We start from the raw sequence: 144,179 nt of genomic DNA, 5'->3' as shown, positions 1-144,179 counted from the left end.
CGTCATTTAGTTGTAGTGGTGTAGTTTATCCAAAACACCCCACAGTTACACCTATTTAGGTGTTCAGTAATCATGAATATCCGTTACACGTGTTAGGTGTAGCTCTTTAAGTTGGAAAGGTATTACATTTTAAAAACGCTAGCTGTGGTGTAAAGTTTACACTAAATTAACACTGCTTATAGTTTTTAATTACACCCATTTTAACAGTTAAAGGTTCGCTGCGTCATTTAGCCTTATAGGAGTCCCTTGTGAACTAATCAGTTAAAGGCTCGTTGCGTCATTTAGCGTTATAGGAGTCCCTTGTGTAGTAATCAGTTAAAGGCTCGGTGCGTCATTTTGGCGTTATAGGAGTCCCTCGTGAACTATCAGTTAAATGTTCGGTGCGTTATTTAGCGCTATAGGAACCCCTTACAAATTACACCTTGTAAAAGTTTGATCTGTAATAGGAATATTCGTCCAAACAATTGGTTAATTCCGTTTAATTTATACAAGGTTATGATAAATTAAAATTTCGTCGTTTTATGCTGTTCGCTATGTAACAAGACGCCGCCATCTTTTATTGGTAGCGGAGAAAACTTATGGAGGTAGTTTAAATACGATTATATAGATGCCGGGAGATTATCTGGTATTGATATATTGATTTTGTTTTCTTATTTAAATGTTAAATAAACAATCTGGGTACATATTTAGCGTGTATTAAGCTATAAGAAAATGGGTCGGACAGCTTTCACAGCCATAATTTCAAATGTAGAAAAACATAATTAAAGGAACAATAACACTCTTGCTAGATTGACAGCTTCAGAAAATAAATAATAGCCTTATTCTAAGCACTAGATGTTTAAGTGTCCTACCTGTTGTGTAAATTATCTATTAAATCCTATTTTACTTGTCCAGAGGGTTCGAAAATATTTTTAAATTGAAGTTTCATTTGAAATGGTTTACGTTAGACGTTTCAAACCATTATGTTGAATTTTTCAAAATTTTTAAATAAGGTGTGTTAAGATGAAATTTGTATCATCAATTAATTGGAATATTGTAAAATAGTACAATTTGTTGACCAGAATAAAGATTGGGACATATTATTCAGTTACAACAAGAGTGGTATTGAGCCTTTAATCTCACCGAGTACCATTTATTTCAATTCAATAGTATCTGTAATTCATCCTATAAAGTCAATAAAAGTAGACGAAAGCATCTTGTTGCACACTCTCTCTCTATATCTATTTCTCTCTCTCTCTGTTTTTAATCATAGACCATCAATAATACATTGTAAATTGAAATTTCATGTCAGCCATTAAATATGGCAGCAATTAAAAACTAAACAGAGCGTGTTCTTTGGTTCGTGTCACTCGATAGAACCAGAAAAAAACAATGGGCGTGATATATTAATGTCATGGATGTCGAATGGCTAGACAGATATCGAACTGAACAACGCAATAATTCATCTAGACGCCATCTTATAATGACAACACCAACACGACGAGTTTAATAAACGTTTTATTTGCCCATCATTCTAGAATTATATTTATACGCCTGCGAATCGTTTGATATGAGGGACGACTTTGCTGGTAGCGGTAGACGTATTAAAAACCTTTGCCAACCTGTAATTTCCTCCTGAGCTTCAAATGGATTCTCGTGAAGTTAACCCAGAATAACATCAAAATAAGCCAGACAGATGATATCTCATTGTTCACCTTGATGGCGGGTCCATGTTTATGTCACGTACGAAATTTGACAGAAAAATATGTCGCATTTAGATCGAACTAACAATTGGCCTTCGATTTGTTTGACCGTGATTTTCGTCATATTTGCCAGGATTGTATGTAAAGTCAACTATCGTCAGAATCAATGCTTGCCCCTAGATGTGTGTGGGTGTCTGTGGGTGTTTGTGTTGTGGGAGGGAGGGAGTGTGCCAAAGAGCTGTTATGTACGCTTTAAAAATATCGACAGCCAGTGAAATGTTGTTTTCTATGATCGTAACCGTTATCGATCAACTATTTTATGCCAAAATAGGAATGTCTGTGTAGTTAAAGAGACAGAGAGGGAGAGAGAGAGAGAGAGAGAGAGGGGGGGGGAGATGAGATTTAACGTCCACTTCGGGACTAACACATGGTTTAAGTTTATTTCAATAAATCGATTGGGGCTAGGAGAAAACCCACGAGGTTGGACAGGCGACCCTACTCCTTGTCACGTACAACCGTGGATTCAAAACCACCCCAGATAACTCAATGACAGACCTTATGATACAGCGCGCATGTCCTAACCATTTGGCCATCCTCCCGCCCTCCCACCCGTCTGTGTAAAACGTGAAGAGGAAAACGTGAGAGGTATGCCACATAAAACTCGGTTCATTTCCCACAATCTGATTACAATACAGATCTATATTTCGTTTCGTTTTTTTATACTTTCGATGGCTTCTACTACATGAAGATCCGCTTATAGTGAATGGTCTCGTTAGGGGTTATATGAACGGCTTTTGATCTATGACGTCAGACATTTGATTAACCAATCAGCGTTGATGTTTCTAGTAACTCGTCGAAACAGACCGTTTCATTGGCTAATCCCCAATATCAACCAGAACGCGTGTTACATGACAACTCTTCCAGATCCTAGTGTAGTAAAGACAAGTAAAATTTTGATTTATAAAAAAACGAAACGAAATAGGATCTGTGTTTTATTCAGATTGCATTTTCCATATTGTCGAACACAATTTAACAAAAACGTTTTCATATAAAACCAAAGAATAGGATTATATATTTTCATGTTCATAGTGGACTGTAACCATTTAACTGTAACCTAAAACACATCCCATTAAAGACAGATAGATCACGTGGCTACTGTATCCATAATTGTAATTACGCATAAGATGGGTGTACCCCTGTACGCCCCGGTGTCAATATATTTTAAAAATATTCTACTTATGTATTTCATCCAACCTTATGGGTTGGGTGGCCGAATGGCGCGCGTTGTATCTTATCCTAACCCTAACACTTTTGACGAAATCTGCAATGGGTCTTGGCTTTTAGCCCTAATCGTTGGGTGGGTCTTGGCTTTTAGCCCTAACCGTTGGGGGGGGGGTATGGTCGAATGGTTAGCACGTACGCGCTGTATCATAAGGTCTGTCATTGAGTCGAGTGGCGTGGTTTCTATTCCCCGGTTGTACGTGACAAGGAGTAGGGTCGCCTGTCCAACCTCGTGGGTTTTCCCGTGTCCTTCCTCGCACTGCTAAAGACCCCTAAGCGCAAGTGAATTATTGAGATAAAATAAAATTATATGTTAGTCCCGAAATGACTTAGTTGTGTCGAGTGTACGTTAACCCCCCCCCCTCTCTCTCTCTCTCTCTCTCTCTCTCTCTCTCTCTTTCTTATTTATTTCAAAAGGTCCAGTGTAGCATGTTTAAGAGAAAGTCATCGAACCATACTGTCTGGGGTTAGACCGAGCACTTGTCATATATGTCATTCATTCTAAGACTTTGTACAATCATTACCATGTTACCTGTTCAGAACTCCTCGTTTCCTTTCGATCGAACAAATTTTTGATGCAGTGCTGCTAACGTCGATATTTTAGTATTCAGAATAAAAATGCAGACGGAAGCAAGAGTCTTAAGTAACATTTTCTTGATATAAATTCCTCCCCTTGGTTGTAAAGATTCTAAAAATTGATTCGTGTAGGATCCAAAAATATTTCAGTTTTTTTGGTTAATTCCAGACTGTATATTATAAAACTAGAGATGTGTCGCATAATCTATTTGAATAAACAAAACCGTGGTCTATACCTTTAAAGAGACTGTCGCATTTTAGAGAGTGAGAGAGATAGAGAGAGAAGGAGAGAGAGAGAGGGGGAGGGGGAGTAACGTCCACTGGACACAGACTATGTCATTTCGGGACTAACATATGGTTCAATTTTATTTCAATAATTCGCTTGTGCGCAGGGGTCTTTAGGAAACCAGAGGACCCGAAGAGAACCCCGAGATTGGACAAGTGACTCTACACCTTGTCACGTACAACCGGGGGATCGAAATCACACCAGCTGACTCAGTGACAGACCTTATAATGCAACGCGCACACGCTAACCTTTCGGTCATCCACCCCCCCCCCCCCCCCGTCGCACTTTAGACATGGCAAGGTTTTGGGGGGCGTTTGGAAAAATTGGACCAGGAAAAATTTATGAAACGTTTTCTATTTTCTCTTTTTTTTTGCTGGAACATTAATAGTTTATCGTATCATCTTGTAAGATATGGCGAACGTATCATGATTTTACTTTGTTATGTTTTTCACCACATGAGTTCCACAAGATATTGTACATACACAAAATAAAAATTTTTGGTCTGTGGTGGGGGTTTTTTTACAACAAGATATTGGACGGGAATAAAATCTGCCTAACCTCGTGGAATTTAACTAGGTCTTCTGGCTAACCAAGTGGGTTTTCTTAAAGTTAATAATTATATATTTTATGAGAGTTTCGACATGGCATAGTTTATTAGAACAATGGCCGTGTCGATCGAACGGTCAGGCCGCTGAACTCTTGACATGGATGTCACGAGAAAAACCTGAGGCTAGTGGTTCGAATAGCTTTACTCCATGACACGGGAGCTGCAGTGACTCAGTGAGTAAGACGCTGGCTCGTTAACCATGAAGTCTTGGTAACCATGAAGTTCCTCGGGATTTTCCGGTGCGGGTTCCTCTCTGCCTTTGGTGAAAACACAGTGTCATGTCATTCGGGTGGGACGAAAACAGAGATATTGTGTACTTGGTAGTTGTAATTCGATAAAAAAAAAAAAGGTAGGTCGCAGTGCCTCTGTCCAGACGAAATTTCTCTCAAAGCACATTGTATGACGCATGCCCGCCTTCATGCCCAGTTCGGAGCAGAACAGTAGGACGTTTAAAAAACCCATCACATTTCATTTTGTATTTCAGTGATTTTGAAAATTGAGTTTTAGGCTTTACGACGACGTTCGCTTGTTAAAAGGTAGTGACAAAAACATGTAGACCCTAGGTATTTTAGTTTCATTAGATAATTAACATCGGAGAAGGACGTCCGGATACGATTATTTTTACCCCGTATTGCGCGTGTAACCATATATAGGCATGACATTATCATATGTATCTTAAAACATAATTCTTCTACATAACTTCATATTTCTACAGAAAATTATAAAATGGTCCCGCATAACTAACTTTCAATGTCTTTATATCCGTATGTTTCTTCTCCTGGTGTCCTAGTTATTGATATTTTTATATCTGCCCATCTACACATCCACCATTTAGACATTCAGTGCGGGTGCTATATTCAGATTTCAGTCTAATTAAAACACAAGTCCTATTTCGTTTCTTTTTTTATAGTTCAAAATTTCGTTATAGTTGTCTTTACTACACTAGGATGTGGAAGAGTTGTTATATAACCCGCGTTCTGGTTGAAGTGAGGGATTAACCAATGAAACAATCTGTTACGACGAGTAACTTGTAACCGCGATTACCCAAACATATTGAGAACCACGGTAGAACATCAGTGGATGGGGTAAAAAACGTGGTTAACACGTGGACGTCAAAAACGACTTGACAGTTGCAATTCGACAACGATCAGGCGGCAACATTGCTGCCCGAGCAATCACTCCCTCGTGACACACTACACGTCGTATATCCGTCTTCATTATTCCAGTTGCAGAAAAGCAGAAAATGAAATGGGGTTTAACGTCCTACTGTTCTGCTTCAAACTGGGCTAATGAAGACGGGCATACGCCATACAGTGTGCTATGAGGGAAATTTTGCCCGAACAGCGGAACTACGGCCTACTCTTATATCGAATTCAAACTGTGAGGGATCTTTTACGTGCACGCCAATGTATACACAGGACCTCGTTTTTTGGTCCCATCCGAACGACTAGACAGTTGTCCTTGTCAGGCAGAAAAGCAGCATGTTAAACCCCACTTCATTACATTTTATTTTTCCTCTAGCTGGTGATTAAAAGTAAAATTTGCTGATATCACCAAATTCTACAAACCAATACTTTATATTGTAATTTATCACCCAATAATACATTCTACAGTAGATATCGCTTATGTGATATAATTCATAATCTACTGCGATATCTCCTTAGGAAATATTGCTTTACATGTATTTGATTGGTCAGTTAAAACGGAACTACTTTTTTTTTATTTTTAAAGAACAGTTCATTTCTTATTAAAAGTACCTTTTTTTTTTAATTAAAAAAGAACTATTGTTATTCAATTGACCTTGATGGAAACACTGGGTCAATATAAAGGACATTGCAATGGTTGAATTGCTGTCAAAAAATGATGTATTACTACGCCGTAATGTTCAGTAAAAGTGAAATCTACAGCAAAGAATTATATTTATCTATTTGTGCATGTAAGAAGGGATTGGGTGATAAATAAAATCTCCTACTCGTCTTTTTTGATATAAAAAATATCAACACTCGTTGATAAAGTAAAAAAAGACTGGTAGGAGATTCTCTATATCATCCACATCACGATTAATTAAAAATAACTTTTTCTTTAAAAAGATTCAAAATATAGCTTTATGAAACCTTTGACTTTTTTATCGCACATGAGAAGGGTGTGATTTATACAAATGTCAAACACAGACAACCTTGATTATATAAAACCCTGTTATCTGATCCAGGATGTGTTGGGTTTTTCATTGTATTCTAGTCGGTATTATGTTCTATTGAAGACGAGTCTGTATAGTCTTAGTTAAAACTCTAGTACAATAGAAATGAAATGGTATTTTACATCCTTATTGTCGACACCAATCTAATGTAGTAGTACCTGAGTAGTGGGGGAGAGAGAGAAATGGGGTTTAACGTCCACTCGACACAAACTAGGTCATTTCGGGACTAACATATGGTCCAATTTTATTTCCATAATTCGCTTGCGCGTAGGGGTCTTTAGCAGTGGGATGAAACCGAAGGACCCGGAGAAAACCCACGAGGTTGGACAGGCGACCCTACTCCTTAATGATACACCGCGCAAGGGCTAACCACTAAGCCATCCAACCCCCCACCTGAGTAGTAGAATTGTTTTTATGGGCGTAGAAGGTAAATTATTAATTGAATATTTTTATAAGTCACAAATCTTGTGGAACTAATGTAGTGAAAAACACCACAGATCAAAAACAATATCAAAATTATTCTGACCAAAAACACTCTAAAATCTTGTGGAATGCGGTACCGCACAGGGCGATAATGGGGTCTGACAAGAAATTTATGAAAAAATGGTATTTTTTTATTTCCAGTAACTTTTGGAACTCTGAAAAACACCACAAAAAAAGCCCCAAACCATGCCGTTCGAAGAAGAGTATAAGATCGAAACGTTGTTGTCCGGTCAATATTTCTCTGATGTGTTAGTCTCAGAAAATGTGGTTTTGACGAAACGTCATACCGCTTCCTTTCTTTTCTCTAAATTTACACATTGGGAATTAAAATAGACTTACACAATACTTCAAACATACCTGGGCATATTGTCAAATTTATAACAGGGGCCACAGTGGATTAGTAAGGCGTTAGCTCATTCACCACGTGTTCCTGGCTGGGACTTTCCCTGTGTCATTGGTCCAAGGCGGGGGCATGGCAAGGAACAGTGTCTATAGTCGTTCGAGCGGAACGGAAACCCGAGGTCCCGTGTACACGTTGACGCCCACATGAACGACCCCTTCACGTGATCAGAAACCTATCAAATCACGTGGACAGTATAACTATAAATAGCTATATATGTCGCCCATCATGTGATATTTGTCTGACGTAAGCCAGATTGATTTATGAAAAATATGAGCCCACTTTACTTCGTGTTTAAATAAAGTAATTATAGGGTTTTATTTATACTGCTGGAATGAGGAAGAACGCCATCTTATCCCGACCAATCACAAACCAAAGACAGAATCTGTGGGCTTCTTTTATATTTGAATTTGGATTTACCCGTAATGAGGCTATCTTTATGTATGGACTTCCAGTCATCAATTTCAGATCACAGAATTTAGTGACGTTTATAGACATCTAGAGGCTATGACCTTATTTAGAATTGGATTACCACACAAATCGACATGTAACTGGTAACTTTGTTCTCATTCAGTTTAGGTGTAACAGATATTGTGTTTTATTTTATGATCAGTAGTGTAATACCGCGTTTTATCAGTGAAATAAAAGTGTTATTCCACTGGCTAGCAGTGAAATACCTAAAATGATTGTAAAATCATAAAATAAATAGAACATTTGTCGTTTTGTCGTGAATAACATATTTTATTTCATCTCTAAGCAAGAAAACGTTTATATTTTCACTCATGCTACGCATTCGTGAAAATATAAGTTTTCTTGCTTCTCGATGAAATACAATATGTTATTCACTCTAAAACGACAAATATCCTCTATATATAAATAAAAAGCGCATGCCCACGCTCTGTACGTTGTTAGAGGAATGTTCAACGTGTATTCAAAACATAGGAAAAATTTGACGTTGAACTAAAAGTGATTTATGCATTTAGTCTAACAACACTAGATTTTTAGATTTTAGGTAATATAGAATACAGAGAGAGGGGGAGGGGGGGGGGGTAACGTTCATTCAACACAAACTACGTAATTTCGGGACTAACATATGGTTCAATTTTATTTCAATAATTCGCATGCGCGTAGGATTCTTTAGTAGTGGGTGGAAACTGGAGGACCCGGAGGAAACCCACGAGGTTGGACAGGCGACCCTACTCCTTGTCACGCCAGTTGACTCAATGACAGACCTCATGATACAACCCACACGCGCTATCCATTCGCCCCCCCCCCTCCACCCCCCCCCCACACCCCACCCACCCCCCACGAGGAAAACATATAACCTTAAGAGAAAATTGATTTGTCCTTGAAGGAAATGAAATTATATGTGATTTAACATCCTACTGTTCTGCACCAACCGGGCTAATGAAGACGAAACATACGCTATACAGTGTGCTATGAAGTATGCTATGATGTATATTGTACCCGGACAGCGGTTTTCAAGCCTCCTCTTCCTCGCTTTCCGATTGCTATGTATTCTGTACATATAATGTACATGCCAGTGTGTTCACGGCACTTTGGTTTTTTCTCTCCATCAGAACGACTAGACGCTGATTCTTGCATGTCCACCCATCCTACTGATAAGCGGGGATCCACGGTGGAACATCCATAGGGACCTTCTCTCGGCCAACCCCGGGTTCCTTGCTTAATGTACCAATACCTAACTCACTAATCCGTCGACGTTCCCAAACAATTAAGGAGAACTGTACGATAAGAGACAGACAAAACAAATCATGCCAATATAAGATGCATATTTACTATCTTTGAAGGGCATTTAGTGAACGGGATATATTATAATAAACTGACAACTTTATGGATAACATTGACTAGATTTATTAACTGTAACGTTTCAATGAGGATACCCTCATGCTTGATAACGGTGAGAATATCCTCATTGAAACGTTGCAGTTAATAAACCTATAAATGATATCCATAAAGTTGTCAGTTTATTATACAATATTAAAAAAGGCTTTTCTTTTCAGAAATTGTGCTATTTTAAAATCATATTATTTACTGCTCTTTACTAATAAAGATTAAAAGAGGCGTGCTGATATTGAGCTTTTTTCATTTCGCCATTACACAACAAAGTCTTTACAGTTATTCCTATTTTATAATCAAAGCTGCTTTGTATTGGAAATTACACCATGTTTAGACAACATATGTACATGTATAACGAAATAATCAAAGGGCTAATAAGGATATTTCCATATTGTAAGCCGTTAGCCGTCCCTTTTCATAGCAGAGCTGTTTATATCGATTGGACCTACTTCAATGACAGAATAGAATGATGGCCATTCGTTATGGTGACTGTGTACCGATTGGTTTTTAACATGCTGGCGGAATCTTATTTGAATCGCGATGCCACGTTACCTTGCTGATCGCATCGATGGAGAATAGGGAGGGATTTTACGGACGGTTTATCAAGAGTTCAACAGAACGAAAGTTTCTATAAGGGTAAATATTCTTTTATATCTAATTTTCATTGACCACGATTGAGTTTTGACAGAAGATTTGAGTCTGTGTTTTTGTTTGCATCAAATTAAAGAATGTTTGACTAAATTCTATTATATAAAATCAAATTTTACCTTGACAAAATTCTTTAATATAAAATTAAATTTCAGCTTGAATATTTTTTTTCGGCGATCGTTTTTTAAAGAATTTATTTCAGAGTTGTGTGTATGGTTATTTATTTTGTTTTTACCGTCTCTCATAAACTTGAACCTTTCTGAAACAGCCCTCCCTGTGCGGTTCCATTTCGGTTAGGCTTCTTTGTGGTGCACGGGAGATAAAATCATACCATTGCTTATAGCTCAGGAATTTTAAAAACAGTAGGAATTCTTAAAATATCCGATCTAATGGTCATTATCTTGTTGGGGGTGTTCAGATGATTTAGAGTTTATGATCGAAATTGACAATTAAAATTGATAATCAGATTTACCAATATTTCGCAATAATTCGAATTATAAGAATAGGATAAATATTGCGGATAACTCGGCGGATAACCCGGCGATGCCCTGGTTGTGTCCGTAACTCCGAAACCGGAAAGCGGTAAGGTCAACGTCATCTATCCTATGTTTCTCCCCGGTCCAAGCTACCCCTATACACCAAATTTCAGCCTCGGGAGAGCCCTGGTGTAGCCGTCAGGCTGACAGACAAACAGACAAGCGATAGTCACAAATACTAGTATAGATTTCTCCCGTCATAAGGCAATACCTATAATAACTCATTTTTATTTTTTATCAAAATTGAGTTAGAACCAAATTTGTAGTTACTAGTGTGTGTGCTTCCTGTTGTTGTACTAGATATTCCGATCTTTTCATTTTGTAAGCAGTTACACTCATGACACAACCTAGCAACTTCCTTCATTTGCCTAGTATACCACAGAAAAACCTAGTAACTCAATAGTCAAGTCAATGGATACGCTGGGGTTTAATATTCATCCATTACGTTTTCCTTTGTTTCGCAAAATAAGAAAAAAGTGAGTTACTAGGTGTTGCCTTTCGACGGGAGATGTGTATATGCTTGTACAAAAAAAAAGCCCAAATTGTGAAACCCACACCACATCATAAAACACGAATACAATACGTGGGGGATAATATTTCTTAAACCCACGCCTCGGTGTTACACAAAAATACAAATTGCATTGCTCAAAACTGAATGATTTCATTAAACTGAAATGTTCTTCCACAAGCGCGATTCGTGTTGACCACTGATCCTGAAATTTGATTTATTCTCAAATCACCACTAGGAAAAAAAAACAATTCGATTTATTTTCTAAATCTGTATTTATTTTCAGGGTTTAAATTAGACTGTTCCACGCTATTCTTGATTGAACGAGATGGATCTGTAATTTGTGATTGATTTGTGGGTGACATTCTTTACTCTTAGGGGGTTAAAAGTTTTAGAGGACGTAAAATACTGTGATTGATTTGTGGGTGAAATTATTTGTGTGTTTCTGTATTCGTCTGAGATTCTTACTCTTAAAGGATTATAAGTTTAAGAGGATATACGATATTCTGAACTGTGGATTAGAAAAGTTTCTTGTACGACGTTTTGAAGTGATCTGGACATCATGGCATCTAAGTGTTGCTCCAAACAGATAATGTTTGCTGGTTTGATATTTTTCTTGTACAAAGCCGGAGAGTCGATGTTAGATGCCACGATTCGTCCGTACATCATCCAAGCAGTTTGTCGGGATAGATATCGTGATAATGTGACGATTTGTTACGATACATCGATGCAATCGCAAGGACAACAGGAAGACATACAGAGCGCAGCCTCCAACTATTTGATCTATTATCGGATTCTTGTTAACGTCCCCGCCATTCTCTTAGGCCTGGTGTGGGGAGCATGGAGTGACCATCATGGCCGGAAGTTGCCCATGATGATTCCCAGTTTAGGCAGTGTGTTCGCGGTGTTGTTATATGTGGCCAGTTTACGCTCCATTGATTGGACTCTTGTATTGATTATGTGCGGTTCGGCAGTTCAAGGGATATTTGGTAAAAGTTCGGTTATAACCATGGCAGTGAATAGTTACGTCTCCGACATCACAGATCAAGACAACCGAACGGGATCACTAAGCCGTTTGCTGGCTATGAATTATTTTGGGTTGTTCGTTGGTTCGCTTCTTTCTGGCACTCTGCAGGAATACACAGACCTGAAGACAACATTTACCGTAGTCTGTTTCCTTCATGCTTTCTCAGTACTGACCACAGTTGCTTTCATCAAGGACACGGATCCAGATTCTTCCAAGGAAAAGACACAGGAGAGCTCTTGTAAGGTGTGCACTCCCACGGGATTACGGGAATCTTTTACAGTTCAAATGAAATTGAGTAAAGTCAACTCCACCCGAGTCTTCACAACATTAGTCTTCATAACCCTGATGAACCAAACATGTAAAGTCGGAGATCAGGATGTCACGGTGCTCTTCGTGAAGAAGTATCCTCTGGAGTGGCCGACGTCCTGGTATGGATACCTCCTCTCCCTGGACTACACGGCCATGGGAGCAACTCTCATGATCTTGACTCCGGTGTTATCAACCTACGGTAAAGTCCCGGACACGGTTATAGTAATTATTGGTATCTGCTGCAAGCTCGTGCGTTCTCTTTGGGCGGGTTTCTGTTACGAGACATGGATGGTATATTCATCAGTTCTTATCGGAGCTTTGGGAGGAATGATCGTATCTGCAGTTCGATCTTTAGTCAGTAAGAATGTGGATGATAGCGAGATAGGGAAAGCCTTCGCTGTTTTGGCCTGTGCTGAAACGGGGTCTAAAGTAATCGGTTCCGTTGTATTTAATTATGTATATGGAGCTACTGTTCACGTTTACGCTGGTTCGGCGTATCTCATGGAAGCTGGTATCTATATGTTTGCGTTAGCTATCGCTGTTTGCTTGTACAGAGATCTGAAACTATCTGGTGCCTACGATCTCCTGAAGGGTAACTCCGAGGAGAAGAAGGGGGTTGTGGAATATAAAGATTGATGTGCTTAATATCTAGTGAAATATTTCGTGTGTGTGTGGGGGGGGGGGGCTTTAATGCATGTATTTTAAAGGCAACTCCGGGGAGAAGACGCCGGGTTGTGAAAATACAAAGATTGGTGTTCTTAACATCTAGTGAGAGATCTGGCGTGGGCTTTAATATATGTGTCTGGATGTTAATTCCGAGGATAAGAAGGATATTATGTGGAATATAAACGTTGAAGTTCGAGACATCTAGTGAAGGATTTGGAAGTTGATGTTAATGTGTGTATCTGTATATGTGTATAATCACAATGTCAAAATATTACCAATTATTATTCTAAAAATTGATTGCATTGTGTTAGAAATCAAACTCTCAACATTGTTAAACCCGTTAGTGAAATTACTGTGCTACGCGGTTGATATTCGCTCTATGGTAGTGTTTCCCAAGTCAACTTGGTACGCAGGTGGTCCGCGGGGAATTAGGAGGTTCGTCAAACAAGATGACCAAGCGATGGACCTTCGCTCTTTGGTAGTGTTCCCCAAGTCAACGGGGTCCACAGGGAATTAGGAGGTTCGTGATACAAGATAGCCAATCGAATTGTTATTAAGGTGGCATATGTTAGGGTGGCCTTAAGCCCCTTAATTTGGTTGCCCTTGACTGGGCAGGGTAACTCCAGAGCGGGGTGGAGATCATTCGGAGTTTTGCAAAATATCACAAGGGGCCCGCTATTGGGAAAACGTTGGCTGATATTGTCGACACTGTCATTTACGCCCAGACTGTGTCGGGATGGAGCCACATAGCCATACTAACATGTGTTTTGCACCCAGCGTAGCAAAGGTATAATTTGTTTTGGACCCAGCTATCCATAAGAACATTACAAATTTACAGACAAACGGCCATAATCCTTCTCGTTATCATTAAATTTCTAGAAAATATCGTGGTTTTTTTGGGAGGAGGGGGGGATTGAGTGGGGTAGGGGGGTATTTAACGGGCATGGTTAAAACGTGCACTCAGATTTTCGTCTGGATTCGCCCAGTGTAAAAGACAAGTACAATATCTTTGAAACTCCCAGCATGGTCGATAATGGGCAGTATGTATAGGCTACACAAATAAATTGCTGATGGTATCGCAGGCGAATACAATATTGACCCTAAATGAAAATAATACGTCTCAAAATGGGCCTTTCGTGTTGTGTAACCTATTTTTACAACACCTTGGTATTTAGATGTGCGATATTAGATACGTACTTCCACCTTTTATAGGGGGGGGTAGATGTCCGAATGGTTAGCCTGTACGCGTTGTATCATAAAGTCTGTCATTGAATCAACTGACGTGGTTTAGATTCCCCTGTTGTACGTGACAAGCGGTAGGGTCGCCTTTCTAACTTCGTGGGTTTTCTCTGGGTCCTGTGGTTTCCTCTCACTGCTAAAGACCCTCACGCACAAGCGAATTTTTGAAATAAAACTGAACCATGTGTTAGTCCCAAAATAACCTAGTTTATGTCGAGTAGGCGTTAAACCCTATCTCTCTCTATCTATCTCTCTCTCTCCCTACCTTTTATCCCGTGCCGAACAAAAGGGATATTGAATTGTTCATCCTTTGTCTGGGTTTCAGGGGTATAGCCTAAACCGTTCAAGATATCTTTATGTACACACATTAACCTATTTTATGACTGTTGTTTAAAAAGAAATGTATCACATTTAGTAATATTTGTGTTTCCATGGAAACAAATTTGACTTAGTTTTTGGCAATCTGGTTTGTTATACTAGTACTTTCGGTGGTCTCGTATTGTGAATAGGATGGAATAGGATATATGTTTTAATCAGATGGATTCTTTCGGCAGCGGATGTTTATGATTGTTTGCTTCCCCATCCTCCCCACTTGCTATTTCGTCCAATGGATTCCATCCTTTGAATACCAGCTAGAACAAATATATAACGAATCTCATTACTCAAAGGTGAAATGTTTTAATATGTTGACATCTCCAGATCGATTTCATTTCAGAATTGATTTTCGATCAATATGAAGAACCGTTGAAAAGTGTTTTTCTCTGTAATCGGAAGAAGCATGTCTCGAATCTTTCTCAAATTATCCACGCGAATAGATTCCGACGTTTATATAATGGCTTGATTTATTTCTCGTTTCGCGGCGATTCCTTAAATTTAAGATCAATTATTCCAAGTCAGTCATCCCTTAAAACTAATTTCTCCTTCAAATGGAGGATGGAGACTTTTTATATTGATTAGGGTAGTTAAAATTCATTGATAATATGCGTATTAATACGATGAATGGTGAACCCTAAAGATGGCGGAAATTACTTGATTAATACGTCTCTTGTTCTATTTCCGGTCAGACATGTGAAAGGATATCTTCACTAAATACAAACCCATTTTTTTTTTGCATTCGGTGTTATTGATAATAATCAGAATTTCAAAATTAAGAAAAATACCCAATTCAACGAATATTTTTTCTAAACTCAGACTTTACTCGAAATTCAATCGTTATTGCCCGGTTATAAAAATTCACTTCCATATCATATAATAGTGTTGAATTCGTTTTACGAACATTTTTTTAAAGGGATATTTTTTTAAACCCAGGCTTTACTCGAAAATCGATCAAATTGCAAAATGTTGATGAATTTGTGAATTGTTTGTCTTTAATTCCTTAAATATTTTTGTAGCGTAGATTGTTTATTATCGTAGCAACGGTACTGGACAAACAAGATTAAGTCTCGATTATCCATTGTATCATTAAATATTTTAATCTCTCGGGCGTTCTAATCCCTGCAATCCGATAATCTAGAGAGTTGATTGTAGGCTTGCCATGTTAATGCCAAAATATTTGAAGTCAAAAAAAATAGTTCGATTTAGCTCTTACGTAATGCATGAAAGGTATCTATTAATAGGAAAACATTGAAATAACACACGAGTCGCCTAACTCGCAATTTGCGATATAAATATAAAAGTGCCAATTAAAATTTTATTTTGGTGAAAATATTTTGGATGTACTGGCGATTCTTTTTGAGAACTGGCGGCAAAAAAATCTGATCGTATATAACCTAGATTAACATTTACATTGGGTGTCAATCACGTGGTGGATTACTATGAATTAATCAATTAGCTGATAATCCGGATCTTATCAATCAGTAATACTTCAAAAGTGTCTCGGATTAATGATTAATTTATTGATAATTGCCAACAAGTCTGTCTTAAGCCATAATGGCCGACAGTTCTTTCCGAAGAGAATTAAATATTTTGATAGATGAATTCCGTTTACTGTGGCGTCATTATACAAGCGTGCCTAATCTGGTATTTTTATTTCAAATTCTACGATTGGTAAGAAAAGTAAGTACGATTTGAATAGCGACGATTCTCGAGTGAAAAAACGGTCCGCCATTTGCTTCATATTACCGCCGCCAAAATGCTCTAAAGTGAACGGCAAGTACAATTGTAAGAATCTCTTACAAATAAGATTGAAATTTATTATCATTCTATCAGGGATTCAGATTCAGATACCTTTACGGTACCTGAAAATAACAATAGGCCTATTGTACACGCAAAACATAAATTTATAGATAATTGGCTATCCTTATTGATGTATTAATACTGAAATTTATTGTGCAATACGGTGTCGCTGATATAAAATATGATCTGAAAACTGGACTAATGTAAAGACGGATTTTGTAAGTTGTTGTATATTGTATATACCGGTTATTGTTTAGTATCAGTCCTACCTGACTGTAATTATATCACTTATTGTTTTATAATAAGCCCACCTGAGAAATAAAATTGCTGCATTTTTGTAGATAAAAATTATCATCCATTTTGGCAGAGAAAAAAAAAAGAAAGCCAATGTGAGCATTACACGACGTTTCAACAAATATTCTCTTGTCGTTATCAAACACAAGGTAAAAATTAATATGATACAAAAAAATACAAATTTCACAATATTGTAGTTAAACCAGTTACTATTAATTAAACGTTCAGCTATTAATTAAACGTTCAGCTATTGATTAGACGTTACGCTATTAATTAAACGTTCAGCTATTGATTAGACGTTACGCTATTAATTAAACGTTCAGCTATTGATTAGACGTTACGCTATTAATTAAACGTTCAGCTATTGATTAGACGTTACGCTATAAATTAAACCTTCAGCTATTAATTTAATGAAAACTCGTGGACAGCTGACAGAATAATGAGCGTATTTCCTATCTAGTTAATTCCTGGTAGGTGTGTCCCCAAAGTTCGTTCGTCCGTTCCTGGACTTTTACGTTCACCTTCATTTTATAAATTATTGAAAATTGTCCAAATAATTTTACGCGAGTACAGGGAATCATCTAATTCAATTCGAACAATATTTTATTCATTTGCCAAAGATATAAGTTCTTTCTTAAAGCGATAATTTCATATTTTCTGAGAAAGTCAAAACATAATTATATCTATGTCTTTTGCTCAATAGGTTATCAACTCACTATTATACGATCATGGGCATTATTTCCCACCCTTAAAAATCATTGACACAGGAAATAATAACACAATTACCCCCCTTGTTTTCCTATTACCTCCATGGAATAGCTATGTTCAAACGTTTGAATTTGAAGCTAAAAATGATATTTTTGCCAATTTCTCAGCTGGCAATAGTGAATTATAGGATTAATAGGATTATTTTTTAACAAGGTGGGACTGTTTATAGATACCATCTATTTTATGGCTTTATTTTAATACATTTTAAAAATATGAAATTGTAACTTTAAGTAGATCATTCCATATTAATAATAACATTTTATTAAGTTTTCCGAGATATTCGAGACTCGTTAATTCACAATGGATAATTTGCTATATAAAAAAAGTTCGGATATTGGATGAAACAGAACAATTTGATCGGGGTTTTGATTTATCGTGCGATAACGTAATTAGTTTTCGTGTGTCGATATCAAGATTTATCCCGACTTTTATTACTCGTGTTAAAAATAATGATTTTAATAACGTGTACTTCTACAATTGATCTATATAATATTTACAAGGTTTCTCCATTGATCTGGTTGGTGTGATGCAATTTGCGCCAGAATGAGATTTTTAGAGAAAATCCAATACTGATTTAACGACTGACGAAATAAAATTATTGAAATAAGACCTGGTGGCCATTCTGCATACAGAGATCGATCTACAGCATACTTTGAGAGTAAATCTCTGTCCTGAATGACCGCCATATCTAAAAATTAGGATACTGTTTTGTAATGCGTCTCTACTGCGTTTCACATCCGGCATACACACAAAGACTGAAATGAAATGAAATGAAATGGGGTTTAACGTCCTACTGTTTTGCTCCGAACTGGGCTAATGAAGACGGGCATACGCTATACAGTGTGCTATGAGGGAAATTTTGCCCGGACAGCGGCACTACGACCTACTCTTATATCGAATTCCAACTGTCAAGGGATCTTTTACGTGCACGCCAATGAGTACACGGGACCTCGGTTTTTCGTCCCATCCGAACGACTAGACAGCTGTCCTTGTCAGCCCCTCCGTCCTGCATCACCACGCCGGAAAATCTGGATGAACTTTCTCGGCCAATGCAGGGATCGAACACCCGACCTCCAGGCTAGCGAGCCAGCGCCTTACCAACTGGAGTGATTTTTCCAAGGTTGTACGTGACAAGGAGTAAGATCGCCTGTCAAAAATTGTGGGTTTTCTCCGGGTCCCCCGTTTCCTCCCGGTTTATGTCGAGTGGATGTTAACCCCCCCCCCCTCTCTCTCTCTCATTATCCCAGGTAGGATGTAAACAGTGTATTGATGATTGTATTAGATTTAATACCTAGTAATTCCTCTTGTTACATGTCACTCAAACATCTTGTATTATCCACGCTACACCAATCTGATTAAAACACAGATCCTATTTCGTTTCGTTTTATATAGTTCAAAAGTATAAAAGTATAAAAAAAAACGAAACGAAATATAGATCTGTATTTTAATCAATTTGGTAGTACAGAGAATTACGGCCTTTATCTTTTGACGACCCCGTATAATTGCATTGATCTATCCGAATAACCATGAAGATCCGTGCATAAAAATAAATTTTATTGCAATCGAAACATTGAAGCTAGAGGAAAGGAAACTAATCATAAAGCTGGACACAATTTTATAGAAATGAAATGGGGTTTAACTTTTTAACATTTTCTAATGGGCTAATGAAGACGGGTATACGTCATACTTGGACGTTGTGTCTATAGACAGGGGTATTTCTGTCTATTCTTCATCAAATAGCCTACTAAGGGTTAGGGCTAAAAGCCAAGACCCATTGCAGATTTCGTGATTGGCCACGAGATGTAAATATGGTTAGGGTTCTTATCCTAGCACAGCCCCTACCAACTGTAATGAGTTCTCTTAAAGTAGCTAAGGCTCTAACTCAATATTTAAGACAAAATAAACATTTTCCCATCGTGAACCATAATGCGTTTGAGGCTAGACATATTTCACAAGTCTGTCAAACGGTGATGCCATTGTCTTATCTGGAGAGCATGCACAATAAATACTGGAATAACCAGACGCTAGAGATTGCCATTCGATTGAGACACAACTGATTTGAAATTAGAATAAAAACGAAAACGATTGAATGTAAATCAGTTTATATACATTCATATTACATTATTATATTCGTTGTGACCCATTTGTTCCAATTTCTAGGTTCCAAATATTAGCGATTTGGCTCCTTTAAGTACACCCCGATGTGTACAGGGGCCATCGGCTTTTCGTTATATAGAAATTATAGGGGTGTTTATTTTGGCGACGTTTCAATGAGGGTTCTCGTTCTTTTTTATTCTGGTATAGACAACATTTTAGATAAGATATCAACAATTCATCACATTAATTCAAGGTATCATAAATCTGACAGACTTACAAAAGAATCAAACAACAAAGGAGAGAGAGAGAGAGAGAGAGAGAGAGAGAGAGAAAGAGAGAGAGAGAGATTGGGTTTACCGTTCACTCGACACAATAGGTCATTTCAGGACTAACACATGGTTCATTTTTTTTCCAATAATTCGCTTGCACATAGGGGTTTTTAGCAGTGGGAGGAAACTAACAAGGTTGGACAGGCGACCCTACTCCTTGTCACGTATAAGCGGAAAGTCTAAACCGCGCCAGTTGACTCAATGACAGATTTCACACACAAGCGTTAAAGGACAATATTGGTGCCAGTCATTATCACATATGTGTTAGAGCTGGTTAAACACATTCCAAATATACTTTTAACACAGAGATCATTGCTACGATAGCTGAGTAATACAGGTTTCCCGTATCGGAAGTGACGAACGCCAAAGGAAAACACGAGTCGCCGCTCTATATACCTGACTGAAGCGACGAGTGATAACAGATACACGGCCGAATTTCTACTCACTAATAATTCCTTCGAAGACCAAAAGTTGTTATATGGGACTGTAAGAGGATATCTGACAATTCAATAAAGTAATTGAATGTCATTAGATAAGAGAACACGAGAAAAATAGAAATAGTCCGTACATTCCCTTGTTTATATTCATTCTATATACCTTATAAAAACACGGTAATGCACGGACATTTTCTGTTTTTCTTTCGTGTTCTCTTATCTAGTGGCAGTCAATTCTTTTTATGAATTGTCAAATATCCTCTCACAGTCTCACACAACAACTGTTGGTCTTCAAAGGAATTATTAGTGAGTAGAAATTCGGCCGTGTATCTGTTATCACTCGTCGCTTCAGTCAGGTATATAGAGCGGCGACTCGTGTTTTCCTTTGGCGTTCGTCACTTCCGATACGGGAAACCTGTATTACTCAGCTATCGTAGCAATGATCTCTGTGTTAAAAGTATATTTGGAATGTGTTTAACCAGCTCTAACACATATGTGATAATGACTGGCACCAATATTGTCCTTTAAAGGGCTAATCCCGATATTTTTTGGAAAATAAAACTGCCTAATTTTGTGTTAAAATCCCTTAAAATCCTCTAGCTAAGGGCCGAGCAACTAACTCAATATTTGTGATAAGTTTTCAAACAACTTAAACCCGTCAGTCTTCATCTGGAAATGGAGACCGGTGTCTCAAGCTGTATTATGCGGTGTCTGGATAAAACCAGACTTTTATTTTATAAAAATAATGTGTAGGTGAAATTTACCTTTCGTTATCAAGTAGAGCACATTGGTCATTCACTATATAGACCTCTCAAGAAACGGGAATCGATTATCAGGTGACCCAACGAAAAAACTGACCCGAAATCTTAAAAAGGTTACGTGTCCGGATAAGCAGTTTTGACGTTCACGTCCAAACGACTCAATATTTTGAGCTGTAATTTTGAGACAAGGTAAATACACCATCTCTATATTTTGGAGCTTAAATTCCATACGTACTGCGACTTTTATTTTTGAGACTCTCTTGAAATCGGGATAGTCCCTTTAAACTACAAGACCATCCGTCCCTCCCCAAACAACAAAGGGGTTTGTGGCTCATGAAATTGATTGACAGATGAACAGACAACCATATATTGAACGAAGTAGAAAAATATATAATGATTTATTGCTTGTCAAAAGAGTTTATCATTATGGGTTGTTAGAGAAAAGATGACAGTTGAAATATTTATTCCTGGATGTTATTGACAGACGAGTTGGTAGTCTTGGTGATATTTGAAGTAGGATATGATATCGTTGATATCCACTATACATCAATGGTTGCAGTTATCATATCTTATAGATATGTGCCATGGGGTTGATGATAACAGAGCCAAATAAAAACATAATAAACTCATATACATGTTTGCAGGGGCGGATCCAGGAATTTTTGCAGGAGGGGTTTGTCAGGTTCTTGTTAAGGAAATTATACAGTTGACAATGCATGATGCTATCATCGTCTCTAAATTACGTTGACATACATACACACTGAGGTTTTTAAAGAGAGAAATCCAACACTCTGTTTGATGTCAATTTTTATTGTGAAGTAAAACGATCACATTGTGATTTAGTTTCATTGATGCAAAGCATTAAAGGTCACCGGAAAAGCATCAATTTTTTTTTAAAATAATGCAAGTAATTATGTCAACATATCCTTTCCATAAGTATAACCCGAGCCCGAACGTCAATAATACCTGCAACAGGTAAATTTCAACATTAGTAATTTCCGCCGTTCTCCGTCGGTAGTCGGAACTTTCCGTCAATAAGCAATCCGTGACGTCATTTTAGTCCTTCTGCACATAGAAATATAGACTAGAATATGAGCAGAAGGACTAAAATGACGTCAAATTTACGGAAAGTTACGACTACCCACGGAGAATGGCGGAAATTGCTAACGTTGAAATTTACCTGTTGCAGGTAATATTGACATTCGGGCTGTGTTATACTTATGGAAAGGATATGTTGACATAATTACTTGCATTATTTAAAAAATTTATGAATCTTTTCCGGTGACCTTTAATTGTGATATCACATATGTCTATATCAGTATCTCGCGTTTTGTATGCCCATCCCATCCCACCATCTGATCATAAAGGATAAGAAACACAACTGTGCCCCACCCCCCACACGGATCCGCCCCTGGTATGTATACAAGATAAATATGTTGCCAGAAAACGAAGCAGGTACGTGCGATGCGGTTGACGGTAGAGAGCATTGATATAGCCGAATGCGGGTTTTTTTATAAGCAATATTTTTATTCTGATTTGTATCTGAATAGGGATAGGGGAACCGGCATAGCCTATATTAAACACTTCTGAGGTTGTCGTCCAATATAAAATAAACTCATCAATGTTCACATGGGGTAAATGTAGGATGCCAAGAAACGCAATATGCACTCACTGCAACTTTGGTCGTAGTTGTATTTTTTACAATCTGATTAAAATACAGATCCTATTTCGTTTCGTTTTACTTATCTTTACTACACTCATACTCCTCGCAGTGTTTCGTTTGATTATACCTAATCCCACTAAACACTGCTTTAACCAAAGCAAATTTCTGTTCCAAATTATGACTGGTCAATGGTCCGATTAACAACCAATAGCTAACTGCGTTACAAAAGCATTACGCTTAAAACAGGGCTCCAAATTGGACCAAATATGTTGACATAACTTTACGTCATGATTCACGATTTTATTAGGCCCAATTAACCAGTGCACAGCAGAATATTGCAGAAAAACTAATTGCGTAACAAACGAGGCTATCAAATCGAAAACAATGTAATCAATACTGTTTGGAGACGGACATACTTTCACCGTTTTTAATACTTTAAATCACTGTAAAGTTTATGGACGACCCAGATTAAACGAAGGGCTGTCATGTTGCTGTACTTGGGATAGATTTGATTGAACGGGAAGAATAGACAAACTCCCTCAAAACCTCAAGTACCAGAAGCAAATCCAGCAATGGCCAGAGAGGGATTTCTTGGGCTATTGCTTCAGGAATATGTATACTACACTAGGATCTGTTACTTGGAGTTCTTGGTATGCGATGCACGAAGTGGGTAAACCACTAGAAACGTCAACGCTGATTAGTTAATCAATGTCTGAAATCATAGATCAAAAGTCGCGACCTCCCACTACAACTGGTCAGATCGTCATGTAGTGTAGGCCATCGATAGTATAAAAAAACGAAACGAAATATAGATGTGTATTTGAATGAGATTGTGGTTTATAGATACCCGTACTGGAGTTGAAGGGGTAGAGTTTGTTCTATTGATAAACAAATTAACACCAGGTAAATGTTGGTTGCCAGGTAACCAGGTAAATACACCAACTGTGGTAGTTATCATAAAATATGTAAGATCAAGACAAAAATATTTGTTTAATATCACACCACTACAAGCATGTTACAAACATAAAAACATACATCATCTTTCAATCAAACCACACAATAGAAAGCAATACATGAAAGAAGGGTTTTACATAAGCTAAGCCTGAATAAAAATATTGTTTATTAAAAAATACAAAAATACTTAACATTAAAGAATATAACTTAACAAAATAAAACACTTGAACAAAATACAGGCAGTTACATGTTGGCATATAACTATATAGATGCTGGAAGGATTCTCATAAAACACATTCTGAAATTATTCTGATAATATTACAAGTCTGGGTTCATAAAGGGTCATCTCGACAATTAAAGCTGTTAATGCACCCAACATGTGTTTTCTTTGGTGGGAGAGAGGGATGGGGTTTTACATGCACTCAACACAAACTAGGTCATTTCGAGACTAACATATGGTACAATTTTATTTCCATAATTTGTTTGCGTGCTAGATGGTCTTTATGCGGAGGAAACCCAATGATCAGGAGAAAACCCACGAGGTTTGGCAGGCGACCTTTCTACTCACCACATATAAGCTGGGCATAGAATTACGCCACTTGACTTAATGACAAAAATGAAATGAAATGGGCAGGAGCGTAAATGTGGGGGGGGGGGGTACACCCCCCAGGAAAAAAAATTGTCAGTCGCAAATTCAGTGCAGTCGGTTGCAAAATAAGAGCAGTCGGTATCAAAATAAGTGCTCACTGCTCGTTATGTACGCCCCTGGAAATGGGGTTTAACGTCCTACTGTTCTGCTCCTAACCTGGGCTAATGACGACGGGCATACGCCATACGCCATACAGCGTGCTATGAGGTAAATTTTGCCCGGACAGCGGCGCTACGGACTACTCTTATATCAAATTCCAACTGTCAAGGGATCTTTTACGTGCACGCCAATGTGTACAAGGGACCTCGATTTTTTTTGTCCCATCAGAACGACTTGACAGAACTTATGATCTAATTCACACACGTTAAACCACGTTGGTATAGGATATATATATATTAATACCTAGACAAGTGGTAAATATCTATATGTAGTATCTCTTAAATAAAACTTAGACATTTGGAAATTCAATGTATTGATAGGAATCTGGGGCCTAACTAAGATAAAATCCAAATTTTAGTAATTTGATTGGATAATATTAAATTGATTTTAGTCTTTAGCCAATCAAAATTGAAGTATCTACTAAAATTTGGATTTTATCTTTAGTTAAGATTTAGTGAAACAGGCCCCTGGATTTAAAATATGTGATAATGACATACATGTGATTTATGCCATACATGTGATTAAATTTTGGATATTTATAACAATTATTGGAATTTGACCTTTTCATAATAATGTAAAAAGATCTGGATTTTCATGAAAATCTGATAAGCAATTAAAACACAAACTTATAAAATGTTAAATCAATATTGGATTCGTAGAGGATTTAATGCAACAGTGCCCTTAGGATATTACCGGCCCACAGTGACTCTCATATTATCGAAAATTTGAAATATCATCAGAAATTTTCTGTTAAATTTTCAGACGTCCTTAGTAGACGGCCTGTTCAACTGCACATTCCTCACCTTCCCACAATGCAGTACTGTCTAATGTCTAAAAATAGGATTTAAGGTCCACTGGACACAAACTTGGTCATTTTTGGACTTATATATGGTCTTTAGTAGTGGAAGGAAACCGGAGGACCTGCAGAAAAGCGGACGAGGTTGGACAGGCGACCCTACAAATAGGTTTTATTAAAAGAAATAACAATAATACATTAGCACTAACTTGTAAATAAAATCAATATATTAATATATAAAATATCTTTCTTTGTCTATTTATTCACATGTACATCAACAATTGTGTTAATAAAAAATATCTCTTAACCTTCAGTCATCACCATTTGAGAGATTTTGATTCTCTTGCTAACGATCTGATTCAAAACACAGATCCTATTTCGTTTCTTTTTTTAAAATTCAAAATTTCGTTTTATTTGTCTTCACAACACTCGAATCTGGAAGATTTGTTATTTAACAGGCGTTCTGGATGATGTGAGGAATTAGCCAATAAAACTGTCTGTTATAGTGAGTTTAGGCGTGAGGTGCACAGAACTGTGGGTAACCCAATAGAAACATCAACGCTGATTGATTAATCAAAGTCTGACGTCATAGGGTCAAAAGCCATTCATATGACCTCTGACGCAACCTTCCACTACAACTAGTCAGATCTTCATGTAGTGTAGGCCATCGAAAGTATAAAAAAATGAAACGAAATATAGATGTGTGTTTTAATCCGATTGATTCTAAAAGGAATTTTAGTCAAAAATGGTCCAATCACTTTAATCCCATTCAATATGTACAAAAGATAAGATCAATAGAAATAAATTAACACTCAGCATTTCATACTGATGATATCAACAAGGTATGATGAAAACACACCTGTATCAACAAGGTATGATGAAAACACGCCTGTATCAACAAGGTATGATGAAAACACGCCTGTATCAACAAGGTATGATGAAAACACGCCTGTATCAACAAGGTATGATGAAAACACGCCTGTATCAACAAGGTATGATGAAAACACGCCTGTATCAACAAGGTATGATGAAAACACGCCTGTATCAACAAGGTATGATGAAAACACACCTGTATCAACAAGGTATGGACAAAACACGCCTGTATCAACTGGAAGTGTTAGATCAAATATCTGATTATGTATTGCTGATATTTTGGGGTATATTTTTATATTGATAACATGTTAAACAAATAAATCTGAGTATAATTAAGCCGTGAAACTTTAGACAAATGAAAATTTGATTAATTTTGTGTATTCTAATGGACAACTGCTCAACAAAACATAGGCAATATAAGAAAATAGTGATAATACCAAGTTTCTATATGAAGAATCACAATTTTGATAAAAATATGAAAATTTTAAAGACTTAAAAATATCCTAAATATGCCCTGCAGGTAAATATATTATAACCAACATGGATTACAGGTAATTACATTAACAATACAGTCCATGGGATATTACAATAAAACCATGGACATTACATTAAAACCAATATAGCCTCCTGATAGTACAGCCTCATGGACATTACAATAAAACCAATATAGCCTGCTGATAGTATAGCACCATGTATATTACAATAGCCTCCTGATAGTACAGCTCCATGGACATTACAATAAAACCAATATAGCCTGCTGATAGTACAGTTCCATGGATATTACAATAAAACCAATATAGCCTGCTGATAGTACAGCCTCATGGATATTACAATAAAACCAATATAGCCTCCTGATAGTACAGCTCCATGGACATTACAATAAAACCAATATAGCCTGCTGATAGTACAGCCCCATGGTCATCACAATAAAACCAATATAGCCTCCTGATAGTACAGCCCCATGGTCATCACAATAAAACCAATATAGCCTGCTGATAGTACAGCCCCATGGACATTACATTAAAACCAATACAGCCTGCTGATAGTACAGCCTCATGGACATTACAATAAAACCAACACAGCTGGCTAAAGAATGTTAAAGAACACAATATATACAGTTATATTAGGAATTACAAAGTGACTGTTGTGTGTTCAATGGTAGACTACCTGGTACCAGCTGCATGAAGTATTTATAGCTCAAGATTTAATTGTTCAGGAATTTACATGTAAAATAAAAATTAACCATTAACATAGGAATTTCAGACGTATAATCTCAATGGTACCTGTTAGCAGCTACATGATGTACTTGTAGTTCAAGATTTAATCGTTAAGAAATTTACATGTAAAATAAAGACTAAATCATAAACATAGGAATTTCACAAGTATAACCTCAACAGCAATAAATATCGAAACTTTAAAGTGAATGTTATGGGTTCAATGGTACCTTTAGTAGCTACACGATGTACTTGTAGTTGTAGTGTAACCTCAACAATACCTTCTTATTAAAGCCTTGTATCTACTGATTCACTGGGTATATCTTTTTGTTTAGAGTTATCTACCCTGTAATCTTTCTCTATAGAGTTATCTAACTTGTTTTCTACATCTTCTATAGTATCCGCCAATTTCTGGTTATGTGTCTCTGGCAGGAGAAAGATGAGAAATGCTGCTATAAAGGTCATGACCCCAAACACGATAACTGGTATCGAACTTGGTACAGAACTTGATGCAAATTTACTCTGCAAAATTAAAAAAAATTAAATAAGATGGTGTTCAGTCTGTCATATTTATAAAATTATGATGAAGGCATAAAAAGATCCTGTCAATTTCAAAATAAGAAAAAATGCTCCCGTAAAAAACTCTTCTTAATTATATTGCAAGAGTAATTCTACATTTTCTTGAATTAAGGAGAACCAATGTTTGGTGAATATGGTAACGTCAGAATCATCATCATAAAAACTGACAGCTTGAAGGAATTCAGTTTGAAAGTAAACAAAAACTGAAAGTATTTTATTAATCTCAATATTTAGGAGAGTTTCTTAGCTAATTTGTATGAGTGTTTAACAAGTCCCACCAAAGAAAGTCGAAGTAGTCGAGAGGAGCAGGAGTGAAAGTGCACCGTAAACGTAAAGGATTGGGGTTTAATATTCTATTATTCCGCACAAACTTGACGATGATAGGACGGAAATTTTGACCGAACAGTAGCATTTCCACCTACTCCTATCAAATTCATATGTCAAGGATTCTTTAAACTGCACGACAAGAACATGAGCAGACCATGTTTTGTCTGTCCCATCCAAATGACTAAGACACTTTTTTCCCCTTGTTAAGCCCTCCGCATTGTGAGGTTAGTAAACCAGCTCAACACTCAATGAATCACTATTTATTTTACACGTTGAGCCAGATTTAATTGTCTGAAAGCGCCACGGTGACTAAGTGGGTAAGATGCTGGCTCCCTAGTCTGAAGGTCGCATGCTCAAACCCTGCATTGGCCTAGAAAGTTCATCAGGATTTTCCAGCATGGTTTCCCCTTGTCAGTGGTGTAGTACGGAGGACCTGACAACGACATATGTCTGGTTGTGCACGTAAAAGATCACTTGGCAGTTGGAATTCTAGGTCGTAGCACGGATGTCCATGCAAAATATTCCTCATAGCACACTGAATGGCATATGCCCGTCTTCATTAGCCTAGTCGGAGCAAAACAGTAGGACTTAAAACCCTATTTCATTTCATATATGTCTGAAACTCAGATAGGACATCAATGGACCATAAATATTGACAATTTATTACACCTGACCATTCTAGATCCAAGTTTATACTCCCATCAAAACCCTTGTTCCAAATAACGAAGAACTTACCAAACTATTTATCTGAGGAGCAATAACGCCACCAAGTCTGGCCCAAAAAGCACAAGTCCCTAAACCAATATTTCTGAAATATAATTGATACACATCATTATATCACAAAACTATTTTAAGTAAAGCATGTTTAGTCTACAGACTCCACACTATGTCTCTGTTATTGCAATGAATAGAACAAATTCAATTCAAAATTTGAATGTATCAGTTTAACAATCAAAATGCATCATTTCAAATCTAAATGTAACATAATGTAACATTTCAAATCTAAATGTAACATTTCAAATCTTAACATTTCAAATCTAAATGGAACATTTCAAATCTAAATGGAACATTTCAAATCTAAATGGAACATTTCAAATCTAAATGGAACATTTTAAATCTAATTTTGTTTTTAAGGCAATAAACCTGTTGGATTCAAGTCAATATAAAGTATTGAACAGGGTTAATTTATTGTATTATTGTGATTAGCTCTATACAATTAGATCTTTGATTCGGAACAGTAAGTAAAAGCTGACTTGATTCGTTTCTTTGTCCTCGTGTGGACAATTGATTATATCATTCAATCAGATTAAAATACAGATTTATTTTTCATTTCGTTTTTTTTATACTTTCGATGACCTCTAATACATGAAGATCTAACCAGTTGTAGTGGGAGGTCGTGCTAGGGGTCATATGAGCGCTTTAGTCCCTATGATGTCAGACATTGATTTACATTGGTTTAAACACAGTTTCGTGAACAGCACGTTAAGAACTCGCATAACAGACCGTTTCAATGGCCAATTCCTTACATCAATCAGAATGCCTGTTACATAACAACTCTTCCAGATCCGAGTGTTGTGAAGACAAGTAAAACGAAATTTTGAACTATAAAAAAACGAAACGAAATAGGATCTGTGTTTTATCAGGTTGTCCCATTGTTAGATTTCATCTATAGATAGTCAAATTTGGAACAGAGACAGATTATCATCCAATAAAACAAATGAAATCAATAAATTATGGGTGAAATGATCCATGAACTAACCGTATAACTGTAGGATAAAGTTCAGACGTAAATAAGAAAATAACGCTGAACATTCCTGCCATTGAGAATCGACCAGCTATCGCAAAACCTGTTGATATCATTGTTAAATCAGTTCCATTTTCTGTAATAAATAAACACAATTAAATTATATCTATTGTTGAGGCTAAATGTTTACATGGGGGTGTAGTGGGGGGGGGGGCACAATGGTGAGGGGCAACAACGGGGGAGCCCCAATAATGGGGGAGGGAGGATCTCGGGTTGGCTCCGTGCATTGACTGAGAAAGTTCATCGGGATTTTTCAATGTGATTTCCCCTTATAAGTGGTTCAGTAAAGAGGGCCTGACAAGGATGGAGGGCCTGACCAGGATGGAGGGCCTGACCAGGACGGATGGCCTGACCAGGATGGAGGGCCTGACAAGGATGAAGGGCATGACAAGGACGGAGGGCCTGACCAGGATGAAGGGCATGACAAGGACGGAGGGCCTGACCAGGAACAGTGTGTATTTAGAAGGAATGAAAAAAGAGTTTCTGTACTGCCACTGTTGCCGCATAATTTTCCTCATAGCACACTGTATGGCGTATTTCCGTCTTCATTAGCCGGGTTGGACCAGAAAACCCTTATTGTTTTTATTTCTTAAATTTTATATTTTTTAAAAATAATTTACTTGCCAATACTCACTAAAATGACAAAGAAATCAAATTGGTGAGTAGTTTAAGTAGCTAATGATTAACCGAAAGGCTTGAATTGATCCAATGGAAGCGTATGTTAATTACTGTAATAAAATTATTACCTGATATTTTCGGCAATGCTCCAGCAATAATGCACGTAATGGAAGCAACAAATGCATAAAATATCATGGGTTTCTTTCTTCCAAAACTATAAATAGAATCATGACTCATTATATTATTTCAGTTGTCAACACAGTTGTAGCAGACGTCAATCCTGGGGATTTTGTTTTCTTGAACTGACAATAATTAGTTGACACACAAATAGAACAGTTTTAAAACAATCTTCGAAAATTATAATAATAATAAGGCTTCTTATAGAACGCTTTACACCAAACAGTATTATATGCTTAAAGAGCAGAGAAAAGTTTCAGGAAATCACTAATGCTAGGTTCCTACTGTCGTGCGACAAAATAATAGGATTGTCCCTACTGAGTCGACAATCTGGATCAACACATTAGCTACGATTGACCACAACGATTATTCCACAATTAAAACCATGATTTCAATCATATGCTACGATTGACCACAATAGGATCACAACGACTATTTCACAATTAAAACCATGATTTTAATCATAGGGTGAATAGCGATCGTGGGAATCTAGCATTATAAATATGATTTAAACAGGTATGTTTTGAAATGAGGCCATCTGTATATTCAATGAGTTCTATAGATATACAACCAGGTTTTACTGTGGAACAGTTAATAACAACTTGATGTTGTCATATAATAACAACTTGATGATGTCATATAATAAAAACTTGATGTTGTCCTATAATAACAACTTGATGTTGTCATATAATAAAAACTTGATGTTGTCATGTAATAACAAGTTGATGTTGTCATATAATAACAAGTTGATGTTGTCATATAATAACAACTTGATGTTGTCATGTAATAAAAACTTGATGATGTCATATAATAACAACTTGATGTTGTCATATAATAAAAACTTGACGTTGTCATGTAATAACAACTTGATGTTGTCATATAATAAAAACTTGATGTTGTCATATAATAAAAACTTGATGTTGTCATGTAATAAAAACTTGAAAAAAATCTGTACTTACAATCTCATGACACCTATAGCCAGAACATAAGCTATAAACTCTACAACTGCACCAATAAAAAAGTTCAGATATTTATTTCCTGCTAGACTCGTTATTTTAAAAGTTAGACCATAGTATCCTACAGCTACTGCTACCCTGAAAAAACACAACACATGAATATTGATAGAACCATCTGAAACCAAGTCATTATCACCCACAATGGACAACAGACCAACAGATGAATTTTGATAGAACCATATGAAAACAAGTTATTATCACTTAAAAATATATACCTCTACCCATACAATATTTAATGGAAGTCTATGAAAATCAATAGACTTCTTCATCTCATGAACATAAACACGGTGAATATAATGAGTCAATTGGATGATAATTGATAGAACCAATTGACAGACTTAATGGAAGAATGGACGAATGGCCAGAGGTGATGGCAATCTAATACAACCACTTTCAACTTTTAAACAGTAATTTGTTCAAATGTTTGCCCAGAGATAAAGATATGTATGTTAATTTATATAGGAAATTGACCTTAAATTTGAAAACAAACAAATCTAATACTCTAGAAACTGGGTTCCTTGTTCAATAAAAGATAAAAAAATGTAAACAGCATACATAAATTTCAAAACAATCAGTTGATAAATTTAAGTCTGTAGAGTGTTCGGGGGATCACAGTGGCTAAGTGGGTAAGACACTGGCTCGCTAGCCTGGAGGTTGGGTGTTCGATCCCTGCATTGGCCGAGAAAGTTCATCCAGATTTTCCAGCGTGGTTCTCCCTTGTCAGTGATGCAGGTCGAAGTGGCTGACAAGGAAAGCTGTCTAGTCGTTTGGATGGGACAAAAAACCGAGGTCATGTAAAAGATCCCTTGACAGTTGGAATTTGATATAAGAGTAGGCCGTAGTGCCGCTGTCCCGGCAAAATTTCCCTCATAGCACACTGTATGGCATATGGTCCTCTTCATTAGCTCAGTTCGGAGCAAAACAGTAGGATGTTAAACCCCATTTCATTTCATTTCATTTCATTTCTGTAGAGTGTTCACAAGAGTGGATGACATACGGATGGGCTAGATGACAATATACAACCATAGACCTTATGAAACATGTATTATAAGGTTCATGATACAGATGGACGAGACGACAATATACAACCCTACCTCCAGGCTAACGAGCCAGCGTCTTACCCACTTAGCCACGTGATCCCCATGTATTATAAGGCCCATAATACAACCAGATAGAATAAAATTTACTCACCAACAATAAAACATGATTAGACTTCTCTTTCTTAACTCTGGTGTTTTTAACAAATGTATAAAATTATAATTTGTACGACTGTAATCTTTAATACTTTGATTTTTTATAATTTCCCATGTATCAGTGGGAACAGGAAGTTTATTAACACGACATGTTTTCTCGATGAGTTTCCCAGCCTCGTCAAATTTCTTCCTCATTATCAACCATCTTAATGACTCGGGTACAAAACTAGAATTATAAAATTAAAATATTGTTGTAAATGAGGAGTTTTATAAAGGTCATGTGATTAGTGTGACGTAACTGATGTAAAACGAATCACTTATTATAGAGCTACCAAACTATCAACACGTCGCTTCTACAGGTCATCTACTTGAGTGTTTGATGGTTCAACATAGTAAGTCACAAAATATAATAATATAAAGACAGATTAATGGTGGATACACTAGGTAGCTCGGTGGTTACGGGTTTCAGCTGGGGAGGTTTCAGCATGGCTAAATCTATTTGTTAAGGACAGCTCAATTTTTATTAAGGTCGCAGAGATATAAATAAGGTTAGGGCACGTAATTGTTGACGAGATTGTAGGTTAGGGTTAGGGTAAGCATTGGGACTAGGTCCAGGGTTAGGGTTGGGATTAGCGCTAGCCTGTTTACTTCTAGTGACCTATGACAGAAAATTGAGCGGGCCTTATCATTTAACACTAACTGTTTCAGCGCAGCTCATTTCAATGGTATAGTAAAGGGAGATAACTCCAATTTTGAGGTCACCAATTCTGGTTGCTTCATTTGAATATGTTTTGTTAATTATTTATACTGGTCGTTAACTAAATCAATAAGTAGAGACATGACAAACAGTGTGTATCAGAATGTGATACTGATGTACAACTGTGTAGTATAATCAGAATACATTCTAAAGTGTTCCAAACGGCATGCAAGGACAAGACTCTTGGACACTTGACAAACATTCGGCTGTCCAAGACATTAAACGTCATTCTCTTTCTTTCTGTACATCTATATCTCACCGTATTTATTTGAAAAATGTTTTAAAATCTTCCTGAATAATTTCATTAATCGTCCTTTAGTAATTTAATAAAAACAACTGCTTGTTCTGCCCCAAAAACTTGAAAAAGCTCTTCAAAAAATCCAAAATAATGACTTACCATATATAAAAAGCAGCAAGAACACTGGGTATACTAATAGCAAGCTGAATATATCGCCAATTACGTATAAAATATGCCAGACCTGCTACAGTTATTACACTTGCTCCCCAAAAACATTCTATAAATGCACCGATATACGGTCGATGTCTCGGGACAACCAGTTCCATGGCCAGAATATATGATGATGTCTGGAGACCCTGAAAGTTTAACAGAAGTTGATTCTATCAGTCCTAATAGTTTGAAGCTGGAAATTCTGTGTAGTAAAATACAATTGAAATGGGGTTTAAAGTCCTATACTTTTGCACTGACATGGATAAAGAGAGAGGGAATTTCGGGACTAACATACGGTTCAATTTTATTTGAATAATTCGCTTGCACCTCAGTGGTCAAGAGGAGTGGGAGGAAACCGGAGGACCTGGAGAAAACCCACAAGGTTGGGCATGCACCCTACTCCTTGTCACGTACAACAGGTGAATCGAAACCACGCCAGTTAACTAAATGACAGATCTTATGATGCAGCGCGCACGCGTTAATCATTCGGTCACCCAGCCAACCTTGACTGGGAAAATGACGACGCTCATTTGACGGACATTTTGTTCTGACAGTTGCGCTACAGACTACTGGTATTTCAACTGTCTAGGTTTTTTATCATGGACGCCAACGTGTGTTCCTTTTCTCCGTCCTAGCTAAACAATCATACAACGTTCTGTTAGGCCGTCCGTCCTGCATCAATGACAACGGAAAACCATGCAGGAAATCACAAGACCCAAGGGCCTGACAAAAAGCAGAAAAAAATTATATTTAACATTTACCTGCATGAGGATACCTTGAAAAAATCTCAACACAACAAACAAGATGTAGGAGTTAGCGAATGAGATACCAATACCAATAGGTATCGGTAGATATAAACATAACAACATAATTGGCCGTCTACCAAACTGATCCGCAAACCAACCAAACAACAGACCACCAACCATTACACCACAGAAATATATTGTAGTTGCTAGTCCACTTAAATAGGAATCATCACAAACCAGGTCCCACTGTAAATAAACACAATAATATCATCACAAACCAGGTCCCACAAACATAACAAATAATCATCATCACAAACCAGGTCCCACTGTAAATAAACACAATCATATCATCACAAACCAGGTCCCACTGTAAATAAACACAATAATATCATCACAAACCAGGTCCCACTGTAAATAAACACAATAATATCATCACAAACCAGATCCCACAAACATAACAAATAATCATCATTACAGACCAGGTCCCACTGTAAATAAACACACACATATCAAATAATCATCATCACAAACCAGATCTCACAAACATATCAAATAATCATCATTACAGACCAGGTTTCACTCAGATCTTTCACTTTCATATACATGGGGTGTGGGCTGTTTCGTAACCTGGCTATTTCGTACCTAGTTCATTCATACCACAAATCATCACCAATAATTGCAACTCACACATCAGAATAGTTCAGTAGCAGTATTTGTTTTTGTTTTTTTCAAATATCAAATATCATCAACTGCAATATGGTAGCAGTGTCATCATGTCTTATCACTCAGTTGCAAAAGTAATCTAGGTGACGTGAAATCACATGCATGTTCTAATTCTAATTCAAATCATTTAATGATGCGGTAAGGTTTCACCTTTATTTCAGTTTATTTTAACATATATACGAAAGGTATGAATCAATCTGAAGTACGAATGAACTAAGTACTAAACAGCCAGGTTACTAAACAGCTCGCATCATATACATGCATCTAGGATTTCTTCCTTAAAATTTGAAAAACTCCTCTCGGTGGTGAATTATTCCCAAATATTTCCATATACACTGTACGTGTACCCAAATATACCCTTAAAATTACAATTTCATTTTTTCTAAGAAAGCCAAAACCTAATTATTTCTATGTCTTTTGCTCAATAGGTTGTCAACTCACTATTATACGATCATAGGTTATCTTTCTCACACTTAAAAATCTTCACACCGGAAATAATAACACAATTACCTCCCTTGTTTTCCCATTTCCCACCGTGGAATAGCTATCTTCAAACGTTTGAATTTGAAGTTGAACATGATATTTTTGCAAATTTCTCAACTGGCAATAGTAAATTATAGGATTAATAGGATTATTCTTTAACAAGGTAGGACTGTTTATAGATGCCATCTATTTCAGGGCTTTATTTTAATAAATTTAAAAATATGAAATTGTAACTTTAACTCATGATCATACACTGTGGACCCGAATATTTTTTTATACTGTGGACCCAAACATTTCCTTAAATCATACATGTGTACCAATTATTACTACCAACCTTTAAATACTTGATAATATTTATCCATTTTTGTGAAGAAAATCGATGAATTATTTATTTTATCCAAAAAAGCACATGTCGTATTTCTATCCAGTTTGTTAAAACACAATACGTAACATGACAGCCCTTCTCTTTGATCTGCTGTGTGGTCCAAGAGATGATAAAAAGATTCCAGTGCACAGCGCGGTTTACATTGTACATGTAGCTATTTTGGATAGCCTCGTTTATAACACAAATAGTTTCTCTGCAATATTCTGTTATGTACATGTTAATTGAGCCTAATACATTTTGTGAGTTCTGACGTAATATAGCCACGTTTGTCACCAGACACTTTATGATGACATATTTAGAGCCCTTGTTAATCCCGATTGATTTTGTTACGTTCTTATGCACTGGTTGTTGATTGGACTGTTAACAAGTCATATTTTCGGAAAGAAATTCACGATAAGTATGGCACTGTTTGAGTGGAATAGGGTCTAATCAATCGAAACACTGCGAGGAGTATGAGAAATATCTTACCTCTGTAACTATCGTCTTCTCTCGATCATAACCATAAAACATCCAGTCATCTCCAGAACATTTCATAGATCGCGTTTCATTATTATCAAATATCAACTGACTCTCACATTTCGCATTTTTCGTATCAACCAGAACGGCTGAAATTCCAGAAATGTTCAAGTGTTTTCCTGCTACACACGTGTGGGGTGGTGTGGAACCGAAAAACGCCATAATAACATGGTTAAAGACAAGAGGACAATAGTTTAACGCCAGACAAATAAAGATGAGTGTTTGATAACGACCCGGTTTACCCAAACAAGCCAACAACTCATCAAGGTGATTCGCCATTTTCTTTCCTTGATCCCCACCTTTCTCCTTTGACCAACCTGAAATAAATTACAGAAAAATTCAATTGAAAGGCCAAATTTAAAGATGGGTTCCCAGAAAAGTATTTATCGGGTGGTTATTTCCAATAAAAGTATGATAATTTTGTATATATGGAAAGTAGAGATATCAAATCTTACTAGAAAAATACTGGATTCCCCGAAAAACACTCATGGAGCGTATACAGGACAAAAATGTAAGGGTTCCCCTAATCGACAGCCCGACGATTAGGAATTTCTGCACGCGTGATGTCAAAGGTCACATGCGAACATTGAGCGCTTGATGTACAAGTTGATAATCTTTATGAAGTTTTAGACGTACAACACTTTCTGAGATAAAAATGACGGAAAAAGACGCGGGTAGTGGATAATCCGAGAATTTAATTAGGATTCGATATTTGTAATAAATAGTATGCAATTAAAGACAACATCATCTTATGTCTGCAATGAATTCTCCCCGGACTTCCAAGAGAGGTAAGTCACATGACGTACATGTAAACATGACCTGGTTTGATCGAATTTTTATAGCAGGACATTCCTTCGCAAAAACAATGTTTGAGAAGGATTTGAAGCAAAGTTATAACAAATTAATTAGTTTGAATATGTTTTTAGTCCATATATACCATTAAATCACCCAGTTTGTACGCGTGAATACGCGGGAACCCATCTTTAATAAAGGAGCCTGGAAAGCCGAATGATCCAATGCATGCGCTTTATATCATAAGGTCTGTAAGTCATTGAGTCAAGTAATGTGGTTTCGATTTCACAAGGAGTCCTTTAAACAAACATTATGCAAGAACTAAATCTGCCTATTGCAGGTCTTTCTTTAGGCCTGAAATGTTTTCTAAAGTATTAATTAGACATTAATTAACTGATCCAGGCCTTAATCAAGTCTCGATGGCATCAGATTTCTCCGATATTAAATAGATTAGAATGGTTCAGCGATACTTTGATTTAATCAAATATGGAGGACCGAGACTTAGCTTCGATCAACCAGTACGGTGGTTGAAATTATTGCACACGCCTGTCAAACCTTCAAACGCTAATATCTTCGCTTGCAATAGAGTAATTTGAATGAAATTTTCAAATTATTCATTTTACTTCAACTACTTTCGAACTATTATAGCAAGAATGGCTAGTTCTTTATCTAATGTTATATAATTTATCTTTAACAGAGGAGGTTGGACAGTCGAATAATCTAATATGTGTGCTTTAGGTCATAAGGTCTGTCATTGAGTTGAGTGATGTGTTTACGATCCCACACTTGCATTTCACAAGGTGTGGGGATGCCTGTCTAACCTTGTGGGTTTTCTCTGGGTCTTTCGGTTTCCTCCCACTGCTAATAACCTCTTACTCGCAAGCAAATGGATCATATGTTAGTCCCAAAATAACATAGTTTGAGTTTAACAATCAAATTGTTTGAATTAAACAGTTAAAAAACATTTGAATTTAACAGTTAAAAAAAACATTTGAATTTAACAGTTAAAAAAAACATTTGAATTTAACAGTTAAAAAAAACATTTGAATTTAACAGTTAAAAAAACGTTTGAATTTAACAGTTAAAATGTTTGAATGTAATAAGTGAAAAGTTTGAATATAGTAAGTCAAAATAATTTGAATTTAACAGTGAAAATGTGTAAATTTAACAGTCAAAATGTGAGAATTTAATAGTCAAATTGTGTGAATTTAAACTGTTTGAATTTTACAGTCAAAACGGTAACGATAATAAATTCTATAAGGTTCTTGATTATACCCTAATGAAAAATCGATCATAGTTTTGAAAATTCAATTTACTAACACATATTCACAAGATTTTATTATCTGGTGTTACGGACCTACTTATATCAGTTTCAAGTTCTCAACCTTAGATGATGGCTTGTAGGTTTAGTCTAAGTTCGGATCACAAGCCACCCCCATATGTGCTACTACGGGCAGTCCTTGTGTGTATTCGGTGCCGTAGAAAATCTCAGACTGGACGTAGAGACTTTTAGTCTTGTACATACAAAATTTTAGTTTCTTTCGTGGTCAGTGAGCTACCAAACTATAAGACCTGTGCGTGTCAAAACACATACGGCAGGTTGTGAGCTTGGCTTAAGACAACATACAATAATAGAACAACTCACTTCTTGATATAATCTGGTAACATATAATAACCTTAAAACTAGAATAATAATGACCAGCAACTAATAATAATAATACTATAATAATTCTATAATCTGGTAACATATAATAACATTAATAGAACAACATACTTCTTCTAGATAAAATTCTATAATCTAGTAACATATAATATAAGAACAATAACGACCAACAGGTTAGACAACTTCAGGAGTAACAGCAACTAATAAATATCATATCTAAATCTAGAATATATTTTCTTGTCTTTGTGACAAGTTTAAGTGATCTTGTCTTCATGGTAAATGATATTTTCTTGTCTTGGTGACAAACAAATTGTGTATAGCATCAAGTTGACATGGATTGGAGTCTAGGTAACCAACATTACATTAAGGTTAGAATAAGGACAATCTATGGCTGTAAATTACACAATGTTTTATTTCACATCATACCTACATCCCTGTATTTGAGCAAAATGTCCTATTACGTGAATAGTTAGTGACAATCCTGTACATGTATGATCATGATACCTGTAGACCTACATGTATGATGATGACAAGGTGATTCTAAACCGTGTCAAACTTACAGTGTGTAGTTAAATTGTGCTAATTGTCATTCTAATTTAATTAGTAGTTTAATAGTGTTTCATTACATGTATTTAAAAATAGACACAAAGCGTGGAAATACACCTACACAGTCCGCTATGTCTAAAAATAAGTTTAGCCATAGACAGTAGATTATCCAAAAGGGAAATGAGGTTTAACGTCCACTTGACATAAATTTGGCCATTTCGAGACTAACATATGGTTTAAGTTTATTACAATAATTCGCTTCTGCATAGGGGTCTTTAGTGGTGGGGGGGGAACCGGAAGACCCAGAGAAAACCCATGAGGTCGGACTAGCGAACCTACTCCTTGTCACATACAGCCGGAACCACGCCAGCTGACTCAGTGGCAGACCTAATGTCATGCTAAGCATTTGGCCACCCACTCCCCCATTATTCAAAAGGACAATTTGGATGTTGACCAAATTTGATTAGGATCACCTTTAGAAAAATCTGATCTCTATGATGTTCACAAGCTTTTCTAGAAGTGTAATATATCTAGGAAAAAGAAACTCCTAATTTACTAAAAAAACAACAGGATTCATACTCTCTGATCCCTAATCCTTCCCACCAAATTTGAAAATCAATAAGGACCATCCTCGACTGAAAAAAAATGTGGTTTGTTCTCTTACAGCTCTAATGCTTCACACAAACTTGAAAATAATTCATGATCACAATAATGCATAACTGCAAAACATAAGGTTGCACAATGCTCAAATGCAATAGGGTTCTTCCTCTCGTGATCCCAATGCTTCCCACTGAAATGTGGTTGTATAATGATGTCAGGCACTATTGAAGTAATACCCAACAGTTAAACTTTTTGCTAGACATATATAAATAAGACAAAGTTTAAAATATCTTTGATAAATTGACAGGCTACCAGATGGATTATGGCAGACACAGTCATCTAAATTTGTGCCTGTTAATATATTTGTGACATGTGCGTTATTTCCAGGTTTGAATTACCTGTTGAATGTACATGTACTGCATTATTTAGCTTACCTGTTATATACAGACAGTTTAGAATATTACCGTAGACTAGCAAATGGTTTTCTGTCACTGGTTGGTCAGCATTAACCAAGAGTGATTTTTACATGTACATCTTCTCTTGTTAAGCTTCATATTTTATCATCGCTAGAAAAGCCTAGTCCAAACCCCACTCAGTAATAACAATTTGGCTATCAATATTGTCTTGGTTCAGAAAGTTTTAACGTAATGGCATTCTTGATTAATTATGATAATCGTTTACTTCAACTGTACGTAGAGGAACCATATGCTGCCATCAGTTTTTCCATCTGTCGTAATTATCTACCATGGATAATTAAATTTATTTAAAATACGTACACAGCCATATATACGCAACAGAGATGGCAAAAGATGAAAGAGGACAGTTTTTATATACATGTAGTAAATTTAATATATTTGTATCTAAATGAGGGGAGTCGCGGTGGCTCGGTGAGTAAGACACTAGCTTGTTAACCTAAGGGCCCAGTGTTGACCAAGAAAGTTCATCAGAATTTTCTGACATGGTTTCCCCTTGCCAGTGGTGCAGGTCAGGGGACAACATATGTATATAGTCATTCAGATAGGATGAAAAACTAAGGTCCTTTGTACCCATTGGCGTACATGTTAAAGAACACTTGGAAGTTTTAATTCAATATAAGAGTAGGCTGTAGTGCTGCTTCCTGGGCAAAATGTCCCTCATAGCAGACTGTATGGTGTATGCCTGTCTTTATTAGCCCAGTCAGAGCAGCACAGTAGAACGTTAAACCCCATTTCCTTGTCATTTATTTAAAGTAAAGATACGCTAAACAGTAAATCTTATGCAAGAACCGACAGGAAAGCAAACATGGATAGTTTTCATCAACCCTTCCTTGTAGTGTCAAATTTGACAATGAACCCCTCCCACATGTATGGCGCTATGGCGTGTCGCATGTGCAGCTCAGTGGCTCTGTTGGGGCGATAAGCTCTTCATCCGTGATCAAAATGCATAGCTATTTGCATTTCAATATCAACTACTTTTTTTGAAGAGTAGGCCTATACATTCATATTACATAATCATATGCCTTGCTACCCATTTGTGTCAATTGCTAGCATATATATACATGTATAGCCCCTTTAACTGGTAAACCCTGTTTTTTTTCTGTTCCGTCTGAATGGCAAACTAGGTCATTTACGGCTTACACAAGGTTAAATTTTATTTCAATAATTTGCTCACACGTAGGGATATGTAGCAGTGGGAGGAAACCGGAGGTCCCAGAGAAACCCCACTGTTCAACAGATTTGGCAAAATTGTTTTTACGACATGTCTATACTCGCGACTTTCTCAGTAAAGATTAATCTTACATACCATGATTTTATTTATACATGTTTTTAAATTTTTATATATGACTGTTTATAGACCTACTTTTTGTCTTATCATAGAGTTTGTTTATGGGTTATGCAGTCTTTTTGCTCAATATTTCACGTTCTCTTTAAAGTTATGTAAATTCATAACATACCGTCAGTGAAAATATATTGCCATTTGTAATAGTTTAAATGGTAAAAAATTACTAGTTTTGATGTGTAATTAAATATTAAAGTGAAGATACTATCAATTAAATATAAATCAATAATATTCTTTCTGACTGACAGATCAAACTAACCAAACTCTAAAATCATCAATATTTACCAAAATCTTACCAAAAAAATGTAAATTTAAATTCCTTTTCTTCAATTCTACACCAAAAGTGAACAAAAAATGCCATACATAAGGCGGCAGACAAAAAAAACCCTACAAATAGACAGCTCTGAGGAGAGGAGTTAATGATGGTCTCATGGCCTGGGTCCATTTACGTACATGCCAAGGTTTAACATCCACTGAACACAAACTATATCATTTCGGGACTAACACATGATTCAATTTTATTTCAATAATTCTCTTGTACGCAGGGGTCTTTAACAATTACAGGAAACTGGGCCCTTATTCACGAAAACTTAAACTAAGATAAAATCGAAATTTTAAGAAATACTGCAATTCGATTGGCTGACCAGTAAAATCAATTTGCATATATCCAATGAAGTTGCAGTATTTCTTAAAATTTCGGTTGTAACTTAGTTTAAGTTTTCCTGAATAGGGGCCCAGGAGGGACAAGCGGGGAATCGAAACCATGACACTTGACTCAATAACAGACCTTACGATCCTAAGTGCATATTTTAGACCATTTGATCGTATTTAGGCTAGGAATCAAAACCCTTCCAATTAACTCAATAACAGACAGTCATTGTTTTTTAAGGCAAGCGATCACTCTCGAGCGCCTTGCAACTCACCTGAATGTCGACCAACGGGAGGTTTTTTCTCCCTCTCCTTAAAATTGAAACTCACTCATTTATGAAACAAGGAATGATCCCATAACATGCTGTTATTGATCTTCAGAACCATTTCCCATACATACAACTAATCACTCTCCTTAATATCCTATTCACTCTTCTTATCAAAACTGGGAGAGTTTTTTTTAGGGGAGCGATTTTTTTAGGGGAGCGATTTATTTAATTTGTTGATTAAGGAGAGCTTTTTTCGGCTCTCCTCTAAAATACAAACAACAACAACTGGACATAGACCTTACGATCTAAAGTATACGCATTAACCCTTAACCGGTCGACGTCATTTTGACGTTATGACGTCAAGTGGTCAGGCTAAATAAAGGCTGACGTGAAATATTTTGTATGCCTATTTCAATCGACTACTGCCGAATAATTATAAGTGATAGACTCTTGCCATCAATAAAAAAGTTGCTGGGGATAAGTTGATCTATAATTTGCAAATCATTCTAAATCCTTTTCATCAAAAACATCATCTTCAGAATCGGTGTCATCGATATAATCTGATTTGGAATAATTCATAAGTATTTCAACCACTTCGAGCGTCTTTAACATTCCCGACACCGTTAAATTACGTTTTTCTACAAAAATGTTGAACAGAGACATGTTTTTCTCAATGCCCTTGACAAGACAAGTTCCTGTCTGACATGCATGCATGGCCATATCAATTAAATACGAAACTAAAGGTTTTTGCTGTGGTCGTCTTAAGTCGATCGTGACCACTTAGCTGTATAACGTTGTGTAGACTATAGTCGACAATGACCGGTTATGGGTTAAACCATTTGCCCCACCCCATCCCCACCCACATGGCCTAAATTTTGATATAAAAACATCGTACCTAAATCGGATTCTGTGTTTAATGTATGTTAATATCTCCAAGTCAAGTGTCTGTCTATCGTGAATCAGGAATGAATCACCTGTTTCTATTACAGGTAGAATTTATCCAGGTTATAATGAAACCAATAAAATCAATCACTAATAAAGGTGGTGTATATTGATTATTGTGGGATTGTATAGCAGGTAAATACAGCAGATTATAACACGTTCTATCTATTCTCATTGTTACTGTCATTATTAAGGAAATGAGAGAGATAGAGAGAAATGGGGTTTAACATCCACTCGACACAAACTAGGTCATTTCGGGACTAACATATGGTTTAATTTTATTTCAATAATTCGAAGTGGGAGGAAGCCGGAGGACCCGGAGAAAACCCAACAGGTTGGACAGGCGACCCTACTCCTTGTCATGTACAACCGGGGATTCGAAACCACGCCAGTTGACTCAATGACAGGCCTTACGATACAGCGCGCACATGCTAACTATTCGGCTACCCAACCCCCCTACTATTAAGGAAACAAAATCCTCACGAAAGCCACTTTAAGAGAAATAATTGGATACAGAAAAAATATGCTCCACATAAGTTTGATCCCCATAAAGCATGATACAGATCATTGTTTATACAACCAGGTAAAATTACATTAATTACTTTTTTATGTTTGGTTTTTGAATTACTATATTTAGGTAAATTACTTATTTCATTATATTTTTTTACATTTTATATTTAATAAATACTGTTTTAAATAAAATTAACTGTCAAACAACTTGTTGCCTCATTGTTGTGTAGCACATTCATTCGTAGAATGTTGGGTGTGTTAATTTTATGAATTTATTTAAATGTAATTTTATATCTGATAAATATCTTTTTAATAGGTAATAAAATTAAAGATACATTATGGGAGATTTTTATAGAGAGTTGGCCATTCTTGCTATAACAGTTCAAAAGTAGATGATGAAAGGAGAATATATTGAAAATTTCAGTCAAATTACTTTATTCTGAACATAGTTATCATCGTTGTAATATTTGACTAGAAATGGTAGTGAAATGTGCCTTCACCTTGGCCGAACGTTTGATTGACAGACGTTAACTCCACCTACATATCTCGATTATCAAGTAAAGTTTTCAATGGCATGCGGAAACGCTCTACAGCGGCCCCGCTAAGTACACTCTATCATTTAGCCTCGATCTAACTGACGTATTGTCACCAGGGTGCGCCATATTTGAATTTATCAATAAGTGAAATCCTATTTAAATCCGAGCTGTAGCCGAGCCATCCGTGGGTCTACAGAGTTGATTTTGGGCTTGTTGTTTAAATAAAGATCTAATTTATAATTTCTATAACATCTGAAGCCTAAATTAAGACTTGCAATAATCAGATTTTGCTCTTGCATAATGTATGTTTAACTGTCATACAACTTGATACCTTGCCGTGTGGCACATTTAAAACATACATCTTATAATAATACAGTATTTAGCAATTTTCGATTTAATGATATACCTGTACAATGAAATGAAATGGGGTTTAACATCCTACTGTTCTGCTCCGACTGGGCTAATGAAGACGGGCATACGCCATACAGTGTGCCCAGGCAGCAGCACTTTGACCTACTGTGAAGGGATCTTTTACATACTCGCCAATATGTACACGGGACCTCGGTTTTTCGTTTAATGATATACAATGATTAAAATATAAACAAAATACTTGATTTTCTTATTTTAATTCCGTCGTCTTGGAAACCAACAGCAAAGTCCAACAAGATGATTAATCTGAGTAGCAATCGAAAATCTATAACAGCAAATGACCATACTCCCCGCCATGTTTCATTTGATTAGAGCTAATCCTACAAAATACTGCTTTAATGGAAACAAATTTCTGTTCCAAATTATGACTCGTCAATAGCACAATTAACAACCAATAGCTAACTGTGTAACAATGTCATTACGTTTAAAACAAAGCTCCAAATTAGACCAAAAATGTTTACATAACGTTACATCATGACTCACGATTTTATTATTCCCAATTAACCAGTGCATAGCAGAATATTGCAGAAAAACTAATTGTGTTACAAACGAGGCTATCAACATGAATACAATGTAAACAATACTGTATGGAGATGAACAAGACTTTCACCGTTTTTACTACCTTATATCACTGTCCAAAATTTTAGGGAAGACCCCCAGATTAAACGAAGGGCTGACGTAGGAGAGATTTGATTGAACGGGAAGAATAGAAGTACTCTCTCAAAAGCTCAGGTATCAGAAACCAATCCAGCAATGGCCAGAGTGGGATTTCTCGGGCCATTGCTTCAGGTATATGGGGCATGATATGGCATAAATATTTCAACTATCTTCAATTTATCAAATATTTGTTGAAGGGATTATACTAATGTGCTGCTATTTGTTGTTGTTTGATAATATTGGGTAGTATTTGAATAGTATTTGGGGTTATAAATTGGGGAGGCAAATAGGACAGTGAGACATCGGTAATCTCTATTTTTGAAAAAAAATATTGTAATACGCCCGTTTTGCATCATCATGTTGTAGTACTGGGTAGTATGTGGTGGTATTGTGTTCATATTGGGTAAATAGTCCCGTGCCTATAAACTGTCTTTTGTTAAATTAAAGTTTAAAGATACATAATGTAAGATTTAGATAAAGAGCTGGCCGTTCTTGCTATAATAATTCGAAAATAGATAATGTAAAATGAATATATTGGAAAGATCATCCAAATTATTTTGAGCAAAGTTATCAGAGTTTGAAGATTTAGCTTAGATTGTTTATAATCATAGCAACGGTACTTGACATCGAAATTTAGTCTTGATTATCCGTTTTACCGTTAAATTATTCTGATCCATGTAAATCATGTTGTACATGGAATGTTCTAGCGAGTTGATTATAGGCTTGTGTTTGTCATGTGCATTCATCTAAATATCTAATTAATAGTTTACTTAAAGTGGCTAAGTCTCTAACTCAATATCACCCAAAGTCTTACACATTGAAAGCATGAATTATTTGTCAATTTAAAACAACATTGATGTTGTGATCTTACCTGGAAAAGATGAGCTTCTGATATCCAATATTTAAGACAAAATAAACATTTTACCATTGGTACACGAATCGTGTACCATAGTGTGTTTCAGCATCATTTGTAACAAGTGACCAGAAAGAGCCAGGCTAGTCATATTCCACAACTCATGTCATACGGCGACGCCATAATTTATCTGGTGAGCATGGGCAATAGACTAGAATAACCAGACGCTAGAAATTTCTATTCGGTTGAGACTCATGCCGTATCTCGCTGGACCTAACAGATTTGAATTTAGAGTCAAAACGGAAACAATTGAATGTAAATCAGTTTATATACAATCAGATTACATTATTATATGCATTGCGATCCATTTGGGTCAATTTCTAGGTCCCAAATATTAGCGATTTAGCTCCTTTAACATTTTAACGTTAACAGAAAAACTTGCAATAACCCACGTAATGCACCTTGTAACGGATTCTTGTAATTGATGGCCTCTTATGATTACAAATCACATTTTAGATTTAAAAAGAACAAATCAAAGAACTTTACTTTCAAATTTCTATGCTAAGTTTTATTTAATAATTAGTAAATAATGTTACCTGCATTTTGATCTCCATTATGAGGTAAACTCATCTTTAAAACCCTTTTTTAAAACACGAGAATGAAACAAATATAGTGAAGGTGTTTCTGTACAACCAGGTATGCTTATTATTGTTGTTGAAATGCAGTTACATGTCTGACCCCAACCAGATAACGGGTCACTGGTTTTTAGTCCATGAAGTACAATAGGTAGATAAATAAAGATAAGCCAAAGACTCTTTCATTCATTCAAGTTGGTTATATTTCAATAATATACATGTACTATATGTACAGTATAATAAGTTATAAACTGGTTGAACAGGTTTATACGTTAACATGGCCTTGGACTTTAAATATGCAGACTACATTATCAACCACATGTATAGGCTTTTTTTTTCACATAGGTTGAAGTGTGTAATGTGTAGGCCTATATATTCTCACCTGGTCAAAAAGATACAGAATGTGTTTAAAGCCTCAACACAGTACTGAAGTCATCTTGAAAGTATATTTTTATTTACTATGTGCATAATGTGATGGAAGAGATTTTTTACCCAGCCAACAGTGTTTCTCGTCCCGTTCATCAACGAGATGTCAGGGTTTGTGTAACCTACCAGTCAATGATGGAGTTATAAATCTTGAAGGGTTTCTCATTCCCTTCATCAACGAGATATCAGCGGTTTGTGTAACGACCCGTCAATGAGCAGACAGGATGCAGTTATAAAACTTGAAGAAATCAACCATTTTATCGATGGTACCAGTATATGCACCTTGTTGGTGAAATTTAACCTCATTTCCCAGGATATTTAAACTAAAGATGATGGCACAGTAGTTTCGAATGTTTCCATGGTGATACATGTACGTGAAGCAATGATCGCGAGTTTTACAACATCTAGCCATTGCTTGATTAGTCTGAAATTGTCAAACCTTTAGGTACGTTACCTCGTGTTACCACAGACACGTGAACAATAACGTTGTCCAATCAGAGGTTGTGATACAAACATATAAAGGATTTTACGTTTACAGCTGTTGAAAGTTTTCTCTTAGTTACAAGTTGTAAGGTTGTAACTTACTAGCAGAATCGATATGACGATATGACAGTGATTCAATCGGCAGCGTAAAATATTTGGCCGAAAATATCTAACATGCTAGATACAGGAGATCGGTCTAGTGAATGGTTGCCGAGCAGAATTGTTGTCGCCGCGAACGGGCAGACAAGCAATTTTTTCGGGCGGTTTAAAGAATATTTCGAGAGAATTATGCTTGTCTGCCCTAGGTGTAAGATGTCAAGTGGTTTATAACATAATCACAGCAGAAAAATCTGAGGCTGAAAAGATAATGTTTCAGCAACCTTGACATTGAGTGAACCTTGAACTTCTATCGTGGAATCTGGAAGGCTTTGAGCTGGGTCCTAGAGTATTATGTGAAGGCCATGATAAGATGTACAAAGTTAAAGCGAGATCTAGTCTTCTCTTAAAGATTGCTGATATCGCAATTATATCGCTTTTCTTTTAATTACAGTGCTAACGGGTTAAGATTTACTGTACGGTGACTGTGTACAATTTCAGGACTGAGAGAGAGAGAGAAATGGGGTTTAACGTCCACTCGACACAAACTAGGTCATTTCAGGACTAACATATGGTTCCATTTTATTTCAAAATCTTTAGCAGTGGGAGAAAGCCCACGAGGTTGGACAGGCGACCCTACTCCTTGTCACGTACAACCGGGGATTCGAAACCACACCAGTCGACTCAATGACAGACTTTATGATACAGCGCGCGCACGCTAAGCATTCAGCCATCCAACCCGCCCTCGGGACTGAGAAATGGGGTTTAACATCACTAGGTCATTTCGGGACTAACACATGGCCCAATTTTATTTCAATAATTCGCTTGCGCGTAGAATTCTTTAGCAGTGGGAGGAAACCAGAGGAACTGGAGAAAACCCACAAGGTTGCATAGGTCACACTACTCCTTGTCACGTACAAGTGGGGAATTGAAACCACACCACTTGACTCAAGGACAGATATTATGATATAACACGCATGACTTGGGGAATATGTCTAGCCTCGTTCTTCGAGTCCTTGTTAATGTTACAAATGGCGCTGAAACGCATTATGGTACACGATCCATGTACCAATGGTAAAATGTTTATTTTGTCTTAAATATTGGATATCAGAAGCCCATCTTTTCTCGGTAAGATCGCAACATCAATGTTGATATAAAAAGTAATTTGTGTTTTTCCAATGTCGAAGACTTTGGACGATTTTGAGTCTTGGCTACTTTAAATAACGATAAAAACAAACACATCCTGTTTATCTCCACATTTTTAGCTAAGTTTTTGGAGAGGAAAGATAAAATAGAAATAATTTTGTTAAAGGGGCATTCAGTAAGATTAGATAAAGAGTTGACAGTTTCCGCTATAATAGTTAAAAAATGAATAACGTATACAGAATTTGCTGAAAATCTAAGTCCAATTGTTCCACTCTGAATCAAGATATTAGCGATTGAATTTTAGGCCTAGCCTCGATCTTCATTACAAAAGTTGGTACAATAAAAAACAAAGTCTCGATTATCCATTTTTACTTTTAATTATCCATCACAAAATGTTTTCAAATCCAGTAAATATCGCAAGCTAATTACTGGTATCATGAGTTGATATGGTCTGGATTGGTTAATAAATGTCTTATTAATAATTTGGATAACATTTAAGGCATAAATAAAAACCTGCAATAGTCAGAATTAAAGGAGCTATATATCACTAATAATTGGGACCTAGACATTGCCACAATATAATAAAGTAATATGAATGTATGTAAACTGATTTACATTCAACCGTTTCTGTGTCTAGGCTACTGCAATTTCTAATCAGTTAGGTTCGGCGATATACGCCAGAAGTCTCAATCGAATGCGAATTTGTTGCGTCTTGTTATTCCAGCCTACACCCATAGTTATTTATTGCGCATGGCATGCTCTCCAGATAAGAATGTGACGTCACCATTTGACATGACTTGTGGAATATGTCTAGCGTCGTTCTTCGAGTCCCTTGCTACAAATGGCGCTGAAACGCATTTATGGTACACGATTGGTAAAATGTTTATTTTGTCTTAAATACTGGATATCAGAAGCTCATCTTTTCCAAATAATAAGATCAAAACATCAATGTTGATTTAAGCTGACAAATAATTCATGTTTTCAATGAGGAAGACTTTGGATGATGTTGTGTTAGAGACTTAGCCACTTTAAATTGACAAATAATTCGTGTTTTCAATGTCGAAGACATTGGATGATATTGAGTTATAGACTTAGCTACTTTAACTCTTGCATAATGTTAAATTAATTTAAGCAAACAGATAAAAATAAAATTGGACTGAATATCTCACCATCTGGCCGAAACGACTCTCCCACTTCGACTATTTGTCTTCCTCTATTTCAGACCAACGTCTTAAACGAACGCAACCGGGTTCTTTCCGGTTGAGCGGCGTTCGATTGAGAACGGGTCAATATTAAAACATTTAAATAAGCATTATATAAATATGAATTAACTGTATACTAACCCTTTAAATTAAATTATTCCTGTTCTATCTGACGTCTTTGCCTGTTACATAATTATATACCGTCAATTCATTTAAAAGACAGAACACGAATCTATCGCGTGTAATGTCAGAGCTGCTTAAATTACGAAACCGCAAAATTATGGAATAGAACCAGTTAAAGCGAAACGAAAGATATACGTACAATTCCCAGAAAACCCACCGTTCAGCGAAAGGATATTAATTGTGAATACATATATTGTTTCCTTTCGATATCAATGATATTTCGAAGGAATACCATTGTATGACGTGACGTATTATCAACATCTATGTATGGAATGCATTGAACGGGATTATTATAATGTGCATCAAATCTTGTTAATAAGTCACGCCTATTATCAGTGACAGACATGTAGCAACAGCTCATCGACCTGTATGCACATGGTACATGTTGATTAACAATAATATGCCATAGTGTGACGAAATGTTATGACATATAATTAATATGTACTATATACAAGATATGATTAGTATTTATAAGATATATCGCCATATTTAGTACGTGTGTTCTTTCTAGAATTGATCGCGGGTAACGACATACCGACCTGAATAAAAAAAATAATGATTGTTGCGGAAAGGTTTACGTACGTTTTGCGGTCCTTTCTCGATGAAATGAAATGAGGTTTAACGTCCTATAGTTCTGCTCCGGACTCGGCTAATTATGAAGACCGGCGCATACGCCATAGTGTGCTATGAGGGAAATTTTTCCCGGGCAGCGGCACTACGGCCTATACTCTTATATCGAATTCCAACTGCCAAGCCTTTCCCGATGAAATGAAATGAAATGAGGTTTAACGTCCTACTGTTTTGCTAATGAAGACCGACGTACTATGAGGGAAATTTTGCCCGGACAGCGGCACTACGCCCGGGACTACTCTTATATCGAATTCCAACTGTCAAGGGATCTTTTACGTGCACGCCAATGTGTACACGGGACCTCGGTTTTACGTCCCATCCGTACGACTAGACAGCTGTCCTTGTCAGGCCCTCCGTCCTGCATCTCTGACAAGGAGGGACCGCACCATGAAATAATTATAATATGTAATTTTTTATTTTATTTTTTTTTTTTGGGGGGGGGGGGGGCGGCTATCGACTAAAAAATGAAATTGGGTTTAACGTCCTACTGTTCTTCTCCGTCTGAGCTAATAAAGGCGGACATTGGCCACACAGCGTGCTATGAGGGAAATTTTGCCCGGGCAGCGGCGCTACGACCTATTCTGATATCTAACAGTCAAGGGTTCTTTTACGTGTACACGGGGCTCGATTTTGCGTCCCATCCTAAGGACTATACGATGCCACTTGCCCGACCCTGTGTCCTACACCACTCCCAAGGGGTTGACCACACCGGAAAATCCCACTGAACTTTCTCGGCTAACACCGTTAGCCAACCCTTTACTTTACTGTGCCACCGCGGCGCCCATGGACTGGAAAAGAGGACGAAATATACTTACCGTTGAAGATAGTTGATAACCTTGATTTAAACCATTTAACGTGCAAGTACCGGATTATCATAACCCGGTAACCTATTTATATGTTAATAAAATAACAGAATGACATTTTCACAATACGATAGTGCTCAGGGGAGGATACTCGATTTTTGAAAAGGAGGGGTTCAATATTGAAAGTTTGGGGATCCTTTCCTGTGATTTACGGAGAACAAAACCTCGGTAAAATGAATTAATAACTGCAAATTTTAAACAGTTTGTGAAATTCTTATTACAGTTTATTTATAGACATTGATTTACACGGCACGCCCCTAATCAACTCTCTAGATTATCAAATAGATTTTTTTCTTTCTTTTTTTTTGTGGGTGGGGGGTGGGGGGTGGGGGGTGAATGGCCAAATGGTTAGCACCCACGCGCTGCCATAAGGCCTGTCATTGAGTCAACTAAAGCGAATTATTGAAATAAAATTGAACCATATATTAATATATTAGTCCGGAAATGACCTAGTTTGTGTCGAGTGGACGTTAAACTCTCTGAGTCAACTCAAGCGAATTATTGAAATAAAACTGAACCATATATTAATATATTAGTCCGGAAATTACCTAGTTTGTGTCGAGTTGACGTTAAACTCTCTCTCTCTCTCTCTCTCTCTCTCTCTCTCTCTCAAATAGATTTGAATGTCCACCAGATTTAAAACTTTAACGAAGAAGTGGATAATCGAGACTTAGCCTCGGCTGTCGGGTACCGTTGCTACAATAATAAACGATTTACTCTACATTTCCAAACAATCATATCTCCATACAGAAGTAATTTTAATTAAATTTTCGATAAATCCATTTTTTATTATCTAGTTTTGAACTATTATAAGGACGGCCATTTATCAAAATCTTACACAAAGTATCGTATGAATACTTTTACGATTTAAAAATTCATGGTTATTTGCGGTACGGATTATTATTAAAGAGAGAGAGAGAGAGAGAAATGGGGTTTAACGTCCAGGTAATTAGGTAATTTCGTGACTAACATATGGTTCAATTTTATTTCCCCATAATTCGTTTGTGCGTAGGTGTCTTTAGCAATGGGAGGAAACCGGAGGAACCGGAGAAAACCCACGAGGTTGGACAGGCGACCCTACTCCTTGTCACGTACAAGTGGGGAATTGAAACCACACCACTTGACTCAATGACAGACTTTATGATACAGCGCGCACGTGCTAACCATTCAGCCATCCAATCCCCCGGATTATTATTAAAGGGCGTATTTCTCAATTCTATTTGGAAGCTTATTATAGACGAAAATGGGACTAAAAGCACATACTAATGTAAATAAAGTGATTCCATTCAAGTTTTAAAAGTGTAATTCCTAATCAATTATGTTCGGTGAAATACGTGAACAGTCCAAATTGAACTGAAGTCGTTTACTATGGAAGCCTATAACTACCATTCATAATTTCTACTTTTCGCCTCTTCAGAACACGAAAGTCGAAAAGTCGAAAAGTAGAAGTTACGACAAAATGTGAGGCGACAAAACGGTATACAAGCCAGAATCAACTCGAAAATAGGAAATTAAGAAATAACACACCGCGATAATTAGCGCCCCCCGTTTTTTCTTAATTTCTACTTTTCGACTTGCATTTTGGCTTGTATACCGTCTTGTGGACTTTCGACCTGTTAATAATTACTTATAGTCTTGTAGGATATATTTATCGTTATTCATTACTAATGGCGTCAGAAACCATTGAGTACACGACTCTTAAACTGGTTTTAAAATGTCAATTGGATATTAGCAGTGGGAGGAAACTGGAGAACCGAGAGAATAACCCACGAGGTTGGACAGTCGACCCTACTCCTTGACATGTATTACCGGGGAATCGAAACCACGCCAGATGACCCAATGACAGTTTATTTCTGAATGAGTTTCAGGTCGTCATGAAACAGCCCTACTCGGTGTCTGTTAGTGGTGGTTGGATGGCCGAATGGTTAGCATGCGCGCGCTGTATTATACGGTCAGTCATTGAGTCAACTGGAGGGGTTTCGATTCCCCGGTTGTACGTGACAAGGAGTAGGGTCACCTGTCCAACCTCGTGGGTTTTATTCGGGTGCTCCGGTTTCCCACCACTTCTAAAGACCCCTACGCGCAAGCGAATTATTGAAATGAAATTGAACCATGTGTTAGTTCCGAGATGACCTAGTTGTGTCGAGTGGACGTTAAACCCCCTCTCTCTCTCTCTCATAAAATCTTGTTAAAACTAAGCTGTTGTTTTAGTTACCCATGGCTACAAAACGTGATGTGTATCTTATAAAAACAAAATAAAAACCATTCAGACCTTAAATAAATAAATGAGTACAATACTCCGACTCGAAAAACGTTAGGACATTTGTTTGTGAAGCAATTCACATATCAATTGGTTCATAGTCGGTAAAGCATTTGTCTTAGTTAACGTTCAAGAGAGCGATATCTCACCAAACACTGTCACGTATATTGCTTTTAGCAGCACATTTATTATTTCCTAGTAATTTGGATGATTTTTATGTTTTATTTCTAAATATATTTATTAAACATGCATTATGCAAGAGCAAAATCTGCTTATTACAAGTCTTTCTTTAGGCCTGAAATGTTATCTAAATTATCAATTAGACATTAATTAACTTATCCAGACCGTAATAAACTCTCGATGTCAAGGCTAGCCTTCGATGTTGGCTGGATTAAATTCCTATATGCCGCTAACGGCCGTTGATAATTAAATCAATAAAAGTGGATAATCGAGACTAAGCTGTTTATAATAATGATTTTAGTAATGATGACCGAGACTATGCCAAAATTTCACCGGCTTCTTTCTCGGCTCATAGTGGATCAATTTGACTGAAATTTTCAGCAAATTACCTTTACACTATCTAGTTTTTAACTATTATAGCGAGAATTGCCATCTCGTTATCTTATCTCCCATAATGTATCTTTAATTAAGGTGCCGCGCAGGTAAAATAACCCTTGTTAGATGGAAACCGTGCGTTTTCATTAGCCCAGTTGATACAAAAGTGAGAGAGAGAGAGGGGGGGGGGGGGGGGGGTAACGTACACTTGACACAAACTAGGTCATTTCGGGACTAACATATAGTTCAATCTTATTTCAAAATATCGCTTTCGCGTTGAGGTCTTTAGCTGTGGGAGGACACCGGAGGACCCGAGAAAACCCACGAGGTTGCACACAGGCGACCATATTCCTTGTTACGCACAACCCGGAAATCAAAACCACTGCAATTGACTCAATGACAGAACATATGGTACAACGCGCACGCGCTAACCATTCGCCCCCCCCCCATCCCCGTTGATGCAGAAAAGTGGGATATTCAACCCCATTTCATGAAAGCTTTTACATCACTTGGCAACAAACAATGAAATGAAATGAAATGAAATGGAGTTTAACGTCCTACTGTTCTGCTCCTAAACTGGGCTAATGAAGACGGGCATACGCCATACAGTGTGTTATGAGAGAAATTTTGCCCTGGCAGAGGCACTATCGCCTACTCTTATATCGAATTCCAACTGCCTAGGGATCTTTTACGTGCATTCCAATGTATACACGGGACCTCGGTTTTTCGTATCATCCGAAGGACTAGACAGCTGTCCTTGTCAGGCATCACTTACAAGGGGATGGAAACCTGGAACGTTACAAAATGGTGAAATTTTGTGTCAAAATAATATATGTGTTTTTTGGGGTAGCTGTTTTATTTTCGGCAAATGTTCTCAATGTGTTGATATTTTAGTTTCCCTGCATCAATATAGGAGGAAATCCCATTAGAGATTAGGGGATTAAGGATACTCGAGTATGCATCAGATCTAATACGATGGCATTCATCAAGTATCAACTAAATTTCATTTGGGCTTTCGGGTCTACCACTGGTCTCACCCAGCTCACTGTGGACGTAGCGTCGAGAGCGTGTTTGATTTTGTTCACAAGCCTTTATTCATTGAAATGTTATCTTATAATGTGCATATTATAAAGTGGGGACGGGTGACATACACAATATATAACATGTTTTGTCTTTCCATCAATATATATCTATTATGTAGGCAACTATTGACACAGAGCCATTTTGAATATATATATATATATAAAACCGGTTTGTTTAGATATGAAAACAACATTGCGAAATATGTCCACACCGCTTACACATCCCGAGGGTTTCCATTACTTTATATTTTCTATACACGGTATGAAGTAAGGTTTATTGGTCGCCTTGGTTAAAATAAAACGAGTGTTTCGTCAGTTAACGTAGCATATAGATAAACCAAATCGCTAAGAAGTATTCAGAAGACGCTGGCATTTCAAACTTAACATATTTTACGGACTACGGATTCGGATCGAGACGTATTTAACTACAAATGAAGGTTTGGGTGATATTGGTAGTTTTAGCTGGTAGGTACATTTGGACTTTACTTTTATTCATTTTTTTTTTTTTTGTTTTTTTTTTTTTTGTTGTAATTTGCAATGAATTCAGTTATCAATAAAGAAAATTTATATAAATGAAATGAAATGAGGTTTAACGTCCTACTATTCTGTCCCGACTAGGCTAATGAAGACGAGCATACGCCATACAGTGGGCTATGAGGGAAATTTTGCCCGGACAGCGGCACTATGACTTACTCTCATATCGAATTCCAACTGCCAAGGGATCTTTTATGTGCATGTCAATGTATACACGGGGCCTCGGTTTTTCGTCCAATCCGAACGACTACACAGCTGCCCTTGCCAGGCCCTCTGTCATGCACCACTGACAAGGGGAAAGCACGTCGGACAATCGAGATGGACTTTCTCGGCCAATGCAGGGATCGAGCAGGCCACCTCCAGGCTAGCGAGCCAGCGCCTTACCCACTTATAGCCACCGTGGCTCCAAAATTGAAATAAAATATTGGGAATATAAAATTATTTTTCCTTTTAATAATATATAGATACAATACTATATATATCGATAATTTCATGGTGTATTAATGTCGGTATATCTGATTTTCATATACATGTATACATTTAAGAACAAAATCAAAAAAGCAACGGTTGATAATGATATGGAATAGGGTTTAACGTCCTACTGTTCTGCTCCGACTGGGCTAATGAAGACGGGCATATGTCATACAGTGTGCTTTGAGGGAAATTTTGCACGGACAGCGGCACTACGGCCTACTCTTATATCGATTTCCAAATGTCAAGGGATCCTTTTAATATCCCCTGACTCTATGACTTCAGAGTATATACACAAAATAAGATAACTCTTCATGAGGTTAGATATGTACTCACTTAATATCAATACAATACAGCGACGAGAGTAATATCGTATATCGTATTATGGTCGATAACGACGAGAGTAATATCGTATTATTGTTATGATTATGGTCAATAACGACGAGAGGACGAGAGTAATATCGTCAATAAATGAGTAATTGTTACTCTATAAACAGTTGTAGTGTGTGACAGAATGTAAAAGCAATGACGCCCTGCTCCCTCCCCCACCCCCCTGTCCATACTAAATACCAGTATAAAATATTCACTATTACTCTGCTTCTATGCTTATACGGGGATGCTACTGTTACTGTGTATCTTTGATATTATTTTATTATATAATTTTAGTTAAACGTTCATTATGCAAGAGGTAAATCTGCCTATTGCAGGTCTTTCTTTAGGCAGGTGTAGTAACTAAGGTTTTTGCTATGTCGATATCATCTTCTGTATTTAAACACCTGTTTCTTATGTACAATTTAACATTTCTTATCAAATAATATTATATAATTATTTTAATCCTTGTATGTTCTATATTCCACTGGTGACCGGCTCGCCCTAGCGATACCTATCTCGTTATTGTGACCGTTAGCCAGTTTTTGGACATCCGTCTATAAAAGTTAGAAGTTTAACTATTTATTCCGAGTTATCGCCGTTAGTGTTGGAATAAGATACCATCCCCAGAAATCAGAACATCGACACTACCGATGAGCTATCGACGATAGTGTTGGAATAAAATACAACCCCCAGAAATCAGAACGTCGATACTAACCATGAAATTAAATGTAATATTTGGGTCCCATTGACACTCCATGTTCTTGAATCAATACGGGCCCTAAAATCACCCCCCCCCCCCCACACACACACACACAATGTGTTCTTGAATCAATACGGACCCTAACCCCCCCCCCCCCCACAGTGTATAATATATAAATACGTTTATCTAGGTTTATATAGCTGCTTGTATTTTATGTTTTTCAGTGAAAAGCTCAGGATCCAGTGTAAATGCTTGCGACGCATTAGCTCTTACAAGTTGCACTTTGCCAACCTCCGGTGGAAACAATGTTTGCGGGTATGTAAATTTTTGGTATATTCAATTCCATTCAGCTCTTGTTTAAATTATGCTTAGAGTAAGGTGTAAAACATCTCCTAGAAGGCGGGATGATTTTAAAACAAATTAGGCAAATCCTGGATGGTTCTGGGAAAGTGTTCAGTTAGATTATGTTCAGTTATTTTGTTTATATTTCCTTCTAGATATTTCCATTTATTTCCATTAATTCTCCGGCAGCAGTTTGCTATACACAAATCTAGATCTGATTATCAAAAACTGACATGTCGAAGATACCTCAAATGTTGAGGTTAGGGGTTCGTGGTTCGTTGTCAAGGGTTTACAAGTCCGCCAATACGGGGCCTCGGCTTTTTGTACCACCCGATCCACAAGACACTGTTCCATGCCAGGCCCTGCACCACTGACAAGGTGAAATCTACCTGGAACATCTCGGGAGCTTTCTCGGGAAACACCGGCATTGAAGCCCGGATCTCTTGGTTAGCGAACCAGCAGCGTCTTACTCACCGAGTCAGCGTGTGAAACTTCTGGTTGGCGAAACAGCCTCTTACTCACTGGACATTTTTTACTACCCAATAAATATATAATTATTTAAGCAAACTGTTTTAGGGATGTTGGTTTTGTGGTGCACGTACTTACACAAAATGGTTTAATGGACAATATTGGTGTCAGTCATTATCACATTATTGTGATAGAACTTGTTAAACACGTTCCAAATATAATTTTATCACAGAGGTCATTACTACGATAGATGCGTAATGACGGTTTCAACAATCGGAAGTGACGAACGCAAAAGGAAAACCCAAGTTATCCCTCTCTATAACTGACTGAAGTGAAGAGTGAAAACAGATTAACGGGCGAATTTCTGCTCACTAATAATTCCTTCGAAGACCAAAAATTGTTATGAAGCGTTCAAGAAAGGGAAGTGACGAACGCAAAAGGAAAACAAGAGTTATTCCTCTATATAACTGACTGAAGTGAAGAGTGATCGATAACAGATACACAGGCGAATTTCTGTTCACTAATAATTCCTTTGAATACCAAAAGTTGTTATGTGAGGCTGTAAGAGGATATCTGACAATATTGTCCATTAATGGAGGTTGTCTAGATCCCATAGGGCGGGGTAAGAGGACATTGAACGGTATATAAACCTAACCTTGCCCCATTCCCGACCTCCACATGTATACAAATGGGGGGGGGGGGGTCAGATCGGTTCTATAAGTATATGGCTAGAATGTGTTGTACAAAATTTTATTTGTCTTTGTCTTTTTGATTTTATAGTTCCCTAGCAACGTATAAAACCTGTGTAGATAATGCAGGTTGTTTTAGCGGGCCTGTTGAAAGTTCATATAATACTGCCTTGACAGCAGGTCAATGTGGTGAGTATATTTAATTTATCTCGAATAAATAACCATATGTTTGTCATAATATATCCCGGTTGATGCTGACGGGCCATTAAACCTCATTTTATTCCTTCATTCAGTATATTTAGATCCAGTTTAGGTAGAAGGGTGGAGTAAATAACAGTACTAGTTGATTTGTCCTGGCTCACGTAACATTAGATTATAATATCTCTTGTTAAAGACAACGTGCATCTTCTTCTTCCAGTTCTCTCTGGCATGGTTAATAGTTCCCTACAAGAGGAGTGCTTCCTCGAGAAATGAGCGAAGCCCCCAATCAACCCATTCCCAAGAAGCAAAACCTCGATCGTGAATTTATGTCGAAAAATCACCTTCCTGTCAGTAACCTTGGCTACCTATCAAAACTAACAGATATATGTTTTCTGGTCAACTGTCGAAACCAGGGAATCGACCAACAAACGTCTTACAGTCTGCCTACAAACGAATTCATGGCTTCTTGACAGTTTTAATCAAAATAACTAATGATATATACCAAACTATACATGATCAAATATGTATTTTGCTCATACTTTTGGACTTATTGGCTGTCTTTGAAACTCGGTGTCAGGGACTTTCTCCAAGTTCTGCAGGGCAAAATAGGGGTCGGGGCAATGTTTAACCTTGCCCCGAGCATATCTAGAAAACAGACAATAATGTGTCAAGATTGGTTTCATCAACTCTGTTAAGGTCCTTATGGTGTGTGGTGTGTCCCAAGGATCGGTTTTAGGTCCTGTACTGTTCATTGTCTTCACCTGACCTTTAACGATAATCATTGAAAAGTTTTCTCTTAATATTTACTTGTATGCCACTGATACTCAGACCCCCACCCCCACAACACACCTCTCCACCCATGTAACACCTTCTTATCTTGGTATGTATTACAAATTTATTGCTTTTTAATCGGTAGTTTTTATCCAGGTAGAAAATAACGTATCTTGCACCGTTCGTCCTTATTTAGTACTCGTAACTTATGTTAAAGTAGCTATGTCCGTAACTCAATATCATCCAAAATCTTCGATATTGAAAACACGCTTTTTTGGAATTTAAATCAGCATTGGTGTTGTGATCTTACCTGGAAAAGATGGTCTTCTGATATCCAATATTTAAGATAAAATAAACATTTTACCATTGGTACACGAATCGTGTACCATAATGCGTTTTAGCGCCATTTGTAACAAGGTGCTCAAAGAATGAGGCTAGACATATTCCACGAGTCATGTCAAACGGTGATATCATATTCTTATTTGGAGAGCATGCGCAATAAATAATATCGGTGTTGACTGGAATAACCATACGCTAGAAACTGACTTGCGATTGAGACGTCTGGCGTATTTCGCCGAAGATAACTGATGACAATTCACAGTAAAACGGACACGATTGAATGTAAAACAGTTTATATAAATTCATATTACATTATTATATACTATTCAAAAAAAGTAGGGGATATTTGATTTTTAAGTGTTATTAAAGTCACCTAATGAAACTGACGAAGAAACAAATGACAAAATGAAATGAAGTTCACATTCATCGATTTATTCCAAATGATCGTTAGACTAAGTAAGGCACAGACTGACCATTATAAGGGTAAAATGATACCCGGGGTCAAACAGCAAAGTTACCACAGCATCACAACCAAGTTAGTAACGGGTAAATCCTCCTCTGTTTGCCAAACAAGCATTGATCCGACGTGGCATACTCCTAATGAGACGTCTAAGGTCATTTTGGTCCAGATTGTCCCATTCCTGTTGCAACGCAGCAGCAAGTTCTTGGACATTGGCAGGACGTTGTTGACGTTGACGTCCCAGACATGCTCGATGGGGGAGAGGTCGGGACTCAGTGCTGGTCAAGGTAATGTGGTGATGTTCTGTTGTTGGAGGTAACCTGTAACGATCCTGGCCCTGTGACATCTTGCGTTGTCATCCTGGAAGATGAAACGGCGGCCATGACGTCGTGCGAACGGCACAACATGGACTGTCAAGATGTTGTCCCGGTAGTACTGGCCTGTAACACGCCCTGCAACAACATGTAAAGCCGTTCTTCCAGCAACAGTGATGCCTCCCCACACCATAACAGAACCACCCCCAAATCGATCATGTCTGATGACGTTAACGTCTTGGAAGCGCTCGTTTCGACGACGCCACACCCTCCTACGTCTGTCCAAAAAATCAACAGTGAACCTTGACTCATCTGAAAACATCACATTGCTCCAGCGTCGATTATCCCAGTGTTGACGATCCCTACACCAACGACGTCTTGCCTGAATGTGATGATCTCTCAAACAAGGGATCACGCGAGGACGTCGGGCGCGAAGGTGACCCCTATGCAGTCGATTCCGAATCGTCTGGCCACTCACTCTCACACCAGTGTCTGTTTGAAGACGAGCGCGGATCTGATTTGCTGTGATGACACGATTTCTCAAGGCCTAGGTACGGATTAATCGATCCTGGGCTTGAGTTGTCGCCCTTGGTCGACCTGAGCTTGGTCTGTCCTGTACAGATTGTGTATCACGGTATCTGGACCATAGCCTGCTTATGACAGACTGAGAAACATTCATCGTCCGCGCCACAACCGCCTGTGTTGTGCCGATCTGTAGCATGCCAAGGGCACGTAACCTTTCATTTTGGGTAAGCCGACGCATATCAAAATTTGTTTTCTGGTCACTAAAACAATTAAACTGATGTTTCCACCCTGGAATTCAATGCCACAATGACTGTAACATTCAAAGTCAGAGTCGTGCAAATCTTGGGTTGGACCCCCATGATGATCCCAAGCATCACCTGCATTCCATGCGGTAGCTATTGGTGCGTTTGGGCGTCACATGTAACTGGAAATGTTTCTTCTGTTAGGTTCTATAGTGACTTTTTTCGTAGTCATTTGCATATTTTAGTATTATGCCCCCAAAATCAAATATCCCCTACTTTTTTTGAATAGTATATATGTGTTGCGACTCATTTGTGCCTATTTCTAGGTCCAAAATATTAGTGATTTAGCTCCTTTAAAGCCTGGTATTTGGGATTTTAAACAGTATACACCGAACGAATTTCTATGAATTGATAAACAACACTGAATGATGTGTTCAGTCTAACTTAACTTTGTTTTACACAGCCAAGGATATGTAAAATACCGCCTTTCAAATGCTAATTTAAGGTAAGACACTTGGTTAATTATAAGTGGAAAAATTAAGTATTGTTTTCTAACTTTAAGAAAACATTTCAACACGGGTCCTAAAATCAACCCTGCCCCCCTTTCCCCCCCCCCCACCCACACACAGTGTTTAATGTATAAAGACGTGTATCTAGGTTTATTCAGCTTGTATTTTACTTTTTTCAGTGAACGACTCAGGATCCAGTGTAGATACTTGTGACAATACAGCTTTTTTACTTTGCACTTTGCCAACCCCCAGCGAAAATGATTTTTGCGGGTATGTAATTTTTTGTATATTTAACTCCATAAAACTCTTGTTTAAATTATGCTTAGGAGAAGGTACAAAAGATCTCCTAGAAGACAGGGTGATTTTAAAACAAATTAGACAGATCCTGAATGGTTCTAGGAAAGTGCATGGTCCCTGCAGTGTACTACGAGGGGAACTATGTTAGGTTTAAGAATTTGGGAGAATGGCTAGAATGTGTTGTACCAAATCTATATTTTATTTGTCTTTTTAATTTTATAGCTCACTAGCAACGTATAAAACATGTGTAGATAATGCAGGTTGTTTTAACGGGGCTGTTGAAAGTTCAATTAATTCTGCTTTGACAGCTGGTCAATGTGGTGAGTATATTTAGTTTATCTCGAAAAAATCACCATATGTTTGTTACAATATGGCCCGGTTGATGCTGACGTGCCGTTAAACCTCATTTTATAAAATCATTCAAATGGTGGAGTAAATCTAGTTTCCTTGTCATGGCTCACTTAACATTAGATTAGAACATCTCTTGTTGTATTAGGTCAAGTTTGTCCACTAATTTATTTCCATACGTATACCAACCAATCTCTACTAAGGGTAATCTTGAAGTCTTGAAAGCTGGATCCAGCAAAAAACACTCTTGATAAAGACAACATCGGCCTTCTTCTTCTAGTTCTCTGTGTTAATAGTTCCCTACAAGAGGGAGAGTTTCCTCAAGAACTGTGGAAACCCTTCATTCGACCCCCTGCTCATGAAACAAAACCACAATCGTGATATTATGAAAAACTACAGGTTTATCAGTAAACTTAGCTAACTATCAAAACTAACAGAGAAATGTGTACTGATCAGCTGTCAAAAACAAACGTCTTACAGTCTTCCTACAAACTTATTCACAGCACCGAGACAGCTTTAATCAAAATAACATTTGATATATACCAAAATTATATTTTGCTGATACTTTTGGACTTAATTATCGACTGTCTTTGACACTTTCGATATGGAAGACCTTCTCCAACCTCTGTAGGAAAAAATAGGCGGAAATGAAATGAAATGGGGATTAACGTCCTACTGTTTTGCTCCTAAACTGGGCTAATGAAGACAAACATACGCCATACAGTGTGCTACGAGGGACATTTTGCCCGGGCAGCGGCGCTATGTCCTACTCTTATATCGAATTCCAACTGCCAAGGGATTTTTACGTGAACGCCAATTTGTACACGGGACCTCGGTTTTTTGTCCCATCCGAACGACTAGACAGCTGTCTTTGTCAGGCCCTCCATCCTGCATCACTGACAAGGGGAAACCACGCCGGAAAATGAAAAAATAGGCATTCGAGTTACTGCTTTAATCTGGCTCTAAACATACATAGAAAACAGACAACAATGTGTCAAGATTGATGACGTCAAATCTGTTAAGAAGGTCCCTATGATGTGTGGTGTGCCCCAAAGATCAGTTTTAGGTCATCTACTGTTCATTGTCTTCACTTGACTATTAACGAAAATCGTTGAAACTTTTGGTCTTAATATTTACTTGTATGCCGATGATGTACAGAAAACGCTTCCCTGAATCGACAATCCACTACTTCAACTTTAAGTAATATTGAAAACTGTCTGGAAGAAATCAGGTTATGGATGACACCACCCTTTCTGAAAATAAATCCTGAACAAACTGAGTATCTGGTAATTGGAACAAAACAACATCTTGGTAAATTTCCAATACCATCTCTTAAATTTCGACAAGAAAGTCTTGATCCAACTCCGGAAGTCAACAACATGGGGCAGTTCTAGATTCCACTATGTCGTTTAAGCCCCCACATCAAATCTGTTTGTCCATCTTCTTATTTCCATCTTTATTATATTAATGAACTGGGGTCTAACTCTAACGTCACCCTGGTTTATTCACGACGGGACATATTAATATATATGTAAGACCAAACCGCTCTTAATTCTTAGTTCTTAATTCATAGTCCTTAAATCTTATTTCTTCATTTGTTGTCGTATTTCGACATTTGTACACTAAAATTAACTTTGTATCTTAATATCATTATGTGTTTTACAAATTAGACATTTGTCATATTAGATTTGTAAACTGTATTTTTGTTTAAGTTTAATTTTATTTTAATATAAAGACAAAATTTATTTTAGTAAATCAAAAAATAATCTACATTTACATTTCATCATAGACATACAACGAAAAACAAATCTTGAACAAATCTTGCAAAACATTTCTCCAAAAACATTTCTTGCAAAACATTTCTCCAAAAACATTTCTAGAAATTCATCCAACCGGAACATTATGACAACATAAGCGGAAATCAACCTGGCATACAATAAGTTTTATCAAACCGTTGTAGCGCAATGAATAAGACGCTGACTGACTAACCAGGAAATTTGGGTGCTGATTGAGTACATTTTAAAGTTGTGTAAGGTGAAGGGCCTGGTAAAGGAACACCGTCTTTTAGTTTGGAAGGGACATTATAAGTTTTAATGCCCCACAAATCACCATTGACACCCAATCCTCTTGGATGAGGCTCCGCTATCCCCATCACATGCTAAGTATCCTGTTTCCCCCTAATGAGATATATAAAGACGCGTATCTAGGCTTATATAGCTTGTATTTTATGTTTTTCAGTGAACGGCTCAGGATCCAGTGTAAATGCTTGCGACACATCAGCTCTTTTAAGTTGCACTTTGGCAACCTCCGGTGGAAACAATGTTTGTGGGTATGTAAATTTTTGGTATATTCAACTCCATACAACTTTTGTTTAAAAAATCCTTTGATTAAGGAGCAAAACGTCGCCTAGAAGGCAGGAAAATTCGTTGCCAAGTATACGACTAGAATGTGTTGTACAAAATTTATTTTTCATTTGTCTTTTTGATTTTATAGCTCACTAGCAACGTATAAAACATGTGTAGATAATGCAGGTTGTTTTAACGGGGCTTTAGAAAGTTCAATTAATTCTGCTTTGACATCAGCTCAATGTGGTGAGTATATTTAGCTTGTCGCAATAATTCCCCATAAGATTATCACAATATAGCCCGTTTTATAAAATCATTCCAATGGTGGGGTAAATAACAGCCTACAAATGACTCACGTAACATTAGATTATAATATCTCTGTTTGTATTAGGTCCAGTTTGTCCACTAATTTAAGGACAAAATTCTAAAGTTTAGGAATGATATTATGGAGTTTCAAGCTTCTATGACTCTATCAATGTCTTGAATTTCCATAAGTATACGAACCAACCTCTACTGAGAATAATCCAGCAAACCAAATTGAAGTCTTGCGAGTTGGATCCAGCACCAACCACTCTTGTTAAGGACACAATTCACCTTCTTCTTCCAGTTCTCTCTGGCACTGTTAATAGTTTCCTACAAGAGGAGTGTTTCCCCGAGAAATAAGCGAAGCCTTAAATCGACCCCTTCTCAAGAAACAAATCCTCGGTCGTGAATTTATGTCGAAAAACCACCCGCCTGTCAGTAACCCTGGCTGCCTTTCACAACTAACAGAGACATGTTTTCTGATCAACTGTCGAAACCACGGAATCGACCAACAAACGTCTTACATTCTGCCTACAAACGTATTCATGGCACCTTGACAGCTTTAATCAAAATAACTAATGATATATACCAAACTATAGATGATCAAATATGTATTTTGCTCATACTTTAGGACTTATCGACAGCCTTTGAAACTCGGTGTCAGGAACCTGCTCCAAGTTCTGCATCTGCAAGACAAAATAGAGGTCGAGGCACTGTTTAACCTACCCCCGAGCAAATCTAGAAAACAGCAAATAATGTGTCAAGATTGGTGACGTCAAATCTGTTAAGGTCCGTATGGTGTGTGGTGTGCCCCAAGGATCTGTTTTAGGTCCTGTACTGTTCATTATCTTAACCTGACCTTTAACGAAAATCATTTAAAAGTTTGGTCTTAAATCCACTGTGGATTTGCAGTAATATTGTTTGTAACACGTTCTTATCTTGGTATGTATTACAAATATATGATGATTACTGACCAAAAGCGTGACAGCGATGTTTCACAATTTTAATTTATTGTATACTTATTGCGTTTTAATAGGTAGTATTTAGTCAGGTAGAAAATAACGTATCTTGCATCGTTCGTCCTTATTTAGTTAATAGTTAAAGCCTTGTATGCCCAGAAAGAATTTCTATCTTGCATCGTTCGTCCTTATTTAGTACTCGTAACTTACATTTAAAGCCTTGCATTTGGGATTTTAAACAGTATCCACAGAAAGAATTTCTATGAATTGATGAACAACACTGAATGATGTATTCACTCTAACTTAAGATTTTTTTTACATAGCCAAGGATATGTTAAATACAGCCTTTAAATATCAAGGTTAATTACAAGTGGAAAAATTAAGTAATTTTTTTTCTAACTTTAGGAAAATATTTCAATACGGTCCTAAAATCACCCTCCACCCCCAACAGTGTATAATATATAAATAGTGTATCCAGGTTTATATAGCTGCTTGTATTTTATGTTTTTCAGTGAACGGCTCAGGATCCAGTGTAAATACTTGTGATCATCAAGCTCTTTCAAGTTGCACTTTGCCAACCACCGGCAATATTTGCGGGTATGTAAATTTTTGGTATATTCAACTCCATACAAGTTTTGTTTAATAAATCTTTTGAAGGCAGGATGATTCGTTGTCAAGTATACGGCTAGGAAGTTTTGTATAAAATTTACATTTTATTTGGGTCATTCCACATCAAGTGGATCAATTTTCAGAAATTATTCCACATCAAGTGGATCAATTTTCAGAAATTTGGGAAATCGAAACCCTCGAGAACAATGTGAAAAACATATATGTTATTGTACATTTAAAAACTAGAAACCATGCAAAATGTGTGGTCTGTAGCTTGAAAATTAACTGAAATATTGGCATTTGAGTTTCAAGAGTTACGGATAAGTTTCATGAAACAAAATATGTATCAATAATTTACTCGAGTTTCAAATATCCTGTTTTTATCTTTCTAATAAAGATTGAGTTGTCTTGGAGATTTTATTTCAAACTATAACTACACTAAGTTTCTGTCGGCTCCGAAATATGATGCAATTTTCGAAAATTTGTTTCTGAAACCATATTCGAGGCCAATTTTCTGGGAATCTAGTGAAAACTAATGCGTTTTCACGTGTTTCTTATGTAATATACTACCGACAATCTCTGGATAGGCTCGAATCCCCGGTTGTACGTGACAAGCAGTAGGGTCGCCTGTCCAAGCTCGTGGGTTTTTCTCCGGGTCCTCCGGTTTCCTCCCACTGCTAAAGACCCCTACGCGCAAGCGAATTATTGAAATAAAATCAAAACCATATGTTAGTCCCGAAATGACCTAGTTTGTGTCGAGTGGACGTTAAACCCCATTTCTCTCTCTCTCTCTGGATAGGCCAAAAGTTGGGTCTATATCTATTACTTTGTAATTCCTGGAGCACTACACAATCCAAGAAACATACAATTACTCTAAATGTTTTTCGGGTTTTATGGCCAAGTAGCATGCGAAGGAACCCTACCACTCACCTGGAATCTGACTGCAGATTCGTAATCTACACAAACAGTTCTTTAAGACAACTCAATGGAGCTGTACATCTTCACTAGAAAGGTAAAAAACAAGATAAAAACTCATTAAACTCAAATGCCCGTATCTCAGTCAATGTTTAAGCTACAGGCCACAAATTTTGCACAGTTTCTAGATTTTGTCCAGGGTTTTTTTTTTCAAGGGGGTCGATTTCCAACCCCTGGCCAACTTGACATGGAATTACCCATTTGTTATTTTTATTTTATAGCCAACTAGCAACGTATAAAACATGTGCAGATAATGCAGGTTGTTTTAGCGGGGCTGTTGAAAGTTCAGTTAATACTGTTTTGACATCAGCTCAATGTGGTGAGTATATTTAACCTGTATCAATATGTTTGTCACAATATAACCCGGTTGGTGCTGGCGTGCCATTAAACCTTATTTTATATAATCATTTAAACCTCATGAATTTCCATAGTATACGAACCAATCTCTACTGACGATAATCCAACAAACCAAATTCACGTTTTACGAGTTGGATCCAGACAAAATTGGTCCTGTTCTCCCAATTCTCTCTGGCATTGTTAATAGTTTCCTACAAGAGGGGTGTTTCCTCGAGAACTGGACAAAGCCCCCAATCGACGACCCCTTCTCAAGAAACAAAACCGCGATCGTGAATTTATGTCGAAAAATCGCCTGCCTGTCAGTAACCTTGACTGCCTTTCACAACTAACAGAGACATGTTTTCTGATCAACTGTCGAAACCAGGGAATCGACCAACAAACGTCTTACAGTCTGCCTGCAAACGAATTCATGGCGCCTTGACGGCTTTAATAAAAATAACTAATGATATATACCAAACTGTTAATAGTTTCCTACAAGAGGAGTGTTTCCCCGAGAAATAAGCGAAGCCTTAAATCGACCCCTTCTCAAGAAACAAATCCTCGGTCGTGAATTTATGTCGAAAAACCACCCGCCTGTCAGTAACCCTGGCTGCCTTTCACAACTAACAGAGACATGTTTTCTGATCAACTGTCGAAACCACGGAATCGACCAACAAACGTCTTACATTCTGCCTACAAACGTATTCATGGCACCTTGACAGCTTTAATCAAAATAACTAATGATATATACCAAACTATAGATGATCAAATATGTATTTTGCTCATAATTTTGGACTTATCGACTGCCTTTGAAACTCGGTGTCAGGAACCTTCACTAAGTTCTGCATCTGCAAGACAATATAGATGTCGAGGCACTGTTTAACCTGGTCCAGAGCATATCTAAAAAACAGACAATAATGTGCAAAGATTGGTGACGTCAAATCTGTTAAGGTCCGTATGATGTGTGGTGTGCCCCAAGGATCGGTTTTAGGTCCTGTACTGTTAATTGTCTTCAGCTGACCTTAAACGATTGAAAAGTTTACTCTTAATATTCACTTGTATGCCGCTGATACACAGACCACCCTCCCCCTTCTCCATTGTGGATTTAAAGTAATATTGTTTATAACACGTTCTTATCTTGGTATGTATTACAAATATATGATGTTTACTGACCAAAAGCGTGACAGCAATGTTTCACAATTTTAATTTATTGTATACTTATTGCGTTTTAATAGGTAGTATTTATTCGTATATTGCATCGTTTGTCCTTATTTAGTACTCGTAACTTACATTTAAAGCCTTGCATTTGGGATTTTAAACAGTATACACTGAAGGAATTTCTATGAATTGATGAACAAAACTGAATGATTTTTTTTACATAGCCAAAGATATGTAAAATACAGCCTTTAAATATCAAGGATTATAAGTGGAAAAGTTAAGATTTTTTTTTTCAAACTTTAGGAAAATATTTCAATTCGGTCCTAAAATGACCCTCCACCCCCAACAGTGTATAATATATAAATAGTGTATCCAGGTTTATATAGCTGCTTGTATTTTATGTTTTTCAGTGAACGGCTCAGGATCCAGTGTAAATACTTGTGATCATCAAGCTCTTTCAAGTTGCACTTTGCCAACCACCGGCAATATTTGCGGGTATGTAAATTTTTGGTATATTCAACTCCATACAACTTTTGTTTAATAAATCCTTTGAAGGCAGGATGATTCGTTGTCATGTATACGGCTAGAAAGTTTTGTATAAAATTTACATTTTATTTGGGTCATTCCACGTCAAGTGGATCAATTTTCAGAAATTTGGGAAATCGACTCCCTCGGAAAAAATGTGGAAAATATATATGTTATTGTACATTTAAAAACTAGAAACCATGCAAAATGTGTGGTCTGTAGCTTGAAAATTAACTGAAATATTGGCATTTGAGTTTCAAGAGTTACGGATAAGTTTTATGAAACAAAATATGTATCAATAATTTACTCGAGTTTCAGATATCCTGTTTTTATCTTTCTAATAAAGATATACAGCTCAAATTGAGTTGTCTTGGAGATTTTATTTCAAACTATAACTACACTAAGTTTCTGTCGGCTCCGAAATATGATGCAATTTTCGAAAATTTGTTTCTGAAACCATATTCGAGACCAATTTTCTGGGAATCTAGTGAAAACTGATGCGTTTTCATGTGTTTCTTATGTAATACTACCGACAATCTCTGGATAGGCTCGAATCCTCGGTTGTACGTGACAAGCAGTAGGGTCGCCTGTCCAAGCTCGTGGGTTTTTCTCCGGGTCCTCCGGTTTCCCCCCACTGCTAAAGACCCCTACGCGCAAGTGAATTATTGAAATAAAATTAAAACCATATGTTAGTCCCGAAATGACCTAGTTTGTGTCGAGTGGACGTTAAATCCCATTCCTCTCTTACAGTTCTTTAAGACAACTCAATTGAAGCTGTATATCTTCACTAGAAAGGTAAAAATCAAGATATCTGAAACTCGAGTAAATTATTGATACATATTTTTTTTCGAAAACTTATCGGTAACTCATGAATCTCAAATGCCCGTATCTCAGTCAATGTTTAAGCTACAGGTCACAAATTTTTCCAGGATTTTTTTCAAGGGGGTCGATTTCCAACCCCTGGCCAACTTGACATGGAACGACCCATTTGTCCTTTTGATTTTATAGCCAACTAGCAACTTATAAAACCTGTGTAGATAATGCAGGTTGTTTTAACGGTGCTGTTGAAAGTTCAATTAATACTGTTTTGACATCAAGTCAATGTGGTGAGTATATTTAACCTGTCTCAATATAGTCCGGTTTGTGCTGACGTGCCATTAAACCTTATTTTATATAATCATTCAAACCTCATACGTATACGAACCAACCACTACTGAGGATAATCCAACAAACCAAATCGAAGTTTTACGAGTCGGATCAAGCACCAACCACTTTTGTAAAGACAAAATTGGTCCTGTTCTTCCAGTTCTTTCTGGCATTGTTAATAGTGTCCTACAAGAGGGGGGGGGGGTCCTCGAGAACTGGACAAAGCCACCCAATCGACCTCTTCTCAAGAAACCAAACCTTGATCGGGAATTTATGTCGAAAATTTACAGGCCTGTCAGTAACCGGCTACCTATCAAAACTGATAGAGAAATGTGTATTTGGTCAACTGCAAAAACACATGGATTGGAACAAACCCAAAGGTACAAAACTATCATATTGGTGGGCGATTGTCAGACAACAGACAGATTCCACAAGGGGAAAGATGTAACAGGTTCTATCAGCAGACTCGCCGAGTCTGCCTGGCTAGTGTTTGACAATGACTTTATTATTGTAATCTTTACTATGCTTGTATCCAAATGTAAGCAGCTATGATATACTATTCAAAAAAAGTAGGGGATATTTGATTTTTAAGTGTTATTAAAGTCACCTAATGAAACTGACGAAGAAACAAATGACAAAATGAAATGAAGTTCACATTCATCGATTTATTCCAAATGATCGTTAGACTAAGTAAGGCACAGTCTGACCATTATAAGGGTAAAATAATACCCGGGGTCAAACAGCAAAGTTACCACAGCATCACAACCAAGTCAGTAACGGGTAAATCCTCCTCTGTTTGCCAAACAAGCATTGATCCGACGTGGCATACTCCTAATGAGACGTCTAAGGTCATTTTGGTCCAGATTGTCCCATTCCTGTTGCAACGCAGCAGCAAGTTCTTGGACATTGGCAGGACGTTGTTAACGTTGACGTAACCTCTGTCCAAGCATGTCCCAGACATGCTCGATGGGGGAGAGGTCGGGACTCAGTGCTGGTCAAGGTAATGTGGTGATGTTCTGTTGTTGGAGGTAACCTGTAACGATCCTGGCCCTGTGACATCTTGCGTTGTCATCCTGGAAGATGAAACGGCGGCCATAGGGGGTTCGATTTAATGTTTTAATCTGGCTCTAAGCATACCTAGAAAACAAACAATGTGACAAGATTGATGTCCCTATGATGTGTGGTGTGCCCCAAGGATCGGTTTTAGGTCATCTACTGTTCATTGTCTTCACTTTTGGTCACTTTTAAGCCCATGATACACAGACAAACGTCCCCTACTATGGATTGACAGTAGTATTCTTTGCAACATGTTCTTGTCTTGTATTTTATGTTTTTTAGTGAACAGCTCAGGGTCCACTGTAAATGATTGTTACAATCAAGCTGTTTTAAGATGCACTTTGCCAACCGCCAGCGGAAACGATTTTTGCGGGTATGTAATTTTTTGGGTATATTTGACTCCATAAAACTCTTTGTTTAAATTATGTTTAGAGTAAGGTACAAAACGTCTACTGGAAGGCACGATGATTTTAAAACAAATTAGACAGACCCTGAATGTTTCTAGGAAAGTGCACATCTAGATAATATTCGGTACTTTTGTTTATATTTTCCTACAAGATATTTCCATTTATTTCCACCACTTTCCCTTCCAAAAGTGCACTGTACAAAGATGTCATAATCAAAAACTGACAATTTGAAGAAACCCCAAATGTTTCGTATACAATTTAAATTTGAAAATACACAAACCAATGAAAGGTTCAGTCATTTTACATCTAGGTATACCGTCCAAGGAAGATGGGTATGGTCCATACAGTGTGATACGTAGGGAACTATTATTAGGGTTAGAGGAAGTATATTAGGGTTAGAAATTCGTTGTCCAGTATATGGCTAGAATGTGTTGAACAGAATCTACATTTTATTTGTCTTTGTCGTTTTGATTTTATAGCCAACTAGCAGCTTATAAAACCTGTGTAGATAATGCAGGTTGTTTTAGCGGGGCTGTTGAAAGTTCAATTAATACTGTTTTGACATCAGCTCAATGTGGTGAGTATATTTACTTTATCTCGAATAAATAACCATATGTTTGTTGCAATATAGTCCGGTTGATGCTGACGTGCCATTAAACCTCATGTTTTCTGACCAACTTTCGAAACCAGGGAATCGACCAACAAACGTCTTACATTCTGCCTACAAACGAATTCATGGCACCTTGACAGCTTTAATCAAAGTAACTAATGATATATACCAAACTATAGATGATCAAATATGTATTTTGCTGATACTTTTGGACTTATCGACTACCTTTGAAACTCGATGTCAGGGACCTTCTCCAAGCTCTGCAGGGCAAAATAGGGGTCGGGGCAATGTTTAACCTTGTCCCGAGCACATCTAGAAAACAGACAATAATATGTTAAGATTGCTGACGTCAAACCTGTTAAGGTCCCTATGGTGTGTCCAAGGATCGGTACTGTTCATTGTCTTCAGCTGACCTTTAACGAAAATCATTGAAAAGTTTACTCTTAATATTCACTTGTATGCCACTGATACACAGACCACCCTCCCCCTCTCCACTGTGGATTTACAGTAATATTGTTTGTAACACGTTCTTATCTTGGTATGTATTACAAATATATGATGATAACTGACAGCGCGACAGCAAAGTTTCACAATTTTAATTTATTGTATATTTATTGCGTTAAAATAGGTAGTATTTATTCAGGTAGAAAATAACGTATCTTGCACCGTTCGTCCTTATTTAGTTAGTTATTTGGGATTCTAAACTGTAGGCACCGAAACAATTTCTATGAATTGATAAACAACACTGAATGATGTGTTCAGTCTTACTTAACTTTTTTTTACATAATAATAATAATAATAATAATTGATTTATATAGCGCCAGCAATTCAACTCACCGAGCTGCTCTCGGGAGCTTTACATAAATACAACTAATATAATTTACAACAATCACAACACATTAATCCATAAAATAAAAGACATAAACAAAAAACGGAGAACATTATTTAGTACACATGGTAAAAGTCTGAAACAAACACAGCTAGAACCGTATTCATTCAGTTGTATATTTGATTAAAAAGTTCGGTTTTGAGATACTTTTTAAAACCTTTAATAGAATTGGCGCTTTTGGTTTCGTTTGATATTGAATTCCATAACTTCGGAGCACCTACGGCGTAAGATCTATCACCGGAGTTGGTTTTTGAAAAAGGCTTAAAGAAGAGGTTGTCTGATTGTGATCGAAGGGTTCTGTAAGGTTTATTGGTGTTGAGGTGACGAATCATCATTTATTGCAGAATACGTAATAGACAGTATTTTAAAATTGATACGTTGACGGACTGGAAGCCAATGGAGATCTTTCAAAATTGGTGTCTATGTTCATTTGGTTTTGTCTTAGTTATGATCCAGGCTGCTTTATTTTGAAGTTTCTGAAGTCGTTTGATTTTATTTTTAGGTAGATTGTACAAAAGTGAATTACAGTAGTCAAGTCGTGATGTAACCATATTGTTTACCAGCATTTTAGTCGTATCAATATCAATGAAAGACCTAATTTTTCCAATATTATAAATCTGAAAATTAATACTTTTACACATGGCCGAAATTTGTCTATTCATGTCTAGATGAGAGTCAAAATAAACACCAAGATTTTTTACAGAACCTGTTGGTGTAATAGAGATATTGCCAATTTGATAGTTTTCTGTTTTAGAATTTAGTAGTTGCTGCCTGCTGTCGACTTTCTTTATTTCTGTTTTGTCATCGTTGGGTTTTAATAAATTTGAGTCCATCCATTTACGAATATCAGATAAACAGGCATCAAGTTTGCATATCTCAGATGGTTCAGAAGTAGGCTCAAAAGCTATATAAAGTTTGAGTGTCGTCGGCGTATTTACGAATGATATTTCCTAAAGATGTTGTGTATGTGGTAAACAATAAAGGGCCGAGAACGCAACCCTGTGGCACGCCATACTTTAAAACCGTTGATTTGGATGTGGAACCTTTGATAACAACTGTCCGTGTACAGTTTTCAAGGTATGACTGGAACCATGTAAGGACTAGTCCACTAACACCAAAGTTGTTCAGCAATCTTTGGTGGTGTATCGTGTCAAACGCAGCCTTTAGTATTTGTTTCTAACTTTGAGAAGTAATTTCAATACGGGTCCTAAAACCAACCCTGTCCTCTCCCACACACACAGAGTGTATAATGTATAAAGATGTGTATCTAGGTTTATATAGTATTTTAATTTTTTCAGTGAACGGCTCAGGATCTAGTGTAAATACGTGTGATCCACAAGCTCTTTCGAGTTGCATTTTGCCAACCACCAGCGGAAACAATATTTGCGAGTATGTAAATTTTTGGTATATTCAACTCCATACAACTTTTGTTTAAAAAGGGTTTTCGATCCCTGCATTGGCCGAGAAAGTTCATCCAGATTTTCCGACGTTAAACCCCATTTCATTTCATTTCCTCTCATCAAGGAGAGGCAGGAAAATTCGTTGTCAAGTATTCAGCTAGAATGTGTTGTACAAAATTTACATTTTATTTGTCTTTTTTTCTTTTTGATTTTATAGTTCGCTAGCAACTTATAAAACATGTGTAGATAATGCAGGTTGTTTTACGCTTGTTGAAAGTGCAATTAACTCTGCTTTGACAGCAGCTCAATGTGGTGAGTATATTTAGCTTGTCGCAATAATTCCCCATAAGTTTGTCACAATATAGCCCGTTTTATAAAATCATTCCAATGGTGGGGTAAATAACAGCCTACAAATGACTCACGTAACATTAGATTATAATATCTCTGTTTGTATTAGGTCCAGTTTGTCCACTAATTTAAGGACAAAATTCTAAAGTTTAGGACTGATATTATGGAGTTTCAAGCTTCTATGACTCTATCAATGTCTTGAATTTCCATAAGTATACGAACCAACCTCTACTGAGGATAATCCAGCAAACCAAATTGAAGTCTTGCGAGTTGGATCCAGCACCAATCACTCTTGTTAAAGACAACATTTACCTTCTTCTTCCAGTTCTCTCTGTCATTGTTAGTAGTTTCCCACAAGAGGGGTGTTTCCTCGAGAACTGAACGAAACCCCCAATCGACCCCTTCTCAAGAAATCTTGATCGTGAATTTATGTCAAAAAATCACAGGCCTGCTGCCCAAAAACATATGCGTGGCACCTTGAATCAGTATAACTAAGGATATACACAAACCTATAGATGATCAAATATGTATTTTGCCCATCGGCTGCCTTTGAAACTCGATGTCAGGGATCTTCTCCAAGCTCTGCAGGACAAAAAAGGGGTCGAGGCACTGTTTAACATGGTCCCGAGCATATCCAGAAAACAGACAATAATATGTCAAGATTGGTGACGTTAACTCTGTTAAGGTCCGTATGGTGTGTGGTGTGCCCCAAGGATCGGTTTTAGGTCCTGTACTGTTCATTGTCTTCGCCTGACCTTTAACGAAAATCATTGAAAAGCTTGATCTTAATATTTACTTGTATTCCACTGATACACAGAAAACGACCCCCCCCCCCTCCTCTCCATTGTGGATTTTCAGTAATATTGTTTGTAACACGTTCTTATCTTGGTATGTATTACAAATATATGATGATTACTGACCCAAAGCGTGACAGCAATGTTTGACAATTTTAACTTATTGTATACTTATTGCGTTTTAATAGGTAGTATTTATTCAGGTAGAGAATAACGTATCTTGCATCGTTCATTCTTATTTAGTTATTTGGGATTCTAAACTGTAGGCACCGAAACAATTTCTGTCAATTGATAAACAACAAACTTAAGTTTTTACATAGCCAAGTATTGTAAACTACAGCCTTTGAATACCAATTGAAGGTAAGACACTTGGTTAATTATAAGTGGAAAAATTAATTAATTCTTTTTCTTCTAACTTCAAGAAAACCTTTGAATACGGGCCCTAAAATCCCCCCCCCCCCCATCAGTGTGTAATATATAAAGACGTTTATCTAGGTTTATATAGCTTGTATTTTACTTTTTTCAGTGAACGACTCAGGATCCAGTGTAAATACTTGTGACTATCAAGATCTTTCAAGTTGCACTTTTCCAAACCCTAGTGAAAACAATATTTGTGGGTATGTAATTATTTTGGTACATATAACTCCATAAAACTCTTCTTCAAATTATACCGAGTGCAAGGTGCCAAACCTCTCCTAGAAGGCAGAATCCTGAATGGTTCTAGGAAAGTGCTTGGTCCATACAGAGTACTACGAGGGGAACTATGTTAGGGTTAGGAATTCATTGTCAAGTATACGGCTAGAATGTGTTGTACCAAATCTACATTTAAATTGATCTTTGTCTTTTTGATTTTATAGCTCACTAGGAACGTACAAAACATGTGTAGATAATGCAGGTTGTTTTAGGCTTGTTGAAAGTGCATATAATGCTGCTTTGACAGCAGGTCAATGTGGTGAGTATGTTTAGTTTGTTGCAATATAGTCCGGTGGGTGCTGACGTGCCATTAAACCTCATTATATTCCTTCATTCAGTATATTTAGATCAGGTATAGGCAGTAATTAAAAGTATTAGTTTGTTTGGGCTGGCCCACGTAGCATTAGATTAGAATATCTCTTGTTGTATTAGGTCCAGTTTGTCCACACGTATACGAACCAATCTCGGAGGATAATCTTGAAGTCTTGAAAGTTGGATCTAGCACCAACCACTCTTAATAAAAACAACATCGGCCTTCTTCTTCTAGTTCTCTGTGTTAATAGTTCCCTACAAGAGGGAGAGTTTCCTCAAGAACTGTGGAAACCCTTCATTCGACCCCCTCCTCATGAAACAAAACCACAATCGTGATATTATGAAAAATAACAGGTTTATCAGTAAACTTAGCTAACTATCAAAACTAACAGAGAAATGTGTACTTATCAGCTGTCAAAAACAAACGTCTTGCAGTCTGCCTACATACTTATTCACAGCACCGAGACAACTTTAATTAGAATAACTAATTAATGATATATTCCAAAAATATATTTTGCTGATACTTTTAAACTTGAAATTGATAGAGAAATGTGTACTAGATCAACTGTGAAAGGATATGGATTGGAACAACCCAACACACGTCTTACAGTCTGTCTACAAACGTTCTCATATCACCTTGAATCAAAATAACAAATGATATATACCAAAAATATATTTGGACTTATCGGTTGTCTTTGACACTCTCGAGGTGGAAGACCTTCTCCAACCCCTGTTGGAAGAAAAAGACATTATACTGTGACAAAATATACTCTCGTAGTGGTATAAATCAAATGTGGATATTGAAAAATTCCAAAGAATTACTTGATGGTTTGCAATCTAGATCCCTTGCTTCAGTCTCATCTGTTCAAACGTTTGACTTTTCTACTTTGTACACTAAAATTCCCCATAGTAAATTAAAAGCCCGGTTGAAAGACATTATTCACAGTGTCTTTTCGTCTAAATCAGATACTGCTAGATATCAATATTTAGTTGTAAATTACAATTCCACATATTTCGTTAAGAATCACAGTGATTCCAAAAACAAATTCACGGCCATCAAGATAATTCAGATGTTGGATTTTTTAATTGATAACATCTTTGTTGAATTTGGAGGGGAAATATATCAGCAAGTGGTTGGCATCCCCATGGGCACCAACTGTGCACCTTTGCTTGCTGATCTGTTTCTCTATTTGTACGAAGCCGATTACATACAGACGCTCGTAAAAACTAATAAACGATCAGTCAGACTTTTTAATTTCACTTATCGATATATCGATGACGTTTTATCACTTAATAATCCTAAATTTAGTGATTATGTAGAATTCATATATCCTGATGAGCTCGAAATTTAAAAACACCACTGACAGTGACAATTACGCTTTATACTTGGATCTGCGTCTCGATTTTGACAATTGCCATAAACTGAGTGTTAAATTGTACGATAAACGTGATGACTTTGACTTTCCGATTGTTAACTTTCCATTTATTAGTAGTAACATTCCAATAGCAACAGCTTATGGAGTGTTTGTGTCTCAGCTAATTCGTTACACGAGAGCTTGTTCCTTTTATTCTGATTTTTTAAGTAGATCGAGGTATTTGTCATCTAAGCTTCAACTACAAGGATACTTGCGCACTAAACTTATTAAAACCATTAAAAAGTTTTATGGCCGTCATATTGATTTGATTGGTAAATATATCGTGTCTCTCTCGGCTATTATTCTAGATATATTTAATTGACACGTATACTATTACTATCTCCCTGATAATGTCTACTACATCGTTAACACAGTTCATCGCGTGCATTTTGCATACCGATATTTCATTGGCCAATCACGCTATTTTACCGACATTTCGCCTAATAGTTTGGATGCAGCTATGGCGGGTGTGGCGCCAGGCAGGGTAAGCTTACTCTTCCGGACACCTGTTACCACTGTTTGTCGTGTATTTTGTACACGAGGAGCAGTCCATTTGCGGATTACACTATTTTGCTTGAATACACTATTTTGCCTATAACGTTTTTTAGGACTTCGAATTCTGTCTAATGGTTTGGATTGTTCGTACTTGGTTTTATTTTATTCTGATGTCCTGATGGTATAGTTACTGCCCCGCCCCATTTATTTTATTAGGGGTGCTGTTGTAATCAGGCTCTAAGCCTACCTACAAAACAGACAACAATAAAATAAAACCAAGTACGAACAATCCAAACCATTAGACAAGATTGATGACATTACATCTGTTATGAAGGTCCCTATATGATGTATGGTGTGCCCCAAGGATCAGTTTTAGGTCATCTACTGTTCATTGTCTTCACTTGAAACTTTTGGTATTAATATTCACGTGTATGCCGATGATGTACAGAAAACGTTTCCCTGAATCAACAATCCACTTCTTCAGCTTTAAGTAATATTGAAAACTGTCTGGAAGAAATCAGGTTATGGATGACACCACACTTTCTTAAACTAAGTCCTGAACAAACTGAGTATCTGTTAATTGGAACAAAACAACATCTTGGTAAATTTTCAATACCATCTCTTAAATTTCGACAAGAAAGTCTTGATCCAACTCCGGAAGTCAACAACATGAGGCAGTTCTAGATTCCACTATGTCGTTTAAGCCCCCACATCAAATCTCTTTGTTCCTCTTCTTATCTCTACCTTTATTATGTTAATGAAATGGGGGGTTTACGTCTCCCTGTTTTATTCACCACGGGACATATTAATATATATATAAGACCAAACCGCTCTTAATTCTTAGTTTTTAATTCATAGTCCTTAAATCTTATTTCTTCAGTTGTTGTCGTCGTATTTCGACATTTGTACACTAAAATTAAATTTGTATCTTAAAATCATTATGTGTTTTACTAATTAGACATTTGTCATATCAGATTTGTAAAATGTATTTTTGTTTAATTTAATTTGATTTTAATATAAAGACAAAATTTATTTTAGTAAATCAATAAATAATCTACATTTACATTTCATCATAGACATACAACGAAAACCAAATCTCGAACAATAAATTCCTAATTGCAGATCTCCAAATACAAATCTTGCAATGAATAAGATGCTAACTGACTTACCAGTAGGTCAGGGATTGGATTTGGGTGCTGGTTGAGTACATTCTAAATTTGTGTAAGGTGGGGGGCCTGACAGACAAAGCAACGCCGTCTTCTAGTTTGATATGGTCAATATAACTGGTAATACCAATCTTCTTGAATAAGGTTCCACCATCCCCATCACATGCTAAGTATCCTGTTTCCCCCTAGTGAGATATATAAAGACGCGTATCTAGGCTTATATAGCTTGTATTTTATGTTTTTCAGTGAACGGCTCAGGATCCAGTGTAAATGCCTGTTACACTCAAGCTCTTATATTTTATGTTTTTCAGTTGGCAGCTCAGGATCCAGTGTAAATACATGTGACCCCCAAGCTCTTTTAAGTTGCACTTTGCCAACCACCGGCAATATTTGCGGGTATGTAAATTTTTGGTATATTCAACTCCATACAACTTTTGTTTAAAAAATCCTCTGATCAAGGAGCAAAACGTCGCCTAGAAGGCAGGAAAATTCGTTGTCAAGAATACGACTAGAATGTGTTGTACCAAATCTATATTTTATTTGGTTTTTTTTATTATATAGCCAACTAGCAACGTATAAAACCTGTGTAGATAATGCAGGTTGTTTTAACGGGGCTGTTGAAAGTTCAATTAACGCTGCTTTGACATCAGCTCAATGTGGTGAGTATATTTAATTTATCTCAAATAAATCACCATATGTTTGTTGCAATATATCCCGGTTGATGCTGACGTGCCGTTAAACCTCATTTTATAAAATCATACAAATGGTGGAGTAAATCTAGTTTCCTTGTCATGGCACACGTAACATTAGATTATAATATCTCTTATTGTATTAGGTCAAGTTTGTCAACTAATTTAAGGACAAAATTCTAAAGTTTAGGACTGATATTATGGAGTTTCAAGCTTCTATGACTCTATCAATGTCTTGAATTTCCATAAGTATACGAACCAACCTCTACTGAGGATAGGGGGGTTGGATGGCTGAATGGTTAGCGTGCGCGCGCTGTATCATTGAGTCGACTGGCGTGGTTTCGAATCCCCGGTTGTACGTGACAAGGAGTAGGGTCGCCTGTCCAACCTCGTGGGTTTTCTCCGGGTCCTCCGGTTTCCTCCCACTGCTAAAGACCCCTACGCGCAAGCGAATTATTGAAATAAAATTAAACCATATGTTAGTCCCGAAATGACCTTGTTTGTGTCTAGTGGACGTTAAACCCCATTTCTCTCTCTCTCTCTACTGAGGATAATTCAGCAAACCAAATTGAAGTCTTGCGAGTTGGATCCAGCACCAACCACTCTTGTTAAGGACACAATTCACCTTCTTCTTCCAGTTCTCTCTGGCACTGTTAATAGTTTCCTACAAGAGGAGTGTTTCCCCGAGAAATGAGCGAAGCCTCCAATCGACCCCTTCTCACGAAACAAATCCTCGGTCGTGAATTTATGTCGAAAAACCACCCGCCTGTCAGTAACCCTGGCTGCCTTTCACAACTAACAGAGATATATTTTCTGATCAACTGTCGAAACCACGGAATCGACCAACAAACGTCTTACATTCTGCCTACATGGCTTTGATCAAAATAACTAATGATATATACAAAACTATACATATCTAGAAAACAGACAATAATGTGTCAAGATTGGTTTCATCAACTCTGTTAAGGTCTCTATGGTGTTTGGTGTGCCCCAAGGATCGGTTTTAGGTCCTGTACTGTTCATAGTCTTCACCTGACCTTTAACGAAAATCGTTGAAAAGTTTGCTCTTAATATTTACTTGTATGCCGCTGATACACAGACCACCCTCCCCCTTCTCCACTGTGGATTTTCAGTAATATTGCTTGTAACACGTTCTTATCTTGGTATGTATTACAAATATATGATGATAACTGACCAAAAGCGTGACAGCAATGTTTCACAATTTTAACTTATTGTATATTTATTCGTATCTTGCAACTTTCGTCCTTATTTAGTACTCGTAACTTACATTTAAAGCCTTGCATTTGGGATTTTAAACAGTATCCACAGAAAGAATTTCTATGAATTGATAAACAACACTGAATGATGTATTCACTCTAACTTAAGATTTTTTTTTACATAGCCAAGGATATGTTAAATACAGCATTTAAATATCAAGGTTAATTACAAGTGGAAAAATTAAGTATTTTTTTTCAAAATATTTTTTAGGAAAATATTTCAATACGGGCCCTAAAATCCCGCCCCAACAGTGTATAATATATAAATAGTGTATCTAGGTTTATATATTTTATGTTTTTCAGTGAACGACTCAGGATCCAGTGTAAATACTTGTGATCATCAAGCTCTTTCAAGTTGCACTTTGCCAAGCACCGGCAATATTTGCGGGTATGTAAATTTTTGGTATATTCAACTCCATACAACTTTTGTTTAATAAATCCTTTGAAGGCAGGATGATTCGTTGTCAAGTATACGGCTAGAAAGTTTTGTATAAAATATACACTTTATTTGGATCATTCCACGTCAAGTGGATCAATTTTCAGAAATTTGGGAAATCGACCCCCTCGGAAAAAATGTGGAAAACATATATGTTTTTGTACATTTAAAAACTAGAAACCATGCAAAATGTGTCGTCTGTAGCTTGAAAATTAACTGAAATATTGGCATTTGAGTTTCAAGAGTTACGGATAAGTTTTATGAAACAAAATATGTATCAATAATTTACTCGAGTTTCAGATATCCTGTTTTTATCTTTCTAATAAAGATATACAGCTCAAATTGAGTTGTCTTAAAGATTGTATTTATGTTGGAAACATTAATACAAACTATAATTACACTAAGTTTCAGTCGGCTCCGAAATATGATGCAATTTTCGAAAATTTGTTTCTGAAACCATATTCGAGGCCAATTTTCTGGGAATCTAGTGAAAACTGATGCGTTTTCATGTGTTTCTTATGTAATACTACCGACAATCTCTGGATAGGCTCGAATCCCCGGTTGTACGTGACAAGCAGTAGGGTCGCCTGTCCAAGCTCGTGGATTTTTCTCCGGGTCCTCCGGTTTCCTCCCACTGCTAAAGACCCTACGCGCAAGCGAATTATTGAAATAAAATCAAAACCATATGTTAGTCCCGAAATGACCTAGTTTGTGGGTGTGTGTGTGTGTGTGTGTGTGTGTCTCTCTCTCTCTCTCTCTCTCTCTCTGGATAGGCCAAAAGTTGGGTCTATATCTATATCTATTACTTTGTAATTCCTGGAGCACTACACAATCCAAGAAACATACAATTACTCTAAATGTTTTTCGGGTTTTATGGCCAAGTAGCATGCGAACGAACCCTACCACTCACCTGGAATCTGACTGCAGATTCGTAATCTACACAAACCGTTCTTTAAGACAACTCAATTGGAGCTGTACATCTTCACTAGAAAGGTAAAGAACAAGATAAAAACTCATTAAACTCAAATGCCCGTATCTCAGTCAATGTTTAAGCTACAGGCCACAAATTTTGCACAGTTTCTAGATTTTTTCCAGGGTTTTTTTTTCAAGGGGGTCGATTTCCAACCCCTGGCCAACTTGACATGGAATGACCCATTTGTCATTTTTATTTTATAGCCAACTAGCAACTTATAAAACATGTGCAGATAATGCAGGTTGTTTTAACGGCGCTGTTGAAAGTTCAGTTAATACTGTTTTGACATCAGCTCAATGTGGTGAGTATATTTAACCTGTCTCAAAATATCCCGGTTGGTGCTGACGTGCTATTAAACCTTATTTTATATAATCGAAGTTTTACGAGTTGGATCAAGCACCGACCACTTTTGTAAAGACAAGATTGGTCCTGTTCTTCCACCCAATCGACCCCTTCTCAAGAAACAAAACCGCGATCGTGAATTTATGTCGAAAAAGTATAGGCCTGTCAGTAACCTTAGCTGCATTTCAAAACTAACAGAGACATGTTTTTCGACCAACCGTCGAAACCAGGGAATCGACCAACAAATGCCTTACAGTCTGCCTACAAACGAATTCATGGCGCCTTGACAGCTTCAATCAAAATAACTAATGATATATACCAAACTATACATGATCAAATATGTATTTTGCTGATACTTTAGGACTTATCGACTGCCTTTGAAACTCGGTGTCAGGAACCTGCTCCAAGCTCTGCAGGACAAAATAGCGGTCGAGGCACTGTTTAACCTGGTCCCGAGCATATCTAGAAAACAGACAATAATGTGTCAAGATTGGTGACGTCAAATCTGTTAAGGTCCCTATGGTGTGTGGTGTGCCCCAAGGATCGGTTTTAGGTCCTGTACTGTTCATTGTCTTCACCTGACCTTTAACGATAATCATTGAAAAGTTTGGTCTTAATATTTACTTGTATTCCGCTGATACACAGACCACCCCTCCCCTTCTCTCCATTGTGGATTTGCAGTAATAATGCTTGTAACACGTTCTTATCTTGGTATGTATTACAAATATATGATGACAACCGACCAAAAGCGTGACAGCAATGTTTCACAATTTTAATTTATTGTATATTTATTGCGTTTTAAACGGTAGTATTTATTCAAGTAGAAAATAACGTATCTTGCATCGTTCATCCTTATTTAGTTATTTGGGATTCTAAACTGTAGGCACCGAAACAATTTCTATGAATTGATAAACAACACTGAATGATGTGTTCAGTCTAACTTAACTCTTTTTTTACATAATAATAATAATAATAATAAATGATTTATATAGCGCCAGCAATTCAACTCAGCGAGCTGCTCTCAGGCGAGGCGCTTTACTTAAGTACAACTAATATAAAATTACAACAATCACAACACATTAATCCATAAAATAAAAGACATAAACAAAAAACGGAGAACATTATTTAGTACGCATGGTAAAAGTCTGAAATAAACACAACTATAACCGTTATGAAGGTCCCTATATGATGTGTGGTGTGCCCCAAGGATCAGTTTTAGGTCATCTACTGTTCATTGTCTTCACTTGAAACTTTTGGTATTAATATTCACGTGTATGCCGATGATGTACAGAAAACGCTTCCCTGAATCAACAATCCACTACTTCAGCTTTAAGTAGTATTGAAAACTGTCTGGAAGAAATCAGGTTATGGATGACACCACCCTTTCTGAAAATAAATCCTGAACAAACTGAGTATCTGGTAATTGGAACAAAACAACATCTTGGTAAATTTTCAATACCATCTCTTTAATTTCGACAAGAAAGTCTTGATCCAACTCCGGAAGTCAACAATATGGGGCAGTTCTAGATTCCACTATGTCGTTTAAGCCCCCACATCAAATCTGTTTGTTCCTCTTCTTATCTCTACCTTTATTATGTTAATGAAATGGTGGTTAACGTCACCCTGGTGACGGGACATATAATATATATGTTAGACCAAACCGCTCTTAATTCTTAGTTTTTAATTCATAGTCCTTAAATCTTATTTCTTCATTTGTTGTCGTCGTATTTCGACATTTGTACACTAAAATTAACTTTGTATCTTAAAATCATTATGTGTTTTACTGATTAGACATTTGTCATATCAGATTTGTAAAATGTATTTTTGTTTAATTTAATTTGATTTTAATATAAAGACAAAATTTATTTTAGTAAATCAATAAATAATCTACATTTACATTTCATCATAGACATACAACGAAAACCAAATCTCGAACAATAAATTCCTAATTGCAGATCTCCAAATACAAATCTTGCAATGAATAAGATGCTGACTGACTTACCAGTAGGTCAGGGACTTACCAGTAGGTCAGGGGTTGGATTTGGGTGCTGGTTGACAGACAAAGCAACACCGTCTTTTAGTTTGATATGGTCAATATAACTGGTAATACCAATCTTCTTGAATAAGGTTCCACCATCCCCATCACATGTTAAGTATCCTGCCCCCCCCCCCCCCCCAGTGAGATATATAAAGACGGGTATCTAGGCTTATATAGCTTGTATTTTATGTTTTTCAGTGAACGGCTCAGGATCCAGTGTAAATGCCTGTTACACTCAAGCTCTTATATTTTATGTTTTTCAGTTGGCAGCTCAGGATCCAGTGTAAATACATGTGACCTCCAAGCTCTTTTAAGTTGCACTTTGCCAACCACCGGCAATATTTGCGGGTATGTAAATTTTTGGTATATTCAACTCCATACAACTTTTGTTTAAAAAATCCTCTGATCAAGGAGCAAAATATCTCCTGGAAGGCAGGATGGTTCAATGGCAAGTATGCGGCTAGAATGTGTTGTACCAAATCTATATTTTTTTTTCTTTTTGATTTTATTGATCTTTGTCTTACCCATTTGTTTTTTTTATTTTATAGCCAACTAGCAACTTATAAAACATGTGTAGATAATGCAGGTTGTTTTAGCGGGGCTGTTGAAAGTTCATATAATGCTGCTTTGACAGCAGGTCAATGTGGTGAGTATATTTAACCTGTCTCAATAAATCACCATATGTTTGTCACAGTATATCCCGGTTGGTGCTGACGTGCCGTTAAACCTCTATTTATTCACTCATGCAAATGGTGGAGTAAATACCAATACTAGTTCTATTGGCATGACTCACGTAACATTAGATTATAAGTTTGTCCACTAATTTAAAGGGACTATCCTGATTTGAACAGCGTCTCAAAAATAAAAGTCCGAGTACGCATGAAATTTACACGCGATATTAGAAGAATGGTGTACTTACTCTGTCTCAAAATTTCAGCTCAAAATATTGAGTCGTTTGGACGTGAACGTCAAAATTTCTTATCCGGACACGTAACCCTTTTAAGATTTCGGGTCATACTTTTTGTTGGATGACCTGATAATCGATCCCCGTTCCTTTAGAGGTCTATACAATTAATGACCCATGTGCTGTACTTGATAATGAAAGGTAAATTTCACCTACACATTATTTTTATACAGCTTGGGACATCAGTCTCCATTTCCAGATGATGACTGACGGGTTTAAGCAGTTTGAAAACTTGTCACAGATATTTTGATGATTTCAAATATATATAACATCTATATGTTTGACTTTTGTTATTATTGTTACTGTTCGTTCTTTATCTGAATGGCTAAGTGGGTAAGGCGCTGGCTCGCTAGCCTGGAGGTCGGGTGTTCGATCCCTGCATTGGCCGAGAAAGTTCATCCAGATTTTCCGGCGTGGTTTCCCCTTGTCAGTGATGCAGGACGGAGGGCCTGACAAGGACAGCTGTCTAGTCATTCGGATGAGACGAAAAACCGAGGTCCCGTGTACACATTGGAGTGCACGTAAAAGATCCCTTGACAGTTGGAAGTTTGGAGCAAAACAGTAGGACGTTAAACCCCATTTCATTTCATTTCTTTATCTGAAATGTTTCATTCTGTTATGTTTATTATCATTGAACCTATACTTGTCAATCTGATTCTCAATAAAACTCTTGAACCGAGATATATAAACGTCCGGTCTTTATTAACATATTAAATACTAATTGTAATTTGTTGTTAATAAATACACATTTAGTATAATTTGGACTTCTCTCATTTAGGCTACCTTCTGGCTAATTTCTACCCTTGTCTCTTGAAGGGGAGTTACTTCCCTTTGTCAACTTCCTTTGCAATTAACGATATATGGAATTGGTCGATAAAAATAGCATAATCATCAAGTTCGGATAACTTAAAAGCGTGCCCCCTCTATAGATTAACCCAGGGGTTAGTGGAGTAGAACGGAATGAGACCATTATGGATACCGAGGATGGGGTTAGATACGGGTACTAGTTGCGGACATTCTCAAGTTGTGTAAGGTGGAGGGCCTGGCAAAGGAACACCGTCATTTAGTTTGGAAAGGACAATATAAGTTTTAATGCCCCCCAAATCCCCATTGACCCACTATGTTGTTGGATGAGGTTCCGGCATCCCCATCACGTGCTAAGTATCCTGTTTCCCCCACAGTGTGATAAATAAATACGTGTATTTAGGTTTATATAGCTTGTATTTTACTTTTATTCAGTGAGCGACTCAGGATCCAGTGTAGATACTTGTGACACTCGAGCTCTTCTAAGTTGCACTTTGCCAATCGCCGGTGGAAACAATATTTGCGGGTATGTAAATGTTTGTTATATATTATATTCAACTCCATACAACTTTTGTTTAAATCAGGTCGGTCACATTAGTATAAAGCTAGAATGTGTTGATCTTTGTATTTTTTATTTTATAGCTCACTAGCAACTTATAAAACATGTGTAGATAATGCAGGTTGTTTTACGCTTGTTGAAAGTACATATAATGCTGTTTTGTCAACCGCTCAATGTGGTGAGTATATTTAGTTTGTCTCAATAAATCACCATAAGATATTTGTCACAATATAGCCCGTTTGATGCTGACGGGCCATTAAACCTCATTTTATTCCTTCATTTAGTATTTTTAGGTAGAGTTTAGGTAGAAAGGGTGGAGTAAATAACTGCACCAGTTCCTTTGGCATGGGTCGCGTATATATAGTAAATGGTTACAATTTTCGTCGATCGGGTTTGTTTCTTTTGATGTAAAAAATGTTTTTTTTTTACTTCACTAAGTTTCATCAAACCGTTGTGGCTCAATGAATAAGACGCTAGCTGACTTACCAGGAGGTCGGGGGGTAGATTTTGGTGCTGGTTGAGAACGTTCTCCATTTGAGTAAGGTGGAGAGTCTGACAAAGGAGGGAGAGAGAGAGAGAGGAGAAATGGGGTTTAACGTCCACTCGACATAAACTAGGTCATTTCGGGACTAACAGAAACCGGAAGACCCGGAGAAAACCCACGAGGTTTGAATGTGGACTCTCTACTTTTATAAAATTTAACAATAAACAAGCATGGATGTGGTCACCTAATGCACTACTGACAGAGTACTGGCCCCCTCCCTCTCCCTTCGGTCACTCACTCTGCCCATACTGAATAACAGTCTGTTTTGACAGAGTACTAACCCTCTCCCCTTCCTCCCCGCTGCCTCCGCCCATACTGAATAACAGTATAAAATATGCATGCATTACTCTGTTTCTGTGAAATGTTCCTGGATGAGGTTACGCCATCCCCATCACTTGTTTCCCCCACAATATAATAAATTAAGACGTTTATCTAGGTTTATATAGCTTGTATTTTACTGTTATTCATTCAGTGAGCGACTCCGGATCCAGTGTAAATGCTTGTGACTCTCAAGCTCTTTCAAGTTGTACTTTTCCAAACCCTAGTGGAAACAATTTTTGTGGGTATGTAATGTTTTCGTATATTTAACTCAGTATATTTAAATCCGTATATTTTCCGTTTTGTCGAAAGTGTTGGAAAAGACAGTAGTAAAAGTCCGTCTGTCATCCAACCTCTCAAGACGGTACTCATACTGGATAGATTCCAGTCCACTTACAGACCTGGTCATAGCATTGAAACTGCACTTTTACATGTCTGTAACGAACTTCAGATATCTGCCGACTTTGGTGAGGTCGGTCTGCTCATCCTACTTGATTTATCGGTTGCGTTCGATACAATCGATCATTGTCAACTAATACAGTCTCTATCACATGACTTTGGCATTAACGTTATTGCATCATCATGATTTATATCTTATCTGACTGATCGTGTGCAGTCTGTTCATATTAATAGTGCTTCCTCTGATAAATCAGTTCTACATCAAGGTGTACCACAAGGATCGGTTCTTGGCCCAGTGTTATTCACTTTGTACACCAGAGAACTTGGTAAAATCCTATCTCATAACGATCTCTCTCATCACTTTTACGCTGATGATACCCAGTCCCTTCTTCATTTTCAACCAAGTAACTCCACCATAGCAGTAACTAATATTGAAAACTGTGCTGTCATTGTCAAGAAATGATGACTACTCATAAGCTAAAATTCAACGCCTCAAAAAGAAGTCATGCTAGTTGGAACCAATAGTTAAATGGCGAATGTTCATCACTCATCCATCCGTATTGGAGAATCACAGATCGGTCCCATTAGTATATGGCTAGAATGTGGTGTACAAAATCTACATTTGATTGTTTTATTGACCGTTGTTTGTTTGATTTTATAGCTAACACACACATACAATTGGTGTGGGGGGGGGGATCAGATAGGACCCATAAGTATATGGCTAGAATGTGTTGTACAAAATCTATATATTATTTGTCTTTGTTTTTTTTTATTTTATAGTTCACTAGCAACGTATAAAACATGTGTAAGTAATGTAGGCTGTTTTAACGGGGCTGTTGAAAGTACATATAACGCTGCTATGGCAACCGCTCAATGTGGTGAGTATATTTAACCTGTCTCGAATAAATCACCATATGTTTGTCACAATATAGCCCGTTTGGTACTGACGGGCCATTAAACCTCATTTTATTCCTTCATTCAGTATATTTAAGTCAGGTATAGGCAGTAAATAACAGTGCTAGTTTCCTTGTCATGGCTCACGTAACATTAGATTATTATATCTCCTGTTGTATTAGGTCATGTTTGTCATGACTCACATAACATTAGATTATAATATATCTGGTTGTATTAGGGCGAGTTTAGGTAGAAATGGTGCAGTAAATAATGGAACGGGTAAACAATAAAATGGTGTATAACTTACTACCTTTGTGCTTGAGATAATTGAGATAATGAAGACGAGCATACGCCATGCAGTGTGTGCTGCGACCTACCCTTATTTCTAATGTCTGGGGGGTCACGGTGGCTAAGTGGGTAAGACCCTGGTACGATGGCCCGGAGGTCGGATGTTCGAGCCCTGCATTGACCGAGAAAGTTCATACATATTTTCCAGCGTGGTTCCCCCTTGTCAGTGATGCAGGACGGAGGGCCTGAAAGGACAGCTGTCTAGTAGTTCGGATGCCGTTGTCTGGGCACAGTTTCCCTCATAGCACACTGTATGGCGTATGCAGAACAGTAGGACTTTAAACCCTATTTCATTTCATTTCATTTCGAATGTCTGTATTGTTAATCCCAGACATGGCACAGTCTATGATCTAAACCATATACATTAGAGACCCTTCCCCTCTTACAAACAAATATTGTCTTTATTAACAAATCCAGTTGTTTCCCTTTAAAAGGTGAACTATTTTAAAATTAAAAACTTCTAATATTTATACATTTTTATTTCAGGAGCGTGCACAGCTAGAATTAGTCTGTCTGTGATGTTAGTCACTGCTGCCTTATTCTTTCTTAAAACGTTGATGTAAACACGTGATTTTGATACTCCCACATTTTCATGTGGGCGTATATTGTCGTCGCCCCTGTCCGTCCGTCCGTCCACAATGTTTGTGAACACTCTACAGGTCACAATTTTTATCCGATTTCAATGAAATTTGAAATATAGGTTTATCACCCTAAGATCTCGGTTCCTTTCGATATTGGCATGTATCGGAATGTAATTTCATGGATTATGGCCTCTGATTGTACGAAAAATCACGTTTCTAGCTTGTGAACACTGTAGAGTTCTCAATTTTGATCCGATTTTGATGAAACTAGAAATGCATGTTTATAACCCAAAGATCTTGGTTCCTGTCGATATTTGCGCATATCGGATCATAACTTGATGAATTATGACCCCTAATTGTACGAAAGATCGTTTTTTTAGCTTGTGGTCCCTCTAGAGGTCACAGTTATTATCTGATTTACAAAAAGGTTCGAATATATCACCGTTCCACCGTTCAAAAACTGACAGACAAAATGGCCGCTCCTCTACGTAAATAGTGTAAACATCTGGTATATCAATGTTGTGGACCCTCTAGAGGTCACAATTTTGATCCAATTTTAATGAAACTTGAAATGCATGTTTATAACCCACAGATCTTGGTTTCTGTCGATATTCGCACATATCTGATCGTACCTTCCTGAATTATGGCCCTTGATGTTACGAAAAATCCCTTTTTGTTTAGCTTGTTCTCTATTCATCTCTTGCAAAATGTAATCAAATGCTACTTGGCAGCCGTTGGTTTAAATAATGTACCTATTTTATTAACCTTTATATGCACATGACGTAACGTGAAATAAAATGAAAATGGGTGTAACATCCTACTGTTCTGCTCCTACTGGGCTAATGAAGATGCGCATACGCCATAGGGTGATATGAGGGAAATTTTTCCCGGACAGCGTTGCTAAGGCCTACTCTTATATCTAATTCAAACTACCAAGGGATCTTTTACGTGCACGTCAATGTGTATACGGGACGTTGGTTTTTCGTACAATCCGAACGACAAGACAGCAGTCCTTGTCAGACCCTTCCGTCCTGCACCACTGACAAGAGGAAACCACGTCGGAAAATCCCAATGAACACCATGACCTCCAGGCTAGTGAGCCAGCATCTTACCGTTTTACCCAACTTGGCTCCCTCTCCTACTGTATATTTAAAGAAATAGTTTGTCTTATTAGAGTCGTTGTTTTTGTCTAGTATGCCGTTATATTTAGTTGTAAATACGGTAAATTTGATTAAGCCCCGTAGTCTCACAAATATCACGTGACTAAATCAAGCATGGCGTCATCGCCGACATCTTTAAATTATGACGTCAAGTCGATGTCCGTCAATCAATGCTAATAATTCTCCAAAGATCAATGTCATATTTATTGATCTTCAATTGATGGAACCATAACCTTTTTCTTTTTGAAGGGTGTTCCCCCTAAGATGAACAGATTCGGCCCGCTAACATTCATCGAGCCATACGCCTATAAGAGGGAGGGAGAGAGAGAGACAGAGAGAGAGAGATTTGATTTAAGGGACACCCCGTTTCTCAGAAACGCCCCCTCAAACTCCTTATCCCCACCCAGAATTGAAATCTGGGCAAATAACTGCTCTAGAAAGAACTGATCTAATAAATTCTCTTCTCGTGTAGCAATTCTCGCCCCGCCTCCTTGAGCCAGCGGACTAGCTTTAGGTATGTCAGGAATAATTTCGCAATTCGTGCCACACAAGATTAGATGCTGAAGGAAACAGATGAGGGTGACAAGGTTCCGTAAAACGCTTTCAGTTGTGTTGCCAGGCAACATTCTACAATTCTACAAACAGTTGCCACCCACTGTTAAAATAAGAAGAATGTTCAACAATGTTGTTGTTATCGGGATTATTCGGTCACCATTGGTTAATGTTAATTTAAATCCAGTCACTTTCTGTATCTAAATACATGTATACAGAAGGAAAAGATTAATTGTATAAAATGCTTAATACAAATTAGTGAAAGATAACGAGTTGGCAGTTCTCACTATAATAGTTAAAAACTACATAATGTAAAGGCAACTTGCTGAAAATTTCAGTCAAATTGATCTACTATGAACCGAGAACTAAGCCGATGAAAGTTCCGCTTAGCCTCGATCATCATTACTGTAGTCGATAAGACAAAACTAATAGTCTTGATTATCCACTTAATCGTTAATCACGAAGGAAAGTTTTGCAGCAAATCGGACTGTAATCCAACAAATATCGCAGTCAAGCCTTGACATCGAGAGCTGATTATGGTCTGGATAAGTTAGTTAATATCTAATTAATAGATTTTATAACATTTCAGGCCTATAGAAAGACCTACAATAGGCCGATTTTGCTCTTGCATAATGTATGTTTAATATGATTAATACAATGACATCATTATTAATGTGACGTCATAATGTATGTTTAAATAATAATAATAATTAGATCTGCCAGGCAGATATGAAAGCTTTCATATTCACGATTTCTTCCTATTACATGTCAACTAGATCTACTTACATTCCCAATTTCATGAATTTCTGATATTAGAAAATAAAGCCAAATGTTAAACAAGACAAATCCCTTATCAACAATTTATGGGAAAATTTAAATATTAAGTATTACAACAATTTTTTGTATAAGATGAATTATAACGGTAATAGTATATAACGGTTATTCACCTGTATTTTTACCTGTAGTAGATGAAATATTGTGTATGCCTTAACGATAATAGTACATCATTAATAACGGCCATTCACCTGTACTTTTATCTACTTTACCTGTCTTAATATATCTATTATATTATTTACAACACAATATCAAACCATGCCTTTAACAAACACGAACGAAATAAGATGAACTTTAACGCTCTACTTCCATGCACAGACTGGGAATACGCCATGCGGTGTGTCTGGGGTGGGGGGGATATGGCTCGGACAGCGCCGCTACGGTCTACAGCTATCTCAAATTTTTAACTGCCAGTGGTTCTTCTAGTCAATATGTTACACTTGACCTCGATTTAATTTTACCATCCGAGCCAGACCCCCTTCCTGTACCTCTGAAAAAGTAGTCCCTGTGAGTTTTCTCGCCCAACACCGGGAGCGAACTAGAGTCCTCCTGGTTAAAGAGTCAGCGTCTTACTCACTGGGCCACCGCGGCTCCCACAAGCACACACGCACCGGTAACACTTCAACATGAAAACTAAACAAACAATATGTACAACTCCGAGCGACTTAACATACATTTAAAATTTATCACCATCACGGAGTCAAATAATTAGGCAATGAAATGAGGACCATTTCTCTTGAAAGGACATCAAACGATATTAACGCTACAATTTATTAATATTGTTTATATAACATGTAACTCAATACTTCGACAAGTGTAAACTTTGATATTTAACCAATCTATATATTTTCAAATTGACAAATGACAAATATTGATTCCTCTCTTTGAAGTGTTGAAGCAATGGTGAAAGTTTTGACAGATAGGTCAAATATTTGGGATAAGTGAAACTATCGACTAACTTTGTCGGTGCTTTGTAAATACCAATATTTATGTGAAGTGCTCTATACTCATCATTGGTATATTTATGTGAAGTGCTCTATATTCATCATTGGTATATTTATGTGAAGTGCTCTATACTCATCATTGGTATATTTGTGTGAAGTGCTCTATACTCATCATTGGTATATTTATGTGAAGTGCTCTATACTCATCATTGGTATATTTGTGTGAAGTGCTCTATATTCATCATTGGTATATTTATGTGAAGTGCTCTATACTCATCATTGGTATATTTATGTGAAGTGCTCTATACTCATCATTGGTAATACGTGTCTCTGATTTAACGTGCTCTGTTTTTTCTGTAGACTCGACCGCTGGGGCTTCGTGTCCTCACTCCTGGCTTGCTTGTTGTACCCCCCTCCCCCCACCCCGCCACTCTAGGTCCGGAATCTATCTACGGGCCTGATTATATGGACATTGGATTAATAATATAACCGCCACAGAACACCATATCTATTTCCAGCAAACCCCATTTGATTTCGATGTATTTTTGGTTTCTCGACGAGTTCACGTTAAAATGTCTTGTTTAGCGGTGGCTGTATACTGGTGACGTATTCTAATGGGGCGGAGTCGAGTTTAATCTCAAGCTTGCGAAAATCTGGGCAGTCTATCAGGAGGTACTTTTAAAATGATCCCAATATATGGATTTCGTAAGTTTTGCATTCCTTTGGGTTAGGTCGTTATGTAGGGATTCAAAGATCACACTTTTTGCTAAGTCTCGACCGTCCCCAGTTATTTCAACGTGATTAAGGGCACTTATGTAATTCAAATGTCAAGAGTTATGTTCCATTCACGCTAATGTGTAAACGGAACCTTGGTTTTTCGTCCAATGCGAATGACTAGAATGTAATTTCAAGATTAGAATTATGGACGGGTAGGTAGGGGTGATACATACGGTTCAATTTTATTTCTAACCATTCGGCAGCCCCCCCCCCGTCATTTCTGGACTAACATATGGTTCAATTTTATTTCAATAATTCGCTAGCGCGTAGGGGTCTTTAGCAGTGGTAGGGAACCAGAGGACCCAGAGAAAACCCACGAGGTTAGACGGGCGACCCTACTCCTTGTCACGTACAACGTGGAATCGAAACCACGCCAGTTGACTCAATGACAGGCCTTATGATAAAGCGCGCATGTGCTAACCTTTCGACCTTTCCATTTAGAGCAGAGATCTATTCTCGAAGTAGCTAGCTGTCTGTGTGCGGACTGTCATTACTAACATAGTTCTACCACTATAGGTCTGGGGTGGGGTGAGGGGCATGCCCTTTAGATGCCAGTCCCTCCATTCTGCACCACTGACAAGGGGAATTCCCCGAAGACTAGTAGGTTCTTGGTGACCGAGACTAAAGGATTACAGGTAACACGTAATCAGCAAATCATTTCAGGTATAAACAAATATCTGTCATTTATTGTTTTAATACAAATCATCTAAAGGGGTGAACATACACAGGTGTTCTAAAGTGGTGAACATACAGGTATTCTAAAGAGGTAAACATACAGGTGTTCTAAAGTGGTAAACATACAGGTGTTTTAAAGTGGAGAACATACAGGTGTTCTAAAGTGGTGAACATACAGGTATTCTAAAAGGGTAAACATACGGGTGTTCGAAAGGGATAAACATACAGGTGTATTAAAGTGGTGAACATACAGGTGTTTTAAAGAGGTGAACATACAGGTGTTCTAAAGAGGTATTCTAAAGGGGTAAACATACGGGTGTTCGAAAGGGATAAACATACAGGTGTATTAAAGTGGTGAACATACAGGTGTTTTAAAGAGGTGAACATACAGGTGTTCTAAAGAGGTAAACATACAGGTGCTCTAAAGGGGTGAACATACAGGTGTTTTAAAGTGGAGATCATACAGGTGTTCTAAAGGGGTGAACATACAGGTATTCTAAATGGGTAAACATACGGGTGTTCGAAAGGGATAAACATACAGGTGTATTAAAGTGGTGAACATACAGGTGTTTTAAAGAGGTGAACATACAGGTGTTCTAAAGAGGTAAACATACAGGTGCTCTAAAGGGGTGAACATACGGGTATTCTAAAGGGTTAACATACAGGTATTCTAAAGGGGTAAACATTCAGGTGTTTTAAAGTGGAGAACATGCAGGTGTTCTAAAGGGGTGAACATGCAGGTGTTTTAAAGGGATGAACATTCAGGTGTTCTAAAGAGGTAAACATACAGGTGTTCTAAATGGGTGAACATACAGGTATTCTAAAGGGGTAAACATTCAGGTGTTTTAAAGTGGAGAACATACATGTGTTCTAAAGGGGTGAACATACAGGTGTTCTAAAAAGGTGAACATACAGATGTTCTAAAGGGGTAAACATACAGGTGCTCTAAAGGGGTAAACATACAGGTATTCATGGTGGTGATTAAATTGTAAACTAATCTAAGGTCTTGGTAATTTTCCACATGGTTCATAAACACTATGTTCCCAATCACATACACCATTGTCTGCATTGAACACTAGACCTGGAAAAATAAATCAAATTAAATGAAATGAAATGGGGTTTAACGTTCTAATGTTCTGTTCCGACTGGGCTAATGAAGACAAGCATACGCCATACGGTGCGCTATCGTGGCAATTTTGCCCAGACAGCGGCCCAATGGCCTACCCTTATATGGAAATCCAAATTCCAAGGGATCTTTTACCTACACGCCAATGTGTACACGGGACCTCGGTTTTCCGTCCCATCCAAACGATTAGACAGCTGTCCTTGTCATGCTCTCCTTCCTGCACCACTGACAAGGGGAAAATTACGCCAGATGAACTTTTCGGCCACCACCGGGAGCGAACATGGGATCTCCAGGCTAGCGAGTCGGTGTATTACTCACTTACCCACCGTGGCTTGGGAAGAATTCAAGTTGATATACACATGATCTGGTCAATATTATAGTATTTTTGGCAGAAAAAGAATCTTACAGGAATAACATCACCCAATCTACAGAGAATGAGTCTGATATTGTAGCTTACGTGAGGGAGTTAAGTCCGATACAAAGATACACCAACACAGCGAATCTTGTTCAATATATGGGTTTATCACCAGGGCGAATCTTGTACGATGCAGAGATTTATCAACAAGGCAAATCTTGTACGGGACAGAGATTTGCCAACAAGGCAAATCTTGTACGGTACACATATTTACCAACAGGGCGAATCTTGTACGGTATAGAGATTTACCAACAGGGCAAACCTTGTACAGGACAGAGATTTACCAACAGGGCGACTAGTACGGTACAGAGATTTACCAACAGGGCGAATCTTGTACGGTACAGAGATTTACCAACAGGACTAATTGTATTCGATAAAATTACTTACCAGCCGGACAGAAATTATGTCCAAAGAAGCTACCGCCATTACACGTATAGTATGTATGACATCCTTGATCTAAATCAGCATAATGACCATCAGCTTTATCTGTACAATCAATCATGTGACCACAAGGTGCTGGAACATGTTTAGGACTGAAACATACATTTATAATGCAACGGTGAATTGCTTTTGGTTTTGAGATAAGATGGGGGTGGGGTCCTGGAACAAGGGCAACAGAGAGGGTAGGAGAATTATGTCATTTCACGACTAACTTAGTTCAATTTGCTTCGCGCTTACGGGATCTTTAGAAAGTCAACGAGGTTGGGCAGGCGACTCTATACTCCTTGTCACATACTACTAGCATTGGATCGAAACCACGCCACTTGTTTTAATGATGGGCATTGTCGTCTTGAGAGGACGCGTTAGACTACTCGATCCCTGGCAATTCCTTTCAACTTAAACTGATTGAATTGAACTGTGGTCATAATCTATTTTCCTTGTATAAGATTGTTATCCAACTTTGCATACTATTCCTTAGTCGTCGCAGTCTTCAATAAACCGAATTATAAATTAGATTTTCAAAACTTTACTCATCCCAGTCTTGAATAGCCGAATTAAAAACTAGAGTTTTATTACTTACTCGTCGCAGTCTTCAATAAGCGAATTATAAACTTCGTGTTCAGCACATTCAATTACTTTGGCTGTTTCATTAAAACATAGTGTAAAAGATCTGCATCCGGCTTCATACGCGCCATCTGGTTTATTATCACAGAACATAGCTGTATCTAAAATATTACAATAAATTATAGCATCATAGAACATGGCTGTATCTAAAATATTACATAGAACATGGCTGTATCTAAAATATCACAATAAATTATAGCATCATAGAACATATAGCTGTTTCTAAAATATTACATAGAACATGGCTGTTTCTAAAATATTACAATAAAATTATAGCATCATAGAACATGGCTGTATCTTAAATATTACAATAAATTATAGCATCATAGAACATGGCTGTATCTAAAATATTACAATAAATTATAGCATCATAGAACATGGCTGTTTCTAAAATATTACAATAAAATACAGCATCATAGAACAAGGCTGTTTCTAAAATATTACAATAAAATACAGCATTGTAGAACATAGCTGTTTCTAAAATATTACAATAAAATATAAAATATTACAATAAGACATAAAATACCACAATATAACAGTGTATCCCTGATAGCATCACAGAAATGACAGTATATCTAAAATATTACAGTCAAATAAAATATAGTGCTTTGAGAGACATTCTGCCCAGACAGTGGCGCTTCCAGCTACTCATCGCCGAATTCCATCTATCAAGGGGGTCTTTAACATACACGACAAAGTCTACACGGGACCTCGGTTCCCATCCGATTGATAAGATGCTGTTCCTTCATACCAGGCCCTCCGTCCTACACAACTGACAATAAGAACACAATTGCGGGTACATGACCACCGTGCTGTACTTGATGACGAAAGGTAAATTTCACCTTTACGTTATTTTTATTAACAAAAAAGGCTGGTTTTATTCAGACACCGTATAATACAGCTTAGGACACCGGTCTTCATTTCCAGATAAAGACTGATGAGTTTAAATTGTTTGAAAATATATCACGTTGCTTGAATCGAAGGCAAAGGATTTTAAGGGCTCCTAACTCAAAATTAAGAAGTTTTATTCTTCAATATATAATCGAGATTTGGCCCTTCAATATTACAATAAAATACAGCATCATAGACTATAGCTGTTTCTAAAATATTACAATAAAATACAGCATCATAGACTATAGCTGTTTCTAAAATATTACAATAAATTATAGCATCATAGACTATAGCTGTTTCTAAAATATTACAATAAATTATAGCATCATAGAAACTTCACAGAATTGAAATTGTTTTAATAGCAGCAACACGTCAATATAAGGTGTATGGAATATAAATCCTGTCATAAATAAAAACGATATTCTTTTACGTCATCAAACTAGAAGTAAGCTATCGTATCCGGAATAGTAGGAAAACGCGTTTCCATACCCACGCGAAGAAAATATTTTCGGACATCTAATTTCTACCTATGTGTATGCCACTAATACTAGCCTACTTTACTAGAAATTGGTTTCCCCTTGTCAGTGGTGCAGGATGGAGGACCTGGCAAGGACAGCTGTCTAATCGTTCCGACCCGTGTATACATTGGCGTGCACATAAAAGATGCCTTGGCAGTTGGAATTCGATATAAAAGTAGGCTATAGTGCCGCTGTCCGGGCAAAATTTCCTTCATAGCACACTGTATGGCGTATGCCTGTCTTTATTAACCCAGTATAGGAGCAGACTAGTAGGACGTTAAACCCCATTTCGTTTCACTAGAAATAATCTATCATATATCATTAGTGCTTACCTGTTGAAACATATAGTACAACCAATAACAATAAGAACAGGTGTTAATGCTTACCTGCTGAAACATATAGTACAGTCAATAACAATAAGATCAGGTAAGACATGGTAAAGGATGATCTGAGTTCTAACGACAAAACGATTGTGGACCTTTCATGTTCTGGTTACACAATAAATAGATTTTAAATTAATACGTCAGAAGCACTCCTTGGGTCTATATACACAGTCATAAATATATCTTTCTCGAAAAGTGTTTTGTGATATAAGAATTGAATGCAGTTTAGATTGGGGGTCACGACCTTAAAATGTTAATAACTGGGGACATTCAGTTTTGATCAAAAAGCTATGACTTGATAGAATTGCTAGAGCGGCGCCTGTGAAGTAGAAATAACCGAATTCCGGACATTTCGATCTTGTATTCGAAATGACATTCTTTAAACATTGAATGTGCATTTTGCTCAATCTGATTAAAACACAGATCCTATTTCGTTTCGTTTTTTTATAGTTCAAAATTTCGTTTTACTTGTCTTCACTACACTAGAATCTGGAAGAGTTGTTCTCTGACCCGCGTTTTGGTTGATATGAGAGATTAGTCAATGAAACGGTCTGTTACAGAGAGTTCTTGGGGTGCGATGCACGGTACTGTGGGTATCCTACTAGAAACGCTGGTTGGTTAATCAAAACTCTGAGGTCATAGGGTCAAAAGTCACTCGTATGATCCCTGACGCGACCTCCCACTACAACTGGTCAGATCCTCATGTAGTAGAGATCATCGATTTAAGTTCTTCGGTATTTTCTAGCCTGGGTTTCCCTTTGTCAGGGGTGCAAGACAGGGAACCCAGCAAGGATCGAGTGTCTAGTGGTTAAGGTGGTTGGAAAACCCCAGGTCCCATGTGTACGTTGGCGTGCAAGTAAACCCATTCTTGACAGATAGAACTCGATGAAGAGCATGCGCAAACGCTGCTGGTCGTGAAAAATCGCCCTCAAAATCGTTCGGCAATCCAAGGTCCCGTGTATACATTGACGTGCACGTAAAAGAACATTTGACAGAATTCGAAAGAAGAATAGGTCGTAGCGCCGCTGCCAGGGCAAAATTGCCCTCATAGCATATGGATAACGTATGTCCGTTTTTTTATACTCCGTTTATTGTAGAAAAGTAGGGTGTCAACAACCGGTAAGGTCTAAATATTACGGCCAACTGCAGATTTGGTCAACGGTCACGGAATGTAAACAGGGCTAGGGCTAACCCCAACCCTAGACTTACCCCTAACCCAAACTAACAATTTCAACAACAATCACATGCCCTAACCCTGTTTACATCTCGCGACCTTTTTGAAATCTGCAGTCGATCTTAATATTTAGGCCTGACTTACGACAACACCCATTCCATGTTATTTATTTACACTATCATGGTATTATAATAAATATTTCGAGGTTGTAATTTATATACAAGATTACACCAATGTTAATACAGGGAACATTCCAGAAACCATATTAACAAATTATCCTCATATCAAACAGATCTAACTGTTTATTGGTATTTTGTTTTATTTATTGCAGGGAGACAAATGTCAAATACGAGAAAAATCAAACAATGTGTACAGATCCTACTCAACGTCATCAAACAATGTGTACAGATCCTCTTCAACGTCATCAAACAATGTGTACAGGTCCTCTTGAACGTCATCAAACAGTGTGTACAGATCCTCTTCAACGGCATCAAACAAAATTAAATGTATTACTATTCTGTATATGTCTTAAAGCTACGTTCCCAGAAAATTATTTATCGGGTGGTTATTTCCAATAAAAGTATGGCAATTTTGGTATATATGGAATTGGGGGGGGGGGGGGGGTCACGGTGGCTATGTGGTTAAGACGCTGGCTCTATAGCCCGGAAGTCGCGTTTTCGATCCCTGCATTGGCTGAGAAAGTTCATCGTGATTTTCCGGCGTGGTTTCCCCTTATCAGTGGTGCAGGACGGAGGGCCTGACAAGGACAGTTGTCTAGTCATTGGAATGGGATGAACAACCGAGGGCCCGTGTACATATTGGCGTGCACATAAAAGATCCCTTGACAGTTGGAATTCGATATAAGAGTAGGCCGTAGTTCCGCTGCCCGGGCAAAATTTCCTTCATAGCACACTGTGGGTATGCACGTCTTCATTAGCCAAGTCGGAGCAGAACAGTAGGACGTTAAACCCCATTTCATTTTCCTTTCTTAGAGGAGTTAATCCCTCTTCTTTCGCATCTACAAATGGACATAAATGGGTTGCAAAGCATATAATAATGTACTACTATGAATGTATATAAACTGATTTACATTCAATCATTTCTATTTATACTGTAATTTCTAATCAGTTATGTTCACGGCGACATACGCGAAGAGTCCACATTGAATGGCAGTCTTTGGCGTCTGGTTATTCCAGTCTACATCGAAAATATTCTCCTATGGTGTATGTTTAGCCTCGTTCATCGAGTCGCTCGGAATCATTCTGACACACGATTCGTGTGCCAATTTAAACATGTTCATTTTATCTTAAATATTGGATATCAGAAGTCCGCCTTTTCACGGTAAGATAACTCCATCAATGTTGATTTAAATGACAAATAAGTCGTGTTTGAGAGATGTTGAAGATTATGAATGAAACTGAGTAAAAGACATGCCTCCTTTGACTTCAACAAGTCAAGACACGCAATTCGTAACGGACAGTGCCAGTATTAACGTTTTATTTTATAACCGTTGTTCATCGCGGTGTGGGGGATCACGTGGCTAAGTGGGTAAGACGCTGGCTCGCTAGCCTGGAGGTCGGGTGTTCGATCCCTGCATTGGCCGAGAAAGTACATCCAGATTTTCCGACGTGGTTTCCCCTTGTCAGTGATGCAGGACGGGGGGCCTGACAAGGACAGCTATCTAGTCCTTCGGATGGGACGAAAACCCGTAAAACGTAAAAGATCCCTTGGCAGTTGGAATTCGATATAAGAGTAGGCCGTCTTCATTAGCCCAGTATAGGAGCAGAACAGTAGGACGTTAAACCCATTTCATTTCATCGCGGAGTTCAGTACATCACTGGGAAATTACAGACTTGGCAGGCTGAAGCCGGGACCCAAGATCTAGGGGCCCTCCGCTCAAGGTGTACAATATTTTTGACACTACCATAAGTAGTTTCTTAAACGCACCTTAGCCTTAAACATCTGTTATCATCCTCGGCTTTCATCATTTGTCTTTAAAACAAACTTTCATCTTCCTCTAGTCGTGAGGGCGGGGGAAGGTTGGGTTGGGGGCTGTGGGGATAGGGGGCTCATAAGTGGAAAAGCCTTGATCCTTTCTTCATCTAACTATTCAGCCACGCTTTAAAGTTATAGAGTGCAGATATACTTTAATATTAAACTCAATCAGATTTTAAATTTAAAAAGGTTTGCTTGGCTAATTAAAAGTAGATTTATTTGGTGCGGGGACATATTTGGAAATGATATAATTCCTGGGTTGAGGTAAACCGTTTGTGGAATGTGTATGTAATGATAAGACTTGCACTGAATGGTCGGTGAAGACGCGATCCATGTGATTGTGATATGTAAATATATAGATATGGTGATCCGTCCATTGGGTGATTTATACAGTTTGTGGGAACGAATACCTCTGTTATCTAAACAGTGAGAATAATTTACAGCCGACCTCCCCACCGCTCTCCTACGCCGTCTTGCGCAATTGAATTAGTTTGAATTTATACATCGGATATTTTTAATATTTTTATCACGTGCAGGATAGCGTTAAAGGATGGGTATTGAAATGGACACCGTCCGTCGTTACCGTCGTCTAAGTTCCGTTTCCAATGCATTATTTATGAATCTATTATTAGTCGTGCATTTCGCTCAATCTGATTAAAACATAGACCCTATTTCGTTTTGTGGCTTTTCTCTTGGTCCCATCTATCTCTTTCTCTCGCCCTCGAATGTTTTGAGTTTTAAATGGCGGACAATTATTTTCCATTTCTGGTGTTAATTACTTTATAACATATACTTGTTTGAGTTAAAGGTAAATGAAATGGGGTCTAACGTCCGAATAGGCTAATGAAGACGGGCATATGTCATTGTGTCCTGCGAGGGAAACTGTACCCGGGCAGCGGCGCTACTCTTATATCGAATTCCAACTGCAAGTGATTTTTTACGTCCCATCCGAACCTGTATACGTTGTCCAAGGCCCTCTGTCCTGCACTACTGATCAGGGAAAACCACGGTGAACTTTCACGGTAAAAAAATACGGGTAGGCCTGGAAGGAGAAAAGTGTGACGTATATAAACGAAGTTTTTCGGGCGAATTGGCACGTCGATAATTTCCAAACCCTAGATGAGTGTTCGGTGAATTTTTATAGTATGATGTACAGGGAAAGGTCATCTACAAGTTTATACCAATAGAAAGGAATTTGTGCTGGTCTTTCAATATTTTTAGACCGTTTCTAAAGCCAAAGGAACTGCAGTCTGGTGTGGTCTTTGCCAGGCCCTTCGTCCTACACCACACCATTTAGGGCCGAGGCCGGGGCGGGGGAATGCCGGAAAATCTCTATGTACATCCTCGGCCAACACCGGGATCGAAACGGGACTTTCAGGTTAGCTTAGTGTAGGAAATACAGACACGTCTCCCCTCCCGCTTTCCCACCCCATTTACTTGTGTTTAATTTGGTTAATGAAGGATCCCTTCAGTGTATGCTCCCCCAACTGTAGCTCTTCTGTAAAATAAAATCAACGCAAGTACAACGCATGCAAAATGGCGGAAGATTTTGAGAAAACTGCGGATGATTTCCAAAATATTGATGAAATAGATGAAGAAATGGAGTCTGTGGATGATGACAGCCAAGACAAGGAATCAAACAGCAGTGATGATGACGAATTAGAGCTTGAACTTGTTGGGCAACTGAAACAAAAGGTCCGCTTTATTGATCAATTTTGACATTTTTTTCAATACCCGGTAACGGGCCTGTAACTTACAATCGTCAATCCGACGCTTGTGTCGTGACTGTGAGCACGGCAAGTCGATGAAGATGTCAATAACTTTGTAAAAAAGAAGAAAAATAGAACTGTTAATCTTAGATTATCTTCATAGATAGATCGGATGCCAGCTGTTTCGTAACCTGTATAGATCGATGTAATTTATAATTTAAATATGTAATGTTCAGGCATTGCCAGAGATTTGTAAGAGCGGAAGCTGATGTGATTATTGTTAAATATAAAACCTTGCTTCATATATTCATAATTAAGTTTCTCAAGTGATGCAAATAATGTTAAATAATTTCGTTTTTCCGAATTGATTTTAATTTAGATCTAAATTGTATGATTAATTATGAGATTTATTTTAATTATGAGATTTATTTTCAAAAATAGCCTATGTGACGTCATTGATTAGACACATAATAGAATCATAGAAATATTTCTATGTGACGCGTGATCTCGCTTGGGCGAGATTTGGTATGTTGACATGAGCATTGCCAGTTTGCCCAGTGTATCTGGTTTGTATAAAAAAATTTTTAATCAACAGTCTGTCTGTGACAGTTTTAGTTATGCTCCTGTGTGTTACTGGAAAAGAGCTTTGCTCAAGCACCGCGCTTTGCGCGATGTTTTAGAGCTTCACTCTATATTAAGGTATCCAAGTCTCTAATTTAATGTCATCCATTGATTGATCCAAAGTCTTCGGCATTGAAAACATGAATTATTTGTCAATTTAAATCAAAATTGATTTTGTGATCTTACCAGGAAAAGATGGGCTTCTGATATCCAATATTTAATTAGGACAAATTAAATATTTTACCATTGGTATACGTACACGAATCGTGTACCATAATCATAATGCCTTTCAGCGCCATTTGTAACAAGGGACTTGAAGAGCGAGACTAGACATATTCCACAAGTCATGTCAAACAGTGGCACCATATTCTTATCTCGAGAGCATGCTCAATAAATACTGTTGGTGAATACTGGAATAACCAGGCGCTAGAGATCGCCACTCAATTGAGACTTCTGGTGTATTTCACCAAGCATAACTAATTAGAAGTTATAGTAAATTTAAATATGTCGTTATAGTTCCATGATGTAGTAAGGTTTTTGAATGTTAAATACAGTGAAATTTAACATGGCATCTGAGGGACTGTCAGATTTACCCACAACAACTCTGATTATCTAAAACAACCTGTATTTTAAATAAAACAACACATTTTTATCATATTTTCTTTCATTTTGTATGTGTAAGGGATTAATATTCTCTAAAGCAAGAAAGACAACTCTTATTGTCATCATCATAGTGATTATGGAGTCAGGCTTGTAATTCTCTCCCCACTGATTCAATATTAAATCCATAAAATTTCATCCTGGCCTATAACATTTTTTTTAACATTCCGGTGAGTTTTCTTAATCTTTATAACCACAAAGATCCCAACAGAAAGATTTGATGATAAAGTGCAGTTTCGAGCAAAATACAGGTTGTTTTGGGTTAATGTATGGAGGAGTTGATATCAATACAGTCCAGATAATGACATGAACTTAATGTATTTCAGATAAAAGAAAGTCCTTACCTATATGATAATCATACAGAATTAATTAAACTTCTGAAAAAACTGGGAGAATTGGACGAACTACGAAATGCCAGAGAGAATATGAGCAAATTATTTCCTTTAACACCAGGTAAATTATAAAGTAGACTAGACACCATAATCATGTTAGATCATGTAAATAGTAAACAATATCAGTCATATAAATAGTAAACAATAGCAGATGTATAAAGCCAGGAAGAAAAAGTACATGACATACAAAAAAAATTCTCTTTAACTGTTTAAAAAAAAATTTCTTCATCGTTCGACTATTACAACAGATTTTATTTTCCTCATTTAGATTGCCACAATAGACATGTTATGCAATGTGACCTCCACTTACCTCATCTTCAATAGAAGGCTTGATCTTGCTTCATTGTAATACCCTACATATTTGGGTATTCACCCAGCTTGAGAACCTATCAGATTTCTTGATCATCGCGAATACATGTACCAAGTCTCGCGCTTTCCAGGTAAAATGTATACCTGCGATAATTGAGTTGCAAAGTTCAAGGTTCGTTCAATGTCAAGGTTTCCGTGGAGGTTGCTATATTTGATTTGAGTATGTTTGTGTCACAACCTCTGATTGGACGCTACTGGTCACGTGTGTGCAGTAAATAGAGATAACGTAGCTATAAGTTCGGGAATTGTAAAGTAATCTAGCAACGTCTAAATGTTGTAAAACTCGCAGTCGTTGCTTGAGGAACATGATGATGCGCCCCTGGATATTGCCTGTGACCTTAACTTCACCGTTTAAAGGGGAAGACCAACGATTTTCAATAAGGTTTCCATAAATAATAAATATATATTTAGAAATAACCCCTCCTATAACATATGCAAAAAATAATTTGTAAGCGAGAAATTAATTTTTATTAATACCGGAAGTGACGTAGTTGGTTCGACACGCTCACTGGTCACTATAGTAAACATACAAATTTGGAGTAAGTTTAGCGCTGTATTTTGTGATCGTTTGGCAGAAAATCTGATGAAAGGTAATCTTTATTAGGATATTAAGAACAAGAACTTACGGTGTTTTGAAGGTATAATATACAACGCGTTTGTGTAAATTAAGTTTCTAAACTGGACACTGTGACACAATTTAAGCCACATGGCTAATTGTTTACATCACATGATAGCTGGCACGTGACAGATATTAACCGAACACAAATTGGCGACCTATTCGGCTAGCGACCTATTCGACCGATCCAGCTGGCAACCTGTTCGTTGGCAACCTATTCAGAATAAATTCAACAGTCGCCCAAACTCATCTATTTTTATCAACCAATAAAATCCAACGTAACGTCTATCAAATGAAAGTAGAATATATTATCATTTATCCATTCCTTTAGCTCAGAATAGAGATGTAATTTCGCATTATCTTACAAAATTCTGGACATCCAACTAAATATATTCCGAAAGCTGATTAAATAAGCTTTCGAAATATTATTAGTAAAAGTTGGCACAATCATTTTAAAGGGGTGCGCTCTCATTCTGAATAGGTTGCCAACGAACAGGTTGCCAGCTGGATCGGTCGCCAATTTGTGTTCGGTTAATATCTGTCACGTGCCAGCTATCACGTGATGTAAACAATTAGCCATGTGGCTTAAATTGTGTCACAGTGTCCAGTTTAGAAACTTAATTTACACAAACGCGTTGTATATTATACCTTCAAAACACCGTAAGTTCTTGTTCTTAATATCCTAATAAAGATTACCTTTCATCAGATTTTCTGCCAAACGGCGAAACGATCACAAAATACAGCGCTAAACTTGCTTCAAATTTGTATATTTACTATAGTGACCAGTGAGCGTGTCGAACCAACTACGTCACTTCCGGTATTAATAAAAATTAATTTCTCGCTTGCAAATTATTTTTTGCATATGTTATAGGAGGGATTATTTCTAAATATATATTTATTATTTATGGAAACCTTATTGAAAATCGTTGGTCTTCCCCTTTAACTATATAGTGTATTATTATTTTAATACCGTACAGAGTTATGGTTAGATTGCCTGTGACCTCGACTTCACTGTTAAACTATATGATATATTATTTTTTTGATACAGAGTTATGGTTAGATTGGATAAAAGATGAGTTGAAATGTTTATCTGGTGAGACGGAAGATAGAGAAAAGATCCACAAGTTATTCAACCTCGCTGTTCAAGATTATCAATGTCAGTATAATAACTTTATTAATATCCTAAATAATCAATCAACTTTTTATTACACAACTACCACGTAACAAAAATGTGCTCATGTGCATTTTACACTTAGAGCAAGACATTCTTACATTTCTATAATAAATCCAATCTGATTAAAACACAGATCCTATTTCGTTTCATTTTTTATAGTTCAAAATTTCATTTTATTTGTCTGTACTACACTAGAATCTGGAAGAGCTGTTATATTACCCGTGTTTGGATGATGTAAAGGATTAGCCAATGAAATGGTCTGTTACGGCGGGTTCTTGGCGTGCTCTGCACGAAACTGTGGGTGAACCCCTATAAATGTCAACGTTGATTGATTAATCAAATATTGTTTAAACTAATGTCTGATGTCATAGAGTCAAAAGCCACTCGTATCACCCCTGACCTCCCGGTACAACTGGTCAGATCTTCAAGTAATGTAGGCCATCTATAGTATAAAAAAAACGTAATATAGATCTGTATTTTAATAAGATTGTAATAAAATGTGATAACAAAGATCTTAAATAATCATGTGCGTTGTATCATAATGTCTGTCATTAAGTTTCCCCAAAGCAGTAGGTTTGCCTGTCCAGCCTCATGGGTTTTCTCCGGGTCCTCCGGTTTCCCCCCACCGCTTAAGACCCCTACGCACAAACAAATTATTTAGATAAAATTGAACCATGTTAGTCCCGAAATGACTTTAGTTTGTGTCCAGTGGACGTTAAACCCTCTAGCTCTCGCCTACCATTATTGTCCCTTTTATTTCTGGTTTTTTTTTCAATTAGCCGTGCCACTGTGGTTGGAATTTGCTCAGTTTTCCATTGGTGAAATGTCGTCAAAAGATGGAATGAGGAAAACGAGAGAAACTTTTGAAAGAGCAATTACAGCTGTGGGTTTACATGTTAGTCAAGGTTCTACGATCTGGGAAGCTTACAGAGAATTGGAGAACGCAGTCTTAGCTACATTAATGGTGAGTATTGTTATACACTTACATTGATCGGTCGTTCACAATTGGTCGGTCGTCCATAATTGCTTGCAGAAACTCTAAAGCAGTGGTGGGCAAACTACGGGCCACGGACCAAATCCTGCCCACGAAGCCTTGTCATCCTATCATATAGTTACTATTACATGTAGTTCTTTCCAACAATATTGGAGTTCATTCCCTTTTGTTCATTCCTTTTATTATGAGTTATTTCCCTTTGTTAAATAAATGACCTGTGACCTTCTGGTGAGAGGTGAAACTAAGATGGAATCGTTAATGAAATAGTGAAGTAATCTATCAACATCGAGATTCCACCCCATTAACTGATCCCAACACCACAATCCGGCCCGCCAGACCCTTCCACTGCATCTCAAAATTTATGATTAACTTATCTCTAAATGAATTAAAAAATCGAAATTGATTATTGTTTGGCCCAAACTCTGAACATGGGTTACTCTCTGTAGGATCAATAACCTTTGTATGTCTATTTATAGCTTGCAGCATCACTCATTGACATCACATGACTTGGGTCTACTTTCATTTTACGTTATTGTTTAATGTGTTGACATGCTTTGGTTTTTCTCTTTGTTTGGAAACTTTGTGTTTGGCCCTTCACCGAAATGTTTGACCACCACTGCTCTAGAGGCTAAAGTTAATATCCGATTGACTTTAAATTTATACACAGTGTTTAAGGTCATGAGACGAAGAACCTATCTTTATCGTGTTGGGGGGGGGGGAATCATGTGGCTAAGTGGGTAAGACGCTGGCTCGCTAGCCTGGAGGTCGGGTGTTCGATCCCTGCATTGGCCGAGAAAGTTCATCCAGATTTTCCGGTGTGGTTTCCCCTTGTCAGTGATGCAAGGACAGCTGTCTGGTCGTTCGAATGGGATGAAAAACCGAGGTCCCGTGTAAATATTGGCGTGCACGTAAAAGATCCCTTGACAGTTGGAATTCGATATAAGAGTAGGCTGTAGCGTCGCTGCCCGTCCAAAATTTCCCTCATAGCACACTGTATGGCGTATGCCCGTCTTCATTAGCCCAGTTAAGGAGCAGAACAGTAGGACGTTAAACCCCATTTCATTTCATTTATTGTGTTGGGGTACGAATGGTCTAACGTGCGCTTTAGATACATGGCAGTTGAAGATATGGCAAAGACTACTCCACACAATATCTCGGCCATGAGATGGTCTAGAGAGTTGATAATAAATTTGTCATGTTAATAAATGTCTAATTTATGATTTATATAACATTTGAAACCAGAAAAAAATACTTGCAATAAGTAGATTTAAATTTTAAATAATGCATCTTTAATGAATAATAAACTATATACATAGAGAATCTCCTATGAGTCTTTTTTGATATCAAAAAATATCAACACAAGTTGAGAGCCTTGTTTTTTTTACTTTATCGACGAGTGTTGGTTGATATTTTTTGATATCAAAAAAGACGAGTAGGAGATTTTATTTATCACCCAATTCTTTCTTACATTCACAAATAAATAAATATAATTCTTTGCTATAGATTTCACTTTTACTGAATCTGATTATATTACGGCGTAGTGATACATCATTTCTTGTTTTTTCAGCCAATGCCTGGTAGTGTAGCAACACAAGAGCAAGAAGAAGCCTTCAGTGCTCAGAATCAACGAGTTTCTTTATTGTTTAAAAGACAACTGGCTATTCCCTTATTAGGTAGGCACTAGCCATACTCAGTTTGATATATAATATTAGAGTGGAGGCGATATGATTATAACTGTTTTGTAAAAGATTTTTTTACTATGAAATCACGATGTACATTGAGATATTTCCCTGTCTAGCTATGAGTACTCTGATAAAAGATTGTTTTACTATGAAATCACGATGTACATTGAGATTATTCTACACACAGAGATCCATCTATGTCATACTTCGAGAATAGATCTCTGTCCTAAATGGCCGCCATATCCAAAAATGAGTATACTGTTTTGTAATGCGTTTCTACTCCGTTTCAAATCTGTCATACACACAAGGAATAAATATACTTTTTTCAAAGTTATTAAATGGAAGCAGAATAAATACTCAACAAAATTCTCCAAATATGCTTAGTGTTTTTCGACTAAAATCATCGATTTAGGACTTAAAATGTCGGTCAATTACCTTAGTGTCTGTTCTCAAGCTTAGCTAACTGTAGACAGCCTAAGTTTAGTATGCATTGATTGAGATATGCCTAAGGGTATAAATCTTGAACTTGTTTTGCAGAGTTATCTTTCCATTTTCATTTTTGCTCAAGTTCTGAATGGAATTTTTAAAAACTCTGTTCTTAAGTTTGTTCATATTAAAGGGCTTAACAAGCTGCCTACCTCTATATGTTAAAACATCCTTTAGTTATAAAGTTTTAATGTTTTTACAGATATGGATGAAACTTTAAGGCTTTAACAAGATCCCTATTAGTTATAAAGTTTTGATGTTTTTACAGATATGGGTGAAACTTTAAGTGAATATAAGGAATGGTTATGTGATGAAATTGATGCCGCAACTCAAGCCAGTTATAATGCAGCTGTTAAAACTCTCGAAAAATTAAAACCGTTTGAGACAGCCTTGGTAAGTATCCCAAGCTCAGGTCTAACGGTTAACGCGTGTGCATAAAAACATAAATTCTGTCATTGAGTCAAGTGCCGTGGATTTCGATTCCCTGCTTGTAGGTGACAAGGAGTAAGGTCGACTGTCCAACCACATACGTTTTCTCTGGGTACTCCGGTTTCCTCCCTCTGTTAAAGCCCCCTAAGTTCAAGTAAATCATTTAAATGAAATTGAATCATGTTAGTCCCCAAATGACCTAGTTTATGTTCACACTGGCCAGAGCTGACTGACAATGAATTGATCAGATTACTGCTGTAAATCTAATTTAAAGTGCATGTTTTGCTGTGGTTATGCGAAGTACAATAATAATAATAATATAACCCTTTATAAAGCGCTAAATCCTTGTTTTGAGCTTGGTTAGATTGTGGCATAAAGTAATTACTGGCAATCATTGTAGAGATAGCAATGGACGACTTTAACTGCTGGTGGGCATACCAGTATTATTAGCTGATCAGTGTGATATTATTTGTGATCGGTATTATTAGCTGGTTTGATTTAAATATGGTTATGAATGTAAGTTTTATATATTGTAGTTAAGAGCGTCGGCCCCGAGATGGGAAGAATATCAGGCGTATATAGAACATGAAATAAAAGAGGGTGATCCATCACGTATACAGTGTATATATGAACGAGCTATCACAGAAAATTGTTTATCTCCAGAAATATGGCTACAATATACTAAATATCTGGTAATATATTATACAAAGATATAAACTATCTCAATCCTAGAGATAACTTGACCCTTCGTGTATCTCTGGTAAAACTCGCCGGACATTAATCAGCGTGAAACCGGTTCCTAAGCTCCGCCCTCAGTGGCTACTGATTGGCAGGATTTGTTAGAATGAAATGCTGTCAATGTCTCGACAATTAGGCATCGGTTCGTTGCTTGAGATACATATTAATGATCCTTGGAACATTTTCCACGTCTTGACATCAAAAGTTCATTCGAAAACAGTCAATTTAATGATTTACCAGGAACAATTTTTATCGCATGATGTGAGTGATTCGGCTAAATATGTGAAATTTCTGAAGATACACGAGTTTGAGCCGCCATCTTGGATCTTTGTGAAGTGACCGATGGAAGGATACATCATGTGACATTCATAATGGCCGGCAAGTTTTACCAGAGATAAACTTATCTCTTGGATTGAGATTGTCGTTTAATCTTCATGTGTATTTGAAATATATACAGTGTGTGTGATATTTCTTACACTACTGATCAGGGTGAGGAGGTGGGTGAGTGATCAGGGTGGGGAGGTGGGTGAGGAGGTGGGTGAGTGGTCTACCCCGTATGCTTTGTATCATAAGGTCCGTCATTTAATCAAGTGGCTTGATTTCAATCCCACCCTTGTACATCATATATAACCTGTTTTGTATTAAGCCGATTTTAGATTTAATATAGAAATGGACTTACGTTTAATCTTCTGAACCATTAAACTGAATCAAATACGCATTGCATATCAATTCAAAACGATATTGCTCATATAACTGCCGAAATAGGATAAAAATATTTTTGAAAAATTAGTTTGCTTTATTTGTCAAATCTAAACTTTTACCTTTCGCGTTATACGATGTATAATTAAAAACAAATTTGACTCTATTTTAACAGGTCTGTTCATATCTTAAAAGACTTTCGAATTCCGACTCATTTTGCTATCACGGATCAAATTCGTATAAAATGTTTTATTTGTATTTAACAGGACGGTAAATTAAAGATTAAATCTGTTATATTACCGGTGTACGAGAGAGGTGTCCGCAACTGTCCATGGTCTAGTCAAATATGGCACAGTTATATTCTAGCTTTAGAAAGACATAAAGAATCTCCAGAAATAATAAAAAGTAAGTTCTTACCAAGGAGCTTCAACTTCTGAATTCCAAGTCCAAATTGTCTCCCTTATTCTTCCTAGAAGACAAGGTGTCTTTTATAATTTATTAAATAAACATTACGCAAGAGCTAAATTTGCCTATTGCGGGTCTTTCTTTAGGCCTTAAATGTTATATAAATTATTAATTAGACATTAATTAACATGACAAGACTATAATCAACTCTCCAGTGGACTTAACCCTCTCTCTCTCTATCTTTGGGAGATGGATGGCCAAATGGTTAGCATGTGCGTGCTACATCGCGCGCACAGTCTGTCATTGAGTCAACTGGCGGGGTTTCGATTCCCTGGTTGTACGTGACAAGGATTAGGGTCGCCTGTCCAACCTCGTGGGTTTTCTCCAGGTCCTCCGGTTTAATCCCACTGCTAAAGACCCCTACGCTCAAACGAATTATTGAAATAAAATTAAACCAAATGTTAAGTCCCGAGATGGCCTAGTTAAACCCCATCTCTCTCTCTCTCTCATGAGATGATATATATATATATATATTTATAGGTACAGTAGAAAAGGCTTTATCAAGTGGTTTTACACAAGCCAGTGAATATTGTACAATCTGGACATGTTATTGTGATTATCTTCGTAGACAGATCAACTGGGATACAGGTAAATACTCATCTACCTGTTTGTACCTGTGACCACGCTTACCTGTAGAATTTCTGTGAAACTAAACAGTTGTAAGCCTGGCACTTGTTATCTAATCTAGACAGACCATTTTAAACTACTCAACTAATTTCAACAAATTGCCTACAATAGTTTGAAATTAAACAATAAATACAGAAACTACATGATACCCAATTTGTATTGGTCATTCCCTAACTCAAGTTGCCATTATGTTGCAAATCTCAGCCTCATGGCAGCCCTATTATACTTGTAACCGCAAACAGCCATTCAAATATATATATTTATTGATTGAAATATACATGCACATTAGGCCTGAATATTAATTAAAGGTCTTTACTAGGGGGGTTGGATGGCCGAATGGTTACCATGTGTGCAGTGTATCATAAGGTCTGTCATTGAGTCAACTGGCATGGTTTCAATTCTCCAGTTGTACACGTGACAAGGAGTAGGGTCGCTTGTCTAACCTCATGGGTTTTGTCCGGGTCCTCCGGTTTCCTCCCACTTCTAAAGACCCCTACACACACGCGAATTATTGAAATAAAATTGAACCATGTGTTAGTCCCAAAATGAACTAGCTCGCTCTCTCTCTCACTACTAAAGTTAATAGGTTTTATTATTGTCCTTTGTTTTAGATCATGAACAACAACTAGAACTGTTCAGAGAAACCATAGAAAAGGCTTTGGACAATCTCTATGAATGTGAGTCTATTTGAATAAAAGGATATTAAACATACATTATTCAAGAGCTAAATCTGTCTATTGCAGGCCTTAAATTTTATGAAAACTATTAATTAGACATTTATTAACATGAAAAGACTATAATCAGCTCTCAATGCCACCAGATAGGTCCGATTTTAAGTAGGCTAAGACTCAAATAGCCAGTACCGTGGTTACGATAATTAACACTCAATGCACACATCTTGTCAAAATTACAAACATTGATAACTTCGCTCAGAATAAAGTAATTTGAATGGAATTTTCAATATATTCATGTTACATTATCTATTTTTGAGCTATTATAGCAAGAATGGTTAGCTCTTTATCTAAATCTTATATAATGTATGTTTAAAGTTTATGAGATTTGAATAAAATATATAGTTGGATTAATATAATGTGAACAAGTTGAAATTGTTACCAAATATAGGTGGTGGGTTTATTTTCTTCAGATTTTGGTAATTCTGGAGATGAAAATGGTGCTTTAAAACAATACTGGGCTTTAATAGAGGTGATTATTTTATCTTATTTACATTTATTACCATGGTTACATGTTATTTACCATGGTTACATGTTATTTACCATGGTTACATGTTATTTACCATGGTTACATGTTATTTACCATGGTTACATGTTATTTACCATGGTTACATGTGCAACGTGGAAGAAAAGGATTTAACCCAGAGCATTGATTTTAGGCATCTTTTCCTTGCCTTCATATTATCTCGAAATCATTTACATTATTAACACCAATCTCGTAATAAAAATCAGAAGTACTATAAACATAAAATCACCCTGTCAGAGTACTACATAGAGTTCCCTTGAAAGATCAAGACTATTTTTCTCTGGCCTATGGTGGCATGCAAACCATGTCCTAACTGAACACCTGGGGTTGGATGGCCGAATGGTTAGCGCCTGCGAGTTGTATCATAAGGTCTGTCATTGAGTCAACTGGCATGGTTTTGATTCCCCGGTTATACGTGACAAGGAATAGGGTTTCCTCTCCAACCTTGTTGGTGTTTCCTTTAGCTGTTAAATACCCCTACATGCAAGCGAATTATCGAAATAAAATTAAATCATACGTTAGTCCCAAAGTGACCTGGTTTGTGTCAAGTGGAAGTTAAACTCTCATTTTTCTCTCTCTCTCTCTCTCTCTCTCTCTCTCTCTCTCTCTCTCTCCCTAACCAATCATCTATCATGGCCCTTTTCGAATGAATGAAATAGAGTTGTTTATAGACGTTAAACGTTGCACAGTTCTGTATATAGATAAATTAAAGTTTCTACGTTTCGTTGTATTTCATCCTAATTCTTTACTTTTGGTTTTATCAGGCTAAATTCTGTAAAAATCTATCAAAAGCTCGAGAGATATGGAATAAAATAATGACGGAAGGTCACGGAAATGAGGCTGCGTTGTGGTTAGAATATTATAAACTAGAAAGGTAGGATCAATGTAGTGTGTTAGCCAGGTCATGCTTACCCATTGAACACCTGGTATCACTTTACATTATGTAGTGTATGAGGCAGGTCATGCTTACCCATTGAACACCTAGTACCACTTAACATGATGAGATTGTTTGATTGTGAAGTGTCCACTTTTTGTCCTTGTGCTAGTTTCCCACTATCACGATTCGTGCTGTGATTGAAATCGTGGTTTTAACAATGGAGTAATCATTATGATCCTATCAGGTCTTATCATATACTGATGTCAGTCAAAGCAATCGTGTTGATTGTATGGAAATGTATCCGAACGTATCTGCACGTACCAGATCAGGGACTCAATAGGGACAACAATCCCATTGCAACGCATCGTACAACTGTTGGAACCTAGCATTGGTCAATTTGGTCATTAATGTTTTTGATGTTTTTTCACAAATTAAGTATAATTTGATTTTTCATCTTTTTTTTCTCAGAGCGTATGGGGATAATCTACACTGTCGTAAACTATTACAGAAAGCTGTAAACTCAGTCACTGATTGGCCAGAATCTATAACACAAGCTTATATTAACTTTGAACGTGAAGAAGGTAACAACAATGGTTTCTGTAGTAGGGGGGGGGGCGTGGTATCTATAGAACAATAATAGTTTCAATATACTTTCTGTAGGGGTGGGGTGGTAGTATCTGTAGATATATTAGTAATTGAGTTGTTTAACTACAGTGGACTCTGTATGGGATCGTTACAATATGTTGGATTAGACAGCATGTCGGAATACTCAATGCCAGAAGTATTATTGTACCTTCGAATACCAGAAGTTTTATTATCATGTACCTTCGAATACACAGAACTTAAATTATGATAACGCTTTCTGTACATTAAAAATTTTATTACATTATATCAAACAATTGCATGTATGTATGTACAAATTAATGTGTATTGATATTGATCAATAAGTTGTATAACTGTATATATATATTAGAATGTGTATTGAGGAATGTGTCGTGTATCTGTAGGTATATTAGTATGTGTATTGATCAATGAGTTGTGTATTTGTATATATATTAGAATGTTTATTGAGAAATGTGTATTTATAGGTACATTAGAAGATTATGACGTAGCTGTCAGTCGATGTGAAGCTCAACTCGACAGAATCACTGATAGAAAGGTCAAGGTAATACAATCATGGTCAGATTCAAGTCTTTTATTTAGCAGATTTGGTTGGTCACTGCATGTCTAGATTTCGTCGGTTACTGACTGTCGAGATTTGGTTGGTTACTGAATGTCTAGATTTGGTCGGTTACTGACTGTCGAGATTTGGTTGGTTACTGAATGTCGAGATTTGGTCGGTCACTGACTGTCTAGTGTCTAGATTGGGTCGGTCACTGACTGTCAAGAGTTGGTCGGTCACTGACTGTCAAGATTTTAAAATTCAGATATTTAATTTTATTTCTCTTTACTTACAAAAGTCTTTTAAAAACTGGTTTTATTTTCATAAAATGATAAAATAGTCTTTGGAAGAGTAGATTCACAGAGTTTGAAAGTTGTAACTATTCAAAGACTGGACATGATTTCAATATATTGCTAGGGTGACCATTTCATGACGTTATAATGTGGTACCTTTTCAGTTTGAGCCCTAAAATATATGGTTTGATGTGTGCTTGTTAGATCATAAGGCCTTTTCATTGAGTCAACTGGCGTGGTTTCGATTCCCCGGTTGTATGTGACAACGAGTAGTGTTGCCTGTCCAACCTCGTGGGTTTTCTTCAGGTTCTCAGGTTTCCTCTTGCAGCTAATGACCCCTATGCGCAAGCGAGTTATTGAAATAAAATTGAACTATAAGTTAGTCCTGAAATGACCTAGTTTGTATATTTTAGAAGTATTCCAACTTTTGAATACGAGACAAAGTAAATTAATTATCTGTACGTTTTATTAGGCAGCTGAGAAAGAAGAATTAATGGGACAGCAGAAAAAACACGGAGGAAAGGGTGAAAAGAAAAATAACAAGAAATTTGAAAAGGCAAAAAATAAAGACTTGAAGAAAACGGTAAATAAAAACTCCACAAATAACAAAACATCACCAATTAAACGAAAGGTTTGACATTTTTTAAATAGTATTACAACTTTAAAACATGATTGTTAAAGCTGTTGATCGTCAGTAAAATATCTGTAAATAGGCCCTTCCCAGATTTCACATGGGAAGCTACTAGTTTCATTCTTATTAGAACTCTTCAGGCTTGATTGAGGATGTGCAGTTGTCCTCTATATATAGTCGGTGGGGACCGGAGCACATGTGACGTCACAAATGGACCCGATGTGACTGCAGTCGATTAGGTAGATTTAGCTCTTACATAATGTATTTTTAAGGAATATTTGCATAGACTCTGTTGAACATCATTTAAACAATTTTAAATCCCTTTTTTTCGTGAATCTCTAAAAGGAATATTAGTCCAAAATTTTCCAATAATAGTTCAAAAATAGATAATGCAAAATGAATATATTGACAATTTCATTCAAATTACTTTATTCTAAGTGAAATTATCACTGTTTGTAGTTTTGACAAGATGTGTGCATTGATTGTTTATTATCAAAATCACGGTGCTGGTTATTCGAGTCTTACCCTCGCTTCTCCATTTTTAATTTAAATCATTAAATGGCCAAACCGTTCGAATCTACTTAACATCAATGCCATATGGCATTGAGACTTGATTATGATCTTGTCATGTTAATTAATGTGTAATTAATAGTTTATATAACATTTAAGACCTAAAGAAAGACTTGCAATAGGCAGATTTAGATTGAGCCCTTGCATAATGTATGTTTAATAGTGTTCTGTTGTCGTTATCAATCACAATATAAGTAATGTATCCTATCATTAAATACCTTACAAACAGTATATTAAAACATCTTGGTTTATTCTATTTTAAAGTTTGAAGATAATACAGAAACTGTTTCTCAACAAAGTAGTCCTGCCATTGATGGTTTCCGTATTCCTCCGCCACCTGGTTATAAAGGTGAACCACCTCCACCAAAAAAAGCTAAAACTGGTAATATATTCCTTCTGTCTGAATCAAAACAATTTCTTGTCAGGCAAAACACAGTTTTTAAGATGTTTTTTTTATAAAAAAAAAAAAAAAGCTCATTGTGTCTGTTGACTAGAAATCTGAACATTTTTCTTATGGAAATTCTGGGTGATACATGAATGAATTGTTGAGTTGGTGTATGATGACATAGGCTAGCAATCGTATACGAACTTTAGCAAACCAGAAGAAGTGTAATCTGATTAAAATACAGATCTATATTTCGTTTTGTTTTTTTATACTTTCGATGGCCTATGAGCGACTTTTGACCCTATGACGTCAAACATTGATTAATCAATCAGCGTTGACGTTTACCCACAGTTCCGTGCATGTCACGCCAAGAAGTCGCTGTAACCGACCGTTTCATTGCTTAATCTCTCACACCATTCATAACACGTCAATGATAACGACTCTTCCAGATCCTACTGTAGTAAAGACAAGAAAAACAAAATATTGAACAATAAAAAAAATGAAACGAAATAGGATCTGTGTTTGAATGAAATTGTAAGAAGTGATGAAGTATTATGTTTTGTTATAGAACCACCACCAATAGAACAAGTTGTACATATAGTAATAAGATTATGTTTTGTTATAGAACCACAACCGATAGAACAAGTTATACATGATGCATCTAAAGATAATAGAACTGTTTTTATTAGTAATCTATCGTATAATGTTAATGAAGATACCATTAAAGATATATTCTCTAAGGTAAGTAATAGTATACACAAAATACTGCCATTTGCTGAAATTACAATAAAAACAGAAACATATACATTCATATAGAAATAGATTTCACAAAATAAAATTTGTGACGGATTTACTACATATACAGGTGGATTTAATACATATACAGGTATCGTTATCAAGGAAAGATGCTATTTTGCTAGCCTGTAGGTCGTGGGTTCGCTTCAAGTGTTGACCGAGAAAGATTATCAGGAATTTCTGGTGTGGTTTCCCCTTTTCAGTTGTGCAGTTGGAATTTGGTATAAAAGTAGGCCTAGCGCCGCTGTCTGGGCAGAAAGTCACTAAAACCCCACTGTATGGCATATGCCCGTCTTCATTTTGCCAGTTAGAGCAGAAGTGTAGGACGTTAAAACCCATTTCATGTCATTGCTGTAGATCAAGCCAGAGACATTGGGTTAAAACCATGGAAACTTTTATATTTGATGTACACTGTCCCTTCCACACCACACAGCCCCGTCTAACTTCACACCCTAAACCTCCACACACCAACACCCTATACCTCCACACCCAACACCCTATACCTCCACACCCTGCGCCCTATACCTCCACACCCAACACCACACACCTTATACCCCCCACACCACACAGCCCTGTGTAACTTACACCCTATCCCTTCACACCCCACAACCTATACCTCCACACCCAACACCCTATACCTCCACACCCCAACACACCAACACCCCACACCCCTTTCTAACCCCAACATTCTGATTTAGATATATGTACTGTGTATTAACAATCAATTATCTTGTGTTATTTCAGTGTGGTGAAATAAGTGAAATCCGTTTAGTAAAGAATATTAGAGGAAAGTCCAAGGGTTACGCCTATGTAGAATTTGTTGACGAGGTAGAAATTTACTTTTTACCTTTATTTTTTTTATTCTCCACTAAATTTCAAGGTGATTGTCCACAATACTCCATTACTGTAGAAGTTTACCATTTTTGGTCAAAGTCAATGGTGTTTAATGTCTTACTGTTCTGCACCAATCGGACTAATGAAGATGTGTTCAGCAGCTCTATGGTCTACTCTTAGTTCAATTTGACAAGATCATGACATACATAGGATTAATTAGATATTTTTAGTTAGATATGTTGTTAATTTGAACTTCTATAGTCTGGTGTGATTCAATAGAAACATGCTACCTGTCTTTACTCACTTACCAGGGGCGGGGGATGGCTGAATGGTTAGCATGTGCGTGTATCATAAGGTCTGTCATTGAGTCAACTGGCATGGTTTCGTTTCCCTGGTTATACGGTTGTACTTGACAAGGAGTAGGGTCGCCTGTCCATCCTCGTGGGTTTTCTCCGGGTACTCCGTTTTCCTCCCACTGCTAAAGACTCCTACGCACAAGCGAATTATTGAAATAAAATTGAACCGTGTGTTAGTCCCGAAATGACCTAGTTTGTGTAGAGTGGACGTTACTCTCTCTATCTCTCCCTCTCTCTCTCTCTCTCTCTCCTCACTTACAAATAGTTTAATTATTCAGACATTATTTTATTTTATTTTATTTAGATAATAACAAATATGATTAAACATACATTATACAAGAGCTAAATCTGTCCATTGTAGGTCTTTCTATAGGCCTGAAATGTTATATAAACTATTAATTAGACATTAATTAACCTATCCAGACCATAATCAACTCTCGATGTCAAGGCTTGACTGCGATATTTGTTGGATTACAGTCCGATTTGCTGCAACACTTTCCTTCGTGATTAACGATTAAGTGGATAATCAAGACTATTAGTTTTGTCTTATCGACTACAGTAATGATGATCGAGGCTAAGCGGAACTTTCATCCGCTTAGTTCTCAGTTCATAGTAGATCAATTTGACTGAAATTTTCAGCAAGTTGCCTTTACATTATGTCATTGTATTAATCATATTAAACATACATTATGCAAGAGCTAAATCTGTCTATTGTAGATCTTTCTTTAGGCCTGAAATGTTATCTAAATTATTAATTAGACATTTTATTAACAAAACAAGACCATAATCAACTCTCAATAGAATCAAATACTCGAGATTTTAACTAGATTAAAACGGTTCACCATTTTAAAATTTTGTTTAAAAATGCGAAAGTGAGGCTAAGCCCCGATTATACCAGTGCCCTGGTTACCACAATACACACATCTTGTCAAAACTACAAACAGTGATAACTTGGCTCAGAATAAAGTAATTTGAATGAAATATTCAATATTTTCATTTTATATTATCTATTTTCGAGCTATTATAGCAAGAATAGTCAGCTCTTTATCTTACATAATGTATGTTTAGTAAGAGAATAAATGAATATTACAGTTTGATATTATTTTTAGTTATGTGTACCTAAAGCCCTAATATTAGATCGCCAGCCTGTCAATGATCGTCCCATGTATGTATCTAAATGTGAAGACCGGGGTGGTGGAGAAAAAACTAAAGCCGATTTTAGGGTAAGAAAACAATGTGATTTAAATGATTGTATAGGACAGACAGTAACTTGCTAAATCGTATTATATCTTGTAACAGATTGAGCGTGGTTGAGGAGTATCAGTTATACATGTACATCACAGACTGTGATTGAGCTAGGCTGAGGAGTATCTATCTGACATGTCAGGCTATGATTGAGCTAGTCTGAGGAGTATCGATGACATATTATAGACTGTTTTTGCCATTCTGAGGTGTATCAGTCAGACATTACAGACTATGATAGAGCTAGACTGAGGAGAATCTATCATACATTACAGGCTATGATAGAGCTAGTTTGAGGAGTATCTATCATACATTACAGGCTATGATTGAGCTAGACTGGGGAGTATCAATCAGACTATGATTGGGCTAGTTTTGAGGAGTATCTGTCAGACATGACAGAATATGATTTTCAGGTTTTATATGCATTTAAGATGACATTTTGATTATTTCAGTATGCTACATCTGTAGAGAAGAATAAATTATTTATTAAAGATTTACCTTTAACCTGTACAAAGCAAGCTTTAGCCACCATCTTTAATCAGGTATGTCGTATTAGGTGGGGGGGGGCACTGTGTGGTGGAGGGGGCGGGGGGACTGTGTGTGGGAGATGGGCACGGTGTGGTGGAGGGGTGCACTGTGTGAGGTATCACTTGGCTAGCCAAGAGATTCCTGGTTTGCTCTTTTGATTTCTATGGTGACTGAGAAAGTTCTTCTGGATATTTAAGTCCGGTTTCCTCTTGTCTGTGGTGCATCCTAGGTGAACCTGATCAAACCACTCTCCATCAACATCCTCATTACCCTATTCAAACCAAGGTCCATCCACGTCCTCATTAACCTGTTCAATCAAGACCCAAAAATATAAACACCTGATACCACTTCTGTAGTAAAACATAAAATAATGAACAGTATTTAAACATACATTATATAAGAGCTAAATCTGTCTATTGCAGATCTATCTTTAGTTAAACATACATTATGCAAGCGCTAAATCTGCCTATTACAAGTCTTTCTTTAGGCCTGAAATGTTATATAAACTATTCATTAGACTTTTATTCACATGAAAAGACCATAATCAAGAACGGTTTGGCCATTTAATGATTTAACTTAAAAATGGAGAAGCGAGGCTAAGACTCAAATGACCAGTATGGTGGTTACGATCAATGCACACATCTTGTCAAAACTACAACCATTGATAACTTGGCTCAAAATAAAATAATTTGAATGAAATTTTTAATATATTCATGTTGCTCTATGTTTATTTTACAGCATGGAAAGTTAAAAGATGTAAGAATGATAACATATAAAAATGGGAAACCTAAAGGTCTGGCGTATGTGGAATATGAATCAGAGGTGATTTACCCAATATTAAATAATATATTAATCTTTGAAAACTATAGGCTGCTAATAAACTTGAAACTGATATTTTTTTTTTACTCAAAACCATTGGGATGTGGAAGGGTTTCGAGCCACTGAAGACATATAAAGGGTTTATTTTATTGAGGTGGGAAAGATTCCAATCGGATTATAATAAAGATCTATATTTCGTTTCGTTATTTTATGCTTTCGATGGCCTACACTACATGAAGATCTGACCAGTTGTGGTGGGAGGTCGTGTCAGAGGTCATACAAGCGGCTTTTGACCCTATGATGACAGACATTTGATTAACCAGTCATAGTTGATGTTTTTAGTAGGGTACCCACAATTCCATGCATCGCACACCAAGAAGTCGCCATAACAGACCGTTTCATTGGCTTATCTCTCACATCATCCAGAACGCGAGTTACATAACAACTCTTCCAGATCCTAATGTAGTAAAGACAAATAAAACAAAATTTTGAACTATAAAAATCGAAACGAAATAAGATATGTATTTTAATCAGGTTGGAAAGATTCGTTGATTTGTTGAGCTGATCTAGAAACTTTGTCCACAACAGTAGGGGGATCACGGTGGGTAAGACCCTGGAAGTCAGGTGTTCGATCCCTGCATTAGCCGAGAAAGTTCATCCTGATTTTCCAGCGTGATTCGCCCTTGTCAGTGATGCAGAACGGAGGGCCTGACAAGGACAATTGTCTAGTCGTTTGGATGGGACGAAAAACCAAGGTCCTGTTTACACAATGGCGTGCACGTAAAAGATCCCTTGTCAGTTGGAATTCGATATAAGAGTAGGCCATAGTGCCGGTGTATGGCCTATGCCGGTCTTCATTAGCCCAGTTTGGAGCAGAACAGTAGGACGTTAAACCCCATTACATTTCATTTCATTTACATAATTTACTTTTTAAATTGTGTCTCTATATTGATATATACTATTCAAAAAAAGTAGGGGATATTTGATTTTTAAGTGTTATTAAAGTCACCTAATGAAACTGACGAAGAAACAAATGACAAAATGAAATGAAGTTCACATTCATCGATTTATTCCAAATGATCGTTAGACTAAGTAAGGCACAGACTGACCATTATAAGGGTAAAATGATACCCGGGGTCAAACAGCAAAGTTACCACAGCATCACAACCAAGTCAGTAACGGGTAAATCCTCCTCTGTTTGCCAAACAAGCATTGATCCGACGTGGCATACTCCTAATGAGACGTCTAAGGTCATTTTGGTCCAGATTGTCCCATTCCTGTTGCAACGCAGCAGCAAGTTCTTGGACATTGGCAGGACGTTGTTGACGTTGACGTAACCTCTGTCCAAGCATGTCCCAGACATGCTCGGTGGGGGAGAGGTCGGGACTCAGTGCTGGCCAAGGTAATGTGGTGATGTTCTGTTGTTGGAGGTAACCTGTAACGATCCTGGCCCTGTGACATCTTGCGTTGTCATCCTGGAAGATGAAACGGCGGCCATGACGTCGTGCGAACGGCACAACATGGACTGCCAAGATGTTGTACCGGTAGTACTGGCCTGTAACACGCCCTGCAACAACATGTAAAGCCGTTCTTCCAGCAACAGTGATGCCTCCCCACACCATAACAGAACCACCCCCAAATCGATCATGTCTGATGACGTTAACGTCTTGGAAGCGCTCGTTTCGACGACGCCACACCCTCCTACGTCTGTCCAAAAAATCAACAGTGAACCTTGACTCATCTGAAAACATCACATTGCTCCAGCGTCGATTATCCCAGTGTTGACGATCCCTACACCAACGACGTCTTGCCTGAATGTGATGATCTCTTAAACAAGGGATCACGCGAGGACGTCGGGCGCGAAGGTGACCCCTATGCAGTCGATTCCGAATCGTCTGGCCACTCACTCTCACACCAGTGTCTGTTTGAAGACGAGCGCTGATCTGATTTGCTGTGATGACACGATTTCTCAAGGCCAAGGTACGGATAAATCGATCCTGGGCTTGAGTTGTCGCCCTTGGTCGACCTGAGCGTGGTCTGTCCTGTACAGATTGTGTATCACGGTATCTGGACCATAGCCTGCTTATGACAGACTGAGAAACATTCATCGTCCGCGCCACAACCGCCTGTGTTGTGCCGATCTGTAGCATGCCAAGGGCACGTAACCTTTCATTTTGGGTAAGCCGACGCATATCAAAATTTTTTTCTGGTCACTAAAACAATTAAACTGATGTTTCCACCCTGGAATTCAATGCCACAATGACTGTAACATTCAAAGTCAGAGTCGTGCAAATCTTGGGTTGGACCCCCATGATGATCCCAAGCATCACCTGCATTCCATGCGGTAGCTATTGGTGCGTTTGGGCGTCACATGTAACTGGAAATGTTTCTTCTGTTAGGTTCTATAGTGACTTTTTTCGTAGTCATTTGCATATTTTAGTATTATGCCCCCAAAATCAAATATCCCCTACTTTTTTTGAATAGTATATAATAGAATCTTAACATGAGTAAGAAAATAAATAATGAATTTACAAATGTGATTAATTACAAACCCTTGTGTTCTCTTTCTCCAGGCTGATGCATCACATGCTGTAATGAAGACAGACGGTCTACAGATAGGAGAAAATACAATATCAGTTGCTATTAGTAACCCTCCACAACGTAAAGCTCCCCTGGCTAAACGCGATGAATTTATTCCCTCTCTTGGCGGAGGTAAAAAGGAAAGTGAAACGTGAGTTCTAATATAAATACTATAGTACCGATATTTATACGCCCAAAGTTTCATGTGGACGTATATTGTTTCTCTCGACACGATCTTATAATCTTTGAATGACATTTAGCGATTGAACATTATTATTGAAAAATTTATAGTGCATAGCTTCCACCGTTAGGTGCCCATATGCGCTGTACACAATTAAAAGATACATAATTAAGAACTACATAAATAAAAGGGTTACAGAAAATGTAAAATAACGACAAGTATAAAATGACAAGATAAAACATACAGAATACATTTTAAAAAAAAAAAAAAAAAAACTTGTTAAAAAATAAGAACATATTATATAAAAGTAACTTTTAAAACGTTTATATAAAAGCTTCTTTAAAAAGATGTGTTTTTAGATGCTTTTTGAAAGTAGCCGGTGATGAGCATGTTCTAATATCTAGTGGTAATTTGTTCCAAAGTAGGGGGGCTTGTACATAAAATGAACGGTCACCAAATGAACTTAAATTTGCATAACGTGGAACAAGAAGACATGGATCAGAGGAAGAGCGGAGGTTGCGTTTAGGGGTATACAATTCAAGAAGTTCTGATAATATAACATAATACAGTTGTTGAAACGTCGCAGTGAAATAAACCATAGTAATTGTTATCCATAAAAGTGTGTTTTTGATTATGTTCCAATTACTAAATGCCATTCAAAGAATAGAAAACATAACACAGTTCTATGGATAACAATGGTTGTTATCAAGCATTCAAATGAGGAAAAAATTGTGTTGTAACAGGATCTTTTTATGGCTCCCCCACAATTTCATAAATGTGATGGACTGATTTCCGACAAGCAATATATTGAAACAGCATCGATGTCCCTGGTTAATTTTCAGAATTAATTTCATAAATAATATCAATGTTCATATTTTTTCTCCTTTTTTTGTTTTCCAGACGAGGTAAAGCTAGAACCCAGATAGCCCTTCTGCCCCGATCTGTTCGTAAAGCTCCTCCTACAGCAAAAGGCCGTCCATCAGCATCATCAGTATCATCTTCAGCAACATCATCAGCATCAAGTAATGGAGCAGGTGGTGGAGATGCTGAATCTGCTCCTCCAATAAGTGCTATGTCTAATGCAGACTTTAGAAACATGTTACTAAAGAAATAATAGACTATATTAGTCTGACAAGTTATAAGACAAGTTTTAATATCAAGTGATGGACTGCAACATCAGTGTTAGAAGACTAAGTTTTAATATCAAGTGATGGACTGCAACATCAGTGTTAGAAGACTAAGTTTTAATATCAAGTGATGGACTGCAACATCAGTGTTACTGGTCAGCCCTAACATGCTGTAAGTTGGCATGGAACAATTACTGGGATGGGATGGGGAATATTTAAAAATATACAATGGTTACAATTTCACTCCTAAGACAGAGTTTGAAGTGAGATTTTCAAAGTGTAATTGAGCATTAAGGTAAATGTGTTTTTATTGAGGTTTCTTGAGTAAGGATCAACTAAAGGTTAAGGCTTGGAATCACCGGAAGATTTCATGTTGTGATCAACTGTTCTTGGGATCAACCAGAAGTTAGCAGTTGAGATCGTTTGTAGATCAGGTGTTGCAATTAACTGGAAATTGGGTGTTGAAATCAACTGGAAGTTGGGGGTTGAGGTTGACTGGAGGTCCAGATCGTCTGGAGGTTAGGGGTTAACATCAACTCAAGGTTTACCGATTGGTTGAGATCAACTGGAAGTTATGATCATATATATTTAGTTCTTGTTGTCTTAGAGTCTGTTGTAGGAACATTTGTCTAGATGCCAGAATATCCTCCTTACATGTGTACATACATTGTACCACAAATAATATCACACTGATCAGCAGTGAATATACGCTAGACCGCTACAATCACTGATACTAACTTTTTTCCTTCTGCAAAATAAACTCTAAAACATTTTGTTTAAGCATTAGAAAAATAAATAAAGATGTTGAAGTATATGTAAGTAAATAATATTTCCTATTTTGTGTAAATGGGTATGTAAAATAAGTAAAAGGCAATGAACGCCCCATTGAGCCAATGATTGACGCCACATGATGTGTCGTCACGTGTTGAAGGCAGTCATCTTTTACAAAGTTATTAGAAGACTTTTGTAATCTTCCGTGAAACAGATAGAAATAGTATAAGCATCACAGCACATACAATATTACATTGTAATGGCCTTAAAACAGGACACAAGTTACTTGATGTTTCCCCAAATTATTCACCATAGGCTACTTATTATAATAGCATAGTGGATTATCTCTTCTGGTGGGTTTCAGTTGTTTGGGAAAGTTTGTGAACGGAGGTGAAAATCACTACAAATATTTAATGAAGTTTGTTCTTTTGTAGAAAAGTTTTTCTTGGTTTACAGAAATTGTTAATTATTTTGTTTTGTTAAGATTAAACAATGAAAAATACATAGAGTAGAGTAACTATATGTATTGAACTATTATAAGATTTGAAATATACAGAGTTTCTGATACACATGAATAAAACAATTTATTTCTTTTGTAAGATTTGAAATGAATTGCAGTTTGAAAGTTACGAAAAAAACGTCATGAAAAAATTTATTTATATAGCTATGGTAAGATTTGAATATTGTTGACAGTTTGAAAGTCACAAATAAAACTATAACAATATTTGAAATGTATAGCTGTCTTAAAGTCATGTATAAAACCAGCTGTTGTAAGATTTGAAATGTGTAACTATCTGAAAAAGCTTGAATAAAACTATATTTGTTACTATGCTGTGTGTTGAATTCTGTATTTCATCTGGTCGAGATGGCCCGGTTGGAAGAACAGCAAGGGAATGGTATTTTACCAAGTTTTAAACAAAGTGAAAGAAATTAGTGCTAGATACACAAGATTAAATGATAGCCGGGTTACAGTGATTAATTCCAAGGCTGGTTACCTAGTGCAAAAGTTATTAATAGTCCTTCTCTCTCTCTCTCTTTAATCCCACTTTTGCATGGCGATTTTTGTTGACGATTTGGTTGGTTGTTGAAATGTAGGGCGGGCAGTTGAATGTTTATTTGTATGCTACTTCTACTTTGTGTATCTCGTGTTTTCCATGGTGAACCTCATTAAAGCCCTTGAGCAAGAGGTTGCCACATGTTGCTCCATCTGTGGTCGAAAGTGTTCAACCCCATGAGAATTTGGGGCAAGTTAGAGTCTGTCAAAGAGACGTAATTTAACATTAGAGTTGGTGGGGAAATTAATGTTGTACCCTAGCCATATGGTCTGCATTGGGTGGCTAATTTTCAATTCGTCATATGATTCATGTCTAACTGAACCTTTCTCGGACGAATTCCTTTTTCTGGGACAAATTCCTTTTTCACAGACAAATTCCTTTTAGAGATTCAACTTCTATTGTTATCTTTAAAACAGAAATAATACAGCTTTATTCATAAATATTTATTTTTGACATTCTTTTATTTTAAATATAAAAGTTATCAATAAATAATGACATCAATTTCTGGGATAACTTGGTTCTTTTTTTTTTTTTTCTTTTTTTTTGTTTGTCGGGTGTTGCTGTTGTTTGGTTTTCTCTTCGTGTTTTGTTTTTTGGGGGTTTTTTTCTCGAGGATAACTGTTACTGTTATTGAAAATATTTATTTGCACACCCGGACGATATTTCTTTCCTAAGGGTTAGCGGGTAAGGAAACTTCCGGTATCTGTGATTCTCTTAAAACGGCGAATGGCGAACGCCCCAAAAAATAGGGATAATGCGACTGGAAGATCAGGATCCCTTTATTCCCCGCGTATTTTTTATTCTTATATAAAAATTAGAACTGCTGGGAAATCACAATGAAACAAAGAAATGTCATGTGCTGATGTATATTCTATTTACTTAATATATGTGTTAATTCATTAAATATTCGCTTATATGTGTTAATTCATTAAATATTCGCTTATATGTGTTAATAATTCTACGCTGATGAAATAATTATTATTATTTACGCTGGGAATAAAGGAATCCCGATCATCAAGTCGCATTATCCTGATTTTGTTGGCGTTCGCTATTCGCCGTTTTAGGAGAATCACAGACACCGGGAAACTTCATGCTATTCTTTATACCTAAATATGGGAACAATGTCATGCCACAAAGCGCACTCTAGACCACGTGGTTTCATTGTTTCTGTCCAATGATCAATTCCACTCTTAGGACTGTCTGATCCAATAATCACGTGCCCAACGACGTCATCTTTGGTATAACGCCTATTCCTCATGACAATAAATTCCAGTGAGTAGGAATCCGTGTCCTCGTTCGGTATTGTGAATAAAAATGGTTGATTCCAGACGGCATTCAATCCACCCTGTACACGTGTCTCGTGACATGCTATGACGTCATCACCTTTACGAAGATTTATCAACACACTGTGACCTGAAATAAACCAAAGAAAATGACCATCAGGTCGATGATGACGTCATGCAGTGTGCTATGAGGGAAATGAAATGGGGTTTAACGTCCAACTGTTCTGCTCCAAACCTGGGATAATGAAGACGGGCATACGCTATACAGTGTGCTATGAGGGAAATTTTGCCCTGACAGCGGCACTATGGTCTACTCTTATATCGAATTCCAACTGCCAAGGGGTCTTTTACGTGCACGCCAATGTGTACATGGGACCTCGGTTTTTCGTCCCATCCGAACGACTATACATTGTTGTTTGCCAGACCCTCGGTCCCACACCACTAACAAGGCTGAATCACGCCGGAAAATCCCGATGAACTTACTCGGCCAACGCAGGGATTGACAACGGGACCTCTAGGTTAGCGAGCCAAAGTTTAACGTCCCCTATTGTTTTAGAGACATTTAGTAATTGGATAGACTAATAAACTATTACACATTTGGAAAATCGCTAATAATATAACAAGTGCGGATCTAGTGGGGCGCACCCGGCGCATGCCCCGCCTACCTTATCTGGATCTAGGGGGCGCACCGGTCGGCTGACGCGTGGACCTAGTCACAGATCGTACAATGACAGCTTCAATTTAAACCAGTAGTTCTTGTTGTGTCTGGACCCAGGTTGCGGCTGTTGCGCAACTAAGCACGACCACGATCTCCAGGCCAGCAGTGCACCCCCCCCCCCATTCATGGTCTCTGGATCCGCCCTTGACGTTTCGAAGAGATTATCTCAACCTATATTAGTAGTTTATTACTCAAACTTTTGATGAGACTATTTCCTTGGACGTGTAACTTGTACTGTACCTGGATGTCCAATAAGTTTATCAGATTTAGGTAAATTGTTAGCTTTTCTCACTAAAACTTTCATTCTATTGGCAACTGGTCTGTATTCTAACAACACAAATAATTCACCCAAATCTGATTCCAGATATTTATTGGAGGTACTGAACTGAAAAAAAAAACAATGTGGTCAATTTGTTAATTTTTAAACAGTTTTAAGATTGTATTTTCATTGCGATCGACGAGAGAGGGAGAGAAATGAGGTTTAACGTCCACTGGACACAAACTTAGTCATTTCGGGACTAACACATGGTTCAATTTTATTTCAATAATTTGCTTGCGCGTAGGTGTCTTTAGCAGTGAGAAGAAACCGGAGGAACTGGAGTAAACCCACGAGATTGGACAGGCGACCCTACTCCTTGTCACGTACAACCGGGGATTCGAAACCACGCCAGTTGACTTAATGACAGGCTTTATGATACAGCGCGCACGTGCTAACCATTCGGTCATCCAACCCCCCGAAAACCCACGAGGTTGGGCAGGCGACCCTACACCTTGTCACGTACAAGTGAGGAGGAATCGAAACCACGCTACTTGACTCAATGACAGACCATCTGACCCAACGCGAACTACCATTCGTCCACCCAACCCCGCTGCGAACCGGAGAAAAGGGTCCAGAATACATTATAGTATATCTTTAATTCTCGCTATAACCCGGCTCTAAATCAACGATGTACGCCCCACCACTATCGTGTGATATTAGGTCACCTTTGTTCTGTGTATTCTGATGACTATATTCTAGATCGGCTTTGGATTTCACCTTGCTAACATTTATATTCCTACTACACCATTGCTCCGACTTGACGTGACTTCACGTTGTGTTCGTTTAATAATACAACTCGAAGAAACCGTATTGTTCTGTTTACGTGTTTAAAATAACAGGGTTAGGGTTAGGATTAGCGCTAGCCCTGTTTACATCTCGTAACCTATGAGGAAAAATTGAGTTGGCCTTATCATTTAGCACCAAACATAAATATAGTATTAAATAGCATTCTACCTTCTTCAGCCATTTCCGTTTCAAGAAAATCTGCACTTCCTCTGTGTGTGTTGACGACCAGTTGACGTCAGATCCTTTCAAGAAACCTTCACAGATAAATGTGTCTTTACTGATAGAACCCCTTTTCTTTGTATCCTTATTAAACACGGCCAAACGAAACGTTGACCTTTTCAGGTTTTGTAGCGACATGTTTTTAATTCGGAACACTTCATTAAACACCGCGTTTATACACGACACGGACATCTTACTCTGGAGACCTTCCTTCAGAGAGGGTAAAATTTTCAGGGTGAAATATATCGACGTGTATTGCCCCTTTGGTGGAATGTTACAAATTTCATTAATTACGATTGTCAGTATTTCGTCATTTTCTGCATAGTCTAAAGTAAGGTTTGTACACGTGGGGATGTTCGATGTGTCTGTAAATAAAGTCGTTAAAGATTGACATTTTGTGAAACTCCTAGAAGATTGGGGACTGGATGATGTGACTATAAGATTATCCAGACTTCTAGCATGTAGAAGCTTGGAATCATTTGCCAGGTTGAAGTCGTCGCTATCCTCCGATGACGGTAGTTCATCATCTGGAAAGTATTCTGGCCTTGGTATAAAGTCGATCTGGGGTTTCTGTGCCACGACGTTGACAGCCTGATAAATATCAATCTCCATAAAGTCATTTCCTGTTAAATATCGTTTTTCACTGACACCTAGTGTTAAAAAAAATAAAAATAGACTGATCTATGCAAAATAGAAAACAAAACGAGATTGATCTATCCAAATAAAAATAGAGAATTGAAGATTTCAATTTTAAAAAAAAGTAACGTAATTTTAAGTCCCTGGGTATATTTGTCTTCATTAGCCCGGTTGGTGCAGAAAAGTAAGACACTAAACAATATTTCAGTTCATTTCAATAGAAATAATAGACATTTTACAGCTCGCTGCGCTCGGCTAACCAACAAATTTGTACACAGAATCAATATATTTATGGTTTTCGACGATGAGTTGGTAGACTCTCCGTCATCTGAGCCAAAAACGTCAATCTTTGTAAAACCCGGTTCATGTAGATAAATAGGAAATCAAACAACGTTTCATTTCATTTTACAAACATAAAATGTATTTTGTGAATTCCATCAAGAAAAGGGGACTACGGTGGCTTACTGGGTAAGACGTTGGCTCGCTAACCTGGAGGTCACGTGTTCGATCCCTGCATTGGCCGAGAAAGTTCACCGGGATCTTCCGACGTGGTTGTCACCGACACCAGTGGTGCAGGAGAGCTGTCTAGTCGTTTGGTTGGGACGAAAAACCGAGGCCCCGTGTATACATTGGCGTGCACGTAAAAGATCCCTTGGCAGTGGAATTCGATATAAACCTCATTTCATTTCATATTTTGCGAGTTCCATCAAGAAAAATAAATTGATGTAGCATATTTATATTCGAAATAACCCCAGCTAATAACGTCCGTTTACTGAAGTCCTCAAAAACCACTACAGTTTATAACGTGCAAGTCTGGACATTGTCACACAAGTCCCAAGAAGGGTATATGCAATCTGGTTTCCACTTGTCAGTGATGTAGGGCAGGGGGGCTGACAAGAGACAACATCTAGTCGTTCGGATGAGATAAAAAAAACACGAAATCATATTTACAAGTTGGCGTGCACGTAAAAATACCCTTGACGAAGATTAGGTACACACGTATGCCCGTTAAACCCCAATTCATTTGGTTTTAGATTAGAGCTTACCAATAAAGGGATTCTGCAACACTAATTGGGCTTTTGGTTCATCATCGTCAGGTGTTTGGGGATAACAGGAAAATTGACAACAGCGTATACATCGTCGACAGAGATTCATTCCTATTCTAACAGTGGCTGAAATAAAAAAAACAAATCTACACAGAGTGTCTACTCTTCCTAAAACATCCGGTACCACTTCCCATATCGCTTCACATATCAATATCTATAGCAATAGTCTAGTTCACATATTCAAGAAAAACATCCGAGGAAATTCATCGGGATTCTCAGGCCGTTAACCCCCCCCCCCCCTCTCCCTCTCATGGAACCGCAAACCCTTGTCTACATCAAGATAATATGACCCCCCCCCCCAAAGCGGAGAAAATGACCCAAATATAAACATATTAAAATATTTTAATAATCAATGAATCAATGAAAAGGCTACATGATAATGTTTTGATCCCTAGTATTATACAAGAGTCAAATCTACCTGTTACAGGTCTTTCTTTAGGCCTGTAATGTTATATAAACTATTAATTAACATGGCAAGACCTAAATCAACTCACGATGCCATCTGATGGGTCCAATTTTAAACAGATTTGATTCAACGGCTGTTCATAATTAACCGTAAAAAATGGATAATCGAGTCTTTGTTTATTATCGTAACAACCGTAACAATGACAATCGAGGCTACAGTGTTTTTGAAATTCGATTTTCTCGACTCAGAGTGAAATGTTCAGCATATTCTATAATTACGTTATCTATTATTTAACTGTTATATCGAGAACTGAGACCATATATCATAGAAATATAATTGTAAAATGTAATCTTCAATATTTAATTGGAGCTTTGTAGAAAACTCGTTTTAACTAATACAGTGTAGAGGTCAGTCAATCACGTGTTACTGCTTATAGATATTAACAACTCGTTAAGACTTTTAAATCCTAGAAGACTTACCTGCAAAAACAGAAATACTCGTGAGAGAGAGAGAGAGGGGGAGAGGGAGGGAGAGAGAGAGAGGGGGGAGGGAGAGAGAGAGAGGGAGAGAGAGAGGGAGAAAGATAGATTAACGTCCACTCGACACAAACTAGGTCGTTTCGGGACTAATACATGGTTCAATTTTATTTCTATAATTCGCTTGCGCCTAGGGGTCTTTAGCAGTGGGAGGAAACCGCGACCCGGAGAAAACCCACGAGGTTGGAGAGAGAGATAGAGGACAATGATGTCTAACGTCCACTAGACAAGAAGTATGTCATTTCGGGACTAACATACAATTCACTGTTAATTCAACAATTCGCCTGCACGTAGGGGTCTTTAGCAGTGCGACGAGACTGGAAGACCCGGAGAACTGACGGGAGGGTGGACAGGCGAGCCTACTCCTTGCCACGTAGCCTACCCAACCCCACTTCAATATTTAAGATTCGTTAAGACTTTGTTTTCACCCTAGCTAAGGTTTACCTGGTAAAACGAAAATCCTTTCTTTGAAAACCCATCCTAGTGACGATATAAAATACAGATTTCCTTTTTATTTAGTTCCCCCAAAAGAAAAATACATATTACGATTTTTTTAACATCTTTAGTTGACTTTGTTTACATTTTAAAAAATGCCTGTCTTTATTTTCCCGGCTCATGCAGACAAGTGGGACGTTAAACCCCATTTTATTTTATTTATTTTATTTAAATAATGGGTGAAAATAGATATTATCTTACCTTGAAGTGTGTTAAATCCGCTATAAATCGTTCTGACTGGTTTGAGATCATTCTAACACTGGATTATAAGATTGTCAATACAGAGAGAGTTTGACCAAGTTAAACACAGTTCAGTACATTTCATTTATCTCCTACTGTGATTATCATTGACATATGTTTACAATAACACGTCATCGTGATCGCAGGCTCATCTTAAAGGGACAGGACCGGGATTAATAATTGAAATGAAAGAGAGATGAAATGGGGTTTAACGTCCTGCTGGGAGTATTAACCGGGATAATGAAAAAGAGATAAAGAGAAATAGGGTTTATCATCCACTCGACACAAACTAGGTCATTTCGGGACTAATATATGGTTTAATTTTATTTCAAGAATTCGCTTGCGCGTAGGGATCTTTAGCAGTGGGAGGAAAGCGGGGGACCCAGTAAAAAAAACCACGAGGTTTGACAAGCGAGCCTACTCCTTGTCACATGTACAACCGGTGAATCGAAACCACGCCAGGTACGTGACTCAATGACAAACCTTATGATACAAAGTGCACGAGCTAGCTAACCGTTCGGCCATCGATACCCCCCCCCCCTTCATCCACGGGCTTATGAAGACGGACATACGCCATGCTGTGTGATATGTGAAAACCTTTGCCCGTGCAGCGGCACTGCGGCCTCGTTCGTTCGTTCTTTCCTAGGGTCTTACGGCCACTTCCACCTAACGTGATATCGCAGACAATACCTGCGGCCTATACTTATTTGGAATTCAAACTGCCGGGCGGGCACGCCAACATGAATACAGTGTGCTATGAGGGAAATTTAGCCCGGACAGCGGCACTACGGCCTACTCTATATCGAATTCCAACTGTCTTTTACGTGCACGCCAATGTGTACACGGGACCTCGGTTTTTCGTCCCATCCGAACGACTAGACAGCTGTCCTTGTCAGCCCCTCCGTCCTGCATCACTGACAAGGGAGAACCACGCCGGAAAATCTGGATGAACTTTCTCGGCCAATGCAGGGATCGAACACCCGACCTCCAGGCTAGCGAGCCAGCGCCTTACCCACTTATCCACCGTGATCCCTGCAGATAAATCCCAACGAACCATACCGGGATCAAACCCGAGATCTTAATCATTGAGCTAGGGAGGTACCGTGTTCGAACTGTCAACTCTTTCTTTAATCTCCCATAATGTCCCTTTAATTAAGAAAGGTATGCGCCATACAGTGTGATATGGGGGAAATCGTGCCCGGGCAGCGACGCTACGCCCACTGTTATATCGAATTCCAACTGTGAATGTATCTTTTACGTGAACGCCAATGTGTGCACGGGGCTTCGTTTTTTCGATACCACCCGAACGACCAGATATCATGCCAATATGTACACGCGACCTGGGTTTTTCGCCCCTTATTAGACTCTCCGTGCTACTGACAAGGGGAAACCACGCTAGAAAATCCAGATGAACTTTCTCAGCCAACACTGGGATCGAACCCGCCCGCGACCTTGAGGCTAGCTAGCCAGCGTCTTACTCACTTAGCCACCGTGACTCCCTCTTTGCAATAAAACAGATGGAAATCCATTACATGACAAGTGAAGTTATCGTTTTACCCGAACAGAGAGAGAGAGAGAAATGGGGTTTAACGTCCACTCGACACAAACTAGGTCATTTCGGGACTAACATATGGTTTAATTTTATTTCAATAATTCGCTTGCGCATAGGGATCTTTAGCAGTAGGAGGAAATCAGAGGACCAGAAGAAAACCCACGAGGTTTGACAGGCGACCCTACTCCTTGTCACGTTACCCGAACAGAACAAGTTGATTATTGCATCATAAACCATGGCATACTGAGGTTTTATAGGTTTATAGGAGGACCACACCACACACAAGTAAATATATAAGACAAGGACACCAAAGATAAGAATTATTGACCATCCCAGGGGCGGATCCAGAGGAGGGGGGTGGTGGCAAACCCCACCCTGCTCATCCACATAAAAAGAATTTGTAAAACAACATTATGAGAAAAGTGTAACGGTCGTGTGCTTTATCCTTTATCGTCAGATGGTGGGACGGGATACGCATTCAAAGCGCGAGATAACTATATAGACATATGTGATATCACAATTAATGCTTTGCATCAATGAAATTGAATCACAATGTGATCCTATTAATTCATAATAAAAATTGACATCAAACGGGGAGTTGGGTTTCTCTCACTTAAAAGCTCAGTGTGTATGTATGCCAACGTACTTTAGAGACGATGATAGCATCATGCATTGTCAACTGGCAGATCCCTCCTGCAAAAATTTTTGAATCCGCTCGTTAAATTTATTTTACCAAATCAGTGGAGGAATTTGCTTTCGTCAGAGGAGAATTTGCACCAATACTTACAATACTAAATATGCCTTGTCTAGAAATTACGTAAGTAAAGCGAGTATTGTTACAACACGTCATAGCTATATAATATCAGGTCAAGAGAACTATTATTACAAGACGTTCAATTTTATAACAGTTTATTTACAAAACAAAAAGGTCAAGAGAATTAAAGACATAAAAAAGTCAGATTACTTCTGATAAAATATTATTTGAACATAACAACTTTTTTATATCATATTAATCTTTTAAATCTTGATTCAATATATGAAGAAACATTTAAATATTGATTCAATATATATGAAGAAACGTTTAGAATAAAGAAGATCACGATTCACTGAAATGTGACGAGCGTCATTATATCGTAAAATATATGTTATATAATCTATCGTGATTATTTCACTGGCGAGAACAATAATCTACATGTTGATTCGATTTCTATTATTTTGGTTTTATTTTTATTTTCGAGGAAGGAGTGGTGGTCTGTGGTATTTTTCTTACGTAGAAGTACGTATGGGTGTGTGTGCGTGTGTGTGTGTGTGTAGATGTTATAGATGCAAGTTTAATGTCCACTCGACACAAACAGATTAGAGCGGCCAGTGGAGTAATCATTTTTATATCCAATACTTGAATTATTCAATCAAAATATTGCCGTAAAATTAGTGAACCAACGTAACATATAAAATAGGCCCCGAATAAGATAAAATAAGATGTTTATTTTTCGGGGGGGGGGGGCATAGGACTAAAACACCGAGGTCCCGTTTTGGAGAGAGGGAGAGAGAAATGGGGTTTAACGTCCACTCGACACAAACTTGGTCATTTTGGGACTAACGCATGGTTTAAATTTTATTTCAATAATTCGCTTGCGCGTAGGGGTTTTTTACCAGTGGGAGGAAACTGGAGGACCCGGAGAAAACCCACGAGGTTGGACAGACGACCCCACTCCTTGTCACGTACCACCGGGGATTCGAAACCACGCCAGTTGACTCAATGACAGTCCTTATGATACAGAGCGCACGTGCTAAACATTCGGCCATCAAACCCCCCTACCGAGTTGGAATTCTTGGAATTCCGGACAAAATTGCCTTCATGCCCTTCTCTTTTAGCAATACCATCTTCATTAGTCCAGTAGGAGCCTAGCAGTATAAAGGCCTTAAACCCCATTTTATTTTATTTTATTAGCAATATATAAATTGTGTATATCATGATTGATTTCAATTTAAAAGGTAGGACCTATTCATTTAAAATAAAATTACACACTTTATATCCAATAAGCTAAATCTATTTGTTAAGGCCAGCTCAATTTTTGTCAAGGTCGTTGAGATGTAAAAAAAAGGTATGGGCACGTGATTGTTAACGAGATTGTAGGTTAGGGTTAGGGTAAGCATTAGGGCTAGGTCTAGGTTTAGTGTTGGGATTAGCTGGCCTTATCATTTAGCACTAACCATATACAATACATAATAAATTATCAGCACTAATATATTTAATTAATCCGTCTCATGTCAGGCATTATGATTATGATTCTTGTTGTTGAAAAATCTTTCATAAACCTGGTTTTAGAAAATATTAATATATTTTTTATCTTCTTTAATGGTGCCCGATGCGATAACAACAATATAATTACAGCAGTTCTATAATTACAGCGCATGCATCACAATAATTAACCCACTAAGTTTATTCGATAATGATATGTGTTCGGCGATGCGTTTCGAAATATGTATGCCT

General features: G+C 37.3%; 5 protein-coding genes and 1 long non-coding RNA gene across 9 annotated transcripts; 4 read left to right on the top strand and 2 right to left on the bottom strand.

The window, feature by feature from the left end:
* The first annotated feature begins 9,604 nt into the window (after window positions 1-9,604).
* On the top strand, window positions 9,605-13,359 carry LOC126817648 (solute carrier family 46 member 3). Its single transcript, XM_050544755.2, has 2 exons — window positions 9,605-10,008; window positions 11,351-13,359. The coding sequence occupies exon 2, from the start codon at window positions 11,627-11,629 to the stop codon at window positions 13,034-13,036; it is 1,410 nt and encodes a 469-aa protein (XP_050400712.2). The 5' UTR covers window positions 9,605-10,008; window positions 11,351-11,626; the 3' UTR covers window positions 13,037-13,359.
* Window positions 13,360-24,926: 11,567 nt separating this feature from the next.
* Window positions 24,927-51,941, bottom strand: LOC126817644 (organic cation transporter protein). Of its 4 annotated transcripts, none has more exons than XM_050544740.2 (10): window positions 51,636-51,941; window positions 37,196-37,560; window positions 35,152-35,382; window positions 34,340-34,536; window positions 33,184-33,411; window positions 31,936-32,070; window positions 30,928-31,013; window positions 30,137-30,257; window positions 29,113-29,185; window positions 24,927-27,993 (listed from the first exon to the last, which is right to left on the bottom strand). In XM_050544740.2, exons 2-10 carry the CDS (start codon window positions 37,520-37,522, stop codon window positions 27,760-27,762), a joined length of 1,632 nt encoding a protein of 543 aa, XP_050400697.2. In that variant the 5' UTR covers window positions 37,523-37,560; window positions 51,636-51,941; the 3' UTR covers window positions 24,927-27,759. The 4 variants fall into 4 exon arrangements, with proteins under 4 accessions (XP_050400697.2, XP_050400698.2, XP_050400696.2 ...); XM_050544741.2 differs by lacking the exon at window positions 51,636-51,941 and adding an exon at window positions 51,462-51,515; XM_050544739.2 differs by lacking the exon at window positions 51,636-51,941 and adding an exon at window positions 48,103-48,249.
* A 5,394-nt stretch (window positions 51,942-57,335) lies between these two features.
* On the top strand, window positions 57,336-84,893 carry LOC126818440 (prestalk protein). The gene is made up of 15 exons (XM_056100146.1): window positions 57,336-57,532; window positions 59,369-59,459; window positions 60,735-60,832; window positions 64,184-64,274; window positions 64,524-64,621; window positions 66,888-66,978; window positions 67,143-67,240; window positions 74,344-74,434; window positions 74,948-75,045; window positions 77,266-77,356; window positions 77,585-77,679; window positions 79,036-79,126; window positions 79,367-79,461; window positions 82,902-82,986; window positions 84,860-84,893. The coding sequence occupies exons 1-15, from the start codon at window positions 57,499-57,501 to the stop codon at window positions 84,891-84,893; spliced, it is 1,281 nt and encodes a 426-aa protein (XP_055956121.1). The 5' UTR covers window positions 57,336-57,498.
* A 1,279-nt stretch (window positions 84,894-86,172) lies between these two features.
* Window positions 86,173-94,558, top strand: LOC130012448 (uncharacterized). Its single transcript, XR_008787870.1, has 8 exons — window positions 86,173-86,266; window positions 88,609-88,693; window positions 88,894-88,991; window positions 90,549-90,639; window positions 90,756-90,850; window positions 91,689-91,779; window positions 92,714-92,811; window positions 93,662-94,558. It is a non-coding gene; the product is annotated as an uncharacterized LOC130012448 (long non-coding RNA).
* Window positions 94,559-107,783: 13,225 nt separating this feature from the next.
* Window positions 107,784-115,196, top strand: LOC126817850 (squamous cell carcinoma antigen recognized by T-cells 3). Its single transcript, XM_056100145.1, has 6 exons — window positions 107,784-107,960; window positions 109,582-109,708; window positions 111,681-111,788; window positions 112,586-112,770; window positions 114,368-114,473; window positions 115,171-115,196. The coding sequence occupies exons 1-6, from the start codon at window positions 107,802-107,804 to the stop codon at window positions 115,194-115,196; spliced, it is 711 nt and encodes a 236-aa protein (XP_055956120.1). The 5' UTR covers window positions 107,784-107,801.
* An 18,706-nt stretch (window positions 115,197-133,902) lies between these two features.
* On the bottom strand, window positions 133,903-140,221 carry LOC126817851 (synaptotagmin-11). The gene is made up of 5 exons (XM_050545017.2): window positions 140,095-140,221; window positions 138,397-138,522; window positions 136,664-137,364; window positions 135,631-135,775; window positions 133,903-134,802 (listed from the first exon to the last, which is right to left on the bottom strand). Exons 2-5 carry the CDS (start codon window positions 138,503-138,505, stop codon window positions 134,483-134,485), a joined length of 1,275 nt encoding a protein of 424 aa, XP_050400974.1. The 5' UTR covers window positions 138,506-138,522; window positions 140,095-140,221; the 3' UTR covers window positions 133,903-134,482.
* Between the last annotated feature and the right edge of the window lie 3,958 nt (window positions 140,222-144,179).

This window comes from Patella vulgata, chromosome 4, assembly GCF_932274485.2.
Source record: "Patella vulgata chromosome 4, xgPatVulg1.2, whole genome shotgun sequence".
In the NCBI taxonomy this organism is placed as follows: Eukaryota; Metazoa; Mollusca; class Gastropoda; family Patellidae; genus Patella; species Patella vulgata.
Note: the sequence above shows the minus strand (reverse complement) of the source record. Positions and strands in the feature narration are given on the sequence as shown.

What these genes read in the sequence shown, in the direction of transcription:
- LOC126817850 (XM_056100145.1), top strand. Translation starts at nt 107,802, where the DNA reads ATGGCGGAAGATTTTGAGAAAACTGCGGATGATTTCCAAAATATTGAT. An exon ending in CGCTGTTCAAGATTATCAAT is followed by an intron (nt 111,789 to 112,585) that starts GTCAGTATAATA and finishes TTTTTCAATTAG; the next exon opens with CCGTGCCACTGTGGTTGGAA. An exon ending in ACTGGCTATTCCCTTATTAG is followed by an intron (nt 114,474 to 115,170) that starts GTAGGCACTAGC and finishes ATGTTTTTACAG; the next exon opens with ATATGGATGAAACTTTAAGG.
- LOC126817851 (XM_050545017.2), bottom strand. Translation starts at nt 138,505, where the DNA reads ATGAATCTCTGTCGACGATGTATACGCTGTTGTCAATTTTCCTGTTAT. An exon ending in GTTGCAGAATCCCTTTATTG is followed by an intron (nt 137,365 to 138,396) that starts GTAAGCTCTAAT and finishes TTTTAACACTAG; the next exon opens with GTGTCAGTGAAAAACGATAT. An exon ending in AACGGAAATGGCTGAAGAAG is followed by an intron (nt 135,776 to 136,663) that starts GTAGAATGCTAT and finishes TTTTTTTTTCAG; the next exon opens with TTCAGTACCTCCAATAAATA.
- LOC126817644 (XM_050544739.2), bottom strand. Translation starts at nt 48,136, where the DNA reads ATGAGTTTACCTCATAATGGAGATCAAAATGCAG. An exon ending in TAATGGAGATCAAAATGCAG is followed by an intron (nt 37,561 to 48,102) that starts GTAACATTATTT and finishes AATTTATTTCAG; the next exon opens with GTTGGTCAAAGGAGAAAGGT. An exon ending in CTTGCTGCTTTTTATATATG is followed by an intron (nt 33,412 to 34,339) that starts GTAAGTCATTAT and finishes TTATAATTCTAG; the next exon opens with TTTTGTACCCGAGTCATTAA.
- LOC126817648 (XM_050544755.2), top strand. Translation starts at nt 11,627, where the DNA reads ATGGCATCTAAGTGTTGCTCCAAACAGATAATGTTTGCTGGTTTGATA.
- LOC126818440 (XM_056100146.1), top strand. Translation starts at nt 57,499, where the DNA reads ATGAAGGTTTGGGTGATATTGGTAGTTTTAGCTG. An exon ending in GGTGGAAACAATGTTTGCGG is followed by an intron (nt 59,460 to 60,734) that starts GTATGTAAATTT and finishes TTGATTTTATAG; the next exon opens with TTCCCTAGCAACGTATAAAA. An exon ending in TTTGACAGCAGCTCAATGTG is followed by an intron (nt 77,680 to 79,035) that starts GTGAGTATATTT and finishes TACTTTTTTCAG; the next exon opens with TGAACGACTCAGGATCCAGT.